This window comes from Gobio gobio, assembly GCF_949357685.1.
Source record: "Gobio gobio genome assembly, chromosome: 20".
Lineage (NCBI taxonomy): Eukaryota > Metazoa > Chordata > Actinopteri > Cypriniformes > Gobionidae > Gobio > Gobio gobio.
In genome coordinates, this window is record NC_137113.1 from 17,470,789 (window position 1) to 17,614,967 (window position 144,179).

General features: G+C 39.2%; 7 protein-coding genes across 13 annotated transcripts in view; 3 read left to right on the forward strand and 4 right to left on the reverse strand.

Moving 5' to 3' along the window:
- Positions 1–20,983: 20,983 nt before the first annotated feature.
- crygmxl2 (crystallin, gamma MX, like 2) lies at positions 20,984–33,727 on the forward strand (the record flags this gene model as incomplete). The annotated part of the gene is made up of 3 exons (XM_079845565.1): positions 20,984–21,244; positions 32,747–32,989; positions 33,449–33,727. 3 exons carry the CDS (start codon positions 20,984–20,986, stop codon positions 33,725–33,727), a joined length of 783 nt encoding a protein of 260 aa, XP_079701691.1.
- A 651-nt stretch (positions 33,728–34,378) lies between these two features.
- Positions 34,379–35,912, forward strand: crygmx (crystallin, gamma MX; the record flags this gene model as incomplete). Its single annotated transcript, XM_079846032.1, has 3 exons — positions 34,379–34,417; positions 35,002–35,244; positions 35,637–35,912. 3 exons carry the CDS (start codon positions 34,379–34,381, stop codon positions 35,910–35,912), a joined length of 558 nt encoding a protein of 185 aa, XP_079702158.1.
- Positions 35,913–36,567: 655 nt separating this feature from the next.
- On the reverse strand, positions 36,568–57,189 carry aldh18a1 (aldehyde dehydrogenase 18 family, member A1). Of its 7 annotated transcripts, none has more exons than XM_079846008.1 (20): positions 56,912–57,189; positions 53,146–53,182; positions 52,814–53,068; positions 51,840–51,949; positions 47,906–48,057; positions 47,656–47,805; positions 47,092–47,196; positions 46,860–47,012; positions 46,269–46,359; positions 43,816–43,940; positions 43,542–43,686; positions 43,368–43,441; positions 43,123–43,222; positions 42,797–43,017; positions 42,376–42,513; positions 41,596–41,791; positions 41,385–41,506; positions 39,458–39,644; positions 39,110–39,205; positions 36,574–39,023 (listed from the first exon to the last, which is right to left on the reverse strand). In XM_079846008.1, the coding sequence occupies exons 3-20, from the start codon at positions 52,915–52,917 to the stop codon at positions 38,827–38,829; spliced, it is 2,466 nt and encodes an 821-aa protein (XP_079702134.1). In that variant the 5' UTR covers positions 52,918–53,068; positions 53,146–53,182; positions 56,912–57,189; the 3' UTR covers positions 36,574–38,826. The 7 variants fall into 7 exon arrangements, with proteins under 7 accessions (XP_079702136.1, XP_079702134.1, XP_079702133.1 ...); XM_079846007.1 differs by having other exon boundaries at positions 46,854–47,012; XM_079846013.1 differs by lacking the exons at positions 53,146–53,182; positions 56,912–57,189 and adding an exon at positions 52,338–52,375 and having other exon boundaries at positions 52,487–52,947.
- Positions 57,190–57,568: 379 nt separating this feature from the next.
- entpd1 (ectonucleoside triphosphate diphosphohydrolase 1) lies at positions 57,569–85,398 on the forward strand. Its single transcript, XM_079846021.1, has 10 exons — positions 57,569–59,888; positions 76,531–76,658; positions 76,757–76,874; positions 77,876–78,026; positions 80,529–80,688; positions 80,892–81,110; positions 81,561–81,812; positions 81,903–82,010; positions 82,108–82,245; positions 84,370–85,398. The coding sequence occupies exons 1-10, from the start codon at positions 59,873–59,875 to the stop codon at positions 84,577–84,579; spliced, it is 1,500 nt and encodes a 499-aa protein (XP_079702147.1). The 5' UTR covers positions 57,569–59,872; the 3' UTR covers positions 84,580–85,398.
- Positions 85,399–86,213: 815 nt separating this feature from the next.
- Positions 86,214–113,551, reverse strand: slc35f3a (solute carrier family 35 member F3a; the record flags this gene model as incomplete). The annotated part of the gene is made up of 7 exons (XM_079845566.1): positions 113,170–113,551; positions 105,150–105,495; positions 101,417–101,636; positions 101,160–101,285; positions 100,864–101,056; positions 100,676–100,765; positions 86,214–86,464 (listed from the first exon to the last, which is right to left on the reverse strand). The coding sequence occupies exons 1-7, from the start codon at positions 113,378–113,380 to the stop codon at positions 86,214–86,216; spliced, it is 1,437 nt and encodes a 478-aa protein (XP_079701692.1). The 5' UTR covers positions 113,381–113,551.
- Positions 113,552–117,981: 4,430 nt separating this feature from the next.
- kcnk1a (potassium channel, subfamily K, member 1a) lies at positions 117,982–123,806 on the reverse strand. The gene is made up of 3 exons (XM_079845605.1): positions 123,264–123,806; positions 120,054–120,449; positions 117,982–119,755 (listed from the first exon to the last, which is right to left on the reverse strand). The coding sequence occupies exons 1-3, from the start codon at positions 123,616–123,618 to the stop codon at positions 119,493–119,495; spliced, it is 1,014 nt and encodes a 337-aa protein (XP_079701731.1). The 5' UTR covers positions 123,619–123,806; the 3' UTR covers positions 117,982–119,492.
- Positions 123,807–139,306: 15,500 nt separating this feature from the next.
- The window catches only part of thbs2b (thrombospondin 2b), a 20,221-nt gene continuing 15,348 nt past the window's right edge, over positions 139,307–144,179 (reverse strand). Inside the window, exons 13-21 of the mRNA XM_079801437.1 lie at positions 144,014–144,121; positions 143,744–143,903; positions 143,537–143,655; positions 143,222–143,456; positions 141,706–141,933; positions 141,339–141,610; positions 141,089–141,186; positions 140,690–140,829; positions 139,307–140,587 (exon numbers count right to left, since the gene is read on the reverse strand). Coding sequence (XP_079657563.1) covers positions 140,580–140,587; positions 140,690–140,829; positions 141,089–141,186; positions 141,339–141,610; positions 141,706–141,933; positions 143,222–143,456; positions 143,537–143,655; positions 143,744–143,903; positions 144,014–144,121 — 1,368 coding nt within the window. The 3' untranslated portion in view covers positions 139,307–140,579. The remainder of the gene's footprint in view (positions 140,588–140,689; positions 140,830–141,088; positions 141,187–141,338; positions 141,611–141,705; positions 141,934–143,221; positions 143,457–143,536; positions 143,656–143,743; positions 143,904–144,013; positions 144,122–144,179) is intronic.

A 144,179-nucleotide genomic window follows, 5' to 3' on the forward strand; every position in this document is an offset into this window, starting at 1 on the left:
ACAGCAGATTAGCATCCTTATCACCTGAGTATGATAAAGCCAGCGGACTTATCAGAGTTGGAGGGAGACTAAGACATGCAAAGCATATGGAATTGGATGCAATACATCCCATTGTGCTTGATCCACAACACAACCTAACCAAGCTTTTGATCAAGGACTATGATGCCTCCCTTTCACATCCTGGGCCTGAGAGAGTCTTAGCCGAATTAAGAAGACGATATTGGATTCTTTGAGGAAGGCAAGCTATCAAGAAGCATCAACATATGTGCATGGACTGCCAGAAATGGCGTGCCAAGCCTAATATACCCAAAATGGCCGACCTCCCACCAGCACGTCTACGTCTGTTTAAACCACCTTTCTATTCCACGGGAATGGATTGTTTTGGTCCATTCGTAGTGAAGATCGGCCGACGAGCAGAGAAAAGATGGGGAATAGTTTTCAAATGCTTGACCACCCGTTGTGTCCATCTTGATCTCTTGGAGAGCCTTGATACCGATGCATTCCTAATGTCTCTCCGCAGATTCATAGCTCGAAGAGGGAAACCATTTGAGCTCCTGTCCGATAACGGCACTAACTTTGTTGGTGGAGACAAAGAAATTCAAGCAGCTAATGAAGCCATGACCCCTCAACTAAAGGAACAACTTGCAGAACAACAGATTTCCTTCAGATTTATTCCACCTGGTGCCCCTCATTTTGGGGGGGCTTGGGAACGGGAAGTTAAGTCAGTAAAGCAAGCCCTAAAGGTAGTACTGAAGGATCAAACAGTGACGGAAACTGTACTTCGTACCGTGCTCATTGAGGTAGAAGGTATCCTAAATGCCAAGCCGTTGGGCTACGTGTCCTCAGACGTGTCGGATCCGGACCCAGTAACACCTAGCATCCTCCTGATGGGCCGCCACGATTGTTCACTCCCGCAAGTGCTCTATGATTCAACTAATCTTTTGGGAACCAGAAGATGGAAACATAGCCAAGTGCTTGCTGACCATTTCTGGTCTAGCTTCATCCATTACTATCTCCCTAACCTGCAAGAAAGACAGAAGTGGCGTAAAGATGGAGGAGAAATTGGTCTAGATCAGGTTGTACTGATAGTGGATACACAACTTCCACGAGCATGCTGGCCAGTAGGGAAAGTGACTAATATCTTCCCTAGACTTGATGGACGTATCAGAACAGTTGAAGTTCAGGTACACAATTGAAAATACGTGAGACCTGTATCCCGTTTAGTCCCACTCCCTAAACTTGCTGATGATGATGCTATTGAGCCTACTAATTAGTTAGGGTTTCTCACTGGTTCAAATGTCCTTAAACACATTTGGGGGCGGCTGTGTGAGAAAGCCCGAACTCCGCCCCCTTGAGTGGTACGTAATATTCACCGTGTAGTCAGATGCGGCCATGCAGAATCGTCAGTTTAGCTACAAATCAGGCTGGCTGGACTGTTTAACCAACTTTGTATATGTTTTTCCAGTGCGTAAATGATTACGGGTGAGTTTTCATATATAATTGGCCTTTGTAACTTCCATTACTGTTCTGGATGTCGAGATTTGCTTGTAACATGAACGCAATTTAACTGCGTCACAAATTGAAAAGAAACGGTTTACATATCGGATTTTGAGCTCGAAAATAATTGTATTTCTGTTGGAATATAAATATTATATTCATTTACAAGTTACAGATCACCCAGGTCATTTAAGATTGTGTAAAAATGTCAAGTTTGATGACGTTTTATAAGTTTGCTTGTAATATTGAGCAGACGCAGCGCTCGTGCTCTATGCGTGTCATTGTTTACATAAGTATTTATTAACATAATCCGCACGCAGCTAACCAATGTATGTTAATTTCTATATTATTTTAATAACTGAATGTTTGTCTCATTTACTGCTATACTTACCATTGTTTTCCTTGTGTTTCTTCTGTTCATTATAGACCACACTTGTGTGAAGTAACATATACAAAACTATTTTTATTAAACAAGTTAAACTGGGATCCTCTCTCGTGTTTCTCTTACCGGAAATACACACATCCATCTATGTTGCACTACAACTGAACCCACTAAGCGTCCCATACGCTTGTATAATAGGTTATCAATACAGATGAATATATTTTTCATGAAGCAAAAAACACTATAAAAATAAGGCCACAAATTATCACCACACATGCATGCCATAAACATGAAATAAAAAAGTATCAACATAACATAGACATAAACATAAAATAAAATGCATTACGACCCCCAAAAGCAACAAAAGGTCCGTAAATGACAGTGCTAATTGATTTAGGAGCAGAAGAGTTATAACAGCAGCCAGACCACCAAGGATGTTCGCCGTGATGTCTTCCACATGTATTCATCTTTCCCTTAATAATGGGCTCTGTATCACACATTTAATCTGACGTGCGCTCTCACAGACACATGCAAACTTCTCAAACCTGGATTAAAGTTGAACATGCAATCACAGAAAGATGTACAGTTTGCGATTCAAGGATATAATGACACCCACGCAGTCTGAGCTTTGGAGAAGTGGATTCTGAAAGACAACAGACACCCAGAGCACACAACTCAAACCTAGTTCTAAAAAGTGAACGATGCCTTAGAAAGAGTATCAGAGTAGCTGATAATTGTGGAAACAGAAGCAGCGACTGGTAGAACAGTGAAATGCGGCGGTTCTAGAGCCCTCACTCCTTCCTGTCTTTCAAACAACCTTGACAAAACACACCATCTCTCAAGTTTGCACTTGAGTGGGAAACATAAAAAAGGCAAAGAAACTGTCGCAGAGAGGATGATGAATACACAGAGTTTTGTTTTTCCTTCTTTCATTTTTTCTTTCTAATTAAGTGCGAGAGACACTTTGTGAAGCTAAAGTTGGATGACACAAGGGTACACTGAGGGACACAGTCACTTTAGGAAGATTTTCAAAGTGCCAAGCACAAATAGAGGTTTGCTAAGTCATAACGGCTAATTGATACAAACTTAATGAATGCGGGTGGTACCGAGACAGATGCTTTGTGGAATGCGGCAGATTTCTGTGACTGAATGCCTCTCGTTGCGTCGCACATCAAGACACCGAGAACATTTGGCAGGTCACAGAGTTACACAAGGAGAGGGGAGGCTTGCGAAAGCGGGAAAAAAGCCCAAGCGAGTCGTGTGTGTCGGTGTGTGTATCTGTGGTATGTCTGCTCTTGAGCTCGCCTGTTTGTTTGAACGCTCTCTCTTTTGTTTGGGCTTTCGAGGCTCGCCAGCTCTGTGGCTTGCAATTAGCGCTCAGGCCTCAGGGACCTAATTAACCAGTGCAATTAATTCATTTCTTATTTATTTATTTTTTTAAATCCTGTACAAGTCACCCTGACATTTGTCAGCCAGTCAGGAGGTGTTCATTGTAAGCGATGATTAGCTCGTTTGCAAGCTCTCCTTTTCCCCCAGGTGGTGGTTAGTCGGGGGAGGAGGGGAGGGCCGGCGAGGAAGAGGGACAGTGATGGTGGGCTCACGTCTGTGGGGAGGCAGGCGCAGAAACATTGCAGCTATGGTGATGAGTGGAAGCGGGGGTCCGCTGACCTTTCATCGAGACCGCGATCAATATGGTGCGAGGGCCGGTGCCTTTGACGAGCAGGCCTCGCCCGCCTGGAGACGACCTGCGGCCGTGGCCACAAAGAGGTGGGGGGAAGGAATGTAGGAGGTCTTAGCCATCTTTTCTCATTAGCACATTATGACATCTTTGTCTTTTGGAAAAAGAGCAGGGGGTGGGTTTGGATGCCACTGGTACCCTGCTTTAATAACCGTTCCCACCATCTGGGATCAATCTGACCACACGGTAATGATGTAGATTGAGAATTAGCCATGTTCAGTAGGATTACTAATAGAAAAAAAAAAAAAAACATCAATTGTTGAGTGCAAAAATTAACTAATGTGTCGGGGTCAGTGGGATCACGCATGTCCACCACCCTCCTGAGCTGATAATAAGCTGTAAGACTCAATGCGGCGTCATGCGCGATGCACATGTTTTTTGTTAGTTTCAGCCTGACGCAGTTATCATATTCTCGTCCTGCGCCACGTTGTTTAAGTAGCAAATGCATTTGCGCCCATTTGTGGGCCCATGGGTGTGCTGGTCTGAAAACGAGGGATTGTTCAGGCGTGTTGCTATTTTGAGGCAACTGAAAACGACTGCGCCATTGACCAACAAAAACCTGGTCTAAAGTTAATGGCACAGTATTTGTTGTGTTATTTAAAGGGCACGTTAGTAGCGCCTGTAGGCGGGTGCACAACGTGTGTACACTCTGCTTTTTACACACACAGGGACACGCAGCAGCACACAAACATTTTAAATATTAAAAATAAAAGAATTCCTCTCTGAAGAAGCGTTCAGTCATTCCGCTGTGTAAATCCGTAGCGGATCCACCATGGCGCAAGCGCAACTGGCTTTTAAAGGGAGTGGGAGATGAGAATCTGATTGGTTTATTGCATGTTACGGCCAAAACACCCGACAACACCGTCCATTTTTCCCGTCGTTAAACTAGCAAAAATCGATTCGGACACGCCCTAAGTGCACCTGCGCCGTGCGCTTTAGACCATGCTCTTAGACCATCGTTAAAGTAGGGCCCTTTGTGTAAAACCATAAAGGCCAAAAAACAAGATATAGCCCATCTTGTTGGCAAAGGTTATTAACAGAACATTAACTACTCCCACCATTGTCTGGTTGAGTCAGACAAAATTACCCATCTAACAGGAATAGTGACATGGAGAGTAAAGATAGTGAATTTAGTTTTTGATGTGGCCAACCCAAGTACAAATGCAGCATTTTCCGATTCCATTCTACTCTCTTTTCCCATCGCATGTCAGCTTGGAGCGGCTTTTATTTGGAGAAAATAAACTTTTTAGGGAATAAAGTGCCTATATGTTCTCAAGTCGAATGGACAAGATGGCACATCAACCACGACCAGTAAGGTCCCAATAAGGATTTATGATTTTAATGAATATACACCGAATATGTTGTTATAATTGCATACCTTTTTATAACAGACTACAATACACTGAGGTGCATCTAACTACTATTTACACAGAAAATTCTGCTATTAAATTAGTGTAAATAGCATTTAACACTAAATGCATTTAGTGCAAATAGCCTCTGGCACAAAGTACTTTTAGAGCTATAAGCCTGTGTTTAATGTATTTACTTATTTCCAAAAGATTTTCCAAATTCATTTTGCCACTGTTTTGAATTAAATGCTTAAAAATGAAATGGAAAACTAAACGAAATTTGAATACAATATATTTTTCTAAAATAAAGTAGTGGACATGACTCTAATCTAAATAATGTGTATGTCGTTGTCGTCTTTACATTTCATACATCAGACACTTTAAATTGGCTTGCACTGAATGAAATTGCTTCTGAATATAAGCTCTCAAATACTAACCAGTTATATTTCTACACCTAATAAGGATCATCTCAGATCATAATGTAAACATTAATAACATTTCTGATAATCCAACATTCACTCAACCAAAAACACAGTCAATCGTTCTCTAAAATGTGTGGTTTGATGGTATTGACCACAATATTGGGGACAGTGAATAGCCTACCCACTGTACACATAAATACCAAATGAACTAAAAATATGATATGAATTATGTTTATAAGCAGAATTTCCCTGATTTTATAGTCAAACCAAAATTTATTCAGACACCTTCAACATGTTTTCACATTATCACAGTTTATTCGGTATAGTTTCGAAAGTGGTAAAATATGTCAAGAACTGTTAAACTGTGTCAGAACAAATTAATCTTGATAATGTCAGATAACTTTAATAGAAAGGTATGTAATGGATTTCAATCAACCAATCAGCTTTCAGCTGTTAAATTTAAGTACACAATTAGATAATACCAATTTAGGTCAACCAATTACCAAGCAATGGTTCATTTTGTTCAGTCTGTGGTGTAAAAGAAAAAACACTTAAGCAAAACATGGTTAGGTCAAAGTGTCTGAATAATTTTGATCAATTTTACTGGTAGTCCCCTGTATGAAGACATTTTGAGTATAATATGTCACAGTTTACTTTATTTTTCTATCCTCACTTACAACAATGAACTATAGTGTAAATATATATCTGGTGTCTGAATAATTTTTGGTTTGACTGTACATGTATTATAGAGAATTGAATAAGTCTGGTTGGGCATTATTAAAAAGTTTGAAGCTATCGCAATCTATCCGTTAAAAAGCATCTTTAAAATCACATTCACTTATGTCAGTTGGATCTAATAAATGTCAACTAGTCTATTAAAATACAATATTTGTAAACACTCCAGCTGGAATGGATTTCTGAGATAACACCATGGCAACCCTGACGCTTACATGCTGACCTGCATACATTTATTGGCAGATTCAATCCAAGAATATTTCTATGCTGTCGCTCACATGGGACCGCAAGAGAGCGTAAAAGAATCGGGCAGACAAAAAGAATGAGAGACAGAGTTGTTCCTTGCTTAATATGACCGAAGTGTGCCCTTTGCGAGGTTGTGCATGCTCACTCTCTCTCTCTCTCAGTCTATCTCCAGTGCCCTCAAACTTCCCCAAAGAAAGCACAGCAGAAGAGAGCCTCTGCAGCTTTGATAGGGAGGGGGGCTGTTGTGTAAATATTTTGTGTGAAAGAATGCCTTTTGTGCGTCTTAATCGTGCGTTGGGTGATCTCTCTCGAGCGGCACGGCGGGTGCTGGCTTTCATACCCACTCCCGGCTGGTGATGGGGTCTCTGTACTTCCAGGAGTGCTGGGAGCTAGAGTTCACTACGGGGGCGTTAAGTGTGTCAAGAAGAACGGTTCCCCCCATTGCAAGCCCCAGGCCCTCTCCGCAAACATTAAAAAGCATAAACAGTCAATACCGAGTGTTACAGTCAGAAAAGAAAAAAAAAGACAGAGTATGAGTTAGGAACATTGGCTTTCTGAGGAGTTACACAACATGGCGAGATCAGAGTGGAGCTTTGGCTCTGCTGCATGGCTTTTTCACCGTGCTCCACACTCTTGGGGAGGGAAAGCGCTTGTTCTCGCAGTGAATCATTCATACCAGGGGGTGCGGAGGGTGGGGGCACTGCAAATAGAGGAAAAGGGGGATCAAGGAAACCCACACCTGGTGCAAAGAAGAGGTCAAAGCATCCAGAGGAAAAAAAGAATAAAGACAAGGAAGAATTGCTCTGTGTCATTCCTTGAAGAGACGTCCGCTCTCCATCGCACACGGCAGCAACTCGGCAGTATTTAAGCACGCACGGCGAATAGACGGGCTGTCTATTATCGAACTGACATTGAAAGCTGCCTTTCATGATAAGTGAGAACAGTGATGATGAAAAAAAGAATCACACATCCACGTCTGAGAGTTTCCTTTTGAAATGTGAAGGTTTGTTTATCTGTTGTGTGTTGCGAGTGAGTTCTAAGTGAGAGGCTTTACAAGTGAGGAATAAAAATCTGTCTTCCACACACACACACACACACTCAAATAATTTCTCAAAACACTCGACACCTGCCTCCTGACTCAAGATGTGTAATAAGTGGAAGTCCGGATGTTTTGGGGGATTTTTTTTCTGACATATTTTTTTGTTTTCAACAGAGGCCCTTTCATATGAAGAAAGAAGGTGCAATTGATGTGAATTCCATAGAAATCTCTTCAATATTGACTGACTGCATCAGATTTTAGTTGTGCTCTCTGTTGAGCACTGACTCAGCTGTGCCGTGTAAGCTTACACTACTGCTGAATTGCTGATTAGTCAATAATATCACATTTAATATTCGTAGTTTAATGATGTAAAAAGTGAATCAAAGAAAAGACGAATCAAAGACAGTTTGATACTGACGTCTGTAAATAAAATTAAAAACAAAAAAACAATGGGGAAGGCTAAAGGTATAAGATAATTAGAAACTGAAAGTTTAAAAAAGTTATTGGTGACCCCAATACCGAAAAAGGTTCATTTCTGGCTTAATAGTATTACTTTCCTTTCATATATTTCTACAAAATTAGCCATAAATATATATATTTCTTTAAAAAATATATACACTCCAATTCAGTCATTGGGGTCAGTAATAAATACTTTTATCCAGCAAGGATGCATTAAATTGATGAAAAGCAACAGTGAAGACATTTATAAGGTTGAAAAGATGTATACTTCAAATAAATGCAAAAGCCTGTTATTCCACAAAAATATTAAGGAGCACAACATAATAATGAGGAATGTTTCTTGAGCCCCAAATCAGCAAATTAGTAATGATGCTGAATGATTAGTAATGACTGGACTATTGACTATTGAATTTTCAACTTTTTGTCATCACAGGAATACATTTCATTTTGAAATATATTCAAATATAAAACGGTTGTTTTAAATTGTAATACTATTTCACACTATTACTGTTTTTTACTGTATTTGTGATCAAATAAATGCAACCTTGTTTGACATAAGAGAATTATTTCAAAAACTTAAAAATCTTACTGTACCCACATTTTTGGACAGTATATCTCTGGCGACAAAAAGAAGTTGCTGTGACTTAAACAATAACTTGGGAAGGTTACTTTGGAAATGTAATAGGTTAAGGGTTACAAGTTACCCTATTTAAAATGTAATAAGTAGTGTAACTAACTATTTCAATTAATTGATTAAAGTAATGTAACTGATTACATTTTATTACTTTCTATATTTCTATACTTTCTATTACTTTCTATATTTCTATACTTTCTATTACATACGTTTCTAATGAATGTTTTCAACTGTTAATCATTTTCAAACATTTAAACCAGGCAGGGTTAACCTTACAGTATCCAGCACTGATTACTGTCAGACTTTCAAAATTCCTAATCTCTTGAATTAATTTTAAAGCATAGCCACCATAAAATCAGACTTTAGCACCTCTTTTTACTTTTTACTAGGTTAAATAGAGATTTCTGGATGAAATGTTTTTTACATTTCCAGCACTGAAACGCATTTTTATCACTCGGTGGCAACTCTCAGACAGGTTGTAGCCTAAAGCTTTCAGCTGCAGTATGGATTGATGTAATTGGCAGACGTGGTGCTCTGCAAATTCAAAATGAGAACCAAAAGCAGCAGAATAGCATCGCTTTTTTTCAACATATCCTATTTTTACAGAAAATATTCAGATGTAACCCCCTTTGTGATCATTAAAAATTTCATAAGTAACTAATTTAATTACACATTTGAACGGTTATTTTGTAATTAAATTACGTAACGCTGCTACATGTAAGTTACTTTCCAACACTGACGATAACAGTGATCTACACCGATCAGGCATAACATAATGACCTAATATTGTTTTGGTCGCCCTTTTGCCCTGACCCATCGAGGCATGGACTCCACTAGTCCCGTGAAGGTGTGCTGTGATATCTGGGACCGAGATGTTAGCAGCAGATCCTTTAAGTCCTGTAAGTTGTGAGGTGGGGCCTACATGGATCGGACTTGTTTGTTTAGCACATCCCACAGATGCTCGATTGGATTGAGATCTGGGGAATTTAGAGGCCATGTCAACACCTCGAACTTGTTGTTGTGTTCCTCAAACCATTCCTGAACCATTTTTGCTTTGTGTCAGGGCGCATTATCCTGCTGAAGGAGGCCACAACCACCAGGGAATACCGTTTACATGAAAGGGTGTACATGGTCTGCAACAATGCTTCAGTAGGTGGTACGCGTCAAAATTAACATCCACATGGATGGCAGGACCCAGGGTTTCCCAGCAGAACATTGCCCAACTGGTTCACCACTGTTCCTACCTTGGACCACTTTTGATAGATTACTGACCACTGCAGACCGGGAACACCCCACAAGTTTTGGAGAGTTTTGGAGATGCTCTGACCCAGTCGTCTAGCCATCATAATTTGGCCCTTGTCAAACTCGCTCAAATCCTAACGCTTGCCCATTTTTCCTGCTTCTAACACATCAACTTTAAGGACAAAATATTCACTTGCAGCCTAATATATCCCACCCACTAACATGTGCCGTGATGAAGAGATAATCAGTGTTATTCACTTCATAATGTTATGCCTGATCGGTGTACATAGTAGCTAGGTAAACAGGTGTTTTGTGTCAAAGTGGTTGCTATCCAATTGGTCTAGTTTAGCATTGTCTTGACCAATCAGCATCCGGGACCAGAACTCTCCATTTTATAATGGTATTTATCATATCATCCAACAACTGTACAGGCTTATGGTGAAGCAAGAGAAAAGGAAGGCGATGGTGACTCCCTGGGATTCAGACACGTTCCTTTTGTTGTCAAACAGAATCATTAAACATGCTCATTCCCATAATACCCTAGTGCCGTGTTATTAATTTATCACTTTGGAGTTAACTGTGCTCTAATACACGTGGCCTTATATGAATGGCAATGTGTTAAATTTTGTTTGAATTTGGCTGTGATAAATTATGTAACCATATAGCTTTGTTGCTTCTTTTAAGAGTACCCTCACTGGAGGAACTCACATACATAATGCGATCCATGCTTTACTTTTATAATGAGAGTATGATGTGATGACCAGGAAATGGTTTAGCCTGTTTTCCCAGAGATTCTGGCTCTGTCGTGACTGACAGAGTCACCATTACTTCCCTCCATCCGTGAGACAAAAACAACCCGGCGCTTCTCTGAGGAAAGTGGGGCACTTCATCCCATCATGGTTTAGCTCTGATGTTAGCTATGATGTCTCAACAGGGTGGTTTACAAAATAAATAAATAAAATAAATAAATGAAAAAGGGGGCGGCGGCGGCAACGCTATATCAGAAGTTGATCGTTGTGGCTAAGGCAGTCTTTGATAGGCTTCTGAGGAGTGACAGGACTATTTTTCCCCAATGCTGCTCTGCTAGACGGCTCGAAGAAAGAAAAAAATCTGCTTCATTTGATTGGTCTGAACAGACTGTCAAATGTCAAGCTGTTATCAAATGCAAGATGTGTTTTTATTTAAAAAGATGTTGGCAGATGGGGGGGGTACACCTATCCGAGGCAGGGTGCTAGACACTCATCATGTGCGGCCTCCAAAACTGGCACAAGGACCTCTTGTATTAAAATGTAGCAAATATAACAACAGATATTGGAGTCATTCCTATTAGGCAGTACATATTCATTTGTCTCCATGATTTATGTCCTGCTATATTGGAAACAGGAGTGATTTTTAAATAATTTCATGTGGAAAAACATATTTCTGAAAGTCTGCTACCATTTTATCGTTTTTTTTTTTTAATAAATTGATACTTTTAATCAGCAAGGACGCATTACATTGATCAAAAAAAGTGACAGGTAAGAATTTGATATTGCTGCAAAAATTTTCATTTCAAATAAATGCTAATCTTTCGAACTTCCTTTTCATTAAAGAAGCCTGAAAAAGCATATTTGAATGATTTCTAAAGAAACGTGAAAATCCGATTTGCCATCAAAGGATTAAATGACATTTTAAAATATAAGCAAACTTATTTGAAATTGTAGTAATATTTCACAATTTGCTGTTTTTACTGTGCTTTTGATCAAGTAAATGATCAGCCTTGGTGAGCATAAGAGACTTCTTTAAAAAAAAAAAATTGGAACAGATAAAAGGCATAACATAAAACGACACACAACAGAAGGACCTTGGGGTTTTATTTATTGGAACCATCATTTTTCTTAAGTGACCTATCCTTAATAGATTGGTATGCAAGGAGCAAACAGCGCCGTGTCACACGACACATAAATTGGGCACAAACAGTAGTTCTTATTCATAAAATAATCATTTCAGCCAGCATTGCAAACCACACTGAATCCACACTTCTTCAAAATAACCCTCTAAAACATATTTCAAAAAAAGCCAATGAAAAATACATTCTGTTGATTAAAAAGAAAAGTTAAATGACCATGTGCAAGGACGACTCTACCGTCCGTGTTTTGAGTGCAGCTGTGAACTTCTTGTCCTGCTCTTTTCATTCTCAAACAGTTATGGCTAGTGTGTATACATGCACAGAGATGAACTGGCTTGCGGCGGTCCTGTCAGAATCCTGACACTCCAAAGAGTGTCCAACTCAGTGTTTACACTAGAGGAGCCTCATGTCTTCATCTCGCCAGACTGGGAGCGACAAAAAAAAAAAAGAGAAGTTTATCTGCAAATACACTTCTGAGATTCTTTCAGTCTGCAGAAAGATCATCTAGGGCCATATACACAACTGCTTATGTAAGCAAATGATATGATAGACTGTGTTAGCTTGGTTGATGCTCAAATAGCCTATCTAGATATAATAACAGTTGATATACTGCATTTAGTCCCTTCAGTTTCACAACACACCGGTCCCTTTACTCTCTGGCAATCTATTGCATTCATTTTTTTCTTTATGGTTACTTGCAATGCAATCACAAAGCACTCATTTCTTCACCTATTGCATTTTCTTTTCCTGCTTCCAAAAGAGTAACGCTCTGAACTGGATCTCCATTTTAGAACAAAAGTCCATTTTCCATATAGGAAAAAGCTCAACGTTAAGTTTTGTTTAATTGAATCTCTATTGAAAAGTGTAAGTGGGGGTTTGTGTTTTATTTATGTGTTTTTTCCTCCTCTTCTCCTTTCTTTGTTGCTTCTCTCCGCTCTCTCTGACAAAAGACGCCAGCCTGCCAAGCAGGGCTGCTCTGGGACGAACCTGTCAATCACAGCTGACGGCACCCTGACAACATGTACGTTAAAAATTAAACTAGCTCTCAAAGCCGACGCGTGACAGCCGAGCCTTTGAAAGTGGCTGCAGTGCTCAGCGACAGAAAAGGCAGAACGAGAGAAAAACATACTAAGAAAACAACAGTGTGATGGGAGTAGAGAGAGAGAGAGCGAAAGAAGGGGAAAACAAAAGTTAAAAGCGAGAAGAATAAGAACCACGGTATTGATGGTGGGAATTTGTGTTATTTCCCTGCCTTTTTTAATTTGGTGATCTTCTCTGAGGACTTGCAGGCATTTCCAGGGATGCTGCTGCAAGTCGCTCTTTCAAACAATCTCAAAGTTCTAATCAGTTCACCGACTGAGAATAGGCTTCTGCTTGCCTTACGCACACAGTCATGACCGGTGTCAGGCTTTCAAATGATTTGAAAGAGATGCAGCTCTTAAAACAATCATAGCAGAAGCATTTATCAAAATAACAGGGATAATGCTTTCACGCAAACATTTTCTGAGGACACACGTCTGATTTCCCAAAGCCACTGAAGCCGTTAATAAATACAAGAGCAATATGAAATTGAAAATATTTGCTGTATTGAAATAACCATCACCAATTGGCAGAGCACACTGGCATAGTACATCATAAAATGCAATGCATGACACATGAACAAGCAGTAATAAACAAATCACTTTAAATCTCCTTTAAAGTTAATAAAATTAACTTTAACACCACTCACTGAATTACATGAGGTCATGTGACAAATGGAGTCAGGTCATACTACTCTTATTATTTCTGCCATATAAAGATATAACATTTTAATGCTATACATAAAAAACGCATACTCAAAACTATCACACAGTTTTTTTATTGTCAAATAGTTTGGAGGGAATTGTGGTAAGGAATTGTGATGGAAATGATTTTTGAACTTATTCTCTTAATTTAATTTTAATTTATGCCGTCAGTATCACCATTTCCTGAAAATAAGGATCAAATGTTACAACATTATTATATTTATATATTAATATTTGTATATTATGTCCTATGCGTCTATTAAAAAGTTGAACGCACATTTCAAAGCCAAATAACAGTCGCTTGTCCACTGTTGTCCACAAGCATACAACATGTCAGAATGTTGCAGCACCGAAACAAAAAGCTTTTACGTATGTGCATGTGTGCTGTGTGTGCACATATCTTTGTTTGTATAATAAGAGAGCGTGTGTATTTGTGTGTGTGAATGCCCGCTGTGGCCTGTGCTCCAGGTCAGCTCCCTCACAGCAGCTGTTTAAAATGACTTGCGTCTGAGTCTGAGCCCAGCCCAGCACCTGCTGCAGCTGATAGGATTTAGAGCACAGAGAGATGACACAGCCAGTAAATACATATCTCTCTGCACACTTCTTCCAGGAATTATTTTACAAATAGAGAGAGAGAGAGCACGAGAGAGAGAGTGTGATAGTGGGAAGCACATTTAAAGCTCTACTGCACTCTAGTGGTGTGAAAAACCTCAAAACAGTTCAAACTGTGTCCCTGTTGAATGCAGCAGCAGATTGAATTTTCGAAACCGATTCAGGATGCAATTGTCCCTAAACTGAAAATAAATAGCCTAATAAATTAGTAATCAATTAATTAATTAATTAAACGTAGGTTATTTAATAATCAACACTCAAATAGCTCAAAGTTGTACAAACGTTCAAATGTAAGGTGACCAGATTTCTGAAATGGAAACCGGGACATTTCCTATTTGAGTGGTCAAAATATCACAAAAATCTAATTTGTTATTATCTTGTAAATAAAAAAACAGGGACAATACATTTTTTAATGTTCTTTTGTTTGTTTGTTGTTGTTGTAGTTGTGGGCTCCCTATATTATTATTAACATTAATAATTATCATGATTTAGTTTGATTATTAGGATTTTTGGTCTGGATTTAATACAATTCAAATCACCCGCAAAAACAAAACAAAAACAATGAAAACAGTTAGCTAATAGTAACCATTGTAAATAACAAGCCGTTCAAAACAATATTATAATATGACTATAAACGCATTACAAAAATAAAACAACATAAATATGATAAATAAAAATATTTAACACATATTTTAACTTTTTATAATTGTATGTAATATTTTAATTTTCATAAGTTTATTGGCAATATAAATGACTTCTTTTTACCTTGAATGTTTTGTTATGTTTGTGGTTGAAAATAACTCTTACTATCCTTAATTGGTCTTGTTATTTTGCATTTTTGGCTTATTTTAAGCAGAAAGTATGTGTATTCTACACATGTATGTTGCAAGTGTAATCGTTTAGGTTATTTTATAGTTAAAATGGTAATCACTACTTTGCGACTGCAGAACTTTTGGGAACAAAACAATCCCGCACCCCGTTGAGGCTCTGTTATAAAGCACATACAAAATGTATTACTTAAATTTGATGAATAGTTAGTATGTTAATACCTTGAAAGCAATAACGATGTTTCTTTTGATATTTGACGATAATGGCGCTCTGCTCTCGGTTACGTTCTTCATGAAGAAGTAGAAGCTGCGGCGCGTGGCCAAGTAGAGTCAGCGTATCTCACAGCGCCATCTGCTGGTGAAAATAATCACTATACGATTGCTCCTATAACCAACAGGCTGCTGTATGTTGGTTGGGTGCTTTTTGGGTTGTTTTGAACGAGCTGTAAAACGGGGACATTTCCGAGGACAGCTCCAGTCGGGGACAGAACACCAAAAACCGGGACTGTCCCCGGAAAACGGTTGATTTTTATATCAACTTTTTAATAGAAGAACTTTTTAATTAATTGTTTCTACTCCAGTTTGCTGGCCAATAAGCTGTAATAACTTATTTTCATACATTTATTCAAACAGTATGCTAAGCCCAATGAAGACAACAGGTTCATGGTTCACAGGTTTTATCTAGCTAACTTATGAGTTTATGCACATTGAATTAGCTAGCTTTCTTGAGGTAGGCTAAATGTAGTGTTAAGTAATAAGCCAAGCTGTTATTGTCGTCGTTCCCCGGTTCAAACACTTAAAGCGATTGCATGAGACATGATTCGGTAAGTTGTAGACTAATGTATTTTTCAACCTACCTTTTGGTGTTCACCCATGTTTATTTCGTGCTGTAACTAGAGATGAGATGATCGGTTCACGTGATACCTTGATGCTTGAACTTGAATGTTAAGAGCGGCAAAAATAAAATAAAAATAAAATCAACTGAAATTTTAAGTTGAGACTTTGCTTCATATTAAAACAATTATTGTGCAAATTCTTGTGCAATTGTGTGCAATTATTGGATGGCAGGCGGGCTACAAAATAGTGAAGTTTTGTTCACGAATCAACAGAAAACATAGCACAGATTAGATTTAAGAAACCATTATAGGCGAATTTCCAATTAAAATGGTGAAATGAATATTACTGCAGTATCCACAGCTGACATGTTTAACTGTTGTAGTTTATCCACGTTGTGTGCATGAAATAAACACAGTCAAAACATGCCTTTGGAGGAGCTCTGTTAGTCCACTGATTTCGACCCTCCAAAACCAAAAATAGCTATTTCGGTCGTAAAATTTTCAGTAGACGAAATTTCGGTGCAACCGGTTTAAATAATTATGTATTATTTAGTCATTCTTTTTCTAACCTTCATTATCTGGATTATGTAAATACTCTGTAACAACTTCAATACCATGCATAGGCTACCTCTCATACAAACTTAAAGGGTTGGTTTACCCCAAAAAGGACAATTCTGTAATTTACTCACCTTCATGTCTTTCAAAACCCCTTTCATCTTCTGAACATTCAACAAGATATTTTTAATAGAATCTGAGCGATTTCTGTCCCTCCAACGACAACTTGCACTTTGACGCTTCAAAAACGTTATAAAAAGATTGTAAAACGAATCCATATGAATGAAGTGGTTTAGTCCAAATGTTCAGAAGAAACACAATCGATTTATATGCTGAACAGGTTTCATTTAAGCTTTTCTTCACATAAAAATTCATCAAGCCACACAGCAGTTGTGGTAAACGGAAGCTCAAGCATGTTCGCATGATGTGCGAGAACCAATGAGATTAATTCTCGTGTTACGCAGCAAGTTTGAGCTTTCGCAAGTGTTTATGTTCGCTGATCAATGTTTATATGTGAATAAACGTCTAAATTCAATCTGTTCATCATATAAAGGGATTGTGTCTCTTCTGAAAATTTGGACTAAACCGCTCAATTCATATGGATTTTTTTACGATCTCTTTATGAACCTTTTAAAGCATCAAGTGGTAGTTGCATAGCTGTCAATGGGTGACAGAGATAGCTCAGATTTCATTAAAATATATTCATTTGTGTTCCAAAGATGAATTAAAGTCTTACTGGTTTGGATCAACATTAGGGTGAGTAAATGATGACAGAAAACAGTAAACAGTTTTTGGGTGAACTTGAACTATCCCTTTAATGTTGCAAATACCATGTAAATACAATGAAAAACAATAATCGGCCTGGTATAGGCTCTAACTCAGTAATGATTTTTGTAGTAATATTGCAAATTAAGAATATAATCAACACTTGTATATTGTAGGCTATATTATATATTGAATATATAAAATTGTATATTTGTATATCATTAATTTATTATATTATATTATATTGTTATTATTTAAGAAATTTTCAAGCATATACTTTAATGAGATGCTCCAGACTTAATTTTTTTTAACATTATTAGAGTTTTTGTTGTTGTAGTGTATTATCATTTTGCCACACAATGCCTTTCTAATTTAACCAGACTGAAGACATTTACAGAATAGAGTTTAGATGCAAATTGTGTAGCATGTATGGGTGTTAAAAAGGGGGTAAACAGTTTCATCAGTACAGTTTCATCATTATCGATATGGGGACGAGCTACACACCCCATTAAGTGTCCTCCCGTGTATTATTATGTGATGCGTAAGGTTTTTCAAATACTCTTTGAGAGATATGGTGCACCAGCACGAAGGTGAAAAAAACATTTTATTTCAAACGCTACTTCATTTCAAACCACTCAAAAGGAATTTCACACTGCTCTCTATTTTCTTTTATTTCTTCATGCCTTCACTTGCTCCCATATGAATGCCCTATTTTTCTTCAAGCCTTCCGCTGCTCATAAGAACTGCTGTGTCCCTTTGAAATAAACAGTGTTATTTACTGCTGGTTACAAAGCAGAGTGGCTTCTTCCACTACCATTGATAGCATATTTTTATGTACTCGTGTGTGGCTACAATCGGAAAGTCAGTAATGATAATCAACAATGGCACCCGTCCCTTATCAATTATGGTACAGTAACCACGCAAACGCTTAGAATAAGATTGCCTTACTTTTGTTTGACAGGAGCACTTGAGCTGAATGAACAAACTTCCATATAAAAGCTGATGATCATGATCTCCAGCATTTGAAATGTTCCAAAGGGCAAGAACGTCGACTGAAAGGAGTTTGCATGATCAGTGTCACAGATTTGTTAGTGATTTTTGAATAGGCCTAAAATACATTCTAAATTCTAGATTTTCAAAGTGGATTCAGTGGACTTTTAGACCCCATGGTAAAGCATAATTCTGCTTTTGTATCATTTAAATCAGACGTCTAAGGAAACAACTAAGGAACTGAACCAGCTTGGATATAAGCTATGTTCATTTGACAAAGAAAGCAAGCAAGAAAGAGTGACGCCTTCAAATTGTGATTATCCTGAGTGGCTTGGTTCGGCAGTGATACCTGCTGGGACACAAGCGCAGGGCTTCTAAATAAATTGCAAGTGGCCTTGGGCAAAAAGAAGAACTGTCTTTTGATCTCCTTTACGAGTGAACGAAGAGAATTTGCAGGCTGTCAATCAAACTCATAAGTCTTCAGAACAATGGGAACGACCTTTATCTGTCTTTTTTTTTATCACATATTTCATTATGACAATGCTCTCTCTCTTTCTCTCCGGTCGAGAGCCGCATGATCAATAATTGATACGGAGTGGTAGGGCCGACTTTCCTCTTTTCTTTTGGAGCCCTTGTCACTAACTGTTGTCAGAACACATTTGCTTTGATGCCAAATTTGAAGAAGCAAAAAATGGCATCATATGTGATTATATATTTAAGGCTGTAGAAAGGTTGGGGTAGATCGGCAGCTCCTTTCCCCTATGTGTTCAAGGCGCTCTATTGAAGTTGCTTGTGTTGTTGCCAGCCTCTGCCTTAAACACACGGATGCATTGTAAGGAGATTCCTCCTTCTAAAAGAAGAGATGAAAAGATCTGAGTTTTTTTTTGTCATGTGTCAGTAAACACAGAGACTGTTTTAAGATGAGGGCAGATCATACAAAAGAAACTTACTCTTTAAACTCTGAGCCATGGGACAGAGGGGGAAATGTCACGTGTGAGGGTTGTCTTTACCTGGACCGAAAGTCAAAAGTTTGGGGATTTGTATTAATGCTTTTATTCAACAAGGATGCATTACATTAATTAAATACATTTATTATGTTACAAACCACTTGAATGAATTGAAAATGTGTTGATCCATCATTGTTCAATAAAAACATGAAAAGCACATTTTCCTTAAAGGAACACACCGACTTTTTGGGACTTGGAGGGATTGGGGACGCTTCTGAAGCCATTCAAATGTTTTTATTATTTAGTTTATACTTTGTTTACATGCAGTTTTGTCTCTCTATCCTTTTCTCTTTTAATAATGACTTTAGCCCCAGTTTACACCCAACATATGTTATTTTTTAAAATACATACATACCATTCATGGATGGATTTTGAATTGTTTTTGAAAGAAATCTCTTATGCTTACCCATGCTGTATTTATTTGATCGAAAATACAATAAAACGATTAGATTTTATTAGGGTACAACGGGGCTAAATGCACACCTTAAAGGAACACAGCGACTTTTTGGGACTTTAGCTTATTCACCGTATCCCCCAGAGTTAGATAAGTCCATACATACCATTCTCATCTCCGTGCGTGCCATAACTCTACACAGCGTCTGAAAATAGGCTAACTTCCATCAACATAACCAACGTGACAACCTGCTTGCACAGAGAGCGTGCTGGGGACTATTTTCAGGCGCTGCGTAATATCAACCCGCCGCTGCACCCATGGTAGAGCAGCAGTTCCTTGATTATAACTCAGGAATGAGAGTATAGTTCCTGGCCTTATTGGTCTAGAAAATCACAACTTCATTTTCCGTCAGCCTTATAGTACACGATAACTATGCACATCACAACATGTAAATAGGAAAATGTTGGCGTTATTTTGTCACTTATTGAGCAATAGGCTAGCTGGAGCCGTTTACCTCCAGTCTTTGTGCTAAGCTAGGCTAGCGGTGGGTGCGTCAGACAGAGTTATGATACGCACAGAGATGAGAATGGTATGTACTATGGACTTATCTAACTCTGGGACAGGCCCGGTTCCAGAATCAAATCACTGAGGGTGCTCTAGTAAAGTGCAGATAGGCTAAGCAACAGCTCCAGCAGTGTACAGTGAGAAATGTATGATTATTTATTTACAAGTAATTTACCAATTATTGGAATTTCAAAAATATTTTGCTACAAATTGTCTCTTAATCTATTAGTCTGCCTTTACATTGCTTTAATGCGTTACTAGTCTTTTAACATATCTTCCTGAGAACCAGAAAAAAAAAGGTTTTGTGAATTTAGATTTGTTTTTTCCCAGTCATTAATGTTTGGAGCATAAAAAACAAATTGATGTATATATTTTTTAATTCCTATGTTATATGCTATATCCTCTGCTCCGTAGAGGACACCAGAACCCCTTTATTGAGAAAACTAAAAGACATAAATAGACAAAAAATGGGATTTTTGTTTTCATTCACCAATCAATTTTTATGCTTCAAGTTTTTTTAATCCAAACTTTATATAAATATGATTCTCAATGTTATGAAAGATACAGAATAATTTGATATACCAATTTACTTTATGCAATATGTGTGTAAATAAGGCCATAAATGCCATTCCCATTCTAGGCAATACCTCTGGCAATACTGTATCTAATTTGCATATTAAAGAGTTTTGGGACAATATTTAAATGTAAAAAGACAAGTAATAATACTTTCATAAGAATGTCTTGTATTTCATAAGAATATCCAGACTAAAAACTGTGAATGTTGTCAGAGAAATTTGCTAAATAATGTCCTACTATAGAGGCAAAACCTCGGGCATTGCGTTGCATTCTGGGACGTGGCGGCCATGTTGATGGCCTCGCGAATGTAAACAAACAGCTAATCGAACGAGGAGAAGAAGCAGAGTAGGGAGAAAGAAAAGATTGAAAAAATATGTTAAAATCTCGAAAAGGATGTGGAATTTACCGGGACACATTAAACAGGGAAGCCAGGGGCCGGTATATGGAAAAAATCGGAACTATTAACGGTTTGGATCCATTTGAAATTCCCAACAAAGAGTGGAGCACCGACGACCACTTGCTGCCACAGTTTTGCATAACAGACATATTCGGCTACCTTGTTTGTGGTGTGAGCGCCTACACTTCAGAACAGTTCCGAAGCTACAAGGCATTGGAGTCTCATGTGCTGTTCACAAATGGATGGGTTGAGGAGATGCAGATCAAAAACCCGGCAAACAGTGGGAACACAGTAATCCGGACAAAGGTAAGCGGTGCTCCGCCTATCTGCTAGTTTAGTAACCGTTAGTGCGAACAACCATTCACACATTTACTTTTAACTATGCGTTTCAAAACAGCGTGGTTGTTGTGAGAGCACGATTTCACGCCAATCTGTAAGCAAAGTCAAGTACGACCTAGCTTCACAACTGGCTTAGTTAATGCAGCAGTTTTGTAGTACGATTTTTTGCTGTCAGCAGAGGGATATATATATATATATATATATATATATATATATATATATATATATATATATATATTCAGATTGTATACTTTACTGTCGTATATATATATATAAGTCATTATATGTCATGTACACACATAGTCACGCAGGCTTACAACTTTTACTTGGTCTCCGTGGTTGCGTCTCCAAGCAGGAAAGCGGTGGAAAGTTAATCCATTTTCGACCTTTTTCCCATGGCGATTATGTGATGCAGTGTTACACCCCACAATGCAGCAACGGTTTACCATGGTTTCCAATGATAACGCCAAATTAAGACACACGACTGAGAGGGAGCACGTCTATAAACAGTGCGCAGTAGTCCGAGTAGCAGCAAATGAGGCCATCAACATGGCCGCCACGCAAAGTAATGACGTCAGACGCCCGAGCCCTATTCTGGATATTCCTGTCTCGTGCAGAGTGGCATTTATATTTAGATGTCACTTCCGAGACTTTGCTGCATGCATTTGGCCGTCGGTCCTCTTAGCAATAATAGTTTTATTCAATGAATGACTGTAGCCTCGAAAGTGAGCCAAGCCAAGACCGCTACGATCACTAAAATGATGTTGCTTTGTCAGTTCATCGCAATCTTTCAAAGTTCAGTTATAAAAATGAAGTCGTCAACAATAAATCTCTTACTTACATCGTGTCTTGACTTTGTTAATGAGAGGTTTCGTGAGCCTGCATTAATGCCGCCTTCATGTGGTATCAGAAATGTAATTCCGATTTCTGAAATCGTGTTTACGAGCTCATTGCATTCAAATTTCATTGCATTCAATGTGAGGGCGTGAAGGCAGCATAACTCAGCACTGAATAAAAACTCTTGCGTCTTGAGCGGTGAGATTCTGATCGCATTCGAGAAATCAACAACCCCCGTAGAACCGGGCCTGCTCTGGGGGATGCGGTGAATAAGCTAAAGTCCCAAAAAGTCGCAGTGTTCCTTTAAGGTGTGCCTTTGGCCCCGTTGTACCCTAATAAAATCTCATAGTTTTATTGTATTTTCGATCAAATAAATACAGCATGGGTAAGCATAAGAGATTTCTTTCAAAAACAATTCAAAATCCATCCATGAATGGTATGTATGTATTTTAAAAAATAACATATGTTGGGTGTAAACTGGGGCTAAAGTCATTATTAAAAAAGAAAAGTTTTATGAAATGCCCAAGAGAGTGTAGCAAAGGAGAGAGAGACAAAACTGCATGTAAACAAAGTACAAACTAAATAATAACTGCATTTGAATGGCTTCAGAAGCGTCCCCAATCCCTCCATTATTCAGTGTATATTCCACCACTATTTCCTCTTTTAATTATCCTCCAAAAGAAAAGATGGAGCACATCAGACACATCTCCACAAAGCCGTCCCTGGCACGCTCTCAGAGTGGCCGGCAAGCGTAGGCAGCGTCTGGCGAAGCCGATAGCGAGGCTTGTGCATTGGCAGGGACAGACAGGGCCCGTCTGCAGCTCCACACAACAACAGGAGGATGATCTCTCAGCAAAGGGGCCCTCGTCTTCCTCCCCCTCACACGGGAGGCTTTGGCTCGCCCAGCCACATCACACCGTCTCCGACAGCAGATTAAGGCCCATTCGTAGAAACCCACAAGGCTAATAAAGAGAAGCGGCAGCTGCCATTCACTAGGTCAGAGCTTTTGTCCTAGAACCATAAAGTACTTGAAATTACACATTTTCTTTATAAGAACCCGCACTGATGGCTTCTTTAAATACTCATATCTGGGACTGCAAAAAGCCACTGCATATTGTCTTCAACCCCTGAAATAATACCAATGAATTACGTTTATTTGGGTGCTGTGTACTGCCTAATTCTAGATTATACAATTCCAATTTAATGGCATAATCAAAAAGCTAACAGTGTATTTGTTTGCCATTTTGTATTTCAAGACATTTACATTAAGAGTCTTCTTGGCCTTTCCTGTAATGTCACTAAATTAGACCATATCCATTTTTTTTGCAGTTCCGTAGGTTTTCGCTTTAAGTTTTCAGATGAACCAAATGACTAGTCTGGTTTATGGTTGCTTGGTTAGGTCCAAAAGTCTGAGAACACACTGAAACCTGGAAATAACAAAAAGTCATTGGCCTCTATAGCCTTATGTGGCGTTCACACCGGACGCGATTCGCGCGAATAATTCGCGCTAATCGCGCGAAGGTGGACGCGTGTACATTTTGAGTTTACTCGCGCGAATCGCGCGTGAAATTCGCGCGAATCGCGTGTGACATTCACTGCACAACAGATGCGAATTCGCGTCATGGGCGGGGCTTCCGCCAGCAGCTCGTCTCGTTGAGAAATGGCTGACATGGGCTGTGTTTACATGTCTTTTTTTTTGTTCATATCTACTGTTAATGTGTGACAAAACGTAGTTTTAAGACTTTTTCAGTCGATAATGTAGTTGTTTAAAGCTCAAATCTGTGGTTTATTTACATAAACAGTGCCTATTTGAACATTTTATCTGCCGTTGTCGGAGCTGTGAGCTCCAGTGGACAGCGCGCTCAGCGCACGTGAAAGCCGGCGAGGGCAACCTTTCCTCGGCCAGTCCTTCTGCCGTCTCCCGCTGGCTCTGATGTCTCTGTGGCGTGTGTCTCGAGCTATAATTCGTCTTGTAACGGCCGATCTTTGGTCTCATGGATCTATAATTTGTTCCCTGGCAAATCGTTTAGGCTGAGGGCAAAGATAAGTTTCATTACTTTATATTTTTAGGCTATAACTGTACGTTGCAGTTGTAACGTTAGCCTACTAGCACTGACTCTGAATGTTTGACTGCATTGTTGCTTTGTTTCATGTATAGCTTGTTATACATTACTGATACTTTTGTATTATTGATCATACATAAACTTGCATTTAACAAAAAGAGACTGGGTTGTGTTTCATGTAATTTAATGTTATCACAGTGATAATCATATTGTCTGAACCAGATATCAATATACAGATTTTCTCTTCATTGTTGTCACTACTAGAGCAAGCTCCTGATTGGTTAACGCGGCGCGAAATATCCGCCAAAGTTCAGATTTTTCAACTTGAGCGTTTCGCGCGATTCACGCGATTCGCGCGAATCGCGCGTTCAAAACGCTCAAGTCGCGTCCTTCTCGCCGCCTCAATCGCGCGAATCGCGCGAATCTCGCCGCCTCATTCGCGCGAATCGCGCCGCAGAATGCCATTTCGCGTCTCTGCATTGACTTAACATGTAAATCACTCGCGCGAATCGCGCGAATCGCGTCCGGTGTGAACGCACCATTAGACAGGGATTAGGCTTTAATGAAATTAGGACATTTAATTAGCTTTTATAAATGTTCTTTAGAAAAAAAGTCTTACTGGTGTACATCTTTAGACAAAACAATGGCATTGACATTTAAGATATGTCATTGCAATTTGCTTTCAGTTAAAACAGCTCAAACATGCATTTTTTGGGACTATCTTAAAGGGATAGTTCACCCAAAAATGAAAATACTCACCCTCAAGTTGTTCCAAACCTGTATGAATTTCTTTCTTCTGCTGAACACAAAGGAAGACATTTGGAAGAATGTTTGTAACCAAGCAGATCTCGGCAGCCATTGAATACCATAGTGTGGGGGAAATACTATGGTATTCAATGGCTGCCGAGATCTGCTTGGTTACAAACATGCTTCCAAATATCTTGAGTGTGACTAAATGATGACAAAATCTACATTTTTGGGTGAACTATCCCTTTAAGCCTTGTCTGTGAAACGGGGTTACAATTTTAAAAATATAAAAAAAGAAATCAGTTATACTATTAGAAAATATTTAAGATTTTGCACTATTTCTAGGTCACTAAACAAATATGTAAATTTGTCATACTGATAATGCGAACTTTGTACTGACGGTCAGATGACATTTTCATGCTGGAGAACACAATCATCAGGTTTTAGAAATTTGTGGAGTTTGCTGGAGCTCAACTTTCACCAAATTTTCAATAATAATAAAAAAAAGTAAAATACAACCATTTCTCACACTGAATCAAATGAAATTAGTGTATTTTGCACATTTTATAATTTTAATCTTATGTAAAAACACTGAACTGTTGATCTCTGCCTGTGTCCAAAGCAATTTACTCCATTTCGCTCTCTCTCTCTCTCTCCACATCTCTCTCAACCGGAGAGGCAGCAAAAGATCTTAAGTGTTGGCTTTTTGTTCTCCAGGGGGAACCAAGAGAGAAAGCTTGGGCTTATTTGAAGTATTCTGCCCCGTGTGGGGAGGAAATGTCTTGTAGTGCTTTCAAGATTACTATTTGCAAGCCTGTGATGTGAGAGAACCATTCCTGTAGTGCAGAGTACATGTGGTACAGTAATCGCTAACTAAGCCAAGAAAAAAAGGTAAAAAGAGGAGGAGACAGGGAAAAAAGTTAGATTAAAAGACCATTCCTCAAAAAAAGATATACCACTAATGAATCATTTACGCAACAGGGTAGTGAAAAAGTTACATTCAAAAATAATTTGGTAACATTAGTATTAGTATTTTGTTCACTTTTGCTTTAATGAATTTACCTCTACAAGTTTGTGTAAAATAAAAAATAAAAAAATTAATGAAGTAAAATGATCAATGTTGCATATTAGTTGAGTGATCTAGAAATAGCACAGAATCTTATTCATTTAATAATTACTTTATTTTAATCCTCCACTTTGACATAGTTTCTTTTAATTTTTTCAAAATCCTAAAACTTTTTTTTTTATCTCCAGGTTTAAAATAGATTTTCAGTGTGGTCTCAAACTTTAATCAGTCTTTCTAGAATTTTTAAAGAGATCTGACACATTAATAATGTTTGTGACTGTCAGCTCAAGCCATTGACAGACAAAGAAACAAAGCGCTAACTACTTCTCTCACTCTCTGAGCTGTATTTTAAAACAATGCCAGAGTGGCTATCAAAGAACAGTGTGGCTATTGTTTTACAAAAGCTGTCTTTCTCTGGAGTAAAACCAGCAAAAAAACAATACACAAAACAGAGCGTTGCTCCTCATCTTGATGAAAGGAGAGATGAGGGGAGCTTTGAAAAGAATAGAAACACAAGGCCAACTCTCTTTGGCCTTTTGCTTGTCAGCTGAGGGGTTTGCTTACATGCCAGAGTCTACTGTCCTAGAGTTGAAACAACCATCACACAATAATACAAACACATACACATGAAATGTATGACCTACCTCAACACAGCCTTATGAAGGCCTTGCATCAGAGTGGCTCTTCGGGCTATGGAAGCAAAAGAAGGCAACATATTGTCGGAGGTTATGTCAACACATTCCAGAACAATCAATAGTGTCAGAACCACTTAGATGAGTATGCCTGAAAATGCACACGGCAGGAAAAATAGACATCAGATGTACTATAATGTGTGCTGTGATGAAATCACTCTCTGTGATGCCAGTATTTGAAAATAAATAATTCAATACAAATCTCCATACCAAATGGTTGACAAAATGTCTGTCAAGCTGGTTTGCCTCAATCTAAACAGAATGTGACAGTTGTGTTTCCCTCTAATTGCATGTTTGATGATGACACCAAAAAACAAAGCTATAGAGAACAACTTCTACCATATAGGGATTTCAAAAACCTGTGATGAACGTTTGCTTTATCTGCAGTCTCGACACATTTCAAAATAGGTGTGTCGTGCTTATGTACAAAAGGAAGGAAATGTGAAGGGGAAATTTGACTCTTCAAAAGTTTTCAAATGTATTCATGTCAAGAACAATCAAATATGTTAAATGTTACAACATAAAGGGATAGTTCTCCCAAAAATGAAAATTACCCCATCATTTACTCAAGCCCTCATATGACATTCTTCTTTCAGACTAATACAATCAGAGTTATATTAAAAATGTCCTGGCTAATCCAAGCATTATAATGGCAGTGAATGGCAGCCCGAAATGTGAAGCCCAAAAAAAGTCAATCCATCCATTATAAAAGTAATCCATACGGCTCCGGGGGGTTAATAAAGGCCTTCTGAAGTGAATCGAAGGGTTTGTGTAAGAAAAATATCCATATTTAATACATTATAAATATATAAAATATATAAAGTTAAATATCTAGCTTCCGCTGGACTTCCTTCCGTATTAAAATGACACAAAAAAACTTAACTGGCGCAACATATGTCCTCAGACGTAGCGTAAGCATTTGGAACTGTGAGAGGCAGGGGCGTTTCTAGGATTTTCAATTTAGGGCGGCTCAGCCCCCAGTGATGATATAAAAAAATAAATAATAAGACTTTAGTTTACGGTCCAATTCTCAATATTAACCAGTAGCTTATTAGTATGCATATTAGGATATTGGCTGTTTATTATTACTTATACCTATAACGCAAATATTAATGCCTCATTCTGCATGACCATATTGTACATCCCTTGATCATACAATGTAGGCAGGTTTATAATCTCTGAGATACCAAAAGTGAGGTTAGGGGGGTTTGGAGGGCATGGCCTCTGGAGAAAATTTTGATTTCTATGATCTACATATGTGCATTTTAAAGCTACACTGTGTGATATTTTCCCCCATCTAGCTGTGAAAAGGTATATGACCATCCAGTGAATTTTAGTTTCTGTTCCTCTCAATTCCGATTTCGTTTTATCTCCTACGGTGGCCGATTTAGTCCAAGATTAACATGGCTTCCAGTTCGACCTTGTCCACATTCGACACGGTGCCTGTGGGATATTCTGTGCGCAGTGGGATGGTTGGAACTCAACTGGCCTAATTATTCGGCTAGAAAGAACGGCAGCTAATCCAGAGTGAACTTTGATGATAGTAATGTTTATTCAGTCATCCAATTGCAAGGCATAAACAGGTTTGCGTGGATATGTACATAAATGTGGTTTCTGTGAGAGAACAAATAAGGATGGTAAATATACATGATAATGACATGACAGAAGATACATAGTTAAGAGAACTGTATAACTAATTAGTTACATTTGTATAATGTAACCGTAAACCAGAGCTTATTGTACCATATATAGGCGCTAAATGCAGCTGCATTAAAAGGAGCTGAGCGGAGCTGCTGCTGCTAACAAGCGGTGTCGGATTACAAAAGTGTGTGAGCAGCTTTAGCACTGCAGTGCGCTCTGTATAACAATTGTTAATATGCCGATCACACCTGATACATATTTCCATCAACATACATTACAAGCAAATATTTTCTATAAACGAATAAACATTGTTGATAACAAAATAACTGAATGATTATTCAAATAGGTGAGCATTACGCTATTGTATGTTGACACAAAAATACTTCTGAGGTGACATCAACTGAATTACGCGATGAGACACTCTGAAACACATCTACAATGACAATAACTATTATTACTTACGGCGTTATTAACGCACAGAAATACCACACAAGGAAAAACAGACTTTTGAGGAATAAACAAGCCAGGAAAACTCCGTATAACTCTGTTACTGGACGCTGCTGAGATGAAAACTCTCTGCACATGCACCAGACAAGTCTGAACAAGTTGACGCGCACATGCGCGAGGCAGGGAATTTTGTACAGTGCCATCGAGTGTTAAAACGCGAAAGGCGAAGCTTGAATTTACGTGTATGTCCCTCTTTGGCTAATGTACTTTCAAGATGGAGGGGCAACATGGCGACCTGCATTCGAACCCCTACCTGTATGTATTTTAAATGGCATATTATAAACTTACGAGAATACTTTATTACTTGAAAGAAGTAAATATACATTAATGAGCACATATATTTTTGAAAGAACTAAGTGTTTTTAGCTAAGAATAAACTAAAAAAGTTACACAGTGTAGCTTTAAAATGTTCTTGAACAATAGCTTGAAAACCATGTCAGTGGGCAGATATGACTGATAGTTTTTCCATTTGTGTCAGTGAAGAAAGTAAACATATGTTTAACTGATATTTATATGTTTTATGAATCATTTTTGTAGACATGTTAATTTACTGAAGGCCAACAGGAAAGCTAGGTATCCTAACTAAATGTATTAAATTAATTCACAATATGCCCACATTCATTACTAATCTTATGCCCAATACAAGCTGAAAAAAACTGAGCTTTTTTATTTACTTTGATAATATTTCTTGTTTGTTAATTAAATTATAAATGACATTACATAGGCCTATTTCAAATCAAAATGGCAAAATTAGACAAAGGTTTATTAATTTGTTTAACATTTCTGACTTAAAGAAGCAGCTGTCAAATATGAAATGTTTAGTTTAGCTACATATCAATCAATTGACGTCGAGTCCTGCTGCTAAAATTCTCGCTCAGCCTCAGCAGCATCTGTGCATACATAAAGCCCGCCTACTCTGATTTGATTGGTTTTCTCAAATATTTTGACATTGAGGAGCGGTGACAGACCAATGAGGCTCAGATCAACAAACACACCTCTGCTTCTGACGTGCGCTCTGTTCGGCGCCACAGCGGATTGAAGAACACGCTGATTAACGCAGATTAAAAGGCGGGACAAAGCTGAAGCCTCCCGCCAGTTTCATATGTTTGAAAGGTTAATCACCCATTTTTTTAGGGGGACCGGACAGAAGTTTAGGGGGAGCTGAAGCCCCCCTAAAAAGGGCCTAGTGGCCGATGGCGAGAGGCATTACACTTTTTTTGTAAATTGAATACGGAAGGCGGTCTGGCGGAAGCTAGATATTTTACTTTATAACGTGTTAAATATGGACGTTTTTCTTACACAAACACACCGATTCACTTCAGAAGGCCTTTATTAACCTCCTGGAGCTGTATTGATTACTTTTATAATGGATGGATGCACTTTTTTGGGCTTCCAATTTTGGCCTGCAATTTACTGCCATTATAATCCTTGGATTTGCCAAGACATTTTTTAATATAGCTCCAATTGTATTCATCTGAAAGAAGAATGTCTTATACACCCAGGATGGTTTAAGGGTGAGTAAATTATGGAATAACTTTCATTTTTGGGTGAACTATCCCTTTAAATACTTTGCCAAATTAAATAATTGGCTTTCATATTATAATAATACAAATTGTTTCAATATTAAAACATATTTCATTAATATCTTATCTCTGACAGGATTAGTTCTACATGGAGAGGTGGGGTAAAGTAATTATTACCAGAGTTTCAGCGTTGATTTTAGTCCCGTCTGAATGTGCCATCTCAGTAATCATTACGGACAATGTCAGTAAAGATTACGGTAACTTTTACTGTCTGTAAATAGGTCCGGAAAAAGTTCATGTTAATCTTGTGTGAATAGACCAGCTGTAAATGTGTTGTAAATATTCCGTCATTTCCTGTTTAAAAACAGTTTTCCGTGGATTTCAAGTATGGAGTTGTTTGAAGAAGCATTCATTTGCATTCTATGCGGTGGAACATGTTTTTGACAAACCTCAAGTGTTTTCTGCATACCATTCAGATCAAAAAGAAGGTCGAAAGCACAAAACATCTTTTAGCTAGGTAAGTCCTAGGTAAGCTGTCTTACAAGTCACTGTCGGATGAGGCAGCGAGACAACAAGTCAGCAGCCTAGGTTTTCGAACACACCCCTGGAGGCACCCCAGGCCTGCACATTTTGTGTGTCTCCCTCATTTATCACACCTGATTCAACTCATCAGCTCGTTAGACTGCAAGAACTAAATAGGGGCTGAATCTGAAATCGCCCCCTAATAGGGCACTATTTGAGGGGACAGCCATTTGTAGAGGTGTCCGAAACCATAGTGGACGTTATTGAGTGCACTCATTCAATCCCACGTTGCACCGCAATAACAAGTGTACAGTCGATGTACACTCAACCGCTGTCTGACTTCACGCACTCGTTTTCATTCACTCCTTCAAGTGAACTATATTAGTGGACTAACGTAGGGAATAGTGAATGAGCGTTTAGGGGGCGATTTCGGATTCAGCCTGGGTGTGTCTGATAAGGGAGACATACAAAATGTGCAGGGCTGGGGTGCCTCCAGGACAGGTTTAAAAACCACTGCCCTACTCACTCCAAAGGGCAGAACATGATCATAAATGATTAAATTACTTCATTGAAGTGACCATTGCATGCTCCCTTCGCTAACGGACCTGTGGAAGGGCCCTTCATGATGGGATTCAGTTGTGCTCTTTCATTTGGAACGCTCCTACAAATGGCATCCCCTTCCCGGAGTGCCCTCAAGGGCGCAAAAACGCTGTTTGGAAGTCGCCCCATATATATTGGTTAACGTAATACACACATGACGACAGGGAGGTAGGTAAATCGAGTTACCCCTCCCACATAGTTTTACTGAGATTTCTTCTCCTGCGAATCGGCCATTAATATTAAAGATGTCCTGTGGTAAAATTACATTACCCCACCTACCCTTGTAAAACTAATTCCAAACAGGGCTTTAACGTTCATTTTGACAGCCATAAAATCTTCTCAAACCTCCTAGCGGCCGCTGTGGACCTCCCTTTGACAACTCCCAGTGTTACCTAAAGGGAACTTTGATTTAAATCAAATTAAACTTGTGCACTCAGTTAAAATTGTTTACATGCTCTTTTTACTACACATTGTGCCATATACAGAAAGGCCTGTTATAGTACCTCCTGATCCTTTTGTGGCCCGTTGTGAAAAGAACACATCACCAGGTCATGGGTGAACAAGGCTTGGTGTGCCGGTAAGGCTCATGAGGTGAAGGGAATTTGTATAGGTAAACTCTAGCATTGGGGAATAATGGGAGTGTGGCTTTAGTTGTTTTTAGAGAAATGAATAATGGGGAAGGTCTGTGACGTTTTCAAAGGTAAACTCTAGACTCTGTGACGTGCCACTGGCAGCAGCATGTATCCATCTCTAGAAGAGTATAAAAGGTCCACCAGGACCTCTATGGCAGTACGGCGCGGACATCCTGCTCTGCAATCATGGGAAAGGTAGGCGCTTATAGTCGTACCTTCTAGTTAGAGTGACTCTTCTAGTTAGATATGCCACAACAGGGGCATGTGCGCAGGTCTTCAATGAGCTTGTCAAACTAGATTGAAAAAAGCAGAATAAGACTCCACAAGAGCATTATTATGGTCTAGAATAGGAACTCTATCCAAAATACAATTTTACATGAATTTAGTATATTCATGTATTACATATTGATGAAATCCCTTGCTCATTGTTTCTCATGACTTGAATATAAACCATAGCACAGCATGTTATTTTCACTCACAGCCCAAAAAATAAGATAATATATAGGCCCATAAAATGCATAAAATATCGAAGACTGGACAAAAGGAATCAGGATATTCATTCAAACACATAACTTATTTTTTTGCTAACATCTTTTCTACCTGCTGAGCATTTTTAAATCATTGTCTTTCTGTCATCAGATCATCTTTTACGAAGGCAGAAACTTCCAGGGGCGCTCCTATGAGTGCTCCTCTGACTGCTATGACACCTACAGGCACTTCAACTGCTGCAACTCCATCCGGGTCATGGGGGGTCATTGGGTGGCCTATGAGAAGCCCAACTATATGGGGTATCAGTACATCCTGGGCCGTGGGGAGTATCCTGACTTTCACCACTGGATGGGCTTCAACAATTGTATCAGATCTTGTCAGATGTTCCCCCCAGTAAGTCAATCAAACTGATGGGTTTTATTTCAAACCGTTAGACACCTTTAAAAAAAGCAACGTCAATCAACGAGCCCTTTGATGTAATTCATATATGCAGGGAAAAAACAGGTTCACAGGTCCACCAGGAGATTCAGTTATTTGAAATGGAGCAAGACACACTCCAATGACTGCACAGCTCATCATAATTCCATTCATCTCTGTTTTTGGCAGTGGAAGAATCATGACACTGTCACTAGAGTTTGTTCGACAAAAATGACTAAACGTCTACTTGAAAATCTTTGAAACAGCAGTACAGCAGGAAGTCATGTTCAAAGGCTCAGTCTCAACAGCGACATGAAGAATTCAGAGTTTTGCCTCCCTAACGTTCTGACAACTGGTCTTTCAAACGTGTCTGCATTGCCCTGATTATTGATTTCTCTAAAGCCTAACCGCGGTTTTTTTCTCCCCACACAACAGTACAGAGGAGCCTACCGCATGAGAATCTACAACAGGCCTGAAATGTACGGAAACATGATGGAGTTCACAGACGACTGCCCCAATGTCTATGACCGTTTTGGCCACCACGGCATCTACTCATGTAACTGTATGGAGGGCTTCTGGACCTTTTACGAGCACCCCAACTACAGAGGCCGTCAGTATTTCCTGCGACCCGGAGAGTACAAAGCCTGCATGGACTGGGGTTGCATGAATCCCATGATTGGCTCCTTTAGGAGAATGAGGAGCAGTTTAATGTAAAAGCTGTCTTTTTTTATTACCATTAAATACATTAAAACAAAATAAAAAATGAAAAAAAGTTCTCGTATGTTGTATTTTTTTTTGTACGCTTTGAATTACTCTGAAGCGAAGGAAACAGAAAGATTGTTCCGCTTGCTTTTTCTCTTTCGAATAAGGATCCACTGATCCGCTGCCCAAGATGCATCAAAATAAAGATGGCAATTTCAAGCCAAACTCAACTTTATAAATCTGCTGTGGTTGAAGAATTAATTTTAATCTCATTCCAAATCATAAAACAAGCTGATAAAAAAAACAATCAAGAACTTTGTGCCCATCTGAGAGGACAATTTTAATTAAATCTGGTTTAAATCAGTTAATATCCCAGTTTCCTATCACCATTTTAACCTCATTCATGTGTCCTGCTAGGTCATGGCATTTACATATAAAGCCCTGAAGCAACTAAAAGCAGAGTTTGCAACTTTTTTGTCAAGCACTGAAAAGTGCAGTGGTGAGAAAGCACAAAGCTTGCAAAGACACAAAGGGGGCGCATGCTGGCAAATCTACAGTCGCATCCACTCTATAGAACACATTGTGCTGACCAGACAGAGTTTTGAGAGTCACACACAATGCCCTGATCCATGCTGGGTCTATAAAGAGGTCCTGACCTCAGAAATGGTTTGGTCCACTCGGAAAACAGTCACAATGGGCAAGGTAAGCGACCAAATTGTGTCTGTAAATGATACGCGCTTTTTTTGTGTGTAATCAAGGTGGAAATGTTTCTGAAAAACAAGTTTATGATAAAATATCTGAAGCACTGGATTTAAAAAAATTTGCTTTATAAATATTAACTTTGAGTTATATTCATACATGCTTGCACTAAGGGTATTTTATGGACAAAATAATGGACTGCAATGTAAATTCAGCTTTGGTAACATTGGTAATGAAAAAATAAGGGATCTTTACTGTACCCATCACATTCGGTTGCAAAAATAACTTGGTGCCAAGCATCTCATGATTCCTACAATGAAATATTGAAAAATATTGAAAAACAGACCACTATTAGCCTAAGATAGTCCTGCTGTGTTCAGTTAATATGTTTGAGATTAAACCTTTTTTGCCATACAGAGGACAAAAATGTAAACTGACAGACCATAAAACATTCACTTTCAAAATACGGTATATTGGAAAGAACATTTCAGCTTTTCTATGTCAAATATATAAATCTGATAATATACTAAAGAAATAGTGTGCACCTGTAATCCTGTATTACATTCTTTCATTATAACATCCAACAGATTACTTTCTTTGAAGACAAAAGCTTCCAGGGCCGTCACTATGAGTGCTCTGGAGACTGCGCTGACATGCATTCCCACTTTTCTCGCTGCAACTCCATCCGAGTAGATAGTGGATGCTGGGTGGCCTACGAGAAGCCCAACTATGGTGGATATCAGTACATGCTGTTCAAGGGTGAATACCCTGACTTCCAGCACTGGGCTGGATTCAATGACTGCATTCGTTCCTGCCGCATGGTTCCTTCCGTGAGTCTTTGCTGAATAATCAGCATTAATAGAAAACAATTTTTCTCTTTGCATCAAAATGTTAGAGTTTAGGCTATGTTGTGAGAAACTAGCTCACCAAAAAAAATGGTTATTTGAGTATTTTGTACTTTACTATTTTTGTCTTTAAAGATTTCAGATGTTTACTCTGTTTATATGATGTTAATATAACAATCAGGTTTCCCAAACACTCACCTCATCTGCCATTGGTCAGCCAAACAGAATAGATCCTGCCCCAAACTCAAGCTATATTGGCTTGCCGGGCTGATCAATCAGAGCAATGCTTTACATTTTTGGAGGAAATTAAGTTATACAAATGCATAAACAGAATAGTATAGCATATAATAATAGAACACTGGTTGTTTCTTCCTCAGTACACTGGAAACTACAGGATGAAGATCTTTGAGCGCTCCGATTTCGGTGGTCAGGCAATGGAGCTGAATGAAGATTGCCCTGATCTGCGTCAGCGATTCCACAAAGGAGACATCTCCTCAGCCAATGTTATGGAGGGCTACTGGATCCTCCATGAGCACCCTAACTACACTGGCCGCCAGTACTTCCTGCGTCCTGGGGAATACAGGAGGCACGTCGAGTGGGGCAGTCCAAGTCCTACCATGGGCTCCCTGCGACGTGTGACTGACCTCAACTGAAGATCCAAATCACGCAACCACTTCTCCCAATGTGTCAACAGCACTGCCTGTCCATGCAGCGACTATGTCTACCCTTTAATCACCTCGAGGTGGTCGTGCTGAATGTATTTGTGACGCTTGCTGTAATCCGGCACAAGTGCCGTTTAGCCTCGCTTAAGTAGGACTATCTGTCTCCTTTAGCATTGTTGACCAAGCTAACTGTGTATTTTATCAGCACCCTTCCCTTACCAACTACAACTGGAAATAAAGGAAAAATTGATTAAAATCAAACAAATGACATTTGTACAGTCTGAATGCTATGCAGTGAGTGAAAACATGTCAAAATGTTGACGTTTTAGTATACGTCGTCCATTTATGGAAGGCCAATAGGGCCAAAACATATGGAACTAACTACACGTTGACGCCTAATTACACGTTAACACGTAATCTACACGTTTACATACAATTATGTGTTAACACATAATTATGTATTAAAGTGTGCAAATTACACGTTAACATGTTAGTTTCACATGTTTTGGCCTTCCATATCCATGCATTGCCTTGATCGGGCATGACGTCATCTTGTGCCCAAGAGACAAAAGAAAATGATTAAGGAAACTGGGCTTGTTCTTTGAACTGAGTTATTAAGGAACAAAAAAATAGGGTATCTGAGGATGGGAGAGCAGAAGAATTTTATAAGATCACATGATGTCTAGCAGGCGCTTTGGGCCCTTGAAAGAGGCCCCATATTAGCAGCACATCATAGGGCAACGCAGACTCAAAAAGGAAAAGTCAAAGTGGCCTGGTCTTAGCCCCAAGCATGCAGCTCTCTCAGAACACAAAACAAAACCAAGTCCATATCTCAGCTCATGCATTTTTCATAAGGTATGGATACCGAGCCCTTTCAGAGATAAATATCAATTATTGAATTTTTTAATTAGAAGCCCATAATTGGCAAAGATACAAATGAATAAATAACTTTGACGATTAATTATACATTTGAAAAAATTAGGCTCTGCAGGGAGCGCGTTTGAGTCTCTAAAGATCAAGGAAACACAAGAAATATGAGTTTTCGCCTCAAGTAATGTTCAATTAAAGCTGTGCTGACTGTAAAGGTCCGATGGCTTGCCATGAGACCGGTTCTTTTAAATTTCACTTCCATATGCCCTAAACTCTCAAGTCAGACCTTGACATGTGATATGTCGTGTGCAGGTTGATATAATGCCAAATCAAGAATTATTTAGCAGTCATAATTTCAACAAAATTCACCTGAAATACAATTTAGGGTCAATTAGTAGCTCATGCAACTTTACAAAAAGTGATCCTATCATTTGAAATTCAGCATAAGAACCTTTGTATTGCATGTTAGTTATTATTATGCTGTCTTACAGCTGCACCTGTATTTTTGTCTCCTGTTTTGGCAGTAACATTCTCCTCATTTGAGCATTTTTTAACCTCTTTCATCCAAAACAGTCATTGATCACAGATCTTACACAGTAAAGTTGGAACACAATAACACATAAATGAGACTCTGTTTCTCTTCATCTCTGGATCTTTTTAGTTCCCGATGAAGGCTCATTGAGCGTAAACCACATATTTTGGAGAATAAAAAGAATTCGTAAGTCAAAAGGCACTGGCACTTTCATGGCAAGCCTTAGTCTTCTCGCAGTCTCTTCTATCCTAATAGCAACATAATTAATCCTCTGTAGTATTGTTTTCACTCTTCCATGTCCCACTTAGTGCTTGGCAAGTCTCTCTCTCCCTACAGAACAGCCTCTTGATGTTTCCCACACTGAACTGCACTTAAGAAAGATTATTAATCAAGTTCAAAATGGCCCGATACTTCTCGGCTTCCTCCCTAAATCCTTTTCCAAACATCTTTCAGGTACAAATTGAACTTTCAGGTCTTTATCAGAAGCATTGAATGCATCCAGAAGGTACACAATTTTGAAAGTACCAAAAAGAAATTTATTCTACATACAAAAATTGTGAACATCTTCAGAATACTCTTCTCACCCTAAGCATCACTATTTGGTGGAGCGTTACAACACTTTTAAATACACATAACACTGCCTTCTGTAGCTGTTCAGGACAAAGGCCGTCTGTCCCAGGTGAATTTTACAACAGTAACAGGGAAATTTCTACAGTTCTGCACATTATTCATAAAATAAAAAGCAATGAGCATAAAAAAAAGGAAAATGAAAGAAGTAATGAACAGGAAAGTTATGTTTTTCCTTTTCAATAAAAGCAACTGACACAGACAAAAGTAGTGTGAAAATAGCAGTTCTCTTTTGTTGTATATGACCAGCACTATGCCACATGAAAATGGTTCATTTTCAGTTAATAATACAGTTTTCTTATGTGATGTTGTATATGACAAGCACAATGCCACATGAAAAAGATTCTTTCCCTACTAAATTTGAAGTTGTGTACACAACATGTTGTAAATTAGAACAATAATTTTTAAAGCTTTTCATTAAATTGAATTGTGAAATTGCTATTGGATTTCACATATTAAATATGACAAATATAACATTGGCAGTTCAGGAGTCTCTCTTCATTAAGTCAGTACTGGGGTGGAATTGTCATTATTTTTGCCATGTTTCACTACTCAAAGAAACATAAAACAACGCACAGTTCGTAAAAACAAAAATTACAACATAAACAAGAAGACGGACCAAGGTTTTAAGCAAAAACCCTTACCCATCTGTGTGGCATGACCTTTCAACTGGTTCATTCTGAGAACAGGATACACTTGACTAAATGCTGAAATGAAGAGTCTTTTGCCCTTGAGACAGTCCAATTTATGGGACAATGGGAAATTAACCTCTAAACTAAAGGCTCTTAAATGTATGGGTTTACTGAAGAGAAGACATACAACACCTGAGGAGAGTCTTTAAATTAATTTTAAGAGGGTGAGTTTAACTTAAAGAATCTAGTTGGTGGTTCTGCGTCCAGGAAGAAGCTGCGCCACTGGAATATTCTCGTGCAGATACGTCATGCTGCCCTGCTCAGAGAAGTCTGCAGCTGTGTGGCCATCGCCCCGTAAGACCCACTTGGTAGTGAGAAGACCTTCCAACCCCACAGGCCCACGGGCATGAATACGGGCCGTGCTGATGCCAACCTCTGCACCTACAAAAGCACCACAGGGTCATTATGGGATTAAAAAGGAAATATTTAAATAATTAAGTGTTTGGCTGGGAAAAAAAGAGGCCTACCGAGACCAAAACGATATCCATCAGCAAACCGTGAACTGGCATTCCAGAAGACACAGGCACTATCCAGTTGCTGAAGAAACTGCTCTGCTGTGTCCTCTACAGAGAGCATATGAAAGATAAAAGATAATTAATTTTAAAAACGAGATGTCAATGCATGTATGGAAGCAGCAACAATCTTTCCACTAGATGGCAGTAAAGCACTGCTTTTTGTGTTCACAACACAATTTTTTTTATACTTTATTAACATTAAAAAGACTTGTAACTTTAATATTTACTCACTAAAGTGTCTAGATTTATAATACATGATTATACACCACTATAGGGCAGGTATACTATTTTCAGCCTTACCATTTTCTGTGACAATAACATCAGTGTGGGAACTGCCGTATTTATGAATGTGATCAACAGCTTCCTGCATACTGTCCACCACCTCGATACAGCATTCCAGATCCCCGTATTCAGTACGCAGAGATTTCACCTCTGATGGACTGAAGGTCAGATAGGATGCAAATTTGGGGCCAGCATGGATCTTCACCTACAGGGGTCAAATCATCAACAATTTAAAGAAAATGTATATATAAATGTTATAAATGTAGACTATAATTTTGTAATATGCATATATATATATTAAATAAACCTGACAAAAGATTTTTTTAAATGTACTATTGTTTTTGTAATTTGCTTCTTTGTTCTTTTATATAGCCTAACAAAAATAACTCATATCATATTAAATTTCTCATATTAGCCTATGCTCATATTGCCCACCTGCACATACCAGCGGATATACAATGTAGTCTTGATTTGGGTGGTCACTGCATTTGAAAGTTTAAAAGGGTTTTAAATCTTATAAATCAAGTAAAATGACTCAAATTAAAGTCAACTCTAATCATATAAAATGTAATTATCAAACGGCAAAATTGTGGCCAGTGAAAATGCTGAGTGGCTAGTAACTTTGGAAAACCACTAGCCACAGTGGCTGGTGAGCAAAAAAGTTAATGTAAAACCCTGGTAGCAGGTAAGAAAGATCACCTTTTTTAGCACCCCTATCCAAAAAGCACAACCAGTTTTATTAATAATGTTATCCTGAGTGAGAAGTGTTACCAGAATTTGTTTTAATTAAGGTGAAAAATAAAGGTTTTGGGTTTAATGTATTTTTGTTGATGTTGAAATGGATTTTAAAACATATGGTATCGAAAAAAGTATCGTTAGGAACCGGTATCGAAAGACTTTGAACAATACCCAGCCCTAATAATTAGTGATTTAAAAAGCTGTGTCGATGATACCGGTATTATCGGTGTCACACGTCAATTAACCGGTGGGAACATTTCCTCACTGTCACATCCCTAATATATATGAAAGACTATATAAGAAAAAATAGTGAGATATTATAGTGAGATGTACACTACCATTCAAAAGATTTTTTTTAAAGAAATTAATACTTAGTCAGCAATAACACATTAAATCGATCAAAAGTGATAGTAAACATTTATAATGTTATAAAATAATATATTTCAAATAAATGCTGTTGAACTTTCTATAAATAAAATGTGCATAAAAACTTTTTATCTGATAAGACATACACATAAACTATGATGGAAACACATTTGCCTAATAAATACCTTGATGAACAAAAAAAACCAACAACCTGAAACCCTGACGTCACTTTGCCTAAAAGAGGATGTGAGTGGTTAACTGGACTAACCAGCGGATCGACATAACACAGCATCTCAAATATTGTTTTAGTTTTTCTGAAATGCCTGAGCCAAAGTCTATCTGAGCCAGTCTACAGAACTCACATGATTGCTTTCACAAACATCAGGCATCTGAACGCTTTCCTGTAGCTCAAACAATAGCGCATGGTGCTAGCAATGCCATGGTCATGGGTTCGATTCCCAGGGAAAGCAAGAACTGACAAAATGTAAAATGTGTACCTTGAATGCAATGTAAGTCGCTTTGGATAAAAGCGTCTGCCAAATGCATAAATGTAAATGTAAATGTGAACACAAGATAGCATGACAGCGTTTATCGGATTTTGTCTGCACGCACTGAGGCACAAGTCATTTAGGATACAAGAGCTACAGTGGCTTCCGCGATTGCAGCAACATCCATTTCTATTACAGCTATTTAGCGCCAATTTCCCAGGAAGTGACGTTTTTGTTCTCTTGAACACATGGAATGGAAACAGTGCTTCGCAAATGTGTTATGTGATATTCCAATTTTGCGCTCAAATTAAATGAGCAACTGTGGATGGTAACATAGCTATTGACGGCCTTACATGTTCTGTTCTCAGCATGTCGATGATCTGATCAAACACTGGGGTTCTGAGAAGATCTCGATGTACCAACAGGGTTTCCATGGCATTACAGGCTGCAGGATAGTCACATTTGGAGTCTCGGACTAGAAAGATAAAACATAGCCAGTGTAATTTATACCGTTACAAAAAATAAACATAATTCACTCTAGTAAATTTTCATTGGCAGTCTTACTGATCTTGATGGCTTTGTCAATGCTGGCCTCATGGTCCACATAAACATGGCAGATCCCTTCACTATGGCCAAGAACAGGGATGCCCTTCGCTGCACGCTGAATATCTCTGACTAGCTGAGAGGAGCCACGGGGAATGATCAGATCAATCATCTTCTCCAGACGGCACAGATCCTCCACCTCTTCACGCGTGCTCACCTGCCACAATATATTATTCATGAATGACTAATATACATATATACACACACAAACACACTACTCAGAAGGTCAATAAATGTTTTTAATTAATACTAATATGCAGCAAGTATGCATTAACTTGTTCAAAAGTGACAGTAAAGACATTAATATTGTTACAAATGATTTCCATTTCAAATAAATGCTGTTCTTTTGAACCCTCTATTTATCAAAGAATCCTGAAAACTATGTATCACGGTTTCCACAAAAAAATAAAGCAGCACAACTGTTTTTCAACATTATTAATAAGAAATGTGACACTGAAGCCTGGAGTAATGCTGCTGAAAAATCAGCTGTGCCATCACAGGAATCAATTCATTTTAAAATATGTTATAATAGAAGACAGTATTTTTAATTGTAATATTATTTCAGAATATTTGTTTTTACTTTTTTTTTTTATTGAATAAATGCAGCCCTGGTGAGCTTGGGGAGAGACTTCTGTTGAAAACCAAAAAAAAGCGTACTAATCCCAAGCTTTTGAACAGTAGCATGTGTGTGTGTGTGTGTGTGTAAGGTGAAAATCTACAGTGCAAAAATGTTTAATTTACCAACTGTATGGCGTCTTTGACTCCATGTAGGGACAGGGCCTCCTGGGCGAGCTCATGCAGGATGCGATTTGTGTTGGCTGCCTCTTTGCCACCTTTCAACAAAAGAGCATTTCCACTTGCAATGGCTAAAGCAGAAACCTATTGAGGAAAAACAAAATTGAGAAATTTAGCAGATGTTTATAAAAAGTACACACACTGGTTTGTCAATCCCAATGGAGCAACCTGGAGCCTTGGTCAATCCAGTGACGGATTGAAGGATTGTCTACTGTCGGGTTTGAACCCACAACTTTTCTGTTTACAGCCCAGATCTATAAGCACCAGCCACTGGCCCAAATATAAACATGCTCACAAACAGAAAAACGAAAACAATAACCAAAACATAATATTATTTATGTATAGGCATGCATTTTGTGCACCTGACCTGAGGCAGGCAGTCTGGCCGTGACTCAAAGATGACCAGCAGTACTCCTATGGGGACAGTGATCTGCTCCAGCTCAAGGTTGTTTGCCACACGGGTCCTTCGCAGAACCCTGCCAACGCTGTCCTGAGAGGACACTGCGATCTGGCGCAAGCCGATGGACAAACTGTTCAGCTTTGATGATGACAAACTGAGTCGCTTCAGCAAGGCTGGAGAAAGACGACCTGTAACATCACAGATTAAAACTGACTGAACCTTTGTGATATGCAACTCCAAAGGGGGAAATCACATTGCACATGGTCTAGAGAGAAGCAATCACTTCCTGTTACCTATGCTGACAGCATGCTCCATGTCCTTTTTGTTGGCAGATAAGATCTCATCTTTCCTCTCAGTGAGAAGATCAGCCAATGCACAGATGATGTCACTTCTCTGTGGACAAACAGAGTGATGTAATACAGGTGCTGTCTACAGATGTTAAGATGAAAATAACCCAGGATATTTCATTTTAGTGCAATGATTCAATAGTTTCTGGAACATTGATTCCAGACAGTCTTGGTTTAAAAGTTTAGCTAACCTGCTCTGGTTCAAGGGAAGCAAGTGTCCTGCCAGCAGAGCGAGCCATTTCTGTCTGCTGCTCAACTGTGGGGCCTGTGGATGAAGAAAAGTGGCATTTGAGCACTTTTAACAGATAAGGGTAAATGAATCATGCCACACGAAAACTGATTAAGGAGAATGTGTGATAACTTACCAGCTGGCTTGACCTCTGAGAAGAAGGTTCCTAATTTCTTGCCCTCAACAATGTCAGTGATCACATGACCTGTGACTTTGGGGTGTGTACCATTAGCAATGACAACAGAAGTCCCACCTTGGAGAGCCCAGAGGGCAGCTTTCACCTAATGTTTGGTAGAAACATTAGTGACTGACAGTAAACTAATGAAACTAATAAAAGACTGTCAATTTCAGGAATTCATCCTAACAAAAGCTAAATTGTGTGTCTACAGATAACCTTACTGTAATAATACCTTAGCTTCCATTCCTCCAATGCCGACCCTGGACTTTGTGCCATAGGTTATGGAATGCTGGTCCCCAGGGTAAAATGTGTCCAGGAGCTTGGCATCATCTGACCCTGGAGGGCTGTCGTAAAGGCCTAGAGAAGTGGCAAAAAAATGAATGAGAGTAGAAAGATTTCACCCAAAAATTAAAACCTGCTATTATTTACTTGCATCAACAGCATGAAAAAGAGTGACTATCTTAGTTGTTAAAGTGTTGGCTTCATTTCATTGATCAAAATATTATCTTAATTGTTTTATATTATAGATAATATAAAAGTAATAATTGTTATTAGTTTGTGAAATATCTGTGATACATTTATTCCGAATTTATTTGAAAATAGATTTTTTTTTTGTAACTGCGTCTTTACAATCACTTTTGATGAATTTAATGCATCCTTGCTGAATAAAGATACTAAATCCTTTTTTTTTTAAATTTAATGTAAAAATGTATAGGCGTGCATTTTGTGCCTCTGACCTGATGTAGGCAGTCTGGCCATGACTTGTGAATGGCCGTGACTATACACACACACACAATAATAATTTTTATGGCAAAATCTCTAAAAAACTAACATAAATTGTTTTAAAGGCTACAAAAAAAATTATGTCAAGTATAAATAAATGGTTTTACATTTCGCGACTGTTATTAGATACTTTAAGTGAGCTTTTCAATGACGGCAAAGGTCAGCTAAATGTTAAAAAAAGCAGTAAACAAGTAAATATCAAATAGATACAGCTAAATTAAGAATACAGGATTAATTTAATATTGGCTAATAACAAGTATGGTACTGAATATGGTACTGATCTAAACTAGGCTTGCTACGATAGTTGGTGTTGCCGGTGTTCCCGGTGTTCAGACTCAACACCGGTTACATCACTTGCCCACCGTGTCACCGCCACACCGTCGTTTTGATTTTTTTATAGTGATAAAATAATTTAGTTCAGTTAGAGAACAGACAATAAAAATAAAAACTGAATGTGTGCTTAATAAAGCATGATCTGACCGTGAGTCTCGGCACCGGGAGGAGTCATTCATCAGTTTTCATTCATTAGAGAGTGAGGAGCTGACTGAGATGATCGCGGAAGATATGGTTTCAAAGCGAAACGTAAAAGCGCCTATTTAAAGGGTTAGTTCACCCAAAAATGAAAATTCTGTCATTAATTACTTACCCTCATGTCGTTCGACACCCGTAAGACCTCCGTTCATCTTCAGAACACAAATGAAGATATTTTAGTTGAAATCCGATGGCTCAGAAAGGCCTCCTTTGGCACAATGCACTTTACACTCTCAAGACCCATAAAAGGTACTAAAGACGTCGTTACAAAGTCCATCTCACTACAGTGGTTCTACAATAACTTTATGAAGCGACGAGAATAGTTTTTGTGCGCAAAAAAAACCTAAATAACAACTTATATAGTGATGGCCGATTTCAAAACACTGCATCATGAAGCTTCGAAGCGTTACGAATAGGTGAGTCGATTCAGCGGTTTGGATCGTCAAAGTCACGTGATTTCAGCAGTTTGGCGGTTTGACACGCGATCCGAATCATGATTTGACTCGCTGATTCATAACACTTTGAAGCTTCATGATGCGGTGTTTTGAAATCGGTCATCACTATACAAGTCGTTATTTAGTTTTTTTTGCGCACAAAAACTATTCTCGTCGCTTCATAAAGTTATCGTAGAATCACTGTAGTGAGATGGACTTTGTAACAACGTCTTTAGTACCTTTTATGGGTCTTGAGAGTGTATTTTAGATTTCAACTAAAATATCTTAATTTGTGTTCCGTCTTACGGGTGTCGAACGACATGAGGGTAAGTAATTAATGACAGAATTTTCATTTTTGGGTGAACTAACCCTTTAAGGGAGTTTGTCATTTGTTTTGTTGTGTTTTTCATTAAAAATAATAGGCTAATGAACCCACAATTCAAGCAACCCGCAGCCGAATTGGCGCTAATTCAAAACCAAAAGTAAAATGTGCACAGCCGCACAGAGCGCACATTTACGGAGGAACTGTCATTCATTCATGGCGTGCGTCTCAAACAGGGCACTGATCAGGACATAACTCAATGCCTGATCAGTGCCCTGACCTCTGAACTAGGGAGCTGATTTAGACGCACCCATGGCCTCACAGAGCACGCATTTACGGACACACTGTCATTCATTCATGGCCTCACAGAGCGCGCATTTACAGACGAGCTGTCATTCACAGTGCTTGTGCACTGGCTCATTTCAGTTCAGTTTTCAGTTGCGTTATGAAAGCCCGAGCGGCCGTGTGCATGTTACTTTCGGTTAGATATAATTAGTGATTTAAAAGCCAAGTTGGTGATACTGGTATTACCGGTGTTGTCACACGTCAATTAACCGGTGAGAAAATGTCCTCACCGTCACATCCCTAATCTAAACATTCAATATGAAATCTCACCCTCTACATCAGAGAGAGCGATGAGAAGATCGGCCCTCATCTCCACGGCAAGCCGCGCTGCAAGACTATCGTTATCCTTGATGCTGATAACCTGCAGAATAAAAAAAGAGAAATACAGTGTGAAAAGAAAATTAGAGAAAATAGCCAGTGTGTTTTAAAACCCCTCAAAAAAAGGCATCATCTCTATATTTCAAGCTCCGATGAGCATTTATCACTAAACTATGACATTAAAATGGGTGTGATGAACAGTGACTCTGTCTAGACTATGAAAAGGCAGAATTCCACATTAAACCACATTTGAAGCCGCAGCCAGTGCATGATAGAGCAAGTGTAGATGAGCCCAGAGAGTAAGCGACAGTACTGTGAATGAAGTAATGCGAGTTCCTTTCCCGTTTCTACAGGAATGGAAAAACCCTCAGGCTGCAACAGTGCAGAAGACAAAGATCAAGCCTCTGCATAGCTCCCAGCATGCATCTGTAAAGCCCCCGCCCAGCATGCAGTTCCAAAAGGAAGAGGATGGGTGGCAAGGCTGCTGGGCAGACTCTCTCTCTCTCTCTCTCCCTATTCCTTTTGCTCTGTACCCACATTTACCCCCTGTAGGTCACTGTTGGGTTCTGGGGGAGGCACCACAGCATCGTTGGTGTTGATAATGGGAACGATGTTCATACGCAGCAGCTCGTGTAGGGTGCTGTTCAAGTTCCGTCTTTTCTGGTCGTCGTGAAAGTCCAGATTTGTTACCAGGATCTGAAGCAACAAAAAAAAAGTATTAAAACAACGGTGTATTTTGTAGCTTCATAATGCATATGCGAGTGTGTGTATGTACCTGGGCCGTACAGGTGCTGTACTGAGTGAACATTGCTTCATACAGAGCCATAAGCCCACTTTGTCCCGCAGCGGCACACGCTCTCGCCTCAAGAACCGGCATTGCCTGACATAGAAAAAGTCTTAATGTTAACTTCTTAAAGTTAAAAGGATCGTTCACCCAGCTCAAACATGATCGTCTGACGTACGAGAACCAATGAGGTTTGTTCTATTTATGTGCTATGATGATCAATGTTTATATGTGAATCAAAGCTTAAACTAAATCATCATACAAAATAACTGTCTCTTCAGGAGCCTTGAATTAAACCACTCAATTCATATGGATCTCTTTTATGATCTCTTTATGAATGTTTTGAAGAGTCAAAGTTTTGGGTGAATGGACTTACAATTCGATTTTTCAATTAAAAATATCTTAATTTGCGTTTAAAAGATCTTCTCATTTGGAATCACATGAGGGTGAGTAATTGGAACTGTATGTTTATTTTTGGATGAACAATCCATTTAACGTAACATTGTATTTTTGTTTAAAGCATTTTCATTTGTCACCAAATTTGTATGTCCTCACCATATCTTTGAGCTGATTCTGGCCTGAATGCAAGGCTTGTCTGACGCTCTGTGAGAGAAGAATTTCGTGCCTCAGCCTTTGTTTTCCAAATGCTACAGCGCCACTGGTCACGATCATCATCTCTCTACCCTGATTCTGAAGCACGGCCACCTTAAACAATCAAGATTCAGAGTGTGTCAACAATGAAATATAGCATCACACCTTGTTAGTAAAATGTGTTACATCATATATTTATTTGCTCATGCTTTACCTGTTCTACTATTGAAGCAAGTCGGCCCAAAGCGAGGCCGCACTCGTCGCCCCGTGTTACGACGGCACTCCCCAACTTGACAACGATTCTTTTGGCCTGGCGCAGCTCACTGCGGTGGGCAAATGACTTACCGTGCGCCCGTGCCAATGGCACTGTAAAAAAAGGAACATTACTCCACTGACGCACAGTATGGAGTGTAGGAAATGGGAAGGAAGAGGGATCTGCATGGGAGAGAGAGCCAGGAAAGCACCCAATGAGGAGCCATGCCATGCAGGAAAGCCGTGAGTGCATAGATGGATTGTGTTAGCGTGTATTCGATTGTATCACAGATGAATGTCAGAATAATGGGGAAATAGTAAGAGACAAGCAAAGAAAACAGGAAGTATGAAGTGCATGTCCATAATGTAACAAATGGCATTGTATACTATGAATACAGTTGGCTCTGTGACAAATCGCTTATTTTCCTCTATTCCGTCTGCTAAATGCATAAATGTAAACAAATAAACACTATGCTGCTCTCCCTACACAACTGATTTAAATACAGTATAAAGTCATTATTGACTATATTTACTAATCAAATGTCCCTTGTCTTGAAATACAAAATTCATCAATGCATGTTTTCATAATATATAAAATGTTTCTCTGTTTCTTTATAGCTGGAAAATCTTTAGAAAACTAAAATAAATTAGGCTAAGTTTTTTTGAGCTGTATATAGACATTATAACCCTCATCATCAAAGTGAAAATAACATTTTAAAACATTCTGGAGGATTATTAAACATCAAAAAACTAGAATAACAGGGTTGGAAAAGTCATCAGTCCCTGATTTAATACTTCATAGAGCCACCTTTTGCTTTTATTACAGCCATTAAACTTTTCGGATATGTCTTTACTAGCTTTGCACAGGAAATATTTGCCCATTCTTTCTTCCTACCCTTTAGCGGTGTGTTTAGGATCACAGTCGTGTTGGAAGATGAATGACCTGCCCATCTTCAGCTGTCTAGCAGAGGGACACAGGTTTTCTTAAAAAAAAAAAGCACCTTTTGCAAGATGGCATCTGAGTCTTCCAGGTGTGTTTTTGTATAGCGCAAATGAGACAGCGTGGCACTTTTTCAAGAGGGCAGCTTCTTTCTTTCAGCGTTATGTTTGGCGAAAAGCAAACACAGCACACCACCCACAACACACCATAGCTACTTTGAAGCATGGTGGTGGCAGCATGATGTTGTGGGGGTGATTCTCTTCAGCGGGGACTGGGCGATTAGTCAGGATTGATGGGAATATGGATGCTGCCAAGTACATCCAAATTTCTGCGCCCCTCTGCTAGACAGCTGAAGATGGGCAGGTCATTCACCTACCAACATGAACATACTGCCAAAGGAACAACGTAATGGCTAGGAAGGTTAATGTCCTTGAGTGGCCGTGACTTAAATCTGATAGAAAATCTGTGGATGGACTTGAAGAGAGCAGTCCATTGCTGCTCAACACAGATTTTGAACTTGAACCTGAACTTGAGCAATTCTGCAAGGATGAATGGGCAAATATTACCCAATCTAGGTGTGCAAAGCTAGTAAAGACATTTCCAAAAAGTTTAATGGCTGTAATTAAAGCAAAAGGTGGCTCTATGAAGTATTAAATCAGGGACTGATGACATATCCAACCCTGTTATTCTAGTTTTTAAATTTGTACTAATTCTCCAGAATGTTTTAAAATGTAATTTTTACTTTGATGATAAGGGTTATAATAATGACTGTACAACTCAAAAACGTTAGACTTAATTTATTTTATAGGTATTATAAATATTTCATTGTTAAAAAATGTTTAATGTTGGCCAATTTACTATTTTGACTAAAAACAGTGATTCTGAAATCATACTCTTTACATCAAATAGAGCAAAGAATAAAAGTAATTGAAAACAAATGTAGGCCCCTATGGGACTCCAGAAAATTAAACAAAACGGGAAATCAATATTGACTATATTTACTTATTAAATATCCCTGGTCTTACTATACAAAATTCATCAATGCTCTCATTAGGTTCTCATGATCTATATAATAATCCTAATCTAGAATGTATTAACTTTCTCTGCTTCTCTTCTGCTGATGTAAACAAAGGCTCATGGGCAGGGAAAATAATAATAACCAATAACATCAGTCTAACTTTCATGACCCAAACAACTTTTAATTAATACATTTAAGTCCTGCCTTACATTAATTCCAGCTGCAAATAATTTTTAACTCTTAAATTCATATTTACAGAGAGAAAAATAAAATAAAAATGTAATGCTTTTTAATAACTTCATAATCTACACTTTACTTTATATGATCTGTACAAAGCATAACAATAGAGCTCCGGAGGTTGACGTCACGCAGCCTAAACTCCGCCATTTTGGCAGGCAATCAGGGGAGCGCTAGAGCGGCTGTAGCATTGGTATGTATAAATTAATTTAAAACCAGACTGTTTAAACCCTACTATTTCAACATGATGGACAGCTGATGTCCGCTAGGATGCCAGAACAGGCGGGGGAAAGCAAAGGGGAAATCATTTTATCATAGTAAGTTGTTGAAATGCCGTGAATTTCAGTTTATTCTTCATTCTTAACTACTTTTGCCGCACGTAACTAATGATAAAATTAAATTCCCACTTAAATTTTATATTTAATCATGAATAACATAAGTTCTTTTATATATAAATAACATTCAGAAACTGTAGGCTACTTTAAACGAAATTAAGGATCAATAAATAAAAACTGAAAAAAAAAAAAAATAAGAAATGCCATTTATGATTATGACTGATTTTATTTATTTGAAACGAAATTAAGGATCAATAAATAAACACTGAAGTAAAAAAATAAGAAATTGCATTTATTGATTCTGACTGATTTTATTTATTTGAAACGAAATTTATTTATTTGAAACGAAAATTAATTTGGTTGTGCTGTCGAACGAAATTAAGAATCAATAAATGAACACTGAAGCAAAAAAATAAGAAATTGCATTTATTGATTCTGACTGATTTTATTTATTTGAAACGAAATTAAGGATCAATAAATAAATACTGAAACAAAAAATAAGTACCATATTTATTGATTATGATTTTATTTGACATGCACAACAGTAGTGCATAAGTTGTAACTTAGTGTCCATTTACGTCAAAACTAGGCTAGTTGTAACTTGTGCACAGCTGGCGCAACAGGTGTCATGACAGGAATGCTATCTGTTCTTTTATCGATACAGGTGAAAAGCACCCCGGGGGCATTATAGGGATCTGTTATGTTTAATCTATTGAGTTTTGCTAGTCTATGTACAAGAGTATATGTCTTTTGAATTAAAGTGTGCAGTGAACTCCGTTGCCTTGAAACTCATGCTGGCGCCGGCTGTTCCTGCCTGCCAAAATGGCGTCGTAAACTGAATGGATCACGTGACCTCCGGAGCTCTATAGCTGACATCAAGCTACATTAACAATAACTAATCTCAGTAGAGTCACAAAAGTTATCTTGAATCAAAGTTAAAGCAATCAAATGAACTGAAGTGAACAGAAATCTGGCACAAGTCATTCACAAAGCTGTGAGCTTGTAAAGTACAGCGTCCACCAAAGCCATGCCAAATTCTTTCCGAAAGAAAATAACATAGTAAAAGTTGCCACATCAGCAAAGCCAGACAGCACAACCAAACGCTGACAGGACAGAACTCAAAGAAGAGCACCGACCCAGTGAATGAGACAGACAGACATGCTGTAATTTAGGAGCAAGGTCACGAATGATAACTACTTGCATCTCCATATTTTAATTATTGACTGATTTTATTAAATAAGAAACAAGTACTGATATACTGAACAGTACAGTCAGTCAGTTTTGCAAAACTGTTCTTTATTTTACACTACATATTTTCATTTCTTTAAAGAGGTACAAAGTACATAAATAATACATAAGTACTTACTTTTGCCTTGTGAAGCAGCTCTTCTGAAGGTTTGCAGAGCATTTGGTCTAGCCAAAAGCAGAGAACAGGACAACATCCTCTGGAGATACATGGTGACCTGATCTGTACAACTAAAATAAAACACAGAAATGTATATTTCAGATGATAGATTTACTACGAGTTCCCCACATAAATTAATTATTTGAGCTATTATTTGATCATAATTTCTTAAACCGAGTATAATGTAAACAAAAGCTTGATCTATAACACGAATCCAACACCCAACTGACCAAGTACATTCAATTCAAATTCAAAGACAAGTGCATCACTGTGAAGGAAAGTAGTTACCAGGGTTTGGTGTTTATATTATATTAATACGACATTGAATACGTTTTGAGTGCATTTACTGTAAGATCCAAATGCTGTCTACAATAATATTCAACAATATTTTAAAAAACGAGGTTCAGGAAACCTATACATTAATAATCAATATAATTCATAAACACAATCAATACATACATTAAAGAACAAGACGTCTTATTTCTTCTGTAAACTTTCTTTGGAGACACGTTGGGTGATGCAAGAAAGAAGAATAAATGGCCCAGCATGACATTTCTAATGTAAAGTGAACGTGTAATTGCTTAATGTGTAAATATTATCTTACATACCTTAATCGGCTAACTAAATATAATTTATTCAGTTCAAGTTCACTGCCACTGCTGCTCTTCAGTGCCACATCAACTCGATCAACTCTCAGCGGCTGCTCTCATGGATTCAGCCATGTTTGTTGACGTTCATCATCCACGTATATACGCAACGAGCGTACGTACTAAGCTTTACGCCGCTAACGTTGCGATTCACAAAAATATTTACGTTCACTTGGATACGCCGCTTAACTAACATACACAATCTTCGTAAAACTTTACTCTTTATCTTGAATAATAATTAAAATAATGATAAACTTCTTACATTTCAATAAAGGTCAGAATATGTACCATGCAGTACTTTTGTCGGTATCGCAACCACAATGGCAAAAGTTGTTATACAGGCCATGGGTTTGAATCTCAATCTCCAGCACTAGAGGGCGGCATGTAAACATCAGGATACACTTATCTCAGACGGGTCATCTCATCTGCATTCCAAGGGTCGGACATGGACAATGGACCATTCTTAATGCTGATATTTTGCATAGTTGTCTTAGGTCTTTAGTGGGTTGGTGACCCAGTTCTTCCTCCAGCACGTCTACTAAGCTATAACAGCAAAACATGAATGAATCTTTAAAGGGATATCACCCAAAAATGAAAATTCTGTCACCATTTCTACTCACCCTCATGTTGTTCCAAACCTGTATGAGTTTCTTTATTCTGTTGAACACAAAAGAAGAATCTGTCAGTGTCTAAAAAAGTCTAACTGCTCACTAAAAACAGTTAGGCCTATTTATTTAATTTTGGACACTGTATGGCATTTATGTTACCTGTATTAACAGCTCTGGAACTTTTGAAGATTAATGTAGACTTTCATATGCTCTGGTCAATGCAATTCAACTTTATTAATTATAGCTTATTTATACAATAGCAACAAAACAAAAAAAGGATATAAATAAATAGCTAGTGAGGTATTGAGAATGATCTTATTGGAGTTAATTTGGATATTTGTATCTTTTTAAATTTTGATAATTGTATAAAAATTTCAGTAATTTTATCAAAAGTATGGATTTTTTAAAGTACAAATAAACTAAAACCATAATCATTCAATACATTTTCACATAATTAGTTTAATCCACTCCTAAAATGGATATTAGACTAGGATGCAAAATGATATGTGACTCAGATTTTTTTTATTTTTATCAAAACACAGAAAACAGTGTATCTAAAAATGTCAAATCTATGAAATAATTACTTTGTTTTTATTGTTTGAAACAATAAAACCTTTGTCTGAAACATTCCCATAGAGAAAGAGAAATGTGAAAATTAGAGAAACATGAAAAAAAAAAAACGTTATAAATATTAATCATATCAATAAATTGGTGTTAAAAAAAATGTGCATAACAGGAATGATGGCCTCATGTAATCTATTCATTATGTACTCATGACTCTGCAAGCAATTTAAAAGATTACGTCATCAACAAGGACACCTTAAACAACACAATCCAGATGTTCGGACAGGTTTTATTTATTTTCCACATTCCACAGTCTCTTAGTTAAAAGCTCTGATCCTGTGACTAATTCTGAGACAAGTACCAGAGTGAAACACCTGGCACAACTCGTGTCAGTTTAGACAGAAATCATATCTTCTACTATGAAAACCAGGGGCCAGCTGCATTAACTAAGTCACTATGTTAAGACTGTGTCTGAATAACTAGTAATCCGTCTTACATTTCCAATACCTTTTTATGTAACTTGTGACTTAAAAAAATTATGACCAGTCTTGAATAAATAAATTAGATGACAAAATTTTAATCCTATATTTTTTTGCAACTGTACACTGACTTAGAAGGCAGGATAGTATCATGTTTTTTTTTCCATTAATGCAGTTGTAGAAGTGAATCGATAGAAGAATTTGTAGAGTGGGGAATAATGGGCCATGCATGCTTAGCCTAAAAAATGCAAAAGCACTGAACAGCTCCTTAATGTCTGACTAAACTAGTTTAAAACCTATTTCAGAGGGTGCCACTCACAACACACAGAAAGAATCTCATTCACAATATAGTTTCATCATCATCAAATTATGCACTCTTTTATCTAAATCAAATGAGAATAACATCCGCACTGAATGTTCTTTAAATAGACTTCATATGTGCTGCCGGAGCAACAGGAACATCTGCATTTTTTCCTCATTCTGGGAGAAATGCTTATAGAGTTTTGTTCCATTTTTTATTATTATGAAACACTGCTGTTCTGCAGCATTTGTGATGAGCTCAAAATTAATGTATTAATTGAAAATCAATATGACGGGGGACATACTTATTGTCCAAGTTGTGTACCACAAATGTCCTTTTTAATGTGTAGCAGCAGGAAACCTTTTTGAAGGGAAGAGAGTTTCACCATGTGGGAAGCAGATGGTTGACATCATTGCCAAACAGCCATTATAGTGAGATTGCTGGATCTGAATCACTATTTGCAAAGTTTACAAAGTTTTCAGTTTACTTTTTGAAGATCAGCTAGTGCCATTAGTTCTTTTGGGGGTTCATTTAAAAATACTTTGTCAGTAACACTTCAAATCATGGCATGAAATGAAATACAGAGATCTGTGCAGAATTGGTTGGTTATACTTTTGACCCCAACACTTATTTACAATCATTTATATAGTGTCTTAGAAATTATCAATGTATGAGAAACTCCCTATTATTCAAGCTCTTTGGGAGCCCATAACAATAGGTGGTGTGGTCAGACAATGACTGAAATGCACAGGTTTTTTTTTATTTTTTATGGGAAGGTCACAGACAAAGTTTATGATGTCCTCCTCCTCAGTAACATAGTTCAGTCTTTGTATACCATATCCTGAGGATGCAAGGTGATTAATAGGCCCTCCTTTTCAAAAGTTTCCTATGAACACATCTGCTATTTTTTCTCCTATCAGATATTTCATTCCAATTACATTTTTCCAAAAAAAACAAACAAACAAAAAAAAGTCACATGGAAACCAGATGAGACACTTGATTATGTTGTTACCATCCAAATACAGGGGATATAAACATACACCAGGAAACAGCTTTCTGAGGTTTAATTGAAAGAATATGCTGTTTAAGTCTGTTTCTGGGCCCCATGCAGGAAGTCATTCAGACGATGCATTTTCTTTTGAGGAAAGTCGTATAGAGACTGAACTTTCAAAAGTTATGTATTATGCATTTGGTATATCACAGAGGACCCTTCTGTGTTCTAAATTTAAAAGGGCAACTAGTTTCCACTTAGAGTGACCACGTTCCAATGCATATCCACTGTTGAGGAATTGCCTCAAAGACTTTTATTGTTCTAAACATATTCTAAATATTTCACGCTAATTTTAAACACAAACTTAAAGCTGCATATTAAAGGGATAGTTCACCCAATAATGAAAATTCTGTCATTAAATACTCACACTCATGTTGGTCCAACCTTTGTTCATCTTCGGAGCACAAATTAAGATATTTTTGATGAAAACCAAGAGCTCTCTGACCCCACCATAGATAGCAATTTAATTGCCACTTTCAAGGTCCAGAAAGATAATAAAAACATTGATAAAATAGTCCATGTGACGACAGTGGTTCAACCTTAAAGGGGGGGTGAAATGCTGTTTCATGCATACTGAGATTTTTACACTGTTAAAGACTTGGATTCTCATGCTAAACATGGACAAAGTTTCAAAAAAAAAAGTTGACATTTAATGGAGTATTTCTGTGCCAAAAATGCTCCTTTCGGTTTCTCATAAGTTTCAGAACGTTTTTTTTCGAGTATGGGTATATGTGACGTCAGATGGGGCGGAATGTCCTTGTACGGGCCATACGGGCTCTTCTCCCGGAAGGGCGCGCGAGCGTCTAGAACGAGAGAGCAAAAATGTACGCCCATTATAGCGCTGTGCTCGGCTTTAGGGAAGCCGGCTGCGCTGCAGTCATAGGAAGTCACGAAATCAACAATGTCAACAAAGATGTGTGTTTTTGGTTGTCCGGGAAACCCAAGACAACCCTGTACAGCTTCCCAAAGAACCCAGTGTTAATGGGATCCCTGCATTTCGGCGACAATCGTTTTATAAACAAGGCCCAGTTCAACTCCGGATCTGTAGCTCGTCTAATGCTGAAAGAAGGAACGGTTCCAGCGATTAAGGTTGGAAGCAGGCGGTGAGTAAAACTGCTTCAAATGTCTTAGTGTTGTTAGCTATTGACTCGTTCATTTAAATGCGCTAATATTGCATTGTTTTTCTATGTAAACACGCTAGTCTGACTTGCAAAACCGTTCCGCTTGCTACTGCTAACATTAAATCGCATACAATAGTCCATAAATCAAATGATGTCCTCATATACCATGAGTAAACACACCCCAAAAAAGTTGTAAAAGTCGCGCATGAAAAACCCACTATAAGCAGGTACCATTATAAGTTATACGTTTTATAGTACATACCATAGAGACGTCTTGCTGTAGTCGTCGTTGCTGCTTCTCCTGTTCAATTTCAGCCTCTAGATCTGATTCTGGATCGTACGGTTAAATCCGATTGATCTTCATGGTGTTACATGTATGCCCTGTCTTGTGTTTTGATTAAGATTCTGTTTCTCCCCAGTTTGGTTAGTCATGTCTGTCACCTGTGTCTCGTCCATCACCTGCACCTCGTTATCCTCATTTGCTCTGTGTATGTAAACCCTCAGTTTGCCCTCTGTGTTTGTCGGTTCTCGTTCATGTTTGACGTGTCTAAGTGTGTTCCTGAGTTTTATCATTTAAAGTTCCTGTTTCCTGTTCTCCTCTCCAGGATTCTTTAGCTCCGCCCACACGATACGCCTCCAGCCTTTCGGAGATATGAAGGATGCAGTACTACTCTATAAGCACTCAAGATTGACATGAGATTGACTGAAACTGAGTGTTTCACCCCCCCCCCCCCCTTTAATATTACGAATCGTTGAGAATATATTTGTGCGCAAAAAACAAACAAAAATAATGACAAGTCGAGCCACGGTTGAATAATCCGCCATCTCTTTAGTGTGTATCCTTTGGAAGCACTAGTCTCTGTAGCGTTCAGTTTTTTTATTTATTTATTTGTATTTATTTATTTTCATTTTTTACAAAACAAAATAACATTTAATAACATTTTGTTATTTTTTCTGTTGCGTTCAGTGCTTTCTTCCGGAAACAACGGACCATATGAGATTCCAAGTCACAGTTCATCAATTAGCACAGCGTTCGTAGCTCGACTTGTCGAGATGGCTCCAAGATGGCTCCTGTCTGTATACGGGTAATGTACTGTCTTTATAAAGTATCTTCTTATTAAACTATTTGTACACTTAAAAAGTTCTCAATGCTTCGGTTTGCATGTAGGGACCCTCATTATGCTACCGTGTTAGTGTGAGGCTATTTTGAGCCTTGTTAGTGGTATTAACTAGCGATTTAATTTTACTTATTCTATGCCCCATATACTAGCGTTATAAGCTGTTTTTAGAGATAAAACTCTTTACATTCGATTTTCATGAAAACGCATCCCAGAGAACGATCTACTCGGTAACCATGTGTTAATTACCCCTAGGTTCATTTTTCACCGGAGTTGTCCTTTAAGGTTGATCCGTAGTCACATGGATGATTTTAACGATGTCTTTACTACCTTTCTGGACCTTGAAAGTGTTAATTAAATCGCTGTCTATGGAGGGGTCAGAGAACTCTTGAATTTCTTCAAATTTATATTAATTTGTGTTCCGAAGATGAATAAAGGTCTTACGGGTTTGGAATGACATAAGGGTGAGTAATTAATGACAGAATTTTCATCTTTGGGTGAACTAAACCTTTAAGACTTTTATCTTTACTCATCTGGCATAGATAAGCACTCTGAATATCTGCCCATTTAAAGGAACAGTTTACCCAAAAGGAACTTTCTGTCATCATTTACTCACCTTCATGTATTATAAACCCTTTATTCCGAAAGAAGATGTAAGAAAGCAGAATGACAACCACAGTCATCATTTGCTTTGCAAAAAAAGCAGTGAATGTTGAATAAGACACAACATAAAATAACATGGAAATTACAAAATGTCCACTTTGGGTGAACTATCCCTTTAATTAGCAACAGCTCACCTCAGGGAAGCTGTACACTGCTCTTTTGAGAATGCAGAGAGAAAGCATAGCATCTGTGTTTCTAAGAATTCAAAAGAAAAACTTTTGTATCTCTTCAGTAAATTGCAACATAAATGTTCTCATGCCTGCATACCTTCTTAGAATGTGTGAGTCAAACAGTTCAACTGGTTGAGGAAGTGAAAATGCTGTGTAAATGTCTCTCTTGTATAGAGTTTTTTTCAACTTCACATTTTCTTCAAAACAGCAGGCTCAAATGTTAATCAGTCCAAATATCAGCACAGAATTTTTCAGGCATATAAAATATATCATTTATATTTTTATCGTATAACATTGTATTTATAATATATTTGTTATATTACATATATTATAATTGTATTATTAAACACAATACATTCAATGTGCACATTTTGTACAAAAAATACATAATTGTTCCCTAGTTTTCTTGATTTTCTTCTGGGATTCTTTCAAGAGGCACACTTTGCACGAGTATATAAAAACATCACTCCAAATCCACGTGACTTTCTTTCTTCTGTGGAACACAAAAGAATATTTAGCAGAATGTCAGCTGCTCTTTTTCATACAATGAAAGTTTCATTTGAGTGAACTATCCATGCATATACTGTAATACTAAACAAGATAAGCCTGAATGAGTCTCTTATTTCTCACGTTCTAGATTAAAGATATCATTATTAATATCCACAAACACTTCTTCCTGTCTCCAGGGCATCACCTGCATGAAAGACCCAGTTAAAAACAGAGACAACACAAAAGGAGAGAACAAAACATGACTTTTGTTCTGTGTTGATGTTTTTTTTTATGATTACCCAAGGGTTGTGACAGAGCTAGTTGTAACCCAGAGAAACAAAAATGTCTTTGTTTCTGGTCAGAGCTCTGACAAAAGTGGTACGAACACCGTTAGTGAGGGGAGAGTGTGAATATTGATACTGTAAGGTAAGCTCTCTCTGTCTGTCTCTCTCTCTCTTTCTCTCACACAGACACACTCTTTGTCAGCGTCTTTGTCTCTCTCTCTCTCTCTCTCTCTCTCTCTCTCTCTCTCTCTCTTCACACACACAGTTGAGAAGGGAGAGGTAACAAGCAGATTGTTAACATGGTTGGTGGCGGAGGGAGGGAGAAAGCTTGGCGTCTGGCCCGCCCACTCATGCCCCCTAGCCTTATAAAGAACCTCAAGAATGGAAAAGACCCTCTAAGAGAGCCGAGCCAAACATCCGAAACAGCACTCTCAGAGCTGGGACGAGTCAGAAAGAGGGCGAGAGAGAAAGAGAGAGAGGATTATAGGTCGCTGCATTCATGGATGAACAAGGAGGTGAGTCTATGACAACCACGCATATGAACGCACACTGCACCATATTGGGTTCATGCAGGGCAGGATGTAATTTGGTAAGTGGTGCACTAAGGAAGGAACAAGAAAAAGTAGCACAGAACTTCAGGACAATGTTTGGATCACATGATTTGGAGCAGGAAATATATTCAAAATGATCTGATTTTGTGTGCTAAATCAAGCTTTCTATAAAGATATTCACAAGTAGTTGGTCATGCATGAGTTGGTCATTTATTCATCTTTATGTGTTAACTTTGGGAATGATGTTTTTTAGCTTCCCGCATGCTTTTTTAGTGGTTTTCTAATTAAAGATCTGTTGTTCGCTGAACTAACTAATTAGCTAAGCAGTAATTCAAATGACATGATTAGCATTTTGCTGCTTAAATCAGTGACATGATCTCAATGGGAATTCCACACGGGCATCGTACACCCCAGAACTTTCTCAGTTAAGCTTAAAAGGCTTTAAAATATTCTTTGAAGCATGCTGTTTTTATTAACTGTTTGACTGCCTGTCAAACAGTTCAAAAGTTCATGCATCAGTTATATTTACAACCTCTAATAAGCCCTATTGTATATCAGGAACTGGAAAAGTGGCTGGATAATCCACGATTGTTCCGTGATCTTGCACTACATTTGGCTTAGACATGCAAACAGATTATAAGAAGCAATGTTAATAAAGATAAAAAACACAGGAAACCTCTGCCCGCGTGGTCGTCTGATGCAATCAGGTTTCAGCATCTGGTGTCCATCTAACATCTTTAGCAGTAAAGCGTGTGAGAGTTTGTGCAGGACTGAGAGCGTCGAGGCAGCATCAGGAAGAGAGAGAGAGAGAGAGAAAGACTGTTACATAACACCAGAGGATTTCTTCCTGAAAGTGGAAAGGCCATCTGGTAACTGAGCAATCACAGAAACAAAACATCCCCCATTGTAACCATGACTAAAACGTATTTAGTTAGTTAGTCGGAGCTACAATAGCCTATGTCTGGTGGAGTTTTCAATTCTTGCAGGAAGCAAGGAATTACAGGAATGCTTTCGATAGGAGAAGTTCTGTTTCTATCTCATGCTAAAATGAGCAAACTTGTACTCACTGTGCCATCTTCTACTTGGTGCCTTGAGCAAACCAAACTTCCCGTAGCTGACACAACAAAGTCAGTGTAGATGTTCCTCATTATTCCAGTCATGTGCAATTGAGGAAGTCCCAGCCCTCCCACACACGGGGCCTCTTTTGGAAGCATAACTGAAGTAATTCCCTTTTATTTATAGGGCTACTTCAAAAACCCAATCCATCTTTGGGCAAAACAGGGTTTTAAAAATTGGAAATTGTTTTTAAAAAGTTGAAATAACAAAAAAATTGACACTTTTTGAATACTTACATATTTCAATTTGAGGTGAAATAGGACGTACATATAGGAAAATATTGCATATAAAATGGATTCTTCATGACCTCAGAGTGCGGTATATTGCGTGTCATTGTAAATGGCCTGTGTGGGTCTTTATAGTCGCACGTAACCGAGATCTCGCTTGACACATTTCAGATGTGTGAATGATGCGTGGGTTGAGTCTGACAACAATCTTTACCACTGTCCTGAAGTTGTGGTCTTCTCATGCACTATCCGTGAGAACAACTGTCATATACAAACTGTGCAACTGGTCACATGATTCAAAAATTTAAATGCATATTGAACAAAAGATTAAGAAGTTGTGCTTAGATGTTTTATACTGTCCATTTGACAATAGTACCTTTATGAACATGAAAGTAGAAGATGTGAATTATTGAGAAAATGTAATTTTTCTAAAACAGTAATATGTAATCTTTACTGAAAATTCAAGTGATCGACAACCACAAACCACTCACTAAAGGTTGATTAACATCAGTTAGGTTCGGTTTAAGAATATGGCACATAATACAACTTGTCTGCTGCAATTCAATCTGATGTGTAAAAATTGATAAAGTAAATGTGGCATTACAATATATATGTAACACAAATGAATGACTCAAAGAGCAATCACAACGGACTTTTATGAATCCTTTTTGCTTAATTAAAAATTTAGCTCAAAGCCAATTTGACTGCTAGGAGAAAAAAGAAAGGGAAAAAAAAAACACTTCATGTGTCCTTGAGCGTCTCTCTACAATCCAGCGCTTTCTCATTTCGCTTTAAATGAATCAATCAAATTCACTGGTGGTGTTAACATGCTCAAACAGATTGCAAGTGTTACCTTACACAGCTGCAATGAAGACATGGGTGGGTGGGTGTTGAAAAAATGCAAATGACTGAGCAATGGACTACTTTCCTGGACTACTTTCTAATATACAGGAAATGTGTGTATATCAATGCTCGGGCTTGACTGGTCAGGTCTGAACGGAGAAAGATGCCACAGTGAATGAAATATGTTTCTTGTTGTTGAAGATTAATGATAATTGTGATGACACGTAGTATTCTCTTTCACAATAAGGCTTCCATGGGCCTGCTGGCTGAGATGTTTGTGTGTCACTCAAAATGTAACTAATTTGATTGTAAGCAGAGATAAAGCCTTTGTGTTCCACACTCTAAGAAAAAAAAAAGAAAACTGTCCCAATAATGTGTTAATATAAAGGATTTTTCACAGGCATTTTCACTGTATTTATTATGCATTGCATTGCAAACGTCCGTAAACTTAACGGATAATGTCCTAGCAGAAAATTACCAGAACTTTCCCCCCGTTTTATTTCTTACAGTGCAGTGCCATCCTGGGGTTGAGGGGATAATGACATTGCATATGGTCGTAAAAAAATATTCCCAAATTATTTCAAATATTTTATATGCTAAATATACACTATATTGCCAAAAGTATTGGGACACTTCTCCAAATCGTAGAATTCAGGTGTTCTAATCACTTCCATGGCCAAAGGTGTATAAAATCAAGCACCTATAGGCATGCAGACTGCTTCTACAATTTTGGGAACAACAGCAACTCAGCCACAAAATGGTAGGCCACGTAAAATCGCAGAGCGGGGTCAGCGCATGCTGAGGCACACAGTGCGCAGAAGTCACCATCTTTCTGCAGAGTCAATAGCTACAGACCTCCAAACTTTGTGTGGCCTTCAGATTAGCTCAATTACAGTGCGTATAGAGAGCTTCATGGAATGGGTTTCCATGGCCGAGCAGCTGCATCCATGCCTAACATCACCAAGTACAATGCAAAGCGTGGGATGCAGTGGTGTAAAGCCACTGTGTTCTCACACGTGTTCTCTGTCTGGCAATCCGATGGATGAGTCTGGTTTTGGCGGTTGCCGGGAGAACGGTACTTGCCTGACTGCAAACAACGTTTGGTGGAGGGGGGATTATGGTGTGGGGTTGTTTTTCAGGGGTTGGGCTTGGCCCCTTAGTTCCAGTGAAAGGATCTCTTAATGCGTCAGCATACCAAGACATTTTGGACAATTTCATGCTCCCTACTTTTTGGCAACAATTTGGGTATGGCCAACATGACTGGGCACCAGTGCACAACGCAATGTCCGCAATAAAGACATGGATGAGTGAGTTTGGTGTGCTTGACTGGCCTGCACAGAGTCCTGACCTCAACCTGATAGAACACCTTTGGGATGAATCAGAGCGGAGACTGCGAGCCAGGCCTTCTCGTGCAGCATCAGTGCCTGACCTCAAAATTCCCATAAACACACTCCTAAACCGACAAAAAAGACAACATCTGCAACATCTATTTCATGTCGACTTTAAAGTTTTTTTTAGTTATTTTCAGTTTAAAAATCTATTTAATTTAAACCTTCAAATGCTGGAATATATTACATAATGTACTTCAAAGGTTAACAAAATCCATTTCCAATCTTAAAAAGCATTTTGAACTTAAAAATACACTTAAAAATACATTTATATAAATATATTTAGAAATAATAATATAAATAAAATATAATAATAAGATATTAGATAAAAAATATGTTAACGAAAATGGCCAAAAGTAGAAAATATATGAAAGTAAAGCTCAATATTATTTTTTAACTTTTATATTAGGAATACATTTTTTGACTTTTTTGTTCTTTTTTTTTTTTTTTTTTCAAAATTATATCTGTATGTGATCTTCTAGTCATTAGTCATTTCACAACTTACATGGAAGACAGACATGCTCATTTCCTCTAACCCCAAAACAGCCACAGCTCACAGCAGTTGAAATAAACATCCTTTTCTGGTTAAACAAACCCCTTGGGGAAGACTGTCCTGAAATATTTCTGAGGTGCCGAGATGTATACATCACACTTTACAAGGTCACTTCATTTGATACACTGAGGAAATAAGACACTGTGTAGTTGTGCATAACTTAGTAAAGTTTCCTAAAAACAACACAAAGTTGACGTCATAAATATGCCTTTACTGTTATGATGAAAACGTCCTTATCTTGGTTTATTATGGAGATAAAAGGTCAGATCATAATGCTAAAGAAGAACAATAAGATTGGCATGTCTCTCTTCTCAAGAAGGTTAGTGGAAGACATCTGCTGGGAATCTGTCCTCCTCAGACATGTGTTTGTGCTGACAAGCCCATGTTAACCACAAGATCACACTGGCACGCGCTTCAAACATGGGTGTGACAAAAGCAATTCTCTCTTATGGAAATTCTGACTGTAAGTTCTCTAAACCGCTAAACCAGACACTTTCAGTTGGCTCATTTCTTGTATCAGTCTGTGAAACTGAATGAACCTCATAATGCATGTCAGTGATCTAAAGAGGCTTCTTGGCTCTCACATAAAAACAGTCTGATTGCTTTCAAATGGACTTTACTCTATTACATAGCATAGCAAAGTGGTAAGAAAGGCACAATTTATTTCATTACCTCTCTAAGAAAAGCATCACACACGGATGAATGGGAAATGTACACTCAATGGAAAATCATTACTGTAATCTTGAATGACTGCTAGCTAAGAGGCAGTAGTGACGTCAAAAATACTTTATAAGATATTATAAGGTCTCATCAGTTTAAGTTCTGGATCATGACATTTATTCACACCCAACACTTTTGGCAGAAGGCGCTGAATTCACGCCTGTCAGCATGATAGTTTGTTTCCAGAAAGTGTTTACCATCCGGTCTGCTTCATAAGGCTTGGATGCAACTGCTCGGCCATGGAAACCCATTCCATGAAGCTCTCTACACACTGTTCTTGAGCTAATCTGAAGGCCACATGAAGTTTGGAGGTTTGTAGTTACTGACCGCACTCTGTGATTTTACGTGCTTGGCCTACCACTATATGGCTGAGTTGCGGTTGTTCCCAATTGCTTCCACTAACATTATAATACCACTACAGTTGACCGTGGAATATTTAGTAGTAAGGAAATTTCACGAATGGACTTGGTTGCACAGGTGGCAAACTATAACGCTATAGCACACTTGAATTCACTGAGCTCCTGAGAGCAACCCATTCTTTCATGTTTGAGGAAGCGTCTGCATGCCTACGTGCTTGATTTTATACACCTTTGGCCATGGAAGTGATTGGAACACCTGAATTCAACGATTTGGAGAGGTGTCCCAATACTTTTGGCAATATAGTGTATTTTTAATAATTAATTACTTCAAGGCCGCTAAGTTCTATCAATGTGTTTATATGAATGAAATCCGAATGTACTACATTCGCCATGGTGTTATTATCATGTGATTTTTTTTTTTAAAGCTGTTACATGTCTTGAAAAAGGCAGTTGCTAACAAGCGGCTAAATGGGACCACAGTTGGGGAGATTAAACATCATCACGACGAACAGGCAAACTCAGTCCGCTAAACTATTCTATCTCAAACTTTTGGGGAAAATGTTTTTAGATTAAAAGTTGTCGGAATCTTAGTGGTGGTGATAGTGCGGTGTAGTTGTTTTATATCCTACCTTTAGCTTTTTACTCTTGCCAGACTGAATACATTATAAGTGACCCAATTAAGTAGTCTCAAAGTTAATTTTATTTGATTCAGGCATTCAATTTCATATATTCATTCATCCACTTCAATTTTATATATTTTAATGTTACACAACTGAATTATAATACTGCACTAGCTAGTTGTCAAACTTTTAGCTAACAGCACATATTAGCATCTTAAAAGCTAAGCTTTAAAAGCTCCTTCAGCAAAGCCATTATGACAGTTGTTTTAGTTCTAATAAAAATTGTTCTAATAATTCCAACATAATTGAATATTAAACACTATTAAACACAATAAAGTCTCCCCCTTTCTCATCTTGCTCGAAAATACATAAAATAACACTTTTACATATAAAATAACCACATTTACCCTCTCTTGATTTAGCCATATGCAAAGCATGCTGGGAACTAACAAGCCCCACCCAGTTTCAGTTAATGCAACACAAATCATTCATGTAATCTCAACACAAACACATTAAGTACATTTAAAATTGACTTATATTTAAGTGGATTCAACACAATCAAATTAAGTTAGGACAAAATTTATAGCAAGTGTGTTGCTCAAAGGGTTAGTTCACCCAAAAATGAAAATTCTGTCATTAATTACTTACCCTCATGTCGTTCGACACCCGTAAGACCTCCGTTCATCTTCAGAACACAAATGAAGATATTTTAGTTGAAATCCAATGGCTCAGAAAGGCCTCCATTGGCACAATGCACTGTACACTCTCAAGACCCATAAAAGGTACTAAAGACGTCGTTACAAAGTCCATCTCACTACAGTGGTTCTACAATAACTTTAAGAAAGCAACGAGAATAGTTTTTGTGCACAAAAAACCCCTAAATAACGACATATAGTGATGACCGATTTCAATACACGGCATCATGAAGCTTCGAAGCGTTATGAATCAGTGAGTCGATTCAGCGGTTTGAATCGCCAAAGTCACATGATTTCAGCAGTTTGGCGGTTTGACACATGATCCGAATCATGATTCGACTCGCTGATTCATAACGCTTCGAAGCTTTATGATGCATTGTTTTGAAATCGGTCATCATATAAGTCATTATTTAGGTTTTTTTTGCGCACAAAAACTATTCTCGTCACTTTATAAAGTTTTTGTAGAACCACTGTAGTGAGATGGACTTTGTAACGACGTCTTTAGTACCTTTTAAGGGTCTTGAGAGTGTAAAGTGCATTGTGCCAATAGAGGCCTTTCTGAGCCATCGGATTTCAACTAAAATATCTTAATTTGTGTTCTGAAGATGAACGGAGGTCTTACGGGTGTCGAACGACATGAGGGTAAGTAATTAATGACAGAATTTTCATTTTTGGGTGAACTAACCCTTTAAGCTCATTTTAATCAAGCAATTTGAGCAAGCAGTACAAATTATTTTTTTCAGTGATGAAGTAGGTCATCCGGGTACTTTTGGTCTACTCTTTTATGAATACAAATTTCTCGCTATAAAATAACATTAAAAGTGGAAAACGTTGGTCAAAAACATACATTTACACACATACAACTTTCAAATGCCATCTTTATTTTATTAATTTTTTTGCTTAACTGTCACTGAATGAAGCGCAAAGGATTGTGGGATATTAAAGGCAGCAAAGGATACATCTATGCTGTCTTAAAAATGAAGGTACCTCACGAGACAGGAAGTGAAACTAACATTGGATTCAGACATGCCTTCCTATCTTGGAGGCAACGTTTTAAGCTTTCAGACGCAGCCCCTGAATGGGTCACTGAATCATTGGCTCATTCGATTCGTTAAAAACCGTGGATTCATTCAGTAATGAAACACTGTTCTGTGTTGCTCAGAGATGCACAACAAAACGTAAAAAGCATGAATAATTTGAAATAGTTATTTTTCCATAATCGCACCAATTCAATGTGTTAAAGCAACAGCCCTAGTACATGTTGTGGTGACTTAAAAAAAATCTAATATTTATTAAATATCCGATAGCTTTTTCCATATAATCCAGGTACTTTTTTTGTAATCTAAACCACATTTGAATGAATGAACAGAATTTCATTATTTCATTGTTTGAAAGAAAAGCTACTGTCCATTTGATACATGACAACACAAAACAACCCAAACCCCATTACAACTTGACACCTTTGATATCACACTTTCTCACGAATGTCTTGCAAAAACCACTGTCAGAGTTCCCTATGTAGGCTGGGAAGTGACACACCATTATTTACCATGTCTCAAGAGTGTCACATTAACTTGGATTACCTCATACAAGCTTACTCAGGTACCTATGGCATGTTAGTGCAGGTGAACCTAACAGAGAAGATATTAAACCTGATGTAACATGTTTAGTCATGGATTTGGACTACAGTGACTCTTCAGTCTAATGAGACACAATGAAAACTGTCCGTGCTGTATGCTATCAAAGGATTTAGTATATGACGACATTGTCTCAATTATGGCTGATCTAGGGAGGAATTTAGAGAAACACCCGAGGTAGAAAGAAATTCTGTTTACTTGAGCGCATGAGTGTGCACTGACGTCTCTCTTGTGTTTCAGTCAATAAAAGATTCACAGCTGAGACATGTAGGTTTCTATGCAAACATCTATTGAAACAACCATCATTTCCCAAAGAACCCCCCTTGCTCAAGAGGAAATGCAACTCGTAGTTTCATAATGAAGTTCAGTTAAGTAAAGCAAGCAACATGCCACTGGTGCCAAAGATTGTCTCTATGGGTATATCGGTAACAACTTAGCATTTGGCATAAACTAAGAGACATTTACAGTAAAAGCTCATAGGTGATGCATTTTATCTGTTTGAAAGAATGCAATGAACATAGTGTAGAAGAGTAGCCTATTTGTCCACAAAAGAGCATTGATTGAGTTGCTTTGTTTTAATGTTATTTTGTTAACATAACAGCGGACCAGTGGTCCTTCTGTTTTTCTTCGCAATCTGCTAATGTTCTGTATTCCCAAGAGGCCTGAAAAGAAAATAGAGGATTCACTTGATCAAAAGTGAAAGGGATTTTAAAGGCACAATATGTAAGATTTTCGGATTAAAATATCCCAAAACCACTAGAACAAATGTTATATATTTTGTTGACTTGTGTACTTACATTATCCCAAATGTTTCCAAGAATGTTTCAAATCCAGAGAAATAAGTCATTTTAACCAGGACACGGACCATGTCCATGCGTCACCTATCAAAGACATCATACCCGCATTACCCTCGATTTCTGGTTTCATATTGTAGAAACCATGGAAACACCAACGATGCTTTAATATATTATGTGTTTTATTAGACAGGTGATAAACTGTTTGGATACATTCATCGCCGAAAACGAATCATTGTTATACAGTATAGCTCAACACAATTTTATTGTTTACATTTCTTGATTTACAGAGAGTATCATGTTTTAACATGCCTAATATTGATCTAGATTACAGCAGTGTGCAACAAGTGTCTAATAGTAGCCGTTGAGCGAACGCACAGAGTAGCATTATAACATAACTTTGAACATACTCAAGTGTATCTAATATGATAAAACTGTGCTGCGTTAGCCCACAAACACACTTCTGTGGCATAATAAAAGCTCCACTGCTCTTGAGCCGTGTGTCACGCTCGTCTCTCAATCGCTCCAGTGGCCTCATTCCGCTCCAACGGCTTTCAGCCCCACCCTGCTTCATACTACAGTACACTCTAAAACAAAAGTTCTAAATGGCACCAAAAATGGTTCTTGGCTCGTAATCATAGGGGAACCTTTTTTAGTGCTATATAGCACCAATTTTGGTGCTTCAGTGGTTCTTCAGCAGTTCTTCAGAGGTGCTATATAGCACTTTAGTCAAAGAACCGGTGAAGAACCCCTGAAGAACCGCTGAAGAACCACTGAAGCACCAAAATTGGTGTTATATAGCACTAAAAAAGGTTCCCCTATGATTACGAGTCAAGAACCATTTTTGGTGCCATATAGAACCTTTTTTTTTAGAGTGTAACGTTAATAAATCTTTAATACATTAGCTCATCCATGAATATATGATTTCTGCCCGAGTCCCATCAGATTCTTTTCCACCGGCTGTAAAGGTGAAGACAACAACTCCCATGATTCCGCAAAATCAAGGCATCATCAAGCTGCGCCTTTGTTTTGAATAAGCAACCTCTAATGGCGAAAAATGACATATTGTGCCTTTAAACGTATTGCCAAAGTTTTATTTGATTACTGCATAAAATAATACGAATACTGCAAAATTATGTATGAAAAACAGAGCAATAAAACAGGGATGTTCAGTCCTAATGGGAAATGTGTATCCCAGATGGCTCATTTACCATAGCTTTCCTCTGACTTTAACCACCACGCGGATGTAAATTTAAGTTCTCAGTGAACCAGTTGTTGTAGTCCTTATGTAGCAAATTTGCTCACAGCCAATGCTCTTCAGTGTGTAAGAGCTCCAAACTAGACAGCTGCAAATTGCATTATCTGTATGTATAGCTGTTTTCCTCAGGCAGTATCTGGGTCTGTGCAATATGACTTATAACATGTTTAGTTCTGTGCAAAATCTGCTTCTAGTCTTGGATAAACAGACAGTGAGGGCTGAATTTTTGCATCCTCGGTATCCTGTTTTATATTGATGTGACTTTGGACACTTAGTAGTGTCTCTTGGTGTTTAAGAACTTAACATATAGGCTACTATCATTCAAAATACATTCTTCATTGCATTACATTTTTGTAAGTGACTTCTTCATAAAATAATTATTAAGCATCACAACTGTTTTTAACATTGATAATAATATTTTACTGAGCACCCAATCAGCAGATTAGAATGATTTCTGATGCAGCTTTGCTATCACTGGAATAAATTATATTTTAAAATATATTACTGTTTAAACTTTATTACTGTTTTGCTGTATTTTGTTCTAATATAAATGCAGCCTTGGTGGGCATAAGAGACTACACTGAAAAAGCATTTTAAAAATCTTCCCAACCCTGGAATCTAACAATGAGTGTTTTCATTGTGTCCAGGCAACACTGTAGATTATCCACAAACAGACGTTCAATTGAGGGAAGGAAACCAAGAAAAAGGAACCTGAAATAACACTTAGATAGACTGAGACTGTTCACTTTCCATCATGAGACATCAGAGAACAACAAAGCAATTTGTCCTGCATAACAGCACCTTCCACGTGTGTCAAAGCAATAATATTCTGTCTTCATTTAATCACCATCATGCTGTTCCAAGCCTGTATGACCTTTTGTCTTCTACGGAACACACAAGGTGAACTCTGTTCTAAAATCTGATCACTTCATGCACTGCATTCACGGCATGAAGCAGATGCTATTTTCCAGAACAAATAGCACTGCTGTTCTTGCTATAGGGAATAGTCGACAAAATCAACTTGCCCTCATTGCATTAATTTCTGTGGAACACAAAAGGTGAATTTTTTAGAAATATCCTGGGAATCTCTTTTCCATCTAAAGGGAATAGGGCTATCAAGCTATAAAAATGACATAAAACTGTCATAAAGTGGTCCAAATTATCTCATCTGCTGTATTCAAGGTCCTCCGAGAAACTGGAATTTAAGTTGAATTTACATTTTTTGGTTGAGCTATTGCTTTAAGTGAACAACAGCTGAGCTATTTGTTCTGCAAAATAACGTGCTATACTTGTCTTAAAGGTACAATATGTAATTGGATTAAAATACCCAAAAACCATTAGAACAGTGTTATATATTTTGTTGACTTATGTACTTACATTATACCAAATGTTTCCAGGAATGTTTAAAGGGGTGATGAATTGAGAAATCAACTTTCCTTTGAGCCTTTGATATATCAAAGTTCATCGTGATATAAGAATATCCTGTAAATTTCGGAGCTGAAAACGAGAGATCTCAGAATATGTTGACCACTGACGTCATAGAATGCAGAAGCACCGCCTCAAGCCCGCCCACCGACTCGTGGAGCTAAACGGGTCGCGCTAATGAGCAATAAACATGCCGGTTCCGATTGTAAACAAGATACAGGTCGAGACTGGATTTGCAGACATATTGAGATTAAAACACAATGCTGTGCCTTCTGTATTGGATCCGACGGGAATGGTGCAACACACTATGTGAGTAAAACATGTTTTTTATACGTGTTAGTATTGCATTGTTACAGATCATTTGATATCTATTGATTACATACCTTAGCACGCAGTCAGGCTGGATAATCCTTTATTTGAGGTGTTATTGGTTCATTCGTGATCAGACTCGGACTTGTGTGTGTGTGTGTGTGTGTGTACGGGTCGCGGTTATTCACTGATCGGGCCGACCAAGTAATACAAAAATAACATTCCTTTCTTGCAGGCACGAGCGCGAGTGTGTGTGTGTGTGTATGGTTTACGGTTATATTCACATCGGGCCGGCCAAGTAATACAAAAATAACATTCCAATCAATTGCGGGTGGATGAGAGATGAATCATTGTGTTTGTCCTGTGAGCGTTTCCCCAGACGATTCCCACATGTAGGCTACTGAGGGGAGCTGAAGCTCATTAAATATGCAAATCTTATCCAATCCTTGAGGAGGGCGTTTACTTCCAAGTCTACAGTGTGGCACGCCTATCAAAACCGAGCGTTTTTCAGAGAGCCTCAAAACCAAGGCAGAAAATAGCCTATTGCTTACTCATTAAGATGTTTTTGAATGTAAAAACCACGCAAACGTCAAAAGTTGAACTCCGACAACAGTATAAAAAAATAAAAAAGCCAGTTCATGACACCTTTAAATCGAGATAAATAAGCAATTTTAACCAAGACATGGACCGTGTCCGTGCGTCCCCTGTCAATGACATCATACAATAACCCGTGTTCCAGTTTTATTGTGTAGAAACCATGGAAACACCAAAGACGCTTTAATATGTGTTTTATTAGACAACTGAGCAACTGTTTGGATACATTCATCGACGAATCAACTAATCGTTGTTATATAGCTCAACACAGTTAGTCTTATTGACTTATTAACTTTCAACACTCTCAAATGTGATAAAACAGTGCTGCGTTACCTCACACATATGCATGACCGGAAAAGTGAAGCGCTCGTCTGCGGTATAAGCTCAGCGAAATCAAGGCGTCATCAAGCTGCGCCTTTGTTTTGAATAAGCAACCTCTAGCGGCGAAAAATTACATACTGTGGCTTTAAATGCAGTAAATTAAGGAAAGTGGTTTGATTTAAAAGTTAGTTATTTATGTATCTCATTTCTTATATTGCTTGCATGAACTGGAAACATCTTCCATCCATTGTGTCCTATTTTGAAGACCTAATTAATTTTTTAATAAAACTTTTTAATAAAAATGCTGAGAAATAAAATCTAGTTTAAATAGTTTGTGCATGCAACGGTTAAGACTATGTGGTTCACAGTCTTCAGACCTTTAGAGTTTCCCAAACACTTGGATGCCACTGACTTGCATGCCAAAGACAGAAGCTTCAGTTCCAGAGATCTGTATGCAGCTCACACACAGATTCTCACAACGGGTGCACGGGCACGCACTGCACAAAGGGAATTCCGCTCACTGCCGCCCTTGACGTCACTGAAAGCCTGGCTCCACATGCACAATGGGTGTTTCCCCAAAAACACGCATACGCTTGCAAAGCAAAGTTGCAGCTACGCACACAGGTGTGATAGGTCGTTTGTCAAACACTGAAATCCTGATACTGATATAGCTACCGAATACCGAAAAGTGGGCAGGAATCGATTAACACTCAGTTGACTGGGACTTACCACACAAACCTCGACAGTCGTTGACTCACCGTTCTCACCGGTTACAAACGCGTGTCCTGATGGGTAGGTGAAACGCGCAGCAAGGCGCGCTGATTGAAATGCTAATCTTGGCATATTTGTAACTACTTTCCGCTTCACTGCATGAAATCATGCGAACCTTTCAGCAAACCTTAGCCTATGAGATGTGGCTTTATTGGGCTTGCAAGGATTAGAAATAGCTTATAGGGGAGATCTGTTCTTTTTTAATATGTGCCTTACAAGGAATATTTCCATATGTGCCTGCTTCAAATTAGTGTGGAAACTAATAGTTTTGTAGATTTCTCGTTAAAATTGGAGTAAAGTGCACAAAACGTTACCAGAGTTTGAACACTAACTGAAAACACATAAATGTTGTCCACAAATGTAGTAATCAGATGTACTTCAAATTGTACCCCATAACCACCCTTATTTAATTTTAAATATTTAATTGAAAATAGAAAACGCTGGAACAAATCAGCCTATAAAAACAAATTAAACATACTGATTTAGATTAGATCTGTCATTTAACTTAAATTGGCATGATCATCACAAATTCTATTGAGACATGAAAGGAAAATTACTTTAAATGTTTTTTTTTTTTCCTCTCATGTTAATCATTTATAATTTTACATACTGACAGTTTATGTGTGGACCTCAGGAGGCAGGTGGTCATGAACTTGGTGTTACATCCATCACTGCAACATTCCCTGTTCTCCACTACTGTATACAGGCTAAATTCATTAATGTACAAAGTTGAGCAGCTGATGAATAAATAAAACAAGTCAAGTCAAGCAACTTTATTTATATAGCGCTTTTTACAATGAAGATTTTTTCAAAGCAGCTTCACAGTGATAAACAGGAAAATAATGCAACAGAATTTTATTCGGCCGTACAGCTGCTCCGGAGAAAACGGTGATGTCTAGCTCATTTCAATTATCATACAGTGACAATGTGGACAGATCAGTAATTTAGTTTTTATAGTTAATTTAGTTTACTAATTAGATTTATTTGGATATTTAGTTATAGTGTCCCCAACTGAGCAAGCGAAAGATTGGAGGCAACACGCCGGAGACGGGTTTATTGAGGATCACATATCGATTAAACAATTATTAAATTGCAATATTCGAAAGATCGGAGTCATCACGCCGGAGACGGGTTTATTGAGGATGACATATCGATTAAACAATTATTAAAGAGAAATATTTGAAAGATCGGAGTCATCACGCCGGAGATGGGTTTATTGAGGATGCCGTGCCGATTAGGCAATTTCAGGGGAGTCTAATTGACACTTCAGAGTCATGCGTTGGTCATGTCTGGGCACAGGTCCACCATCTGATCTGGATACGGCCCGGATACGGCTGACTGCAGAAAACCTCGGGATAAACAGAGAGACTAACATTAGCCATTCTTCTGATGATGTAACGGGTACATCAGGTTATGGCAAGTGTTCCCGGTTAATGCAGCCTAACAATCATTTAATTGAAAAAGTGTTTTATGTGTATGCCATAGTAAAGAGATGTGTTTTAGTCTAGATTTAAACTGACAGAGTGTGTCTGCTTCCCGAACAATGCTAGGAAGACCGTTCCAGAGTTTAGGTGCTAAATAGGAAAAGGATCGACCGCCTGCAGTTGATTTCGATATTCTCGGTATTATCAACTGGCCAGAATTTTGAGACCGCAGTAGACGTGATGGAGTATAATGTGTTAAGAGCTTGCTCAAGTACTGGGGAGGTAAACCATTTAGTCCTTTGTAAGTAATAAGCAAGATTTTAAAATGTATGCGATGTTTAATAGGCAGCCAGAGCAGTGTTGACAGAACCGGGCTAATATGGTCTCCAGGTTCTAAGAACTCGAGCTGCTGCGTTTTGGACCAGCTGGGGTTTGTTTATTAAGCAAGCAGGGCAACCACCCAGTAGAGCATTACAATAATCTAGCCTTGAGGTCATGAACGCATGAACTAACTGTTCAGCATTTTGAATTGAGAGCATGTGCCGTAATCTATATATATTTTTAAGATGGTAGAATGCAGTTTTAACGATGCTAGACAATCAAAAAAAAAAAAAAAAAAAAAAAAAAAAAATATATATATATATATATATATATAAATAATAATATTACTATACTAATATTAATAAAAATAAACGTGTTAAAAAGCAGAAGAACCATTTTTCTCAAGAGTAAAATAATTTAATAATTCTCTCTGAACGCAAAATTCACATTCTTTACTGGAATCACTTTTCCCAAGGCTATGCTTATAACATTTAGACAAAATATAAACTATCCATCCATAACATCGTTCCATTCTCCATGCAGCTTGTCCTCCATATGGTCATGGGAATGCTGAAGCCCATCCCAGCATTTTGGGCTAAAGGCAAGGAAACACCCTAGACAGATGTCCTGTCCATCACAGAAAATATGAACAGGATATTTTCTTTAATTCAGAGTTATTCATTGGAGCAGGGAAAATTCTCCTGATTAATATATAATATATAGATATAAAAAATATCTACATCAAACTTAAACACAAATGAAGGGCCTCTTGGGCTTTACTGTATACACAGTGTGGAGACAGCTGGAATGCCCAGCAGAATACACAGTGCCATCATGCATTCAAGCACTGTTTGTTTTTCCCTTAAACTGACACTAGGTAAAAAAAAAAAAAAAAGAGGACAAAACACAAACAGTACTTTACATTTATTATTAGACTGCATTATAGATCTAGAATTAAAAAAAAAAAAAACATTAACACAAGATTTACAGATCGAGGATAGTTTGCTCTAAATGTAGAATTGATTGATATTGACACTAGTCTGTACAGCTGTTGTTAATAATTTTAAAGGCTACTATATACAGTTATGTAACACTGATATGAAATACTTTTTAATTAACACCATTTATGTATTTATTCAGCTCACACTGTAAAAAAAGACTCCCAGTAAGCACAGAGGCTGTTAAATATTATGTAAATTGTCAACCTGCTCTCTTAATTTTCTCATTTTAGAAGTAAAAGTCAGGAACCCATGGCACAAGCCACTATGCATCGTTCTGACTGCTTTTATCATCGGGGGGATCATCACCATGGTGGCTGTTTCTGTCGTCCAGAACAAGCCTTTACCCCAGAAGTACAAGGTATGACTGACACCTTGAGTGAGCCATTTACTGTGTGTTAAAAATCAAACAGATTAGATTTGTATAGACTTCACTGATGCAGTTGTTTCTGTTCATAGTATGGAATAGTTCTGGATGCAGGCTCCTCGCACACCTCTGTGTTTATCTATGAATGGCCTGCCGAGAAGGAGAACAACACAGGCATGGTACAGCAGAAACACACCTGCAATGTAAAAGGTACATGCATGATCCTTAATTTACTGTTCAGAGGTCCAGATCTAATGTAATCTGGATTGTATCAACTAAATATGTAGTTTTCTTCAATGGAACAAAAAAAGAGATATTTAACAGATTGTCTAAGCAGCTCTTTGTCCATAAAGTGACTGATTTGCATTAAATAATGACTTGAATGTCAGCCTGTTCCCCACACAAAGCTATCATATGTCTTTCCGAAGTCTTGAAATGTAATCTTCATCTTTCCCTCACATGTAACAAATCCTTCTGACATGGGTCAAAATGACCTGAAGCCCTAAAATTATACTTTGTTTTTGTTTTCCAGAAAGCTTATATCATTAAATTTTTATAGCATTTTTTAATGACATTTTTTGGGAGATTTTTATCCTTTTTTAATTTGATTTACCTTTAAATTACTAGATTTGATCAATAAATAATTTAAGCACATTCTTCAAATTCTCTCAACTTAAATTCAAAATAACTCTCCAATAACCTGCTCAAATCAGCTCAAAATATATCACATTGGGTAAATTTGGGGTGTCTCTGTCGACCTCTTTTGGGAAAGAAAAAAAATATATATACACACACGCACGCATATGCATAGTATAAAATCCTTTTTGGTAAAGTTGTAGCATTTTTTTGTTTTAATTGAGGTTTTTCTGTGTATAATGAAGCATTCCATTCATTCCTCGATTTGACCGGTGAGGGAAGGATGTTACTTTTTTCATTTCAACCACATAAACTCCTCGAATCCAGACGTTTTTTTGTGTGTGTTCAAGTGCAACAAAAGCCCCCTTTTTTTTGTCTTGTTTTTTTTTTGTCCTTCCTTATATGGATTGGCAGCTCCTAGTCCCCACCCACTTTCATTGTAGCACAGTTTAGACAGTCTGCTAAACTTCTCCTTCGCTATTCCATGAAAGACGAAGTCAGGAGTTTAATTTGCTATCCCTTTAGTAGTTATATCAACACAACATAATTTCCAATAACACTTTTGCATACTGTAGGCAAAGGCATCTCCAGTTACTATGCTAATCCAGATGGGGCTGGCAAATCTCTGCACGAGTGCATGTTGGACGCCAAGCAAAGAATACCTGCTCAGAGATACAGCGAAACCCCTGTGTACCTGGGAGCCACAGCAGGCATGAGACTGCTCAAGTAATCACTTCTCAATATTCTCTATTCTCAAGAATCAAAAAGGGAGTATAGGGAAGTATAGAGAATAATTTGGAATATAACTCTTAGTACTCAAACTAAAGACTTGATTAATTGTTTTTATTCTATAATCATCCTACAGGTCAAATGTTTGAAAAAATTAAGATTTTTATCTTATGTTCACCAAGGTTGTATTTATTTGATAATACCACCATAAAAAGCAGTACTATTGTGATTTTTGTTTTTCTGTGATGGCAAAGCTGAATTTTTAGCAGACATCACTGTGTTTGGTCACATGATCTTTCAGAAATCATCCTAATATGCTCAGTTGGTGTCCAATTATTATCGGTACTCAACTATTTATAATGTTTTGTTTTTTTGTGATTTTTTTCATACATTCGGGATTATTTGATGAATACAGAGTTCAAAAGAACAGCATTTATTTGAAAATAAATGACATTTTAAAACATGACAATTGAAAACAGTTATTTCATTGTGTAGTAATATTTCACAATATTACTGTTTTTATTGTAATTTACTGTGGAACTACTGTACTTTTTGATCAAATAAATGCAGCCTTGATGATAAGAGAATTTTCATAACCTTAAAAAAAAAATCTTATTTTTCATTATTCCAAACTTTTGACCAGTAATGCAACTAATTTATTTGAACAATTTTATTAAAGGGGTCATGACATGATAAATCAAATTTGCCTTGATCTTTTGACATATAAGTGTTCATTCAACTATTTTAAAACATCCTGCAATATTCAGAGCTTAAAACGTCCTCCTCATTATAAACAAAGTATTTATGTAATCAAGCTCCAAAAACAGCTCGTTTGGATAGTGGTGGATGTCACATAGGCTAATGCATTTTCATATGACTGCTTCACAGCATAGGCCCTGCCCACTACCATTCAGTCGCTTAATGCTACAACGGATGTGAGCGTATTGTCAAAAGCAAATAGAATCCGATGCTGTCTACACTGGAGACAATATACAGATGCCTGTTCACTTTACTCCACGCGCTTAAGTCTGCCGACGAGGAAAAATTGGAAGACTAAATAGAAGCATAAAGGAACGTTCACTTTGACGCATCCTGTTAAAACAGCTTGTTTGCGTCTCTGTAGAGACTGTAGAAGGATACCAGCATCAGGAACAAGTGCATGGTTTATTTTTAATGCCATCCTGGATCACGTCGGAGGATTATACACTATATTGCCAAAAGGTTTGGGACGTATGCCTTTCCATGCACATGAACTTTAATGACATCCCATTCTTAATCCGTAGGGTTTAATATGGAGTTGGCCCACCGTTTGTAGCTATATAAGCTGCAACTCTTCTGGGAACGCTTTCCACAAGGTTAAGGAGTGTGTTTATGGGAATTTTTGACCATTCTTTTAGCGCATTTGTGAGGTCAGGCACTGATGTTGGACGAATTCAATGATTTGGACGGGTGTCCGAATACTTTTGGCAATATAGAGTATATTTGTTCAGAGAATTTGACCGCAGGTTGTCTTGTAAACGAGGCACGAGTGTAATGGAGAGTTTTCAAAGAAACGTTTGAACAGTCAGTTGTATTGGATCTTACAGAAGCTACATCGCAAATCGTAAGTAAACGATTGGTTGACGGTTTTATATGGACAACTTACTCGCGTGCAATAGAGAGTGGCCGTGGATACTGTTTCCTATGCAATGACGTTAGCCAATCATAATAGTGGCCATTTACTGACAAGTCTTAAAGGGATAGATCACCCAAAAATGAAAATGATGTCATCATTTACTCACCCTTAAGCTGTTCCAAACTTGTATGAGTTTCTTTCTTCTGTTGAACACAAAAAAAGAACCTTGGTAAACAAACAGTTGACAGTAACCATTGACTTCCATAGTAGGAAAAAAGAATACTATGGAAGTCAATGGCTATCGTCAACTTTCTGGTTACCAACGTTCTTCAAAATATATATTTTTTGTGTTCAACAGAAGAAAGAAACTCGTACAGGTTTGGAACAACTTGACGGTAAGTGACAGAATTTTCATTTCATCTCTTTAATGGAGCTGCCCCTTAAAACAGATCATTTCAGAAAGAGGGTTAAGCTTGGTACATAAGAACAAGAACAAATTCTTTGTTCTTGCAGAGTGCCACCTCGAGAAAACGAACAAAGTTCGTTCTGACCAGTTCATTCCATACTTTACGAGAAAAGTAGGTGCTGAACTTCTCCGTTTCCCAAAAAATTCGGACCAATCACACAAACGTTCTCGGACACCCACAATAAAAAAGTTCTGCTCAGACGGTGTGTCGAGAACGAGCTGCGAGAACTCCCAAACCAGGGCTTGCAGAAAGCCTTTAGAATGAAGGTTGAAAATAATTGTTTTCCACTTATTATAAATTAACATTATAAATGAACCTCAATGAACATATTAAAATATTCATTAAAAAAAATCCATGTCATGACCCCTTTAAATTAATTGTTTACAGATGAAGTTCAATAATATCTATTTTCTCAAGGATGGAGGACGAAACAGCCTCAGAAAAGGTACTGGCCTCGGTAGAACATTCACTGAAGACGTACCCCTTCTCCTATCAAGGAGCTCGTATCATTTCAGGCCAAGAGGAGGGAGCTTTTGGATGGATCACTGTCAATTACCTGAGTGAAAAATTAAATAAGGTATGGTGGGTTTTTTGGACGTGGGTTTAGCAACATTTCACATTTGTATCACAATTTTTAACCCAAAGCTCTGCTCCACACAGAATTAAAGTGCAGAATATAGTGTGGAATAGAATTCCTTATCTAGGATAAGAATGAACAGTGAAACAAACAATTATAGTGTGAAAAGGAGAATGATGTCAGCTCCTGTGTTTATCACGCAGCCAACAGGGACTCTTGGAGCTCTGGACCTAGGTGGCGCCTCTACTCAGATAACCTTCGTACCTCAACAGCAAATTGAATCAGAGGACAATTCTATTGACTTTAGGCTGTACGGAAATGATTATCACCTGTACACCCACAGCTTTCTCTGTTACGGGAAAGACCAAGCTCTCAAGCTTTCTATGGGCAAGAAATTAGAGTCAACACCAGCTGCTGACAAGGTATGCTTGTAATTGCAATTTGCACATGGTTTATAGCTGTGCGGGCACTTCGCAGTCCTTTCCTAGTCCAATCTAAATAAAGGCATTTTATGTAAAAAGAATTTTATGTACATTTAAAAAAAAGTAGGGACTTTGGTAGGGTCCCCCTATTGCATATTGTATAAAATTGAGTGTTGCATTAAACCACTATGGTGTACAGTACCATTTTAATGCATTAACTGTACATAATTTATGATGTCTACTTTGCAAAGCCATTAAAATATTTTTTTATTGGTGTAGATACATTTACACATACATTTAATTTTACGGAAAACATTGGTGCAATTTAGCTTTGGTTGAAGTTAACTATTGTTTTTTTAATGCATATGTTAATAGATATATAGACACTTGATACTAATACTATTGTATCTTATATTCTTGTATCTAATATATATTTTTTTCTTCCTCAAGACAGACCCTATTGAGTTAAGGGATCCTTGCTTCAACCCTGGATATAACTACACCAAGACAGTTCAAAGTGTCTTCGATACCCCTTGTATGAATGAAGTGAAAATGCCAAATGGAAATTTCTCCCATGTGGGGGTGGGAGATTGGTCTCAGTGCCAACAATCAATCAGAAAGGTTTTTGATATCAGCCATTGTGAATACTCGAAATGCTCTTTCAATGGTGTTTTCCAGCCTTCTATCGATGGAACATTTGGGGTAAGAAACAATGAAGATTGTTTGAATGAATTTGAATGGCTGGTTGTAAATCAAAACTAGTGTTAATAATCATGCTATTTGACTTTCTAGGCTTTTTCTGCTTTTTTCTTCGTGATGGACTTTTTGAATCTGACCAGTGATTCATTAGCCAGTGCAAAGCAGACGCTGGCAACGCACTGCTCTACTCCATGGAAAAAGGTGAAATGGTTTATTTACTGTCTTTGAAAGACGTTTTAAAACGGTTGCATTTTGTTGGGACAGGATGTCTAAAAGTGAACCTGCTTGACTTTTTTAGCTTGTAGAAAATCATCCCAAAATAAAACAGAAGTACCTTTCAGAATACTGCTTCTCAGGAACATACATACTCACTCTTCTGGAAGACGGATACAATTTCACCTCTGACAACTGGAAAGACATCCAATTCATTAAAAAGGTAAGAATTGTGTAAATTAAAAATTATTTCTCCTCACAGAATACAGTGGCATCAGAGTATTTATACACTTAAAGGATTAGTTCACAAAAAAAATTAAAATCATCCCATATTTAAGCACCCTCAAGCCATCCTAGGTGGATATGACTTTCTTCTTTCAGCCAAACACAGAGTTATATTAAAAATATCCTGGCTCTTGCAAGCCTTATTACGGAGCCTCGCAAATGAAAAGTCAATTGTGTGCACAATTTACTAATTTGTTCCCTCGATTTGCTAAATCGTGCGGACGATTTACTACTTTATTCCCTCGACTTGCTAAAAAGTCCACACGATTTACTAATTTGTTCCCTCGATTTATAAATCGTGAGCACGATTTAGCAAATCGAGGGAACTAATAGCAAATTTCCTGGGCTCCGTATTTATAATGGGAGTGAATAGTAACTGAGATTTTGAAGCTCCCCAAAAAAAACACATCCATCCATCATAAAATTAATCCATACGGTCCAGGGAGTTAATAAATCCCTTCTGAAGCGAAGCGATGCGTTTTTGTAAGAAAAATATCCAAATTTATAACTTTATAATAAACAATCACTGGCTTCCGTAGTTGCGTCTGAAGAGTGACCTCTGACGCGACGCATGATGTATTGACGAACGCGGAAGCACAGAGGATAGAGCAAAAAAAACTAAAAACACAGGGCATGAATTAGAAGTCTAAAATTTTAATTTTTAAAGAGAAATGTCGGAGGAGCTCGAGTTTGTCGACCAGCCCTATTAGTTTGAACCACTAGGGGCCAGTTGTTCAAAACATTTAATCTGGATCAAAATGATCTGGATTTTGAAATCCCATGTTTTGCAGGATCAGGTAATCCATCTTCCTTTTGTACCGGTTTTTCAAAGCAAAATTGGATTGGATCACCCTGATCCAGATACACACCTTTTCAGATTACCAAATCTGGATTACTAGTGCTCTACGGAGCCCCTAAAGGGACATGGTGATGGACAAAATATGAGTTGGGAATTTTTTTTTTAAAATGCTTTTGCATTCTCTCAGAAAAGTTTTGCGTAGCGTTCACCCGAAAAACCTTTTGACTGGTTCATCTCTTATAATTGATAAGAAGTAAAAAGTCTTATAAGAGATAAAAAAACATTTTAAATATAATATTTTTGTTTGATATTTACAGCTGTTTGGGGATTTTATATGGCTAAATATTTTTTTACTTTGACTGTAGGCTACCGAAAGGCTTAATAGGTAGCCTAATGTCTACTTCTAATTTATTACTTAAGCAATTAGCCTAACTTATCAGGAGCAAAATAAAATATGTTTTTGTTTATTATATGATATAAATGTTGTATTTTTTGATCAGTTTTAAAGTTTTACTACATTTTCTTCTTGGAATCCACCTTGAAATCCTTGGGATCAGGATGATCCTGTTTTTTTGGATCAAAGTTATCCAAATCCCACTGACAAGTTTTGAACAACACAAACTGAAGGTTTGATCCAGATTAAAAATAGGATTGGATTCCGTGATCTAATCTGATTTCAGATCCCTTCTTTCCCTTTTGAACAACCCTTTTTCAAGATTTGATCCAATACGACAACCAAAATCCGATCAGCTTCCCTTTGAACAACTGGCCCCAGAGGTCTACTCTCACCTAAGCTACTCTACATCCTACGTCATACGTCGGAACTCAAGAATAGACGGACGAATATCACTGGAAGCTAGTGATTACAGTTTATAAAGTTATAATTATGGATATTTTTCTTACAAAAATGCATTGCTCTGCTTCAGAAGGCCTTTATTAACCCCCTGGAGCCGTATTAATTACTTTTATGATGGATGGATGGATGTTTTTTTGGGCTTCAAAATCTGTTACCATTCACTCCCATTATAAAGCTTGGAGTAGCCAGGGTATTTTTTTTTAATATAACTCTGATTGTGTTTGGCTGTAAGAAGAAATTCATATACAACTAGGATTGCTTGAGGGTGAGTAAATTATGGGATAATTTTCACTTTTGGGTGTACTAACCAACCCTTTAAGACACTCAAAACGTTTACTTTTGATACTGAATTACTACTTTTATTTTAAAGTAAAATAAATTGCGTGACAACCGCTTTCTCTGTGCAGATAGGAGACAGTGATGCAGGCTGGACATTAGGTTACATGCTTAACCTGACCAACATGATCCCTGCTGAAGCTCCAGACACTCCCCTGATGCCTTATGGGGGATACGTCACATTAATGCTCCTCTTCACAGTTTTTATAGTTGTTCTCCTTATTCTGGCCTACATGCATTTCCGTCAGTCCACTAGAAAAGGCCAGAAAGACATAATTTAGACGGATATTTTGCTGTGGTCTCTTAATACGGAATGTTTATTTCTGTAGAGAGGGAAAAAAACATGTTTTGAATTGATCTAAATATTTTTACATTTCAAAGAATTTGGACACCATACCTCATGTGAAGGATAAACAGGTTTTGGGAGAGAGAACAGTTACAGTAACACTGAAACTGAAGGCACATCAGACTATTCCCATTCCTTTGTGATTTTTGTGACCACTTAAGTTTTCTTTAAAAAAGCAAGTCATAAGTACAGGTTTTAGCTTTTAGGGAGCTGTATGAAAGAGGGTTGCTGAGCTTCCTTAAAAGGAAAAGTGCACTGACATTCAATATATCGTGTGCCTTTAGTCTGAATGAAAGTTCTCCCAATGTATGTATAAAGCACACATCTTCTTGATGCCAGTATCTTTTACTTTTTTACTTATTATAAAGAAATGTCTGTGAGGTCAAAGGTCATGAGTTGTAGACCTTCTTTTGCATTATGGTCATATGAGTATCACTGGATATCATTGTTCAAGCATTGCTTTCAGCATAGCACATTTTTAAACAAATTGCAAAAAGGAGGGACAATTTGCTACGTTCGCCATTGCATGCTTTTAATTTTTGCTCTTCTTGTGCTCGCTGTTTCTCGTTTTTTATATAAGTAGGAAAAATAATCCTTTGTGCTAAAAACATTTGTTCATGTCTGCTTCTGTAAGGCACAATCTGTATATGAATTTCGTGTATGTCTCTAAAGTGATATGTAAAATTATGTGAGATTTTGTTTTTATATATTTAAACATTACCTGTAGCAAATTTCTATTAAATTTACAAATGACTGGTTGTGTATATGTTTTATTTATGTATATATTATTTTTTAATAATGGTATTTATTTAAAATAGTATAAATATTTTGTAACACAAATTATTTACTATAACTTTTGATAAAATTAATGTCCTTGGTGATTAATAGTATGAACTTACTGATCTTAAAAATCTTACCAACACCAATATATCCCTCCCCCCCAGATATATATCTGCTACAATAAACATGGGATATGCATTCATTCTTTATTATTGCTACCCGGAGGTAACAAAAATCATCCTTACAAAGGTTTACATTAAGCCTTAATTCCACAGGAATATTTGAACCAAGTATTGCCACTGATATAATGTAGGATAATAATATGAAGAATCCGTGGGTATAGCCTTTCTTACAGATTATATGAGAGGCCATAACACTGTCAAATACATATGTAGAGTATATAGAACCAGTTTGAGATTACAGGTTATATCAGGAGTATGTTATGCTGAAGAGTGTGATGTGTCAGCACTGGAGATACTGGCAATATACAAACATGCTTCATTAAACATATGAAGCAACAATAAAATATTCAAATCTAGACTCACAGTGGTGCTTAAAAATGAAAAATTGCTCCTCCTTAACTGTGCAACAGATAAACCAATCAAATCCTAAATCTTTGCATAGAATTATTCAATATCTATAACACCCTCCTTTATGGATCTGTACCGACTTTTTCATCTCTCTAGTGAGTGATTGCCATTCAATTTGATCTGCAATACATCTAAATTGCATCTCAAATGTGGAAGATTGATGCCCATACGGAACTTATGGGACGAATAAAATGCTGAGTCAGTGGACACTGGGAGTAGTTTTGAAGTTGCAGTTCTTGGCTTCTCTTGGCTTGATGTGAAGCGTCTCTGAGTGTTTGTCTCTGGCGCACTCTTGTGGCTCTTCTCGTTTGTAAAGCATTGATCGTAACTGTGGCAGGCACTGGTCCCAATCCTCGGGCAGCAAGAGCAAAAGGAAGCCCAAACAAATGATGGACACCGCTATGACGCGTACACTGTTGAGCTGGATCTCACACATGTAGCGATCTATGACTGGAGTGCAGAAGATTTATGGTGGTCACTCAGCTATTACGTTAAAACATTTGAATAATTTGATCCTAAAAACACAAAAATGCTAATGTAATCAGGCATATTTGGAAAATATGTAAACTATATGCAATTTCTGGTAATGTTGCTACCATTCAAAAGCTTGGAGTAGGTGAGATTTCTTTTTTGGGAAAGAAATTAATGGGATAGTTTACCCAAAAATGTTCACCCATCATTTACTCTTCCTTTAAATGGGTTTGTGTAAGAAAACTATCCATATTTAAAACTTTATAAAGTAAAATTTTGCAAGGATACACTTACAAAGAAAGTGTAACGCCTCTCGCAGTTCAAAATGCTACGTCCGACGTCATCGTCGCGCCAGTTACGCTCTTTTCGTAAGTTGAATACGGAAGCCTGTCCGCCGGAAGCTCGATATTTTACTTTATAACGTGTTAAATATGGATATTTTTCCTACAAAGCCCATCGAGTCGCTTCAGAAGGCCTTTATTAAACCCCCGGAGCCGTGTGGATTACTCACTGAAGACTGGAGTAATGATGCTGAAATTTCAGCTTTGACACCACAGGAATAAATTACATTTTAAAATACAGGTGCTGGTCATATAATTAGAATATCATCAAAAAGTTTATTTATTTCACTAATTCCATTCAAAAAGTGAAACTTGTATATTATATTCATTCATTACACACAGACTGATATAAATTTCAAATGTTTATTTCTTTTAATTTTGATGATTATAACTGACAACTAAGGAAAATCCCAAATTCAGTATCTCAGAAAATTAGAATATTGTGAAAAGGTTCAATATTGAAGACACCTGGTGCCACACTCTAATCAGCTAATTAACTCAAAACACCTGCAAAGGCCTTTAAATGGTCTCTCAGTCTAGTTCTGTAGGCTACACAATCATGGGGAAGACTGCTGACTTGACAGTTGTCCAAAAGGCGACCATTGACACCTTGCACAAGGAGGGCAAGACACAAAAGGTCATTGCAAAAGAGGCTGGCTTTTCACAGAGCTCTGTGTCCAAGCACATTAATAGAGAGACGAAGGGAAGGGAAAGATGTGGTAGAAAAAAAGTGTACAAGCAATAGGGATAACCGCACCCTGGAGAGGATTGTGAAACAAAACCCATTCAAAAATGTGGGGGAGATTCACAAAGAGTGGACTGCAGCTGGAGTCAGTGCTTCAAGAACCACTACGCACAGACGTATGCAAGACATGTGTTTCAGCTGTCGCATTCCTTGTGTCAAGCCACTCTTGAACAACAGACAGCGTCAGAAGCGTCTCGCCTGGGCTAAAGACAAAAAGGACTGGACTGCTGCTGAGTGGTCCAAAGTTATGTTCTCTGATGAAAGTAAATTTTGCATTTCCTTTGGAAATCAGGGTCCCAGAGTCTGGAGGAAGAGAGGAGAGGCACACAATCCACGTTGCTTGAGGACCAGTGTAGTGTTAATTTCGTCAGACGAGACGAGACTAAATATGTTCGTCAACAACCTTTTTTTCCATGACGAAGACGAGACGATGACGAGACTGCACCAATGTCCAAAAACGCTGACTAAGACTAAATTAACATGCATTATTGTTGACGAAAAAGGACGAGACTAAAATGTTTTGCATAAAATAAAAACTAAGATAAAATCTCTCTTCATTTTCGTCTACAATCGTCTTTTTCTTAATGAGAATATTCAGCTGTTCAAAATATTCCGAAAGAGTTTGCGCTGTTGCTCGAGTACAGGTCTCTCTCATGCTCCTCCTGTTGCTGCAAGCATGTCATCTCTTGGCGGCGGCGCGCGGTCACGTGGTTCCCGGAGCGCTCAATACTTCTAGCGCTGTGTCAGTACATTTGAATGGCTTAAGCCGCGTAAGTTACACAACAGCTTCACGATACAGGTGTTTGCCGGAATTTTTGGTAATAGTGCATAGTGTGCATTGATTATTACGTCAGCCACATTTACAGTATCATTTTCTTATGGAGAGTGGTAGAGATGCAACATTGTTAACATTAATATTAATGTTTTTCTTGTATTTAGCCCTCAGGTATTCCTTACTAATTAAGTCACACTTATACTCATTGATGGTCAAATGTGACCATACACCTTAACTATTTTTAAAAATAAATAGCCTATATTTTAATTCAATAATATTTATTGAATATTTTGAGGAGATCTTTTGGTACTAAATACTATTTGTGCAATATTATGGTCCATTAATGACCACTTAAAATATTTTTCTTCTAATATTTTTATTATTTATATTACAATTAGTGTATTAATTAAGGTTAAAGTAGAGAATTCCACTGCAAAGAGGCAAATTAGAGCCATTTTGTGGCTGGAAAAATAAAACATTTCACTTGTAATGCCATTACCCACTGGGTGCCTGTATGGCTCTTTAATAAATATACATGTAGTCTAGTTGCTCAAAAAAGTTTTGCAGATCATAACTGCTTACTTATTTGTGAAATTTTGAAATGTTAATAATAGTGAATAGTAAAGAATGCAAGCAAATATAATATAACCCCAAAAAAGTGTAAAATAGTGCTAAAAGGAATGTACAGTAGGCTATATACATGAATTCATACTGAATCAAGATCAAAATCAATATTTGTGCCCATCGTCTCATAAGCTAATGCTGATTTTAGGCATCTACTCTGTAAATCAACCAGTTAGCTATGGTGTTGTGGCACATACATTATGCAGGTTATATATATTTTATGTAACTTATTTTGCCACAAAATATATTGAGTTTTCCTTTGACTAAAACTAGACTAAAATAACTAGAATTTTAGTCGACTAAAACTTGACTAAGATACCTTGAGTTGTCTTTTGACTAAAACTAGACTAAAATGACGAGACTTTTAGTCGACTAAAACTTGACTAACAAAAAAAGATAAGTGAATGACTAAATATGACTAAAACTAACAAGGACATTTGGCACAAAACTAAGACTAAGACTAAATTAAAAATAGGTGACAAAATTAACACTAGTCCAGTGTAAAGTTTCCACAGTCAGTGATGGTTTGGGGTGCCATGTCATCTGCTGGTGTTGGTCCACTGTGTTTTCTGAGGTCTAAGGTCAACGCAGCCGGACATTTTAGAGCACTTCATGCTTCCTGCTGCTGACCAACTTTATGGAGATGCAGATTTCATTTTCAAACAGGACTTGGCACCAGCACACAGTGCCAAAGCAACCAGTACCTGGTTTAAGGACCATGGTATCCCTGTTCTTAATTGGCCAGCAAACTCACCTGACCTTGACCCCATAGAAAATCTATGGGGTATTGTGAAGAAGAAGATGCGATATGCCAGACCCAACAATGCAGAAGAGCTGAAGGCCACTATCAGAGCAACCTGGGCTCTCATAACACCTGAGCAGTGCCACAGACTGATCGACTCCATGCCAAGCCTCATTGCTGCAGTAATTCAGGCAAAAGGAGCCCCAACTAAGTATTGTGCTGTACATGCTCATACTTTTCATGTTCATACTTTTCAGTTGGCCAAGATTTCTAAAAATCCTTTCTTTGTATTGGTCTCAAGTAATCCTCTCCAGGGTGCGGTTATCCCTATTGCTTGTACACTTTTTTCTACCACATCTTTCCCTTCCCTTCGTCTCTCTATTAATGTGCCTGGACACAGAGCTCTGTGAAAAGCCAGCCTCTTTTGCAATGACCTTTTGTGTCTTGCCCTCCTTGTGCAAGGTGTCAATGGTCGCCTTTTGGACAACTGTCAAGTCAGCAGTCTTCCCCATGATTGTGTAGCCTACAGAACTAGACTGAAAGACCATTTAAAGGCCTTTGCAGGTGTTTTGAGTTAATTAGCTGATTAGAGTGTGGCACCAGGTGTCTTCAATATTGAACCTTTTCACAATATTCTAAGTTTCTGAGATACTGAATTTGGGATTTTCCTTAGTTGTCAGTTATAAACATCAAAATTAAAAACTTATAAATAAACATTTGAAATATATCAGTGTGTAATGAATAAATATAATATAATATACAAGTTTCACTTTTTGAATGGAATTAATTAAATAAATCAACTTTTTGATGATATTCTAATTATATGACCAACACCTGTATATCAAAACAGAAAACAGTTATTTTAAATTGTAATAATATTTCACAATATTACTGTTTTTGATCAAATAAATGCAGCCTTGATGAGCATAAAATACTTTCAAAAACATTAAAAAAATACAGTGAACATTAGTGTATATTATGGGGTAAAAATAATCTAATTTACTCAGCCTCATGTTGACCTGTAAGCTTGCTTTATTCATGAAACACAAAAGGAAGGAAGTAATCCATAAGGCCAATATTCACATTAATTATATGGAAAACAGCAGCATTCCACTAAAATCCTCATACAGGTCTGACATGAGACTTAGTAAATAATGACAAAATATTAATGTGAACATTCTCAAATTGCACAAATGAAATTTTAAAGCAGAGATTTTCAGGAAAATGTTATAGATTATGTTCCCTTTCAGTCGGTCACGTTCGACGTACGTCGGAACTGACCGACGAATTGGGATCTGTTTCAGAGACCAATCTACTTCGAGTGTATTAAAAACGAGCCAATGGACATTGGCATGCGGTGCACGCATTCCACTCGCCGCCCCGCATTGCGGGTATAAATACGGAAGTGGAAGTACCGCATATTGCTTTCAACTTCGGAGCCGAGCTTTCATGCTTCCTGCGAAGAGTGTGTTCTACGAACGAGTTTCAAGACATTACAAGAGAAGATCAGCCTACCTGTTCCTGTGTCGGTGTGACGGTGCGATACAGCGGTGGTCGCGACCAGAAGTGAAACTGTTGGTTCGCTGGGCGTTTCCCTCTGAGTGCTTACAGCGGGCTTGCACCTTTAAACCGCTGTAAGCCGCGGCTATTCCCCTGTGTGCCTCGGCACGTTCGGAGCGGTTTTCTCTTCTCTCTGTCACTAAAAGAGCAACACGGTTTGACCCTGCGTCTTTTTCAAGATGTCATTCAAACCGTGTGTTTCTGGATGCGGTTGTTTCCTGTCCTCATTTGACGGCCACGATCTCTCTCACATATAAACATGTGAGATTGCTTTCGTGGGTGATTCATGCTCTCTCAGGAGGGCGTGGTCACGTCGGCGCGTTGTTCGTCTCACCTTTCTCGTAAGGGCTGAGCGTTCAGCGCGCCGTGTGCCGTCTCGCGCCGGCTGATAGCGGGGGTTGTCACGGCAACCCAGCGCGTCACTCGGCGCTCTGATGCGCGGTCGAGACTATGAAACCTCAAACGGGGTTGAGTCCCTTCACTTATTCCCCGATCTAGTTTCTTTTCTGGGGCTCCAGAAAAGGATTACTTTGGCTAATAAGCGCTGGTGACCTGAGGATTACAGTGGGGCTTCCCCGCCGAGTACATCTCTTCGGGCCCCCACTCCTCTATCGCATCACGAGCATGCTGAGACTTTGTTTGTGGGTGGTTCATGTTCTCTCACGAGAACATGACCACGTCGGCGCGTTGTTCACCTTGCTCTTTCATAGGGGCTGGATTGTTCAGCGCGCCGTGTGCCGTCAAGTCTGACGGCCACGCTCATTGTCTCACATGCCTGCTGGTAGCTTACAGATGGGATTGCTGGTCCTTTTTAAAAAAAAAAAAAAAAAAAAAGGGATCTAGCGTTTCATTTGGCGCTCTGGCGGAGGACAGATGTCAATTGCTGCATCGGAGAGAGGGCTGTTATGTGCTGGAAATGATAATGCTGAGTTTCCCACTATAATGGTGTGTGCTCATGCTGAATCAGATTCAGAGTTGACAGCAATGCTTTCCGGGGTGGCTGCCCGGATGTGCATTGGAAAAATTTAACAGCATGGAACTATTTGGTGTCAAAATATGGAACACCAAAAGGGCCATAACCTGTATAAGTTTTTCCCTCTCTCACTGCCCTCTGTCCTGCATGCATGAGGGTAGTCCCGACCCAGGGGTTATGCAGGAACTGCGTGCGGTGATGGACCTCGCTCTCCGGAGTGATGAAAGTCACTGCACGCTCCCTGGGTCAGGCGATGTCCACACTAGTGGTCCAGGAAGCTGGGGCTAAACCTGGCAGATATGCGTGAGCCCGACGAAGTTCGGTTCCTCATCGTCCCTGTCTGTCAGGCTGGCCTCTTCGGCGACGCCAACGAGAACTTCGCCCAGCAGTTCTTGGTGGCCCAGAAGCAGACGGAGGTGGCTAAAAAAAAATAATAATAATAATAATAATAAAAAAAAAAAAAAAAAAACCTGCCCCGACGACCAGCTGCTGCCTACACCCAGTCGTCGGCCGCAGCACCTCCATCTGCAGGTGGCCGGGCGCAAGGGAGGTGCCCAACCCGTCCAGGGTCCCGCGAGCCTGCTAGCAAGCACAAGGGCAAGCAACCCTGAAACGGGCAGCCCAGCGAGAGAGGAATTGCTCGGGGAGACGGTGTCCGCACCCCTCCCTCCCCCGGAGGAGGACCGGGGGGAGAATATTTTTTTTTTGGTTTCGGTCCTGCCGCTGGCTCCCCGGAGTCCAGCGGTACCCACATTCTCAGAGCAGTTCTTCCCTCCCTGAGCCCAGAGAGGGACAGGTTGGCAGTGTGCGACGCCCCCGGGCCTTGCCACTCCTTTCCTCCCCTCTCACCCCTCGCCAGGCGGCAGCAGATTGGGCACCGAGGACGCCCCCGGGCCTTCTCACCCACTCTCTGCCCCACCTGGAGTATTCAGGCAACACTCCGGGCCGCCTCCGGGCCTCCCGAGTCGGGTCTGAATACTCCACCTCGCTGCCTCACCCCGGGTACGTCTGTGGTGCCGTTGATCCCGCTAGTTCGGTCTCTGGGGGCCTGGCTAGGTCTCCCCAGGCCGTCTCGCTGGCTCATCCGTACCATCAGACTCGGCTATGCGATTCAATTCGCACGCCGGCCTCCCAAGTACAGGGGCATCCTCTTCACCTCCGTGCGGAGCAGCGATGCCCATGTCTTGCGGTCCGAGATCGATGTCCTGCTGGCGAAGGGCGCGGTCGAGCCGGTTCCTCCTGCCGATATGAAGTCGGGGTTCTACAGCCCCTACTTCATTGTACCCAAGAAAGGGGGTGGGTTAAGACCAATCTTGGACCTGCGCATTCTGAATCGGGCCCTGCACAAGCTTCCGTTCAAAATGTTAACGCAGAAACGCATTTTCCAATGCATCCGTCCCCGAGATTGGTTCGCAGCGATCGACCTGAAGGACGGGTACTTTCATGTCTCTATCCTTCCTCGACACAGACCGTTCCTGTGCTTTGCGTTCGAGGGGAGGGCATATCAGTACAAAGTCTTGCCCTTCGGGCTGTCCATGTCGCCTCGCGTCTTCACGAAGGTCGTCGAGGCAGCCATTGTTCCGCTCAGAGAACGCGGCGTTCGCTTACTCAACTATCTCGACGACTGGCTCATACTCGCCCAGTCTCGAGAGCAGTTGTGCGAACACAGGGACATGGTGCTCAGTCACCTCAGCCTGTTGGGACTTCGGGTCAACCGAGAGAAGAGCAAACTCTGCCCCGCGCAGAGGATCTCTTATCTCGGTATGGAGCTGGATTCGGTCAGCCGGACAGCGCGCCTCACTCCAGAGCGCGTCCGGTCAGTGTTGAACTGCTTGAATACGTTCAATGGCAGGACAGCGGCCCCACTGAAACTTTTTCAGAGGCTCCTGGGGCATATGGCATCCGCAGCCGTGGTAACGCCGCTCGGATTGCTTCATATGAGGCCGCTTCAACGCTGGTTACACGACCGAGTCCCGAGATGGGCGTGGCACAGCGGTCAGTACCGGGTCCCAGTGACTCCTTACTGTCGCCAAACCTTCAACCCGTGGTCAGACCCCTCGTTTCTCCGGGCCGGTATGTCCTTAGAACAGGTGTCGAGGCATGCTGTGGTCTTCACGGATGCCTCATCCACGGGTTGGGGGGCCACGTACAACGGGCACATGGTTTCGGGTCTGTGGACGGGACCCCAACTGCGTTGGCATATCAATTGCCTAGAGCTTCTGGCGGTACGGCTTGCCCTGGCCCGGTTCAAGAAACCGCTCCAGGGCAAACACATACTGGTCCGTTCGGACAGCACTGTGGCCGTTGCGTACATCAACCGACAGGGTGGTCTACGCTCCTGTTGCATGCTCCGGCTCGCCCGCCATCTCCTCCTGTGGAGTCAGAAGTTTGTGAGGTCACTTCGTGCTATTCACATCCCAGGTGCGCTGAACCAGACAGCCGACGAGCTCTCTCGTCAGTCGACACCTCCGGGCGAATGGCGACTCCACCCCCGGAGCGTCCAGCTGATATGGGACCACTTCGGGGTTGCACAGGTAGACCTGTTCGCTTCCCCGGAGTCGACCCATTGCCAGTGGTACTACTCCCTGACCGGAGGTACCTTAGGCATAGATGCACTGGCGCACAGCTGGCCCCGGGACCTACGCAAATATGCGTTTCCCCCAGTGAGCCTTCTTGCACAGACTCTGTGCAAGGTCAGGGAGGACGAGGAGCAGGTCTTGTTAGTTGCGCCCTATTGGCCCAACCGGACCTGGTTCCCCGAACTTACACTCCTCACGACAGCCCCTCCCTGGCCGATTCCCCTGAGCAAGGACCTTCTTTCTCAGGGACGGGGCACTCTATGGCACCCGCGTCCAGACCTCTGGAAACTCCATGTCTGGTCCCTGGACGGGACGCGGAGGTTCTAGATGGCCTACCACAAGCAGTGGTAGATACCATTGCTTCAGCTAGAGCCCCCTCTACGAGGCGCCTCTATGCTCTGAAGTGGAACCTGTTCGTCGTTTGGTGCTCTTCCCGCCAGGAAGACCCCCGGAAGTGTTCGATTAATGTTGTGCTTTCCTTCCTGCAGGATGGGTTGGAGCGGCGGCTGTCACCCTCCACCCTCAAAGTGTACGTCGCTGCAATAGCGGCGTATCACGATGCAGTAGACGGTAAATCCGTTGGTAAGCACGACTTAATCGTCAGGTTCCTCAGAGGTGCGAGGAGACTAAATCCTCCTCGTTCTACCTCGTTACCCTCTTGGGACTTAGCCCTGGTGCTTAGAGCACTCCAGGGTCCTCCATTTGAGCCTTTGCAGTCAGTCGAGCTAAAAATCCTGTCCATGAAGACAGTCCTCCTGACCGCATTGGCCTCAATCAAGAGGGTGGGGGACCTGCATGCGCTTTCGGTCGACGAATCGTGCCTAGAATTCGGGCCGGCCAACTCTCACGTTGTCCTGAGACCCCGGCCTGGATATGTGCCCAAGGTTCCTACCACTCCCTTCCGGGACCAGGTAGTGAACCTGCAAGTGCTGCCTTCGGAGGAGGCAGACCCAGCCCTAGCTTTATGTCCCGTCCGCGCTCTTCGCGCTTACGTTGACCGGACTCAAAGCTTCAGATCCTCACAGCAGCTCTTCGTCTGTTACGGAGGTCAGCAGAAGGGAAAGGCTGTCTCCAAGCAGAGGTTGGCCCACTGGATAGTGGATGCCATTGTCTTGGCTTACCAGTCCCAAGACGTACCTTGCCCGTTCGGGGTGCGAGCATACTCAACAAGGAGTGTTGTGCTCTTAGACACGACAAGATGGCGCCGCCGTGCTCGGTCGCCGTTCAGGTCGCTCCGCTAAGACTTTGCTTTTATTTATTATTCTACTCTCTTTTACTCTCTATTTTTTCCAACGGATCATCTGCTTTGATCTGTTACGACAGCAAAACACTTCTGGAAATTGGTTACCGCTACACTGACCTGTTTCAGGACACTTTCTCCAATCTTCCATCTGAGATTCGCCGGGACGCCGAGTTGAACAATGGCCACTCGAGTCGACGGCGAAGATTCAAAAAACACCGCGGGAAACGCGCTGGGATCCGCAACAGACTGAGAAAAAGAGCATTCAGTCCTCCTCTCCCGAGCATTTTGCTCGCAAATGTCCAATCCTTGGAGAATAAGATGGACGATCTTAGAGCCAGGATAAGTTTTCAACGGGACATGAGAGACTGCAACATCTATTGTCTGTCCGAAACATGGCTCACGCCAGCGGTCCCGGATACAGCCGTGACGCCGTCCGAGAACTTCTCTGTTTTTCGGATGGACAGAACAGCCGAGGCCGGGAAATCTAAAGGCGGTGGAGTGTGTTTCATGATAAACAAGAAATGGTGCGATCCTAGGAACATCTCCATTCTTTCGCGATCCTGCTCGCCTCACTTGGAACATTTAACTATCATGTGCCGGCCTTTCTACCTACCGAGGGAGTTTTCCTCGGTCATCTCCACTGCCGTTTATATTCCACCACAAGCAGACACGGGGCTGGCTTTATCTGCCCTCCATGATGTGACCAGCGGCTTCATAAACAAACACCCCGACGCTGCTTTCATCGTCGCGGGTGATTTTAACAAAGCAAACCTAAAGAAAGTATTGCCAAACTTTCACCAGCATGTCTCCTGTCCCACACGAGGAGCAAACACACTGGATCATTGCTACTCTCCGTTTAAGAACGCCTACAAAGCTCGTTCACAGCCAGCTTTTGGCAAATCGGACCATGCCGCCATTTTCCTCACACCGGAATATAAACAAAGGCTCGTTCAAGAGCCCCCGGTGAGGAGGGAAGTCAAACGCTGGTCATCCCATTCAGAGATCACGCTACAGGCAGCTCTTGATGACGTCGACTGGGACATGTTCCGCGCGAGTTCTGAAGACGTCAGCGAGTTCACAGAAGTGGCGCTCTGCTTTATTAACACACTGACAGAGCAAGCCACACAAACAATAACTATAACGTCCTTCCCTAATCAGAAACCGTGGGTGGACAGTTCAATTCGCACTGCAGTAAACTCGCGCACCACCGCTTACAATGCCGGTCTCCTAACGGGGGATATGAGGGAGTACAAAGCTTCATGTTACGCCCTCCGGCGCGCCGTTAAAGCCGCAAAACTCCGCTATAAAGACCGAGTGGAATCTCATTTCCAACTCAACGACTCCCGGCGGATGTGGCAGGGACTGAGAACCATCTGTGCTTTTGGAACTAAATCCTCTGCAGAGGTGAGAGCTGATCCGTTACTGGTGAACGAGTTAAACTCTTTCTACGCTCGCTTTGATGGTAATCGCGGCAGCGCGACTCCGGCGAGTGACGCGTCAGAGAGAGTCCCTCAGAGCAGCAACGGTCACGTGATCTCTGTCTCGGAGGACGAGGTTCGGAGGGCACTCAAACGTGTGGATGTCAGGAAAGCTGCTGGGCCGGATGGTATTTCAGGTCGTGTTCTGCGGTCCTGTGCTGATCAGCTCGCAGGGCTCTTTACATCCATATTCAACGAGTCCCTTGCTACATCTGTTGTCCCCACCTCCTTCAAACGATCCTCCATCATCCCTGTACCTAAGATCAGTAAACCCTCTTGCCTAAATGACTATCGTCCAGTGGCTCTCACATCTTTAGTCATGAAGGTCTTTGAGAGACTCATTAAAAACAACATTTGCTCCTCCATTCCTGACACTTTGGACCCTCTTCAGTTTGCCTATCGTCCCAATAGATCGACTGAAGATGCCATCTCTCACGTCCTTCACTCCTGCCTCACTCACATCGACAGCAAAAGTGGGAACTATGTCAGGCTGCTATTTATTGACTATAGCTCAGCCTTTAACACCATAGTTCCCATTAAGCTAACACACAAACTCCTGGATCTAGGCCTGAATTCTTCTCTCTGCCTCTGGATTGAAGATTTCCTCACTGGCAGACCCCAGGCGGTGAGAGTAGGCCAGTTCACCTCCACCTCCATCACCCTGAGTGTTGGAGCTCCACAGGGCTGTGTGCTGAGTCCCCTGCTCTACTCTCTCTACACCCATGACTGTTTGTCCACACACAGCTCCACCTCGATCATCAAGTTTGCTGATGATACTGTTGTCCTGGGTCTCATCTCCAACAACAATGAGACGGCATACTTGGACGAAGTGGAGCAACTGACATCATGGTGCCAGGACAACTGTCTCTCTCTGAATGTTAACAAGACCAAAGAACTGATTGTGGACTTCAGGAAGAGACAGCATCGGTCATACTCCCCTCTCATGATCAGCGGGACACCGGTAGAGAGAGTGAGCAGCTTCAAATACCTGGGTGTGAACATCTCCGAGGATCTGACCTGGACTACACACATCCAGACACAGGTGAAAAAAGCCAGGCAAAGACTGTACCACCTGCGCCAGCTGAGGAAATTCAGGGTTTCACCAGCCATCCTGAAAACTTTCTATCGAGGGGCGATAGAAAGTGTCCTGACTCAGTGCATCACAGCGTGGTACGGGAACAGCACCAGTCACGACTGCAAAGCCCTGCAAAGAGTGGTGCGCTTATCCGAGCGCATCTCAGGCTCAGCTCTCCCGTCTCTGCAGGACATCTACACCAAACGCTGCAGAGGTAGAGCTACTAAAATCATCAGAGACATTAATCACCCTGCAAACTCTCACTTCACCCTGCTGCCATCTGGTAAGCGCTTCCGTAGCCTGATGGCAAAGACTGAAAGACTCAGGAGGAGTTTCTTCCCCCAGGCCATCAGACTCCTGAACTCAGTCACGTGACTCACTTCACCCCCGCACACACATAAACATCCAGTCTTTTAACATTAACATCCACATACTGCAATTGCACTGCACTTTACGTCCTATTGTTACTGCGTAACAACCTGTAATAAACCTTGCACATTATACTTCTTTATATATACATATTATATATTTTATGTTAACCACTTATTTTTAAGTCTACAGTTTATCTCACTTATCATATCCACATATTTTTTATATTTTTATTTTTATCTTATTTCCTATTTTTATCTTAACTTGATTTATTTATAATTCTACTTATGTTAATACTTTTTATTCTAATTTTATTCTATTTCTATTTAATTTCTTGTAACTGTTATTTGCACTGTCCATGGAGCGGACCTGTTTACATTTCACTGCCAGTTGTATATTGTGTATATAACTGTGTATGTGACAAATAAAACTCTTGAATAAAACTCTTGTTGCTTCATCCTGGGCGCTGGCTCAAGGTGCCTCGCTGACAGACATTTGTAGAGCTGCGGGCTGGGCGACACCTAACACGTTCGCTAGATTTTATAGCCTCCGTGTAGAGCCGGTATCTTCCCGCATCCTCGCCCCCCAGGGCCAGTAGCGCTAAGTACCCGTTCTAGTGTCGGCTTGCAACGCCACTCCCGCCTCCGGGCCGGATACGTGCGTCTATTCTTGCTCCAGTTGTGTTCCCCGGAAACGGCTAACCCTGTGAGTTCCTCCGTCACCCCTGCGGTGCCAGACGTTGCGGCCGTCTGGCGCCAGGCCTGCACCCGTATGCTTGTGGAACGTGTGTGTAGGCTGGGTTCCATATGTTGCGGTCCCCTCACGGCTACCCCATATGTGTATTCTCCACGGTATCTGCTACCCTGCTCGGTTAGCCCCGTGTCTTTCCCTCGACAGAGCCCGCTCTGTCATCTCTGGGATGTGTTCTTCCCCCCCTGGGATCAGGTTGGGTCCACCCCAGAGATTTTCCATAGTTGCACTACCCTAGGTTAGGTTAGTCCTGATGCGTATTTCCACCTCTCCTTCCATTGAAGGATGTGACTCCGCAGCGTACCATCTCCCGAGACGGGCACGCTTTCCCAGCGTTATCCAATAGTCACGCTGAGTGGGTCTTGCAGGAACAGCAGTGACTGTCCTTCCCTGCCGGGAGCCCTGACTCCCACTCCAACTTAGGAGTGGTCCAGCGAGCTCAGGCAGGGCGCTGGAAGGGCCAGCATCCCTGGCGTTTTGGTAGGGATCCCAATTCGTCGGTCAGTTCCGACGTACGTCGAACGTGACCGACTGAAAGGGAACGTCTCGGTTACGTATGTAACCCTCGTTCCCTGAAGGAGGGAACGGAGACGTACGTCCCGTCGCCAGGTGCTGTGCTTCAGCTGAAGGCCCGAGCCACTCTTCTCGGCTCCTCAGTTGAAAACAATATGCGGTACTTCCACTTCCGTATTTATACCCGCAATGCGGGGCGGCGCGTGGAATGCGTGCACCGCATGCCAATGTCCATTGGCTCGTTTTTAATACACTCGAAGTAGATTGGTCTCTGAAACAGATCCCAATTCGTCGGTCAGTTCCGACGTACGTCTCCGTTCCCTCCTTCAGGGAACGAGGGTTACATACGTAACCGAGACGTTTTTTTTGGTCAATATTTACTTTCAATGTACAGGACATACAGTATAAAAAACAGTGACTCACCAGCGTTGACAGGCACACTGAGGACAACTCCCAGAGAAATCAGAGTAGGAAGTGTTACCAGAACACCAAAATTCAAGAGGAAGTTGAACACTAAGAGGGCAACCAAAGGAAAATCAACATTGATATTAATTTTAAGGGAAGATGGCAATTCGAGTACATAAGAGAAGCTTATGTGTCCATCATCTTACCCAGCAGAAGAGCGGACATGCCACAGATGCTTGGCCATGGCAAATCTCTAGGTGAAACAAAGTCCTCGGCCCCCGTGAGAAGCAGGATCAGAGGTACAGCGCTAATGAAGACCAAATTAGCTCCGCCGAGGACTGTAAGATACACAGCTGCTTCACCCAGTTTTGCATTACCGAGAACAAGCTTGAACAGAACCTGCAGAAACATGTACATTATTATATTTAAAACAGGTCAATGGTGTACAATGGTCTAAGATTGTTTTTTTTGTTTTTTTTAACTACAATATATTCTCTCTTACTTTGTATATAGCTGCTGTTGATGCAGACGCAACCACAAGGGAGATGCCAATCACAGAATGGCTGTGGAAACCATCGGCATAGGTCATCATAACAATGCCCCCAATGGCTAAAATGGCAGCTACAATCTGTGATCAGACAGAATACCGAAAAATGCCTAACTGTTTTAAAGTACATTATAATAAATTACAGTTTACACACAACAGTTTAGTCACTATAAAAGCATTTCATAAAAGCAATTTATACATCATAGACTCACCCGCACTCCCATGAAGCGATCCCGCAGGACAATCCAGGATATTAAGAAGACAAAGGCACGACTACAGCAGAAAAGGGCACAGGCATCAGTGGCAGGGATTCTGCGAAGGCCTTGCAGGTACAGGTAGCTGGTGAGAGTCCACAGCACTCCAAAAGGGGCAACACGAGAGAGCAGCATTCTCAGTGACAGCCCGTCATCTCCCAAGAACTGACAACACTCTCTATTGTGAATCCACACACATGCAAATAATGTATCATTTATCATTCTACCATTTACAATGCATTTTTCTAATATAGGTTGCCAATTGTTTGGGCACAACTGACTGAATGGACGTTTTTATCTCAAAGGGTTAGTTCACCCAAAAATTTTAATTCTGTCATTAATTACTCGACCTTCGTTCATCATCGGAACACAAATGAAGATATTTTGATGAAATCCGAGAGCTCTCTGACCCCTCCATAGACAGAAATTTAATTACCACTTTCAAGGCCCAGAAAGGTAATAAAGACATTGTTAAAATAGGTAATGTGACTCAAGTGGTTCAACCTTAATTTTATGAAGCAATGAGAATACTTTTTGTACTGACTCTGGTAAGTGAAGCTTTTATTGCTAATAATGCTGTAACATTTATTATATTAACATTGCACGTATGTTCATTTAAACATGGATTCGTTTGTAAACAAGAGACTGGATTTGCAGACAGGATGAGATTACATGAACGAATGAAGCAACACAAGGAGTAAAAAAATTTTTTGTGTGTGATAGTATTGCATTGTTACAGATAGTGGTGATTATGGGCGTTTTCACACTTGAAAGTCCGCACCAAGGTCCGAACCGAAGTTCATGTTTTGATACTTTTTATATATTCGGTTAGTTTTGGTTTCACATTGCAATTATGTGAGCGGACTAAAGAACTTTACATGACGCACTTGCGTCCACTCGTCATCATCTATGTGGGCTGCATCTGGACATTGATTGGTTTGTAAACGGACGTGCGTCTGACGTCAGCGTCTTTGACAAGTTGAATGAACGGACGCATATCGTCGTTGCCACTATTGAACAGTGCGCATTGCTTGACTATTTTTTTATTCGTTACGTTTAAAAGTGAACATTTCAAGCTTTGTATACACATATTTCTCATGTTTGTGAGGCAAGTAGCCTGCTGAGTTTCGGTTTATTTGAGACCCGCTCCAGTGTAAAGCATCGCTCCCGTGATTATTGTCTGCCTATTAGACTATTTGCTTCTTATTTATTAAATCCAGGCAATTATCTGATTAAACGTTGATTAAAATTAAGATATAATTTATACAAAACGAAATTCCCATTAAAGAAATGCTTTCTAAGCAAAATCATACAAAATTTCGTTCAAAATTATTTCTGACTTTCTGTCTAGACATATTGCGCATATTTTCACTTTTCATAATCAATGTAGCCTAGATTGAATTTAAAAATAACGTTATAATATTTAAACATAAACAGGAACTTCCTGTAAATGGTCTGAAAGTCCGAACCATACAGAAAATGCTTTCACACTAGAAACCAACCGAACCTTTGTTCAGTTTGATCCGGACCGAGACTACCTCTTTTTGTCGGACCAAATTTCGTCTGTTTGGTCCGGACCGTGGTAGGCTACGGGGGAAGTTTCACAACTGCAATTTTGATTCGGACCAAACTGAAAAGTCCGAAAATCCGGACCAAGGTAGGTGGGAAAACGCCCTAAGTGTACTGAACATACCTTAGCACGCTGTCAAAGGCTGGAGAATCCTTTATTTGTGGTGTTCTTGGTTCATTACTGTCTTGATGTGGGTTGTTCACTCTCTTGACTTGATATTTGAATGCGTGTGTGTGTTTGTGTACAGTTCGCGGTTATGTTCATCGATCGTACAGGCCAAGTAACTTTAATAAAAAAATATCATTCCAATCAATCGCGGGTGGATGAGATGAATCATTGTGTTTGTTTGATAAAGACATTTTGCGAGCCCTGGCTGTGGGCAGATTCATTCCGGTTGCCGTTTGCCACACGCTTTCACTGACAGGGGGAGCAGAAGCTCATTAAATATGCAAATCTTATTCAATCCTAGCAGTGGGCGTTTACTTCCAAGTCTTCAGTGCGGCACCCCCATCAAAACTGAGCATGTCTTGAGAGAGCCTCAAAACCCGGGCAGAAAATTACCTATTACTTATTCATTATGATTAGCCTGGATGCCAGCCGAATTTAGCCCCGCCCACAAAATGTTTTGCTCGGGCAATTCGGTCTGGACTCGCTCCATAGAGGAGGAATTATGCCCGAACAGAAACTGTTCGGACCAATGAAATTGTCAGGGCGGGCTTTAGACGATGATGGACAGATGATCAACAGTAACGTAATCATCCACGTCATCGAAGGCTCTTGGGTTGAATTTGCTCTTATCCTAAACGGAGAACTTGTTCGTATATGCATTCACCTTCACTATTTCTCTCAGAAACGATGATCGTGTTGGTAAGTACTCTGTGTATCCTTAAATTATTTTATTACTGGCAAAGATCGTTTACACTCATCTTTTTCTTGTAACGTTACTTCAATCCAGCGTGCGTGCAGACAGGGTTTCCAAGTGTTTTTGCAATGTCGCGCACAATTGCTACTCAAAACTATAGCCCAAAACTATAACTTTCCGGGGGGTTCTCCGGAAAAAAATGCTAAAATATGTTATTTTGGCAAGGTTGCCTGCTAAAATTCGCATTCCTGGGTTTATATAATCACATAATTGGGGTCGCTTCAACCCGCGGACATGGAGAAAAACACGGACTTGGTTACAGTGCAGTTGAGTTCTGTTGACATTTGACAACTAACGTTACGCGTCGCTCCATTGCTCTGATTGGTTGTGGGTCTATCCAATTGAGGTCTTTCCTGGCTCGGTTGAAACACGCCCCATAATCAAAGCTCAATGGAGCGGTACCAGACTCATATTCTGACTAGAATTGAGTATGGCCACGCCAGGCTACATTATGATGTTTTTGAATGTAAAAACCATGCAAACACAATAAGTTGACCTCAGATAACAGTATAAAAAAATTAAAAAGCCAGTTCATGACCCCTTTAAAAATTAACCATCATTAAATTACACCAGTAAATTGCCGAAATTTGGGTAGGAAAAACTTGCTTGAAAAAACCTCAGGCAAGGAAAGTTGTTTCAGAGGTGGAGCAAGTTATTATATTTTTAAGATTACAAAGACAAACATTTTTTCTTTCTTAGAAATAAAATGCACTGATGAACGCAATAAGATGTGTACATTGAGAACATAGTAATAAATAGATTTTGATTTCATGATGACTTTAAGAATAAGAACTAGAGATAAAACGATCCAATTTAGATAGTATATTTTATAGAATTTAGGAAACACTAGTTTTGTTCAATTACACCCACTTCCAAAAGTGCTGCTCAGTACAAAAGACTAAGATTGAACCTTTAAAAAATCTATTGTGCTGAACTATTGAAAAGGACAAAAATGCCAGGGGACATTGTTAAGAAAATGAGGTTAAGGTCAAGTCCTCAATCTGAGCAGTCTAGCCCAAAAGAACTGCAAAGTCAACAGTCACTCTGCTTCTGCAAGCCAAATTGAGGTGTCTGCATAAATCCAAACTATTACAAAGCGCAGCACTTTTGCAAAGTTTCATTTTGAAACACATTGAAGTTTCGTAGGCCAAAGAATCTTAAAGATCTCCTGGCATGAAAGAAAACACAACCCGTCTCACCTGAAGCGCTGTCTGGGGGTCTGTCTGTCCTTGCTACAGCACAGGTGACCCAGGTAGTAAAGAGGGAAGATGGCACAGTTCCAGGAGGTGGAGAACCAAGTGAGGGTGAACGGGACATTCAAGTGTCTGACGGTTATTTTGGCCAACTGAGTGCAGCCTGACCAAGACGCGCAGATGCAGATCACCATAGCAACACCCCACAGTGCTCTGCGCAGGTGGACTGCAGTCATACACAAACAGCAGCGAAGCTTCTGCAGCCTGTTCACACAATCTGATTTGACTGTTTCTGTAGCAGAATGGCCATCTACCTTCACTTCCACCTTCTCACTGCTGGACTGGGCCTCCTCTGCAGATACAGACAACATAATTGCATAATATAAAGTCATAAGAATAGCCACAGGCATTTAAATGTACTGTGCTGCCAACTCTTTTCTTTCAGCAATAAACTTGAATGCAGTAGTAGCATACATTTGCATAACAAAGCTGATGCTTCCAAAGCTTGAAGGGTTAGTTCACTCAAAAATGAAAATAATGTAATTTATTACTCACCCTCATGCCGCTCCACACCCGTAAGACCTCCGTTCATCTTCGGAACACAAATTAAGATATTTTCGTTGAAATCCGATGGCTCAGTGAGGCCTGCATAGCCAGCAATGACATTTCCTCTCTCAAGATCCATTAATGTACTAAAAACATATTTAAATCAGTTCATGTGAGTACAGTGGTTCAATATTAATATTATAAAGCGACGAGAATATTTTTGGTGCGCCAAAAAAACCCTAAATAACGACTTATAACCGATTCTAAACAGCGTATCGATACAGCAGCTCAGAGCGCCAAAGTCACGATTCGACTCGCTGATTCGATACGCTCCGAAGCTTCATGAAGCAGTGTTTTGAAATCAGTTATCACTATACAAGTCGTTATTTCGGGGGGGGGTTTTGGCGCACCAAAAATATTCTCGTTGCTTTATAATATTAAAGCAGCACTAGGTAGGTTTTGCTCTCAGGGTCCCCCTACAGTTGGGAAACAGTATTGTCCTCTACTACTGTCGTAAACTCTGTCAGGGGATGCGCACGTGCATTTATTGACATGACAACTATGATAGCCCTGAACACTGCAGGAGGAGTTCACATGCAGGTATTCTGCTTGCGTCGCGTGTGAAATGTCTTCATCCAAGGTACAGTGGCATATGTTTCAGCATGTCATATGAATATAATTTCATGGGTTTTATTTTTTTCAAACGCCAAATGATCGCGATGCTCATGTTTACAAGCCAGCGTCATTATAGTAGCCTATTCTATTGGTTACCGTTTTACAGAATCTATATGATACTTCAATTCAATGTTTGAGTGGTAGGTAATAACCATATATTGTCAATATTATAATATCAAGCTACCATAGATGAATCTGCAAATTTGAAAAATCGATTTGCATTATAACTTGAGGCAAGACAAATAAACAAATAATCACAGACATGTTAAGTATCCTAAAATATGATTTTGTACGTCTTATGTATTTACTTGCAAGAATGTAGCCCCTCCTCCTTCAGCTCACGCCAACGAGCAAACGCCGGCCCAATGTTGATCCTCGTCCTGCCTTTAATCCGATCATTTTCTCGTTTCCTCTTTTTGCTTTCCTCCGAGAAAACCTTTGCTTTCTTATTTTTCTGTGCTGCTTCGGCCATGACTAGAACATCTGGCAAACAAATGATAGTTGGGCTTGCATGTCCGAATTTAAGGAAGTGGGGGTGGTGGTGGAAGTGACGTATATGCCGTAAAGCAGTCGAATTTTGTAGTTCTTTTTTTTCTCGGGTTACTACCCGAAACCCGAAGTTTAAAAGTACGATTAAAAACGATACAGACCCCGTCAGGCTATGGCAGACGTGTCATTCAACCTATTGTAAGTAGATGTATCATCACAAGAGTCTTGAAAATATATTATGAAGGTTGAAAAGTTACCTAGTGCTGCTTTAATATTGAACCACTGTACTCACGTGAACTGATTTAAATATGTTTTTAGTACATTAATGGATCTTGAGAGAGGAAATGTCATTGCTGGCTATGCAGGCCTCACTGAGCCTTCGGATTTCCAACAAAAATATCTTAATTTGTGTTCCAAAGATGAACAGAGGTCTTACGCGTGCGGAACGGCATGAGGGTGAGTAATAATTTTTGGGTGAACTAACGCTTTAAATGCAGTACATAAAAGATATATACTGTAATATATATACTGTATACTATTAACTGTAACTTTAGTAAGAAAACTCAAATCAAGTAATGTTTCAACATAAACCTGAAACTCGACCGCAGGAATCAAGCAAAGCTTGAGGTCGGTAAGAATTATACTTTTTTTTTTTTTTAAGTAGCCTTTAATGCCCTCCAAGGCTGCATTTATTTGATTAAAAAAATAAGAAGAACATTAATACTGCAAAATATTATTACAATTTAAAATAACGGTTTCCTGTTTATTAATACATTTTAAAATGTATTTTATTCCTAAGATCAAAAATGAATTTTCACCAGCAGTAATCATGTCCAGTCTTCAGTGTCATATGATCCTTCAGAAGTCATTCTAATATGATGTGTTGCCCAAGAAACATTAATGATCAATGTTGAAAACAGTTGTGCTGCTTAAGGATTCTTTGATGAATAGAATGTTTAAAAGAACAGCATTTATTTGGAATATAAATATTTTGTAACATTATAAATGCATTTACTGCCACTTTTGATCAATTGAATGCGTCTTTGCAGAATATATATCATACTGTGACTATAAAGTTACACTTGTGAGATATAGAGTTGCAGTTATAAGAAACTGTAAAGTCACACCTGTAAAATAAAAATTGCAATAGTAAGAAATAAAGTCAATTTCTTTTTACTTTGGGATGGAAACCGTCCTCCATTTTTGTGGCATAATGTAATTTACCACAGAAATTATTTCTGACCTGTCCTTAGGCTTTTCTTTAAAGGAAGACATGATTATGAAACATTATAAAACAAGATACCATAACAGACAGCAAGACACCATACACAAGATCATCAAATGTATTGCTGTCCATGGCACTGAAGATGTAACATTGTTCCTCCAGCTATGTAGAAAATCATTAATTGTATTACAGGGCATCTCATTTCTCCTTTATATACCATACTTGTGTCCTCATGGCCAGTAGGAAGACATTTAGTATGTACTGTCCAGAACCAGCCAGGTTTGAAAGACAGAACTGTCAGTGCAAGGAGGACAAGGCAGACAGACTGTCCCCAATTAGCAGTCAAACCAACAGAATGAATGTGACCCTCAAAATCATCAATATCACAATATCAATATCAATATCAATATCACACCACCGACCAAAGTCTGGGATAGATCATGTGATACAAGTGCCATCTCGGTGCTGCACACATTGTCCCAGGTATTATGAGGTGATTCTCAAGTGGTTAAAAATTGGGCCTTTAAATCCAATGATTAAAAAATCCAGTATATTGGCAATCTACTGTATGAAGTAAAAACATGATGAACTGCCCAATTACCATTGTGCCCTGTCAGGGCCGTCGCTAGAGGGGTGAAAGGTGAACATTTAAACTATAGCCAAAATGAAAATGCTATGACGCAGTCAGTGGAGGAATGGAAATGAGAATTGAGAGAGGCATCGTCTGCCCCTGATGACTCAGCAAATCTGGGCTCTGACTCAGTTACCTTCTTCTGGAAAGTAGAATCATTGCCAGAGCTGCACATCGTAACTCTCAAATACAACAATAGATAGCCTACATCAGGGGTCCCATCCGCTAAACAGATATTTTCAGAATAAAATAACATAAAAATAGCATTTTGTTTTTTAATGAGTACTATATATACACATAGAAAGTAATTGAAAGTTGTCTACCAATGATTCAGCAGTTTTGCAAATGGGTGATAGATTTTGTTGCTTGTGCCTGCGTCAACAGTATTCTTAAGAAATGATGAAATGTTTGTGCGTGGGGTTGCGGAGGAGCTCGGATAGATGCAGGGGTGTGAAGTTGGACTCTGATTGATGTGTTTGTTTACACCATAGAGCATAGATGTTCACCTCTCGTGTAAAAAAACATCTATCAAACTCATAGACTGGACAAACAGCTGAAAAGCAAAAAGAAACAATCCTCGCTTGAACCTTTAAACTTTTAAGAAGGACTACATAATGCATGTAAAAGTCATATAATGCAGGGTTCCAGACTGCGACTAAATGGTCACATTTTGTGACCTTTTTTCCTGCTGGTGCGACTGAAGTCGCTGTTGGAAGTCGCACTGGTGCGACCACCGTGGTGCCCAACTGATAAGAGCTGCCATTTCTGTTACATATGAGAAACATCGGACGGCAAACGAAACGAAAGTGGAACGGAACCGCACTACTCGTTTGAGCTGTGCTGCGCGGAGTCCGCGGACCCTTTATCAGCTCGGAGCAATAATAGACATCGCAGCGCGAGCTCATAAATGGGCCGATCTTGATCACGCGACCGTTACTAAACAGCAAGCATTCCGGGGTCACAAATCATAAACATTCACCATGGATTTAATGTAGTAACACCCCATGGGATTCTGGAAGAAATAGTTGAATGTTTTTTCTTTTCTTTTCTTTATCTTTTTTTTACTTTATACTTTACTCAGGGTTCGTACAACCTTTTGAGAGTGAAGATCAAGCACTTTTCAAGCGTTTCACACTTTCTCCAGCACTTCAAAGCTCTAAATATTATCCAATTTTAATATTATTTTAGTATGATGATTTATAGGTGCTGGCCACTTTATGGCAAAAAAATTTAAAATAAAAACACTATAACCAGTAGGTGGTGGCATAGGAGCACTTATTTGACTTATAAGACATTTCCACTCCTTAATATATGGAAAAAAGTAGGAAGTCACAAAGTCTCAAATTGTGACTGGATTACACAGAAAACAAGTAAAGAGTGTTCCTTTTAGTTCAGTATGATACTATAGAAGAACAATAGTACATTTAATAAGAGTGGAATATTACAATTTTCCTTATAAAAATGAGGTTTTTGCACAATACTGTTGTTAATAAAAGTTACATTTTTCTGCATAATAATTCAAGCTCAGCGCTTCACTGTTAAATTTTCAATAAACAAACATGTACTATTATTAGTAACTGCACTTATTAACAAAATGCAAAACAATAGTAATTTTATGATTAAATTAACCTTACACTCTAAAAAAAAAAAGGTTCTATATGGCACCAAAAATGGTTCTTCGTCGTAATCATAGAGGAACCACTTTTGGTGCTATATAGCACCATATCTTAACATGTTCTGTATATGGTAGCGGTGCTATATGGCACCATAGTTAGTGGTGCTATATAGCACCTTAGTCAAAGAACCGGTGAAGAACCACTGAAGCACCAAAATTGGTGCTATATAGCACTTAAAAAGGTTCCCCTATGATTACAAGAACCAATTTTGGTGCCATATAGAACCTTTTTTTTTTTTTTTGAGTGTATGAAAAATGTTCCTCCAGCGCCACCAAATCAGGTGCTGGCGCCACCATCTGTAGAACTTAGTGGCGCTGGTGCCACTGCTCTCAAATGTTAGTCCGGAGCCCTGTATTATCAAAGTAATTAGCATGTTGATTTACGGTGTGCGCCCCTAAATTTTCTGCTTGTGCCCCTACATTTTTCAGTTGGGGGCCACTGTGCTCCTAGTGAAAAAAGTTAGTCTGGAGCCCTGTAATGTAATTCATGGGTACCGAAGACGTCACTTCCGCCATTCTCGCCGCCATTTTTGTGTCCGACATGGCAACGAACACAGCACATTCTAGATGAGAGGATTTGAGAAAGAAAATCGATATTTGGAAAAAAACATTTGTCGTTGGTTATGATCCTTTTTTATTACTCCAACGGTGTTTTGTCCCTTAAAATCTGCGACGCCAACTTCCTTTTCCGGACATTTCTACAGTAGCGCCCCTGAGAATAAGGTGGATATATCTTGTAAACAACCCATCACCATACACCGGAGAAAGTGCTACCAAAAAATCTATTGCCTAACATGAAAATAAAATACAATACAATAAAACACCTAAATGCAAACATATCGTTTCACAACATTACGTAGGCTACATATAAAGAAACAAAATGCATGTGCCATGAATAAATACAATTAAATAGCATTCGCATGCCATGGACCATAAGGAAATGATTTTAATCAAATAATATGAGAACAATACGAGTGCTAGTTCTTAAAAATAATGTATCATTTTTAATATTACAGTAATAGTAAATATCTTTAATATTACTGTTTGAAATAACATCATTGCTGTTTGAGCTTCGCGCGCTGAAGCTGAAGAGAATTAACACTGGGAAACTGAAGAGCTTGTTGTGGATGCGTTCCCGTAAACAACACGCTGAAACATACAATAATATAATAATGTCATATATGACAGCCCATAATAATAGTTATTAATGTTTTGCCTTGCTGTTTGAGCGTGTGCGCTGAAGCTCAAGATGATCAGGTAGCCTACAATGAAGCACTGTGGGTTATTTACCTCAACGAAACACATGTATATGAGATTAATCTGATAGTTATACTACATAACTTAATATTACAACTTATATCTGCACAAGTGAAGATTAAGTTATGTGCAGATTGTCTAAGCCAAATGTGCTCTTCACACAACAACGCGCTGAAACAACCAAACCCAGAGAATTCACAACGTTTTATTACAATAGTGTCCTCATTATTGTGTATGACAGTCTCAGTAGTTATTAATGTGCATTGCTGTTTGGCTGCCAGTGGTTGAAGCCAACCATTTATTCCGCCGATCTAACATTAACTCCTTTGGGATCGAATAAAATTGTAGTTCTGTGTTTCTCAGACGACTGTTGAAACAGCTTACTGCACAAAATATCCCAGGCATATTGTAACCTTGTTGTGAAACTTCTGGGAGTGTTTCGTTGTAGTATGCGGCTGCTGTGCCCATAGACTGACACACAAATGCCGCCAATTAAGTACAGTGACGTCACATGGTCTGCATGAATAACGTAATACTATTTTGTTTCTCTACATAGGATATAATATGAGTTAAAGCTGCAGTCTGTAACCTTTTGCGCTCTAGCGGTTAATAAACAGAACTGCATGTGTCTTGCGGAAGAACATTGCAGCCGGAGCTACTTCTCTCTGTTTATGTCTATGGCGAGTCACGCAGGGACTGTGCTCCTCCGCAGCGATTCCTACCAGACCGGTCTGAAATAGTCCCAATATAAACACTTATTATAAGTGTACCATCATGATTAAGGGTAAGACAAAAACACGGTTTGGAAAATGGATTCATGTTGTACATTCTCATTATATCATTTTTGTAAATATTGAACACAAAAAAAGTTACGGACAGCAGCTTTAAGGGTTAATAACTATAATTGTAGGTATATGATGAATTATATAGTATAGTACCCTTAGAGTTCCACAAAAGGAAGTTTTCTTCACTATTGTGACGTTATCCGAGTGAAATTGCTTCTCGAACAAGTAAAATAGTTTAATAGGTAATTTTTTTTTCTGTAAAAAGCCTTTCGCTCATTCTTTTTTTCCTTCTTTTTTTTCACATGACATGTATGGTTATATGCACTCTTGTATGTAAATTATGTTATGTTCTTATTAATTTTTTTTTATTTTTTTTAAAGAGTAAAATTTAATGCGGGACTTAATTTTGTCCATCTGGAATTGATTGGATGGTTGTGGTTTGCTATTGCTGTGATCTCATGTGAGTGACAGGTTGTCCCGCCCCCACGCCAGTAAACACATCATCAGAGAAAAAAATGACATCATTGCAAGAGGGAGGAGTTACTTTGATTACAGATGTCCCATCCCATACTAATAATAATAATAATAATAATAATAATAATAATAATAATAATGTGCACAGATACATCATTTATAATAAATACTGAAATATTCCATACAAAAGAACTGTCTATTTTGAGTTTCATGGTGACTTTTTTTTTACATTTTAACTAATAAACACAAGCATAAATCAAGTGTACTACCTCTGACAGACGCGTTCCAGGGCACATAGCCATAGTAACCAGTGATCCTCAGAATCCGCTCTTCTATGGATGCGCTGTTGATGTACTCGACCGATCTGGAGGACTTCAATTCTTCGTTTAGTTCTTCATCGATGACGAGGGATTTCAGCTGTCTGATCTGAGGACTGATATCTGACAAGCGGCGCGGACTCATGTCTGAAGGCTTTATCATTCCCCTGAAGTTAAAGAAGAGACATCAGAAAACAGTGGGTCTCAGCGGAAATGTAGAGCTTAGAAGAACACAACGCTTGTAAACACACCGTCAACACTGCAAATTTGAGGCACGACACAACGCAATACGACAAAATGCTGCCAATCAATGAAACTGTACAAAACTGCGAGCGCGCGCGTTAGCGAGAGTCAGAACTTGCAGTTGCACTGAACTGCTGTCTTAAACAGACATGTAAACTTGTTTATGGTACATATTGCAAGCTAGACGAATGCTTTTAAAAGGACTAAGGATGAATATATTTATAGTCAATGTGCAGTTCGTGCGCACGCGCTCATTTTAAAGCCTCTCATTTATTTACCAAGAAATGTATAACTCACTCTGAGAATGTGACAGAGAAGTTCTGTTTCACTCGGCACTCTGATGAGCCCATTGTAAGAAGTAATTAGCGTTTAGAAATCGTGATTGTTCAGGGTAAATAGTCAAAAGGAGATCCATAGCATTGAGCTGGAGCTTCACTGCTGTATGAAGACACGACCACCTGTGAACGTAGTGCGCCTGCGCGGACCCAAATTATGATAGGCTACCCATCATGATACCCAGTTGTGAGCTTCCAAATTAATGTTTCATCTTCTATTGACGATTTTACCCATGTTTACCACCAATGAACTCTCTTAAAACACTCTTTTCAGACTCGCACTACACTGAAGAAAAAAAGATAGAAAAAGATGATTATTTTCTGCCAGGACATAGGCTACTCAGTAGCTAATTTTACGGAAATTTCTGTTAACCCTTAAACACAACCTGTGCGTAATTCAAAATACAGGTTAAACACCTGTAAAATACAATTTACAGTGTAATTTATTTAGGCTAATTTGGTCACTAACAATTTCCAATAGTGCATGTCACACCATGGGAGATGTTGTGTCGTTTTTGTTGTGTCAAGTCATGAGTATTCAATGATGGAAATATTTTTGGAATAAAATGACAGACTCGGTGTCAATTCCATGTGTAGGCTATAGCCTATTAAATAGCCTTGAAGTATTTGCAAAAACATTTTATAACTGAGACTAGACTTTTTACAGTCCCTTTTTCGGTTGCTTTTTACTCAATAATTTCCACATATTCTGGAAATATGTGTTGTTCTTGTGATGCACATTAAATGTAGCTTGCTTCAGTGTATTTTCCTTTAGGTGAACAGCTACATTGCAGCAAACACAGCAGCCCAGCACAGCCCATCTGTCTGGCACAGTAAAGATGCCAGTGCATGGCAGGAGGAAACAAAGGAATCTGGCCAAGAGTAGACGTGGAAGGAAATGGCTCTTTTAGGGTGGTAAGCATACCCAGGAAGACAACATTGCAGGCAAAGCTTGTTTTCCCCCCACAAAGTTTTAGATCTCATTCATGCTCTTAATATGAATGTTTTTTGTTTTTTATTTCAGAAGATATGTGAGTGGTACCTGCCCATGCAAAACTGCCACAAATGCCACAATTCTAGGGTGTTGTAGGTGGTTACCAGGGTGTTGCTATGCAGCTGCTAAAGCATTCTGACTGGTTATTAGCATATGTTTTGTGTTACTATCTGGTCCCCACATACAGCTGGGGTCAATTTAGCCTAATGTCTGTTTAATCCTCCAGTGTGAATCTATGAGGTTTTTTACCCTCATTTTATTGTCCACCAGAAAGAAAGAAATGTGCATGTCACAGCAATATCTCATTCATGTAACACAAATATTGCGGAACGTTACAAGCCAAAGTTTAATAGTTCAATCTTTCACATCTATATCTATGAGCAATTATAACCTATTTTGTGATGCAGACCTTAGCAAGCACCATGAAATATATTAGTTTTCACATACAGTACATGTATGTTAGTTCCATTTACTTTTTCACTATGGCATATTTCATTGCTGCTGTTTAAAAAAGTAATTTTGTAGCACTTTACAATAAAGTCTCATTTTAACATTAGTTAATATTAACTAACTAACCATGCATAAGGCTTAAACTAACCATAAGCAATATAATTTTTTTAATCATTAATCGTTGTTAACATTAGTTAATAAATAATTGTTCATTGTTTGTTCATGTGTATTAACTAATACAACTTTTGGTTTTTAAATATGTATTCGTAAATGCTAAGTTTAATAAATGCTGTAGAAGTATTGTTTATTGCTAATGTTAAATAATATAATGTTAACAATTGAAACCTTACTGTAAAGTAGTTCTTTTAGAAAATTGAATTAAGACAAATAACCAATTTTATATTTCACGTGAACACAATTGCAACAAAAACCTGTGAAATTGCTGCCCCTTATAAAAATGTTTTAAAGCCACACTTCTAAATTAAATTGCAGAGGAAAGAATAGCAAGACTTTAGACAGTAAGTTGAGGATTAAAATATCAATGCTTGTGATCAAAGCTGTCTTAATAAAACACATTAAAAGCATCATTATCCCATTTTGGCATTAAATTGTCACTCAGGTTATCTTTTCAGCACTTAATCAAATGTAAAAGTTTTTACCTGTCTTTCTGAGCACACAGTTTTACACAGGGTGCTGGAGTTTCGTCCCCTTTCTGCATTGCGCCGGCACATCATGTGTGGGGATCTTTTCCTGCAGTGTGGCAGCTTCACGGTCCACAGCCAGGTTTTGAAAGATGGCTAGCAGTGGGGGTGTGAGCCACGGTGTGTGTGTGTGTGTGTGTGTGTGTGTCTGTGTGAAGGGGAGTTCATTGTAACTGGTTGGCACCTATCGATCGGAAGAACCGTCTCCACCCCACACAAGCCTCAGTTAGGAGACCTGTGCTTAGCTAAGCAAAAACTTCTGACAGTGGCGTCAATACCCTCCCGACACCTTCCGTTGGAGAATGCCATGGGGAGAAGCCATGAGGTCTGCACTGCATATGCTTAACTCAAAATTGAGCTTGGCACACACACTGTAGCGAGACCTGACAACTAATGAAACAGACTGGCTTGGATAAACAGGCCATGGGAGAGGGAGTTTAATTGAAAAATCTTGGGTGAGAACTATCGAAGCACTCTGGCGGAGATTATTCCCATTTATCAAGGACAAATCAAAGGCAAAGTTAAAAGGAGACATTTATAAATAACAACTGCAGCATTCAATAGTTTGTTCTCTTCAAGGAGAACAAAAGGGTAAGATGGAGTAAGATGCCACCCAGGACAAGATGTTTTTTCGAAGTGAAAAGATAGAAATAAACCGTTGGGGTAAGATGGCTCCCCCATGATTTGGCACAGAAGGGCATAGTGTTATTATTTTTAATTTAATATTTATTGTAATTCACAGAGTTATATACAGTAATTCCATAAATGTACATTTTAGACATTTATGTTTCTTTGTTTCTGAAATCATTCAAATTGAATGCATATGTTGCTGTTATAGCATATCTTCAATTAAATATGGGAAATTTAATATGAAGTGTACATATTGATTTGGGGGGTGTTGTGTATGACAACTAAATTATCTTTCAACAGTCAGACAAAATATCCTCCACACATCAAATCTCTTTAATATCTCTGTTCTTTCTCCTCATGAGACTGAATGGAGATCAAATGGAGATTTTTTTATCGATTTTTTTTTTATTGTGCTTTCTTCTGAGAAAAAGATAATTCTGCAATGTCCCAGATTGTTGACACAGTCAGAGATCTCAAATATTTCTCATCAAATACTTATGAAGCCAAATTATTTATATTATGTTATTACTTTTGTATTATTTAAATGTAAGTTTGCTAATATCCATATTCAAATTAATATTGAGATGTGTACTTTTACTGTTTGTCAAAAAATGACTCAATTGTGCCTATTTTTATTTCTCATGAATTTTATGAGAAACACCTCATACTAAGTCAATATATACAGTAAATTAAGCATTATTGAGACCTCCATCAGTTTTCCTGTAAAATGGGGGGGGGGAATAAAATTGTCATTTGAATGTTAATAGTGCATCATAAATAAAAAACAACAGATACTAACAAGAAATCATTCTGGATGACAGATATATACTCAACAACAACATTTTCCCATGATAATATGAAGGAATTATTTACCTTTTGAGAACCCCCTGAAATATAACCTCCTATATCACCTATAAGCAAAATACATTGTCCATTAACAAACTCATCTTTCTCAACAATATCTTATGCTGTGATGATAATGAGTGTAACATTAAGATGAATCTCTAGTGGAACTCAAGAAGGTCATTTATAGTTTTGCATGCTCTTAACAGAGGACAACTTATTGAAATATGTCCAAGGTGAGCACAGCTGCAGGGCCTTGTTAACATAACCTCGGCTCAATTTCAGCACCACTATTACAGGATGGCATCAAATTCACTTTCAAACAGCAGAGTAAATATCTCTTTTAACAGCACTGAGCAGGCATCCTGATACTGTTAACAGACCTTACAGCTGTTCGGGTCCACAAAGCCTCTTCGCCCCCAGCAAGGTTTTAACACACTGATATAACCTAGCAAAGGTAAACTCTGAGAGGTGGAGGAGATTACATTATTTTTAATATGTGTGCTGCAAGTTCTGTTGTGTGCGTGCAACATCTTGCTATTGGCTGAAAAATGGACACAATACAATCACATTATCTATAACCAGTTTATTCTGTTTTGATAAAGTGCGACTTGAAACATACAAACATTTTAGGCATGTGAAATAAAATTAAAGTATAAAACTGAAAACTATAAATTAATGATAAAATAAGATTTATTCCCTTCAATAGCAATATACCCAGTCACTCATAACAGCATATTGATGCACTGATGTGACTTCTGTTCTTTGCTTACAATACAACATGGCACTCAATGCACTACAGCACCCTTAGGTGGTGGACAATGCCTACTGCAACAAACAGAACTGCTGCAGAAGAGCCAACATGACTAAAGGCAAAGAAGAATCCCTTCAGTAGAGAAATTAATTATACAGCTTTTTGATTGTCTGATGCCTCTACTATAAATATATTTAAATTTCCCTCTACGCATTATGGAATGTTTAAAACAAAAACAAAAAAAAGTCACCAGGGACCTGCCCCTGTCTAAAAAAAATAAAAAAAACTAGACATAGTACACTTGCAGACTTTGAATAGGGCTCAGGCTAGAATACACTACACAACCTTTACACTAAACGGCTGAGGATCAAACTTATGGATAATTGTGCGCCTTGTTGCTGACAAATGAACACAATAGTTTGATAACTTGTCTGATATCCTCTGACTGGATGGTCTGAAGCTAAAATCTTCAGAGTCTGTGCCTGTTATACACTACGTGATTTTCTGCTAAATCTGTCTACACCGACTGCCTAAAATCGGTAGACTGGCTCAGGCTTTTAAAATAAATGTTCCAAAATGTACCATTTTTGGTTCCCCAAAGAACCTGTTAGTGGACAGTTCATAAAATAACCCGTATACAGTTTTTAAAATCTAAAGAAGCTTTTCCACTATAAAGACACTTTTGTGCAAAATAAAGTTTCCATGGATGTTAAAGGTTCTTAACGGAACTATCAATGCCAATAAAGAATCTTCATTTTAAGGAGTGGAGCATTGACTTGTCCAAACTGCACATCAGTGCAAACACCTGTACAAAAGATGTGTAGTTTATTCCAGCCTTAAGCAATTCCTCAAATTAGAATAACCAAAAAAACATGATTTACATTATTACATCTATAAAACTATAATACAGGATATCCCTTTTAAGTTACCTAACAAGAACAGTACATGGAATATATACAGCTAGTCTATGACCACTTACCAGTTAACTATTTAATTTCAGAAGGCATGGATGGATTTATCTGTTACACACACACACACACACACACACACACACTCATACACAAACAACCCCCTGGTTACAACACGTTTTTCAGTTCAGTAGCTGCATATGGAGAATATCTGATATTTTGCATTATTCTACGAATTCACACAATCCTTTCCACAGTACTGTAACTTACCTTTAGTCAGTGTTTCAAGTATTCATTTCTATGGTAGGCTTCAGCTAACTTGACAGCAGAGTACACTAACAATACATTTATGCTCTTGGTGGAGATGCTTCAGAAACATTAACGTGTCGGGTTCTAGATATGGAATTTCAGGATGCCTCATTGGGCCATTGGTCCATTAGAGGTAGCAGTAGGTGAGGAGACTATGTCATCAGGAAACAAATCAGTCTTATCCTCTCTAAATGAGGCTGCCTGGTCAGACACAGAGGCAAAGGAGAGGTGATCATGATCCACGATGTTAAGCTGGTCCTCCTTTTTTTGTTTCCCTATGTAGAAGATCTTCCTGAGTTTCTTCAGCTGCTGAAGTTCACAGAAGGTTTCCAGAACCACCAACATCGCGATCAAGCCCAATATCAGATAGACTGTATAGGAGAAAGACAGATAGGGTTAAAGAGAGATGGAGAATGACCCCTGAGGGATCTCTTTTGGAAACTAAGCTAAAGTTCAACCAAATTTTAAGTTTTGCTAAATGTTTTATTGTCCCAACCACATACACTACCGTTCAATTGTTACAGGTCAGTAAGGTTTAAGACTTTCAAAAACATTAAGAAAACAATCCCCATCCCGATCTTTGAACGGTAGTGTGAATGAAAGTCAAATTAAATATATAATACAATACATGGCTCTGTACATCAATAATTTAACTGACTGTACACTTACTGGTAATGCCCAATTTATAGAGTTCTCTGAACCTCTGGTGGTAGCCCTCTCCTGGTACATAGTCACCCAAGCCAATAGTACTAAGAGAGATGAAGCAGAAATAGAAGGACTCTAGGAAATTCCACTCCTCTTCCAGTACTGAGAAGATGATGGCAGGTATAAGGAAGAAGCAGGAGATGGTTATAATGGCCAATAGGGCAGCATGCAGGGCGGCCAGCAAAGGTTTGGACATGCCCCAGCGCCGGTGCAGGTGCTCCACGGGCCTGCGGGTACTGAACTCCATGATCCTCTGGACCACCGCAGTCAGGAATAGCAGGGTGAATGGGATTCCCACCACTGAGTAAATGATGCAGAAGGCCTTACCACCATCCGACAGAGGAACGCTGTGGCCATATCCTGGAAAGAAAACACATGAAGCTCTTTGAACAGGTCTTTTGTATATTCTGAGACAATCACATCTAGCATTTTACTCAAATGAAGCAGTTATTTTTGTGTATCAAACACCATCTTAATGACATAAGGAAAAGTCACCAGGAATGTCAAGGGCGTTGCCTGTTGTAGTACTTAAATCCTGCTGGATTAAGTTACATAATCTATGGAACTACACACACTACGTGTTTATCCTTTAGACACCCTTCAAATCTCCCACAGATCATCCACAATGATTTAAAAAAACACGAGGGCTCCACAGGGACTGCAAGTATATGAGTATGCACTTTTGTTCCTGTATTTGTAAGAGTAACCTAATACATATCCTAAAACCTCTAAAAATGGATTTGTGAAGATAGTCATCATTATCAGTACAAAAAGGGCTCAACAATGGTCCCAAATAATGTCTTAATTCAAGTTGCTACTTTTATACTAATGTTTAATAAAGCATCTTGAGCACTGAAGGATATTTTAAAGTTACTAGTAACTCAACCAGTTGGTAACTGCATGACACGGCTGGTCATTTAAAATTATGAAAACCATTAGAAGCAACTTGGTCCTGGAATAATGTCCTTGTAGCCTATCCTATTTTATTGTTTATGTATTTTTATTACTTTATGCTTTTGCAGGCTAAGAAAATATTTGATATGCCTCCATTTATATATTGTCTTGTTAAATGTTACTACAAGTACTTAATATATTGCAAATGTTAACATTCAGGCCCATAAAGCTTTGTTGACTTTTGACTATTTATAGAGGGAGGGAACCCGTCATACACAGGCAGGTCTCTTTTCAAAATCAGATTCAGAAAGAGCTCTATTGCCAAGTATGTTTGCACTTTGCACACACAAGGAAATTGTTTTGGTGGCAGATGAAGCTTCTAGTACACAGAGACAACAACAGTTCACAGATAGTAAAATAAAAAATAAAGATGTATGTGAATAAGAATCCTTGTTTGTCCTGAGAGGTTAAACTGCCCAACTTTCTTCATAAAAATCCTTCAGGTCCTGCAAATTCTTCAGTTTTCCAGCATCTTTTGCATATTTGAACCCTTTCCAGCAGTGACTGTATGGGTTTGACTGTATGAAAAAGATGATGCATTAAGAGCCCGGGGGTGAAAACTTTTTGAATTTGAAGATCAAGGTAAATTGTACTTAAAGGATTAGTTCAATTTCAAATAAACTTTTGCTTATAATTTACTCACGCCCTTGTCATCCAAGATATCCATGTCTTTCTGTCTTCAGTCGAAAAGAAATGAAGATTTTTGATGAAAACATTTCAGGATCTGTCTCCATATAATGGAAGTCAATGGCCTCCAAACGGTTCTTCAAGGTCCAAATGAGAGGTTCAGTACAGCTTCAAAGGGGCTTTAAACCACATCAAACGGTACCAGACGATCAATAAGGGTCTTATCTAGCGAAACGATCGGTCATTTTTTTAAAAAATAAATAAAGTTTAAGTTTTATAAGCACAAATGCTCGCCTTGCTTTGTTCAGTGATGCGCGCTCGTGATGTCACGTAAAACGCAATTACGTTGAAAAGGTCACGCTAGACGCAGGCGGAAGTACCGAGTCAGTGTTTACAAATGAGCGGAAGGAGGACCGTATCCACATATTCAAACGTCTTTGCGCCTGCGTCTAGCGTGACCTTTTCAGCATAATTGCATTTTACGTGACATCACGAGCGCGCATCACTGAACAAAGCAAGGCGAGCATTTGTGCTTATAAAACTTAAACTTTATTTATTTTTAAAAAAATGACTGATCGTTTCGCTAGATAAGACCCTTATTGATCGTCTGGTACCGTTTGATGTGGTTTAAAGCCCCTTTGAAGCTGTACTGAACCTCTCATTTGGACCTTGAAGAACCGTTTGGAGGCCATTGACTTCCATTATATGGGGACAGATCCTGAAATGTTTTCATCAAAAATCTTCATTTCTTTTCGACTGAATACAGAAAGACATGGATATATTGGATTACAAGGGGGTGAGTAAATTATAAGCAAACGTTTATTTGAAAGTGAACTAATCCTTTAATTTGTCTTCCGGGAAACATGTAAGTCTGTTGCTTCCGTATAGGGCAGTACTAGATGAATACTGACTTCATCCTGCTCAAAAGTTTTATATTTATGTGTATATATATATATATATATATATATATATATATATATATATATATATATATATATATATATATATATATATATATATATATATCTGACACCTGTGATGTCTAACAAGCTTGGAAGGTCGTTAAACAGCTTAACATTTACTATATATATATATATATATATATATATATATATATATATATATATATATATATATATATATATATATATATATATATATATATATATATATATATATACAAAATAGACACATTTGTATGTACAGGTGTGTGCTATATATACATATATAATATAATTAACTGTAATTAACAGGGAATGGAATAAAAAGAGGGTAGCTATTTTCAAATAAATATAGACCTAGGTGATTGCACCTATAGAGTTAGGCTATATCTTTGTTTTATAAAAATATGACTGTAAATGTTAAGCTGCTTAACAAGACCATCCAAACTTGTTAGACATCACAGGCGTCAGCTATAATGCGTTTATCACAGTTCAGAGAGGGCAGGTCGACCTTACAAATGACATCACTGGTCTCTCTTCTCTAAGCCTCTTGGGAAAATAAATGTAAAGAATGACTTCAGATGGTAAATTATATAATGTAAATCAACTGGGATATCATGAATAATGTTGTCAAGAGAATGTCTATGCTCACCTGTCGTGGAAAGCACAGTGCTGGCAAAGAAGAGAGCAGATGTGAAATCCCAGTTCCAGCTAGTGGAGGCATTATTGAGAACCGACACTCCGTAATTACTCGCCTCTAAGGCTCTGGCCAGAAACTCCTCCAGTCTTTCATCGGACAGACATTCATTGTCCTCTAGAAACTGCAGCTTCACGGTCCGAAGCTCCTGTCGAAGCTGCTCCTCATAAGGCAGCTCCACCGCGGAGAACACCAAAGCCCCGAATATCAGATACACCGCATACGCCAGAACCAAGAACAAGAAATACCACGTAGACCTGTAACCTTCTATGACACGCACACACGAACCTCCCGATAGACACTGAAGCATTGTCTCCGCGGCAAAATAGGTGAGATAATTAATACAGGTAGTCCAATAACAGGAATACACTCGTTTCTTACAAATAAATAAACTCTCGCGGCTGTCTTTTAGTTATAATTTCCTGTTTGTCTCCTGCCGGTATTGCGGAGCTGATGTGACGGGCGCCCAGGAGACACGTTTACTAATCGTACTATGGCGAAAGGTTTTTGTTAATATTCATGAATCTAACATTGGCCTGTAGAAGGTAACAACGCAACGTCAGCACTACCTAATAAATATTTATAGGTAAGCCTTCGCCATTGGAAGGTTGCAACCGGCGTCAGCGTTTCCTGATTAATATTCATAAGATCGCTTTCGCCGTAGTAGATTCATATTTTGCGTCAGGCTCGTGACGTCTCGTTCCTCCGCGCCTCACCTTACACAGGTCAGCTCTATTCATCACATTTATCACGGCAGGGCGCACCCAGTAAGGTAAACCTGAGGAATTTGCCTTTAGAAGACAGAGAGAGTTAAGCAGCTGTCTCAAAGAGACAATTATAAGTGAAAGCCCCATTAGGCTAGTGGTACAGTACAGTTTCTGTTACCTGGTAGAACAGGTTTAACCATGCAGGTGGTGATTGGGGGGTCCTATGGCATGACAAAAGTTTTGAAAAGTGACATTAAACAAAAGTGTTGTCTGGTTTCTGTGAAGGGCAGTTGTGAGGTGATTAGTCTGGATTTAACTATAGTTCAGTGACCTTTTCAGTCTATCATCATCTGATCAATAAATGTAAATGAAGCCAGAGTATAAAAGCACAATATACTGCAATAGTATCATAAATGTAGTGCAACTGTTTCATGTCTCTTGAAGTCATGGCTGTAAATAGTCATACTCGTATAAACTCCAGAAAAAAACATCAGTTTGATCACACCTGAATCATTTGGTTCAGTTTTGTTATTCGGTCATCTGATTTAATGAAAATAGTTATCTGACGCAAAAGAAGAATCACAAAACATGAACAGAGCTAGGATGAATATCAAGAGTGTCATTAAATAATTACTTCATTTGGCATTTTTTTGTAGCACAGAAGTTGTATGGACCACTTTTACAATAAATAGCTTTGTTATCTTGTTGGAGCTCGACAGCTTCTCATTCACTTCAAAAATGCACTAAGTTTGCAGTAGAATTGAAGTCATGCAAGGTTGGAATGAAATGATGATAGAATTTTCTTTTTGTGTGTGTGTGTGAACTATCTCTTTAACTCATCACATCCCTGATTTGAAACATCTCTTCATTTTAAAAACATCACTCCACCCTGTGTGTCAGCATTACACATCAGGAGATGCATATCTCAATAAACCAGTCTGTGCACATTCTAAAGCGGCTGATGCACAATAGCAGATATGCTAATACATCTGAGATCATCACTGCTTATGTTGACAAGTTCCTTGTATGACACTGGCTCGATTCTCATTGTACTTTTACCTTATTTAATTGTTTTACAATCACAATCTCTCTCTCAAACAATGCTCTTGTCATTGTTTTAGTGCTTGTTTTTATGCCAGATCGCATAGTTGGACAGCTTGATGTTGCAGCTGTACTTCCTGTAGGCTACCTCTTTCCATTCTGCAGCATTGCTGCATCATTGGATGACAGCAGCCTACACTTCTTGGTATTGAGCAGAAGTCAAACTGCTAGAGCTTCTTTTTTATATTCAGTTCTGCTCCTTTGGGTTATTTCTGGATGATCGAGTGAAATGTGAGACCTCTGGCCAGACCAGAGAGCCAGAAGTCAAGGTTACAGGCTTAGACAACTGCACTCAGAGCCAATGTTATTGTGCCAATGTTATTGTTACACTGTAGTGATATGTTAAAACTAATCTACTATGACAATTATTGACATAAATGTCACCGACAATAAGATTGATTTAAAACTGTTATTCTTGAGAAAAATATCACCTTTTGCTGAGGTTTAATCCAACAACTATAGACCTACTAGTTTACCTTTTAAACTTATATAACGCTGTCATGCGCCAAATGCTGCAATAGACGCGAGCGCAATGTGAATGTTTACATTAGCTACATTTGCATTTATACTTTTAGAGGGTAATGGAAAGGGGAATAAAGCAAGGTTTAGAGAATAAAAAAAACCGCATGTTTACATAGAAAAAGTGGGGAACTGAGAAGTAAAATGCAAAAAACGTGCACTTTGTGAAAGCTCCTTTAGAATCGCTGAGCCATGGTCACAAACACCTTGAGAAGGCCATTTTCCGATTACTGGATGATATGGGTCTTTCAATGATTGAACCACTAGAATGGCCACTAGAGGATGCTGTGACTCCAAAAACTGGGGGAAAATGTTTCTAAAAAGTGTCTAAATCCTGGTCTGTTTATTCTCCCAACGATGTTTTTGAAAGCATAGCGAACTCAGTCGTTCACCTTAGCACGTATAGGCCTATTTGCATTCCTCTTCTGTCAGTGGAAAAATATATAAGTTTACCATGCCACATCTGTAGAGTTATAGTCCTTTAAAGTGTGTCTAACACTGTCAAACATACACCTGGGTATTTATCGTTCCTGTTTCACGGCCCGCAGACCTTTGATGTTCCTTTGTCTACTGTACTTCTCCGCCTGCTGTGGTAAGTGTTATATTTTAAAAGCTGGTGATTTCCATGTTTAGCCACTTTAAATACAGAGGAAGCTGTTTGTTATGTGTTTTGAATGGTTGGGTTGTGTTTTATGAGGCTACCAGGTTATCGCCTACTGTTTAAAGCCATTTTCACATGCTTATTCCTTTATTCAAATATTATTTCCATTACTCACTTGTGCCTTAATCATATTTTTCAGACCTTGTAAAAACTTGTGATATTTCCTACGTGAAAGGGAGGACAACGAATGAAGATTAATCTGTGGCTTTGTCGACACTTCTGTTGATCTACACCTGTGCGCATAAAGGAACAGCAGAGAAGCATAAATGCTTCAAAGCATTCCAACTTTGTTTTAGTGCTTCACAGAAGGCCTTTCTCTTCCAGTTATTGGCTGAAAAGAAAGACAGATGAAATGTCAGTGCGCACATAGGGATTAAATGTCCTATTTGTTGAAAACAAGAACTTCTCAAAAACCCAACATGAAGTTACTTCATAAATCAAAAGAGATCATGTTGTGAGTCTCCACCTAACCTTGTCTTTAGTCTATCATTTGTCTCTAACATCGGACATCCTGCTCATATTATTCACTGTAACCATGGCAATAGCCTCTCAGACAGGAAGTGAACACGTGCAGAGCTCTCAGCCAAAGTCAACATTCTGTCTTAATGGTTGGCATTTGTGTTTGGGCCTTCTGTTAGGGTTATTGTTTTGACCATCCCTGGGCTGTTGACCAGTTCCCAGGATTATGTTGCAATAGTGCTGAAATTAAGATCAGGACAAATCTGACAGCTGGCCTCGGTTTGTCATCCTTTTGTGACGCACAAGCACCCTGACGCCATGTGCCCGCCAGGCAGGCCGCTCGTTAGCCGGGTTGCGTGCTTTGGCAGGAGCTGCCACTCAGCATGTATGTTTTCAGCTGTACTTTTTGGGGCACGTCATTGATTGGGGCCACATGCTGTATATACGTGCATATGTTTCAGGTTGAGTGCAGGGGAAGCTTCCTGGCTCAACAACTTCTGCGGTTCACTTTGGACATGTAGGTTGTAGTCGGGACACAAAAAAGGCATCCCTGCCGGCATCTGGAAAAGACATCCCAGGTCCACCCCACAGGGCCTCTTATGCTAAGTCTAGTTCATGATGCGCTGGGGTGAGCAGCACGCTGCATTCTGTAGACTCCGTTGAGAATAAAGCCTGTATTACCTCCTCTGATTTATATCGGCCTTTTTTAAGGCCACTGGCAGAAAACGCACTGGCATTCTTGTATGCACTTCTGCAGTTAATGTTAGAATCACAAAATAAAGAATTACTAAAATCGAGAAAGTATAATTTCTCATCACCGCTTTATCCCTCATGATCTATCTATCCATCCATCCATCCATCCATCCATCCATCCATCCATCCATCCATCCATCCATCCATCCATCCAACCAACCATCCAACCAACCAACCAACCAACCAACCAACCAACCAACCATCCAACCATCCATCCATCCATCCATCCATCCAACCAACCAACCAACCAACCAACCATCCATCCATCCATCCATCCATCCATTCATCCATAGTAGTGCAGGTGAGTTCGTTCTTTCTATCTATCCATCCATCCATCCAACCAACCAATCATCCATCCATCCAACCATCCATCCATCCATCCATCCATCCATCCATAGTAATGCAGGTGAGTTTGCACAGTTCTATCTATCTATCTATCTATCTATCTATCTATCTATCTATCTATCTATCTATCTATCTATCTATCTATCTATCTATCTATCTATCTATCTATCTATCTATCTATCTATCTATCCATCCATCCATCCATCCATCCATCCATCCATCCATCCATCCATCCATCCATCCATCCATCCATCCATCCATCCATCCATCCATCCATCCATCCATCCATCCATCCATCCATCCATCCATCCATCCATCCATCCATCCATCCATCCATAGTAATGCAGGTGAGTTTGCACAGTTCTATCTATCTATCTATCTATCTATCTATCTATCTATCTATCTATCTATCTATCTATCTATCTATCTATCTATCTATCTATCTATCTATCTCTATCCATCCATCCATCCATCCATCCATCCATCCATCCATCCATCCATCCATCCATCCATCCAACCAACCAACCAACCAACCAACCATCCGTCCATCCATCCATAGTAGTGCAGGTGAGTTTGCACAGTTGCAGGTGAGTTTGCACAGTGTTTATTTGATAGTTCAAATAAAGATCATGATTAATCTGGGAAATCGATTAATTTTATTCTATCAATAGTATCTGACTACTATTGGGTTTTAAATATGTAAGAGGAAAAAATAATAATAAGAGGATGGAGTTACTTGTTTAAACGACAGCACCCCACAGAGATTTGCACATGAAGTTAATAACTCTTAACATTTTGAGAGTCTGCTTTTTGTAAAGTGTTTCTAATTTAATCTGCCACCTTCCTTCATGACCTCAACACCCTTTTTAGTGTTTTGAGTGCAGAGCTAATCAGCTTCACTTCTCAGACAGATTACTGGCTTGGTACACAGAAATGTGAAAGTGGCTGGTGTTTGAAATGTGCTGAACTTCCTCTATGAGCTAATTTTATGGCCAAAATGTGGCAAAGTTAATATCCTCTTAATCTACCCTGAATCATACATCATCAATTTGCCATGCCTCTGTACGACAACTGAAAAGATGCATCTGTAATATGCTCTGAAATGAATACTTTGTCTTGTGGTTCCCTCTATTTTCAAAACATTGAAACTGGCACCCTTGCAGCATTAATTTATCTTTATTTGCCTGCCAATAGTGAAGTCAGACTGGTGTCTTTGATTAAGTTGTTTGCACTAACATCAAACGAACTTAAAATGAGCGTTACCTTTGCAAATGACTTATACCTTTATGTGAATGAATGAAACAGACGGGTTTTTCCATGTGGTTCCCTAATGAGCTGAGGAGTTCTTTGGAACAAGCTCTTTTAAACTCCCTTGGTCCTAAAAAAAGAAAAGAAAAAGGGAACGGCATGTATTTTGACACAGAATCTTGATGAAGCCTAGTGTTGTTTGGATTTAAGCATAAGAAAGCAATTTTTCCGACCTTTGGATTGAAGTAAAACAACAATTTTGAACTTGTTCCCCCTTCTGGTTCTATATCTTGCTCAAATGAGTCTGCCTGTCAGTAAAGTATGATAAATGAAGGTAATTAATGATGGCCGGTCTTTGTTTCTCATGCTTTTTGTGAAGATGAATTAGTTTAGACGTTTCTGGGTCAGGGGATTTGTGTAAATGGCAAAACTGTTGTGATATGTCCAAACGTTCGCTTGAAATAACCTCAGACCTAGGACAAATATGAGTAAGCCAGTGTAATTAAGCAGGCAATAACCATAAAGTGTGATTAGTGAGAGCTCAACCACTGTTGTGACAGTTCAGTTCCTCTTACTCTACGGGTGTCTACAAAACAAGCTGTTGTTTTTGGCCACAACATGAGTATTTGTTAGATGAACCTAAACAGTCACATAGCAGAACATGTGTGAAAGACTTTTAGTCTGCTAACTGGTCACTAATATCTGACAATTTTAAGACAACCAATTATTATAAGAATAAATGCTCACCTGAGATGAGTTTATGGGATAGTTCACCCCAGAAAATGAAAAAGATGTTTTGAAAAAGGTCTGTGTTATACAAATGAAAGTCAATGGGGTCCAAAACACAAAAAAAGTTAAAAACATTTTGTGAAGGAATTGTGTGTCTCTGTTGTGTTCTTTCAAGGAAAAGTTAACATTTTTGCATTGTGTGATAATTAGTTTGTTCATCGCCCAAATATTGAGGTCACTAAAAACAACTGGGTGGTCCACATTACATCACTGTATTGTCTTTTATCTTATGTAACCACTGCATCTTTTATGTGGTCACAGCAGATGATAATAGAAGTTCGTAAACCCTAATCTTTGCCCTGAATTTCCATAAAAGTTCTTTTACTGCAAAACAGGCCCATCTTTCCGCATATGGCAGGCTTGTGTTTCTGAAAGAGGAATTATAAAAAACATGAAATGGAAAATGTTTTCTTATCTGCTTGCTTGGCCTCTGCAATATTCTCCCAAAACAGGATGAAAGTATTATATTTTAAAAGATGATTATAATGATGAATTTTGCAAGTAGTCATTTTGGGTCTTTAGAGGAAATGCACTGCTCAGATGGCTGTATTTTAATGTTCAAAAACAGCACTGGACCGCTCTATTCACCATGACCCATTAGTCTTCTGCACTTTACCCCTGCTGGAACAAGAACAACTACAGCAGACAAAATAATTTAAAATAAATACTGATGTGATGAAAGAGCTTGCATCGTTCTCTCTGTGCACTTATGACCTGCAATGATATTTCTAGGCCACTTTCCTAGTTTTGTAGGACTATGGATTTTAGGAAATTGTTGTGCTGCTGTAGTTTGGCCTTTTGCACAATGCACAGAGATAAAGGTGATAGTGTGAAACTCCATTTCTAGTATACTTAACTTCTGATCTGAACTATCAATCTCTCCATCAGGGTGGATTTCCCATCTGGATTGGCCTTTGGAAAAATGGATGGGCCTTGTTGCATTATTCATTAAAGGGATAGTTCATCCTGAAAAGAAATAAAGCAATATTTTACTCACCTTGCTGTTATTCCAATGCCAATACCCTATGTCCTTCTATCGTCTATGAAAAGTGTTCAGGATGTATACTATAAGGTTTTGCGAGAAAGAAACATTATTCAGTCAAAATACTGAATTCTCTCAAGCGGAGCACTTCTACATTCCAATTGGTTGCCGCCTGGATGCCGCCGAACCGCGTCATAGCTCATTACCATAAAGTTAACCTGATTTCAACTCTCCTCGATGCCCAAATCATCTAAGACGTGCCGTGTCGTGCCGCTCTCACTGGAGCTCGCCGCCGGCTCCCATTGAAAATTTTATCATTGCGTGATACTATTGTATCCTTTTCATAAAGTTTTAGCCTGGTCGCCATTCACTGCCATTAAGTGTATGGAGAAGCGCATACAGGACATTTTTAAAAATTTCTGCTTTAAATCACAAGGTCCGAAAAAGATAGAAGGACATAGGGCATTGGGACAACAGCAGGGGGAGTAAAATATGGCTTTTCATTTCAGGGTGAACTATCCCTAAAATATATAAAGATAATTCTAAACAGATTTCTGTAGTTCAAACAACTCAGAATTAGTTGAGAATGTCAGTTATAACGGCCCATGTATTAAAAAATGGTCGGGTTTAAATCAGGCTCATAATTAGAGTTAATGTGTCGGGTCGGGCTCGGACACAACATGCACGGGCTCGGAGTCAGACACAATTTTTTTTCAATTCGATTTTTTTGGGCCCGATCTAAGCTCTAGTCTCCGCTCTAATTCATCCCAAAGGTGTTCTATTGGGTTGAGGTTAGGACACCACACCACACCAAACTCGCTCATCCATGTATTTATGGACCTTGCTTTGTGCACTGGTGCTCAGTCATGTTGGAACAGGAAGGGGCCATCCCCAAACAGTTACCACAAAGTTGGGAGCATGAAATTGTCCAAAAGGTGTTGGTATGATGAAGCATTAAGAGTTCCTTTCACTGGAACTAAGGGACCAAGCCCAACCCCTGAAAAACAACCCTCTCCACCTAACTGCACACTTGGCACAATGCAGTCAGGCAAGTACCATTCGCCTGGCAACCCGCCAAACCCAGACTCGTCCATTGGATTGCCAGTCAGAGAAGTGATTTGTCACTCCAGAGAACACGTCCCCACTACTCTAGAGTCCAGTGGTGGCATGCTTTACACCACTGCATTCAACACTTTGCATTGCACTTGGTGGTGTAAGGCTTGGATGCAGCTGCTTGACCATGCAAACCCATTCCATGAAGCTCTCTACGCTCTGTTCTTGAGCTAATCTGAAGGCCACACGAAGTTTGGAGGTCTGTAGTTATTGACTCTGCAGAAAGTTGGTGACTTCTGCGCACTGTGTGCCTCAGCATGCCCTGACCCCGCTCTGTGATTTTACGTGGCCTACCACTTCGTGGCTGAGTTGCTGTTGTTCCCAATTGCTTACACTTTGTTATAATACCACTAACAGTTGACCGTGGAATATTTAGTAGTGAGGACATTTCACAAATGGACTTATTGCACAGGTGGCAACCTACTCACCATTGGCAGGGCTCAATCCGAGGGGCGGGATAAATGGTTGTCTTTCAAATTCCCTCTGCACGCAATAGGATAGGCTACGACTCCTACACCTCCTCAGTATTGGATCATATCAATACCACCATCGACAGTGTTACAACCCAGAAACAGATCACCACATACCCAAATCAGAAGCCTTGGATGAACAGGGAAGTACGACTCCTGCTGAAGTCACGCAATACTGCCTTCAGATCAGGAGATGCACAAGCCTACAGCGCATCCAGGGCAAACCTGAAGAGGGGCATCAAAAAGGCCAAGCACTGCTACAAGCTTAAGATTGAGGGTCACTTTTCCAACTCTGACCCTCGACGCATGTGGCAGGGCATCCAGGCCATCAGTGACTACAAACCCCCCCACTCCACCCCCGCAGGCACTGATGTCAACTTCCTGAATGAGCTAAATTACTTTTATGCTCGTTTTGAAAGAGACAACAGAGAAACTGCCACCAAGCTCAAACCCTCAGCTGACCACCCACCAATCACACTCTCCACCACAGATGTCTGCAAGGCACTGAGCCGGATCAGCGCGCACAAGGTTGCTGGACCAGACAACATCCCTGGACGTGTGCTCAGGGCATGTGCGGAGCAGCTCGCTGGGGTTTTTACAGACATTTTCAACCTGTCTCTCGCCCAAGCAGCTGTACCATCATGCTTTAAACGCACTTCCATTGTGCCAGTGCCGAAACACTCCAGCCCGAGGTGCCCTAATGACTACCGCCCTGTAGCACTCACACCCATCATTATGAAGTGCTTTGAGCGGCTGGTCCTGGAACACCTAAAAGACTCTATACCATCCACATTGGACTCACACCAGTTTGCCTACCGCAGCAATAGGAGCACAGAGGATGCCGTTTCCATGGCACTGCACTCTGTGCTCACCCATCTGGACAGTAAAAACACTTATGCACGCATGCTGTTTGTTGACTTCAGCTCAGCATTCAACACTGTCATCCCATCCAAGTTAATTGCCAAACTTGGAGACCTGGGCATCAACACTTCAATGTGTAACTGGATTTTGGACTTCCTAACTGACAGACCCCAGAATGTTCGATCAGGATCCACCTGCTCCACATCCATCACACTCAACACTGGTGTACCACAGGGCTGTGTGCTAAGTCCATTTCTCTACTCCCTCTTCACCTCCGACTGCAAGCCTGTGTATGGAACTAATTCCATCGTCAAGTTTGCGGACGACACTACGGTGATTGGTCTCATCAGCAACAACGATGAGACTGCCTACAGGGAAGAGATCCAGCACCTGGCCACATGGTGCGCTGATAATAACCTGCTCCTCAACACCACCAAAACGAAGGAGCTCATCGTGGACTTCAGGAAGGAGTCAAGAGGCACACACGACACCATCCACATCAATGGAATGGCTGTTGAGCGTGTCTCCAGTTTCAAGTTCCTGGGGATCCACATCTCGGCGGACATGTCGTGGACGACCAACACCTCCAGCCTGGTCAAGAAGGCTCACCAGCGCCTCTTCTTCCTGAGGACACTGAGGAAGAATCAGCTCTCCTCGGCCATCCTGGTGAACTTCTACCGCTGCGCAATAGAAAGCATCCTGACCAACTGTGTGGCAGTGTGGTATGGGAGCTGCTCTGTTGCGGAGCGCAAGGCACTGCAGCGGGTGGTGAAAACTGCCCAGCGCATCACAGGGACTCCACTGCCTGCCATCGAACACATCCAGAGGAAACGCTGCCTGCATCGAGCTCGCAGCATCCTCAAGGACTCCTCTCACCCAGCCCACAGACTGTTTTCTCTCCTGCCCTCCGGCAGGCGTTTCAGGATCCTCCGGACCAGGACCAGCAGACTAAAGAACAGTTTTTTCCCCAGAGCTGTCTCTTTATTGAACTCAAACCCCCGTTGATCCACTTCCCTCATAAACTGATAACTCTCCTACCTCACATCTGCCTTCACTTTGTTATTTGCACTACTGACTGTTTATTACAGTAACAACTGTTTACTTATGCATTCTGCACCACCATACCGTAACTGGATAATGCTCATCTGCACTGCCGACTGTATTTACAGTAACAATGTTTACATTTGCATTTTGCACCGTACTTCTAACTGGAATATGCAACCACTTTCCACTGCACTTTTACACTTTCTTTCGGATAGCTCTGTCCATAATTTATTGTACTAACTTAATCCACTGCTATATTCCTCATATTAGCCTAACATATTACTGTATACCTCTAACTGTAAAATTCTGTTCAAGTAATAACCGTCTGTATATTTATTCATAGTACATAGTCACCTGTAAATTCTGTTTATAGTAATAGCCATCTGTATATTTATTCATAGTACATATTCACCTGTAAATTCTGTTTATAGTAATAGCCATCTGTATATTTATTCACTGTATATATTCATCTGTAAATTCAGTTCTACTTATAGTAATAACCATCTCTCTACTTATACATATTTATATATATTCAGAACATTTTTATGTCCTGCACTTACGCAACCATTGTATATATCCTGCACTTGCTGCTATTGCACTTCTGGTTAGACCTAAACTGCATTTCGTTGCCTTGTACTTGTACTTGTGTAATGACAATAAAGTTGAATCTAATCTAATCTAATCTAAACCAACCAGAGCAACGAAGAAGGTAAAGCGGAGCTAGTTGATAGATTAAACTTTCACCGTATCCGTTCGGCAAAACTCCGAACACATCTTCCTTTCTTAAGAATGACTTCAGTGCCGTTCTTTGTTCTTTACTCAAAGAAAAGCTTAAAGGGATACTCCACCGTTTTTTCATATTAAACTATGTTATTCCCTTAACTAAGACGAGTTGATACATACCTCTCTCGTCTCAGTGCGTGCACTTAATCGCTCTGACGCGCGGTGACATTTTGATAGCACTTAGCTTAGCCCACTAAGCCCAGTTCATTCATTAGGTACCAAACAGAGATCAAGTTAGAAGCGACCAAACACCTCCACGTTTTCCCTATTTAAATACAGTTACACATATATATGTAACACCAAGTATGGTGACACAAAATAAAACATGCCGCTTTTCTATTCAGGTTAAAAAGGATAACTATAATGTATGGCGGAATAGCACTTTTGAGAGTACTTCGACTCGGCGCAGTAAAAAGTCACGCCTAAAAATCCTCTCAGGATAAACAGGATTTTTCTTGGCATGACTTTTTACTGTGCAGAGTTGAGCTATCAAAATGGCACCGCGCATCAGAGCGATTAAGTGCACGCACTGAGACGAGAGAGGTATGTATCAACTCGTCTTAGTTAAGAGAATAACATAGTTTAATATGAAAAAACGGTGGGGTATCCCTTTAACTCCAAGTCTTCCAGAGTCGCGGCCAAAGTCGATTCAAAAGACCGCTGTTTGCCAGCTTGTTTGTTTACAAGTAGCACGCAGAACCGCAGCATCTCTGCCGTCATTATGTTAAGCCCGCCCACCGACTCTATACACTATGTGATTGGCCTGACCAGAGTTTGGTTTTTCCAGCTTGCAAGCCAACGGAGAGTTGCTAGACTACCCTGGCTGCAAATTAGATTTGCTGCCGCTAGGGTGCGTCTAGATTTCTAGGCTAACCTATCACAGTACCACACTTGAATTCTCTGAGCTGTATTTATACATACCCAACAGGTTTCATTATTATCCCTGTATATGAAAAATATTTAAGTAAAATGTAATAGAGATTTTTCCGTTCAATTTTGTTTAGAAAAAAGAGGAAACTATTTCTGGCCTGTCCTTATACTGTTTCATAAATCTCAACTGCTATATTCTGTATATCCATTTTTCTGTCATTATGCTTCTTTTTCATAATGATGAACCTGGAAACTAAAGAGAGAGATGCAGTTATGCATTAAAATATATTTATATGAGCAGTAAAGACAAGAGTAAAGTCTTAATTCCTAAAATGTTGGCAGATTGACAGCTTTTGTTAGCTTTACTTCAGTAAAATATCTTCCAATTCAAAAGTTATAAGAACATCTCTGTAATATTGGAAAAAGTCCCCATGTGCATTTATTGAATGGTTTATAAAAATAGAAAAGGTAAATGGACCCTGACACAGTGTTGTTGTACAAAATAGTAAAGAACACTGTGGTCCAGCAATATCTCAAGTGTTTCATTTTATTACCTAAATGCTTCAATCATGCAAAATATTACAAAAGCGTTCGTTTTTAATGGTGCTTTCCTGAAACAGAGACTAAATAATTTCTTAGAAGCTTCCTCTGAGATCTCTCTCTTCCTCTCTCTCAGTTTTGTGTCCTTGGAACAAGAACTATGTCTGATATCTCCTCAGGAGACACGCAGCTCAGCTTCCTCCACATGAAAATTACGGCAGAAGCATTAGCTCCATAATGCTGTCTGTGTGATTGGGTTTGCAGTGTACCGTGAGCGCAGCTGGATCTGTTTATAGGCCTACTAAATAACGGTAACACAACATCCAAGCATTAGAGAGAGTCATTTATGTGCATCAAGTACAAGGATGACATATTTCATGATGTTCTCCATGTCTAAAATCCTCTGCTTTCAAGAACCACACACTCCCCACATGAAAGATCAGAATCAGCATCAAATCCTCCACATGTGTCTCCATGTCTGTTAGCAAAAATGTCTGTTTTCCTGTTGCTATGTGGCCCGATCATTAGATTTAACACAGCACTTCCCCTTAATTATGCCCTAATTGCACAGTTGTGTCAGCTTGCATGCACACGAAAACACGCTCGCGTATCTTTACCACATCGGCCTCCAAAAACTTAACAGAAATACTCTGCTGCATCTGAAAGCAGTGAAATGTGGGCACTATTTCAGAGACAAGAATTACTGGAGGACAGCATGCCGCCTTATTTCTACCAAGTACTGTTTTCCCCTAAATGCTCCAAAAGAGAGCCTAGAGGATCACCAGATGGAAGACAGAAAAACACTACCAAAATTGGGCATGGTTAGAACATTTGGAACGATTTCTAGCAGTCCATGTCTTTATTTACAAGAATGATTAAACCACAAATTTAAATTTGGTTTATTTGATTAATTATTAAGGTTCCTTAAAGATGCACTTGGTATTTTTTATGTTGCAGTGGCAACTTACTCTTAGCAGCATGGAAGTGTTACCAAATATGGTTAGATGTGGTACAAGCAATATTCAATAATTATTTAAGATGATTGAAACAAACTGGATTGACTGATAAATATGTGAACAGTAATTGTTTAATTAAGTGCATTAGCGCTGCAGAAATTTTACCTGTTTCTTGCATCCTTTATGTATGACTGAAAAATATTCATCACATTAAGTTTATTTTGTATTTGTATTATTTTTGCTCACAGAATAAATTAAAGGGGTCATGAACTGGCTTTTTGAATTTTTTTCTGTTGTCTGAGGTCAACTTATGACGTTCGCATGGTTTTTACATTCAAAAACATCATAATGAATAAGTAATAGGCTATTTTCTGCCCTGGTTCGGAGGCTCTCTCAAGACACGCTCGGTTTTAATGGGCGTGCCGTACTGAAGACTTGGAAGTAAACGCCCATGGCTAGGATTGGATAAGATTTGCATATTTAATGAGCTTCTGCTCCCCTGTCAGCGAAAGCGTGTGGGGAAACGGCAACCGGAATCGCCCACAGGGCTCGCAAAATGTCTTTATCAAACAAACACAAGCGCACATCAAGGCATGTTATTTCACTATTTAATATAGCCGTCGACAGGCCAGGCTTACGTTTTGGTAGCCCGTCGGGAAAACACATAGCCCCGGGACGTTGGACTTTGCAAGCCCTGGTCCATACATGTCTGAGGTGGATCCCGAATCGAAATGAACCAACAACACCACAAATAAAGGATTCTCCAGCCTGTGACAGCGTGCAAGGCATGTTCAGTTAGACATGTACATATAATCAGTACGATCTGTAACAATGCAATACTATCACATATAAAAAACATTTTTATTCACATAAGTGTTGCTTCATTCATTCATGTAATCTCATCCTGTCTGCAAATCCAGTCTCTTGTTTACAAACAAATACGTGGTTAAATGAAGGAACAGACGCACAATGTCTTCCCCACGTGAGCTGGATATTCATTAAAAATAAAGTTCATCCATGCATTCATAATATTGGAATCCGAACGAAGCTTATGTGGTATGTTTATTTCTTAAACGTTCAATGCGGTTTAGCTCTATGTAGGCCTATGTCATGTTAGTGGCACGAGTCGGTGGGCGAGGCTACAGAATCAGATGTTGTTCTACTTCTGTTGAGGCGGTGCTTCACCACACGATGACATCAAGGTGTGGCATATGCTGAGATCGATCGTTTGCTTTTCTTTGACTAACAAGGAAGTTTTCAGCTCTGAAACTTACAGAATATTCTTATATTACCATGACCTTTTATATATCAAAAGCTCAAGGGAAAGTTGATTTCTCAATTTATGACCCCTTTAATTATGGCTGACTGTGTTTAGTACATTTCTGCAATGGCATTAGGAACCAAAAACAATATTTTTGCATGATGCTATACAATACTTATTTGCAGCTGTATCATACAAATAAATAGTTACAAAATCATACATTGTGATTTCTGGATTTTTTTAAATTGTTTTTATTATGTCTCTCACAGTGGACATGCACCTACGATGACAATTTCAGACCCCTCCATGATTTCTAAGTGGGAGAACTTGCAAAATAGCAGGGTGTTCAAATACTTATTTTCCTCACTGTATATGCCCCATCTGCAATAGAGCTTGTGGGTCCAGGATAGGACTGTTCAGCCATCAAAGATCTCACCGTTAAAGGCGTGGACGTCGTCATCGGATTTCGATGGACAACCGAAGAAGTGTGTGTGTGTGCACTCCATTTAGTATAAAACAGATTTTATTAGACTATACTGATATGGTTTGTGTATATAATTTTATTGACAAAAAGTTATTTCATCAAATATTTGCCATGAAAACACATATGAGTGAGAAAATAAAAAAACAACAACTGTTTGTTAGTTAATACAAACACGTATGATAAAAAATGTGATTAGCAGCAAGCCTGTAGATGAATCATGAATCTAACATCTAATGAAGTGCTTCATGTTGCGCAGTGAATGGAACAACTGTTAATTGATTTAAAGCATGAATATGAGAGGCATAATATATATTCCCTTATCAGCTCATTTGAAAAAAAGAAAAATAAATTTCAAATCTCTCACTGGCATTTCCTGAATGGCGCTTATCCTTACTGTATATAAAGGCATACAAGAGGGTGCTGGAAGAAGGGATACTGCAAATATTGCTGGTTCAATGCCAAGTTAGGGTGACCTAGAAACTGGACAGTTACTGGGATCACAATCCTGGTTTGTCACCATTGTACCTGTGAGAGCAAGGAAAGTCTCTGCTGCTGGGGTCACTGAGGGAACGTGTTAAGCATTGGTTACTTTCATGCAGCCTCTGTAGTTTAATAAAAGAAATGTGAAACACCTTGATACTTCTGAAATGTTCAGGAATATTACATTACAGTTCCTCTTGTCACATTCACTCGATACAGTAATGGCCAATGACGGAGCCTTACTGACATGAATGCAGTTTGATAACATATGCAAAACATCTTTTTAAACCTCATTTGTAAAAAGTTGTCAATGTAAACAAATAAATAAGTATTTACAATTTATCAGCAAGGGATACAATACAAAAGGAATGTTAACTAATAACCAGAAAAAAGACAAATAAGTTACAGTAGATAATAGAAAATGTCTGAATATAATACATCTCCCCTAAACGCTTGCAACAAACACAAAAAGCACAAAAATGTTCTCCATAAGAATGACTAGAAAGACATAAAAAGGAATAAATGAAATGAAAAACTATAAACCCTCAACACGCCTTGGGTTTATATTCAAGATGGCAGGACTCATTGTAGCATTACAAATATTATTTGTGCAACAATTAACTGAGAATCTAAAGCAATGGAGACCAAATATTTATTTCCTTTCATACTTGTTCAGCGGATGGTATAATCACCTCTTGAAGGCACCTCTGGTCTGTCGATTTGCAGGCTCTTATTGCAGAATGCCTCATTTTCTTCTTTTACAAATTAAGGCACTACATTGATCCGGTTTTGCTTTCATCAAAAAAAGTTCATGACAGGAGATACAATATGTACTCCAGTCACACTCAGTTATCTGCAACAAGAAAGAAAATGATCAATAACAGAAAAAAAGAAAGTTCACCGGATATTGGAGGAATTTTCTTTTTTATCTGTAAAGGAAGTCATATTTGTTCACCTCTGCATTCATATTTGAGGTCAGAGAAGAAGACGGCCTCCTGGGAGAAAACGAATAACCCGAGTCTTCCACCTGCAAACGTCTTGTCATAAATGGGACCTGAGTCTGCCATGATCTGCTTGCCTTCATACACAACAACCCTGCGGAAAATGTATTTATAAGCATATTTTTATAAATATACATTTGTATACATTATTTACACATACAGATAGATAGATAGATAGATAGATAGATAGATAGATAGATAGATAGATAGATAGATAGATAGATAGATAGATAGATAGATAGATAGATAGACAGACAGATGATTATATTATATTAATAATATTAGCACAAAAATGTGTGTCTTGGAATACGATACTTAGTGTGCTGCTGACTTAAACAAGACGACGTCTATACCTAATGAATCCAGTCTTGGGTCTGTGGATGACATGCCAGCGGTAGGCAGTATAGTCTTTCCAGCCAATATTCTTCGGGTCATGCCACAGAGTGCGCACCTAAACGATGCATTGTAAAGCCATTCATCATTTTAAGCACCAAGACAGACAGCACTGCTTTGAATCATGGGAATTTATTGGACAGTTACTTGTTAGTAATGGCACAAAAAGAGAAATCTGTCAGGATTAATAAAAGTGAGGAGAGAGTTCACCTGTTGCTTGGTGTTGCCTGTGTGCCATAATGCATTGCGTAGACTTTCCCCAGTGCCTGTGGTGGAGTTGACCACTTTGAGAGATACGCCAGAGATGCCAAATGCCTTTGATGGCTTTTCTTCCCAGTACGTCTGCGTGATCTGTTTCCACATTACTACGTAAAAACGACGGCTAGACTGGTATCCAAACACAAAACCTGCATAGTCATCATCCCTGTCTGTATTCACATAGAAGGTCCCGCTGAAATCCACAGCGCTGAACTCATCAAAGCCTGTAGGTATTGTGCAGAAAGATCAGGATCCAAAATCAATATTGGAACGTTTGACCTTTTTATGTATGGAAATGTTTGCATTACAGCTCACTTACCCACTGCAATGCCAGGGTCGGAGTTGGCAGTCTGCACAAGCTCTTTGCCCTGGTTCCGGACCACCCAGTTGGGATCAATCTGCGTGGTTCCCTTGGGGTCGAGATGAACCATTTGAAACTTCCGGAAATCTGTGATACTGATGGCGCTGTTTTCCGGGCACGCGTCAAAGATATCCGGGACATTGTCATTATCGAAGTCATTCTCACAGGCGTCACCACGACCATCACCTGAGAGAAAATATAAGGATTGTTAAACCTATGGCTTAACTGTAATGATTGCCCACCATCTTGACTGTCAAAGTAGGTTAAAACAGACAAAAAATGAATGAAAAACAAATCATGAGCTCACGAGACATATGAGGCCGTATACACTCCTCGTGCTAAGACTATAACCACTTCATAAAATACTCAAAGCTACTGACCTAGAAAATTCAAATCTACCCTTCAAAACATTCAATCATTTGATCTGCAAACTACTGGCATCACAGTGCAATCCTAGCCAAGAGGTACTTTTCCTTTTGGAAAACTGGAAAACAATGGCTTTTCCCAAAGCTTTAGGATTGTCTCTCTAAAGCCAACAAAACCTCAAAGATCTCCAATCTCCCCATAGACTGTGACAGCTTCAGCAAGCACTTGGAGTTCAGAGGGCCGCTGAAATGAACACCCTTTGGAATGCCAAGGCAAATTTCACCCCACTTAAATTTCAAATCCACTTTATAAAAGAAAACCCAAGCAGTAAGCATGGCTTGACAACAGAGAACTTATTCCACCATTATACCATTTAGGCTTAACGTCAAGCTGTGTATGTGTGTGTCTAAAATTCCTCATAAAACACAAAGAGACGCGGACTACTGCAACTCTTCGGTATTTCTGATGCCAGCGAGAAATTTACGCATTTCTTATCTGCCTGCTTTCATGCCTTGTCTTTGATTTTCTTTTTTATGGGACAGATTCTTGGATGCCCCTCATAGGAAATATGAACCACATCCAAAACAACAGACGCTCGCATGACACAAAAATTGAATGCAGGATTGTGTTTTGAGACAAACAGGTGTGAGGAGCCCAGAGGAAAATTCTGGACGTTGTTTATCGGTTACCTCCATTCTCTGATATTCTGCAGAACAAATGTTCAAATACTGCCTCAGCGCCAATGCCATATATCAATAATTAGACACGTCATTATTTCCACACATTCCTTACTTTGGATGAAATGGTAAATAGCAGAAGCGAGATATGATATGAGTGCACAGTCAGACGTGCTAGTGTAGCGGCAAATATATGTAAATGTTTTATTTGAATATATTTTACCTACAACAATTTGGATTCACTGCACTGAATATATTCACTGCAGCAATTTTTTTTATCAAAGATAAAAAGGCTTTTTTTTGGCCAATAACTGACATGCTAATCATTTATCATGCATCCTAAAAGAAAATATATTATTATTTCAGTACTATAATCAGAGACCAAAATAAGGGGTGTCTATTTCTGTGTAGCAGGTTTAACAGTGTTTTACCATCAGAGTCCAGTTGGTCCTTGTTAGGAACTAGTCTGCAGTTATCACGGTCATCAGGAATGCCATCGTTATCATCGTCATAATCACAAGCATCTCCTTTCCCATCTCCGTCGTGGTCGGCTTGGTTAGCATTGGCTATGTATGGGCAGTTGTCCATGTTATTTTGATGGCCATCTTCATCTATGTCCTCGTTGTCATCACACTGGTCTCCAATTAGATCGTTATCTACATCCGTCTGCAAACACAAAATGGTAACATTCTTTAAAAAATGAATAAAGATATTTGAAAGCAGTCAGTCTCTGTTTTCCTCCAGACCTGTTGTGGGTTGTGGACTAAGGGGCAGTTATCACACTGGTCTCCGACACCATCCATATCTGTGTCTTTCTGGTCTGTGTTATAAATGAGAGGGCAGTTGTCTCGCTCGTTTAGAATCTCTATGAACAGAAATAAGAAATGTGGTTCACACATCTGATGCAATCTGAAAAGAGTCACATTTAAAAGGCAGATCAAAGCGTTTTGTACCATCCCCATCCATATCAATAGAACAGGCGTCTCCTTCCCCATTGTTGTCGGTGTCGGTCTGAGCAGGGTTGTGTTCATACGGGCAGTTATCACAACGGTCTCCAACATCATCCTTGTCATAATCATACTGCCTGGGGTTATACATCAGGGGGCAGTTGTCCTGGAAGAAATACATCATATAGGCATACATGTGTCAATATGAATACTCTTTTACATATCGGTAGCGTGAACACAGATCCATAAACATCACATGTACTAAATCTGCCTCACCCTTTCATCCACAATTTCATCGTTATCATCATCTTTATCACAAGCATCTCCTTGCCCATCATTGTCAAAGTCCTCCTGGCCAGAGTTGGGTAGAGTCGGGCAGTTGTCCTGCAGAGATTGCAAAATAAAGTTTATTGCAGAAACATATCAAGATTCAAGAGTTTTA

Coding starts and splice junctions, on each gene's coding strand:
- aldh18a1 (XM_079846007.1), bottom strand. CDS start 52,917: ATGTTTACATGCCGCCCTCTAGTGCTGGAGATTGAGATTCAAACCCAT. Junction 51,950..52,813: donor ACCGACAAAAGTACTGCATG/GTACATATTCTG, acceptor GTTTTATTTTAG/TTGTACAGATCAGGTCACCA. Junction 43,687..43,815: donor TTGGAGGAATGGAAGCTAAG/GTATTATTACAG, acceptor ACCAAACATTAG/GTGAAAGCTGCCCTCTGGGC.
- entpd1 (XM_079846021.1), top strand. Junction 81,111..81,560: donor CAACACCAGCTGCTGACAAG/GTATGCTTGTAA, acceptor TTCTTCCTCAAG/ACAGACCCTATTGAGTTAAG. Junction 81,813..81,902: donor CTATCGATGGAACATTTGGG/GTAAGAAACAAT, acceptor TTGACTTTCTAG/GCTTTTTCTGCTTTTTTCTT.
- kcnk1a (XM_079845605.1), bottom strand. CDS start 123,618: ATGCTTCAGTGTCTATCGGGAGGTTCGTGTGTGCGTGTCATAGAAGGT. Junction 120,450..123,263: donor CACTGTGCTTTCCACGACAG/GTGAGCATAGAC, acceptor TTTTCTTTCCAG/GATATGGCCACAGCGTTCCT. Junction 119,756..120,053: donor CTATAAATTGGGCATTACCA/GTAAGTGTACAG, acceptor TCTCCTATACAG/TCTATCTGATATTGGGCTTG.